The sequence below is a fragment of the Equus asinus genome, chromosome 9 (genome assembly GCF_041296235.1).
Source record: "Equus asinus isolate D_3611 breed Donkey chromosome 9, EquAss-T2T_v2, whole genome shotgun sequence".
NCBI classification, from domain to species: domain Eukaryota; kingdom Metazoa; phylum Chordata; class Mammalia; order Perissodactyla; family Equidae; genus Equus; species Equus asinus.
This window is the reverse complement of record NC_091798.1, coordinates 48,918,149-49,062,327: the sequence shown is the minus strand read 5'-3', so window position 1 is coordinate 49,062,327 and position 144,179 is coordinate 48,918,149. Positions and strand designations below refer to the sequence as shown.

At 36.9% G+C, this 144,179-nt stretch overlaps 1 protein-coding gene across 1 annotated transcript; it reads left to right on the top strand.

Annotated features, from left to right (window-relative positions):
• The first annotated feature begins 47,330 nt into the window (after nucleotides 1-47,330).
• SLC27A6 (solute carrier family 27 member 6) lies at nucleotides 47,331-106,318 on the top strand. Its single transcript, XM_014859513.3, has 10 exons — nucleotides 47,331-48,807; nucleotides 58,556-58,759; nucleotides 67,095-67,253; nucleotides 68,682-68,806; nucleotides 86,193-86,387; nucleotides 94,827-94,917; nucleotides 99,239-99,437; nucleotides 100,492-100,589; nucleotides 101,755-101,885; nucleotides 105,740-106,318. The coding sequence occupies exons 1-10, from the start codon at nucleotides 48,327-48,329 to the stop codon at nucleotides 105,914-105,916; spliced, it is 1,860 nt and encodes a 619-aa protein (XP_014714999.3). The 5' UTR covers nucleotides 47,331-48,326; the 3' UTR covers nucleotides 105,917-106,318.
• The last annotated feature ends 37,861 nt before the right edge of the window (nucleotides 106,319-144,179 follow it).

Here is a 144,179-nt window from a genome sequence, read left to right as displayed (position 1 = left end):
GGAAGAAAAGAAAGCAGAGATCAACAAGAAAATATGGTGTTTAAAGACATGATGATTTAGAGGAAGAAAACTAGGCATGCAGTTATCCACAATGCAAAGCAAACATGATGTGTTCCAGTAGATGTACAGCTCTTGGGGAGAGAAAAGGGACGAGATTAACTGTAGATTAGAGAATACGGGAGGTGACGATATTTAAACTAGATGTTGAAAGATGGGGAAGATTGCCACAGATTGCTTTGGAAAAGAAAAGTTCAAGATGTCAGAAAATGCGTAAGACATTAGAGAGGGGAAAAAATAACATTCAGGGAATAGAAAGTACTGGAAATAGAAAATGAAGGGGAATGTCAGACTGGAAAAGAATATAAAGAAATTTACTTTCTTTGCATTACGAAAATAGAGAAATAATCTGATAATGATGGCATGAATTGTAATGTGAAGAAAGTAAAGGAGTGATTAGAAGCAATAATTCAGATTAGAAACAAGTAAAGCAACCATTTAATTTATCTTCCAAGCTAGAATACTTTTGAGAGCCAACATCGGCACTAAAATCATTAAAATGTTGTAACTTTTAGAAACGTTTTTAGGCCAGCACATTGGTTTTATTTCTTTGATGGACCCATGAAATTGTTCATTTTAAAATTCATTATCAAAAATAGAATACACCAATATACATTAAAGCAAAAATATTGATTAGCTGAAAATTAAAAATAACAGAAGCAAAGGGCTGGCCCGGTAGCCTAGCAGTTAAGTTCAGGCACTCTGCTTCGGCAGCCCGGGTTTTGCCCGTTCGGATCCCAGGTGCGGACATGGCACCGCTTGACAAGCCATGCTGTGGCAGGCGTCCCACATATAAAGTAGAGGAAGATGGGCACAGATGTTAGCTCAGGGCCAGTCTTCCTCAGCAAAAAGAGGAGGATTGGCGGTGGATGTTAGTTCAAGGCTAATCTTCCTCAAAAAAATAAATAAGAGAAGCAAAATAATTGCTTCTGCTATATATATAGTCACATACTTTAATAAATTTCATAGCTGTTTCTGCTTTTAATACCTTGTCATTAATATTTTCTAGAGAATATATTTTCAATGTAATGTTATTTTTAATTTTTCATAAAATTGTCTGCAATCTTTTTGAAAATTGTCTTTTATGATACTGAATTTAAAAAAGACTTGTCTATAGACAATGATAGTTTTCCTTGATAAAGTGCTTGCCCTAAACGTGTCAACATCCTTAATAATCCACAGCAAGTTCTGCTAATAGAAGACTTTCTCAATTTAAAATTTTTTATTAAACTGAAATTTTTAGCTTAATATTTCTGATATTTTTTGTCTCCATTCAGGAAACTGTCTTTGACAAATATTACTCCAAGACAAAATTTATCAAAAAATTTTATGTATGATTCTTTTCAATGTTTTACTAAGCTTAAATGTTAGAAAACTGTAGGCCTTCTCAATTTTATTCCATTGCAGCATGGAATATAAATTTATTTTTAAAAGGAGCTCCCTTAAAGATTCTTCCTGCAAATTGAGACTTTTCCAATTTCAATTACAGAACATCAAACTGAAGTCTTGTACATGCTTTGAGTTCACATCTAATTTGTTCAGTTCCTCTTTAGCTTTCGTAAGGATGATTTTCAGTGTCTTCCATTCTGCAAGCAACACTTTCTAGTTGCTGTGATATGCAAATGCCTCAAAGATTTTTAATGCCCAACTTGTGGAACATTTTGATTAAAAATTTCCAGCTAATTTTAAAGAAACTTCTTCTAAACTTTAAAGGACTAACTTACAGAAACCTTCCATGCCACTCACAGAACACTTCGGTTGTTTTACAAAGTGGTTCTTCAAAGACTCAAATATATCGAATCTTCAGGTGATATTCAATTAATGAAGTGCCTGCAGCATTGCTGAAGTGATTTTTTAAATATTAAAAATCACCTTCATTGCAAAAACTGTTAGACCAGTTAATCTAATTCTGAATATGTAATAATATTTCCAAATCATAAATTTGGGCAATTAACATGTTTGGTTTCAATTAGTAGAACCTTGACACTTGTTTGGATTCAGTTATGAATTACGTGTTCGCCTCCACCAATTCCAAGTGAATTATTCTCTCAGTTTCATTTCTTTTCTTTTCTTTCTTTCTTTATTTTTATTTTTTATTGCAGTAAAATTACATTATAAAATTATATAACTTTGAGGTGTATATCGTAATATATTTCAAATTCTGTGTAGATTACATCATGTTCACCACCCAAAGGCTAATTACAATCCATCACCACGCACATGTGCCTAATCACCCCTTTTTCCCTCCTCCCTTCCACCTGGTCTTCACACAGGCCCTGCCCCACAGAGGTGGACACACTTGCCTGCCTGTAGAGGATAAAGGCACTCCGTCTATGCAAGCCGACAAGTAGCCTGCAGGCTTACTTTCGGGTGGGACTGGTCTCTAGGGCCAGCTGCCTACCCTGGCTGAACTGAATTAAATCTGTGCTCTAGTGGGTGTGGCAGACCCCTGGGCTAACAAGCCAGAGGAAGAGCTTCAATGGCATCTGCCAGCATCTGTGTCAGAACGCCTGTACTAGGTCACAACAACGTCTGCCACCAATATCTCAGTCTCTGGAGAGATCTCATCTCTCGCCAAAATGCACCCAGAGGCTACCAGGTGAGTCTCTTTTCACCAAAGGACTGTGTGTGGCTTTCTTTCTGGTGATTTTATGTTGCTCTCTGAGATGGGTGAATTTGTACATGGGTCCTTTAAGAGCTGGGTTGTTTCAGCTTTTGTCTGATAGCTTTTCTGGGGGTATTCTCTGCTGCAGTTAATAGCCAGTGAAGCCAGATAGTAGGACACTTGTCTCAGTTGTGCTGAGTCTGGAGGATGCTTATAGCAGTAGCATGCCATCGCTTGGGACCCAACTCCTCTAGGGAGGGCTGTGTACCTTAGGGTGGCTCCCACTCGGCCAGCTATGAATCTCCACAGCTCACGAAGGTGGCTTTTTTTCCCTCCGGAAGGAATTTCTGCTTCTTCCACCTCAGTCAGGACTGTCCCTTGTTGTGGAGTTCTTCTTATCCAGTTTTCAGTTTTCTCTCCAGGGTGATTTTCCAAAAACAGTTGTAACCTGTTTGTATTTGTGGAAGGAGGTGAGTTCAGAGTCTGCATATGCTGCCATCTTGATGAGATCTCCTCAGTTTCTTTTCAAGACTACTATTTTTATTCTAAAACTTTATTCTAAATTTGTCTTCATGTTTTTGCCGCAAAATAGTTTTATTTTCAGTATTGAATGTGTAAACAAGTTTTACAGTAGGATCCACACTGTCAGCTGTTTTAATTTTGTAAAATGAACCAAACACTTCTCTTTGATTTCAATAATTGAGTGAAAAATATTTGAATGATTATTGATATGAATTTAACTTTTTCTATTTGAAGTACCTGGTGACATTGATTAAGAAACAGCATTAATTAACTTTTCACCAAGTTTGTTTTTTTTTTACTAATACTGGATGCATTAACAGCTATTGCTTCACTTTCATATGTGCACAAGAAATCTTGGAAGTGAAAATGAACACATTTACTTTAGAGAAACAGTTTTCTATATACAATATTACGTCATCTGCAAATAGTGACAGTTTTACTTCTTCCTTTCCAATTGGGGTGCCTTTATTTATTTTTCTTGCCTAATTGCTATGGCTAGGACTTTCAATACTATGTTGAATAAAAGGGATAAGAGTGGGCATCTTTGTCTTGTTTCTGATCTTAGAGGTAAAGCACTCAGCTTTTCACCTCTGAGTATGATGTTAGTTGTAGATTTGTCATATATGGCTTTTATTATGTTGAGGTACATTCCTTCTATACTTGCTTTGTTGAGAGTCTCATCATAGATGGATATTGAATTTTGTCAAATGCTTTTTTTTTTGCATCTATTAAGATGCTCATACGATTTTTATCCTTCATTTTGTTAACATGGTGTATCACATTGTCTGATTTGCAGATGTTTAACTATCCTTGGATTCCTGGAATAAATCCCACTTGTTTATGGTGTATGATCCTTTTAATGCATTGTTGAATTCAATTTGCTAATATTTTGTTGAGGATTTTTGGACCTATGTTCATCAGAGATATTAGCCTGTAATTTTTTTTTCTTGTGTCATCCTTGTCTGGTTTTGGTATCAGTGTAATGCTGGCCTTGTAAAATGAATATGGAAGTGTTCCCTCCTCTTCAACTTTTTAAAAGAGTTTGCCAAGGATTGGTACTAATTTGAATGTTTGGTTAATTAATTCTTCTTCCCAATGTTTTCTTTAGGCACACTCTTCTCAAAATGATTAATTTTTGAGGTAGATACTGATACTTCTTTAGCGGATTTATGTCTTCTAGATTTCACGTGTTAGTGATACAGTATAGATGTCATAGTGGATGAGAAATGATGAAAAACGTGTGCAAATTACTTTTTATCATCTACTTTCTCAAGAAAGGAAAATTTAATATTTGCCTTTTCTGAAATATGCACTTTTATTTTTAGCTCATTGATTCTGAACATTTATTGCAAAATTCTGAAATTTGAGAAACAATGAAAAATGATTACATGATACAATAATTACAATACCACTACATCAAGAGTGCTGACTGCTCTCTATTCACTCTATTGAAGGACAGCTCCAGTTCTATTTCCTACACGTTAATCATGTACCTTTAACCTATAAATTCCCATGTTTCCCCCTGAGGTCTCTCACCCAGACCTATCATGAACAGAGTCTTCACGAAGGACTGGTAGCCTGGCAAATTTGTCTATCTCATAGACCAAGGCAGGGCCAAGACACCACTGGCTAGGTGGCCAAGTGGTTAGCTACAGCAGCAGTGTAGAATGTTCCTCCACCACTACCTGAGACCAGAAGGAGATGGCTGTATTTTGTAGCTTATGTCCCAGGACCACAACTTTATCAGCAGGCACCCTGCATGCTGGCCTTGAAAGGGGAATCTTAGTTTTCTTCAGTCTGAGGGTTTTAGGAAAGGAGAAAGAGTTACGTTGGTTATCTTTCAGTTAAAAGTATGCATTCCACATAATTTTCACACTCTTCTAAATGAGACCATGACAGAAACTATCAAATGGAAATTGGCTTATTCTAACACAATGGTTAACAATACTTTGTGAAAAATTAAAAATCCAGGAATTCAGAACAAATGTAAATCATGACAGGGTACCTGGACAACTGGCAGAAACTGGGACCATCCTGGGCAAACCAGCATGTAGAATTTTCTGGTTATTAATTACTATGTATGAAACTACCCCAAAAATTAGTGGCTTAAAACACTCCTTTGATGATAGCTCATGATTTTGTGAGTCAGGAATTCAGGCAGAGTTGAACTGGATGATTTCTCTGTTCCATATGGCATCAACTGGGGTCACTTCATGGTATTCAACTGGCAGCTGGTCTGGTTTCGGAGAGTGCAAGATGGATTCACTCACATGCCTATTGCCTTGCAGGAACAGCTGGAAGAATGGGCTGTCACTCCTTCTCCTTCTCCCTGGTAATCTCAGGGCTTCTCCAAGTGTTCTGTCCCTCAGGGTAGTCAGAATTCTTATACGGTGGCACAGGACTCCTAGAAACCAAGGTGAAAGTTGTCAATCCTCCTTAGGCTAGACTTAGAACTAGCATAGTTCACTTCTGCAGTGTTCCAGTGGCCACAGCAGTCAAAGGCTAGCCTGGATTCAGAGGGAACGGACGTTGTGCTCAGTTTCAATGGAAGAAATGTCAAAGAACTTGTGACCATCTTTAATAAGCCACATATGGTAACAAGGGACTCAAGATAACATTGGAATATATATACACAGCTGTTCACTTGCTGCTAAACCAAATAGTATCAACTGTTTATCTTTGCTCAAAGCTGGTAACACTAATTTATATAGTGAGTTGCATCACTATATTAATTTCTTGCCTATCAATCAGTTAGACAAACAACCATTAGCATCATCTATGCACAAGACACTGGCACTATGCTAATTGCCATGGAGTAAAAATATGAACCCAAAACTCCAACCCTTAAAGAGCTAAGAATCTATTGAGAAGATACTCATGCTCAAACAAGAATCGAAAAGAAAAGGAAGTGTTTCCATAAGGAAATTGACGCCCCAATGCCCACTAAAAAGTATGTGCAGGCATGCTTATGATTGCAGAAAACTATTTATTAAAATAATTTAATATTAATACCTAATTATCAATTTCATTTAACATTTTATTTACTTCATTGTTGATTTTCAAAGGCATTCAGCTTTGGTAACGTAATTTAATAATTGACCACAAAATGTTAGGACTAGTTAATGTTTTTATTTTAAAACATTTCATTTATCCTTAAAATTAAAGACTTTTATAACTTTAGAGAGAAGAAGAAGTGATTTATAAAATGTGGTGTTAATATAGTTGGGTTTACAGATCTGAAAGAACAAATGTATTGTCATAAGAAATAGAGCCACTTGTATGCCAGACACATGAAGTCCTAGAGACTTCTCACACAAGTCAAACACACACACACACACAAACATAGAGCAAATTATAGGTGTGTCCACTGTGACTTTGACTTATGATTATCCCAAATGCAAAAAATGATAGCGTCAAAAATAAGCACTCGAAAAAGCCAACGTTATCTGCATTGAGAAACAATTGGTCCATCTCTATGTAGTTAATAGCTCCAGAGAAAGAGATGCACTCTCTCCTAATAAACATTAGCTTTAAACCTGTAAAGAATTATGAGATTTTTTTTTCCCTAAGAAATGCAACAAAAGTTGGAAAACAGTGTAGGATAGGACTAGAAGGTAAAAGAAGAGAGACCCAACTAAATGAATTATACCTCAAGAGAGTTAAGATCGAAAGCCAGGATCTCAAGTGTTAGCAAAAGGTGAACTAGCAATTCATTCTGGAAGTTCTAATAATAATACCACCAGAAATGCCCTCCCAATAAATTCTCAAAGATCATCCACGCTGATTAACCTGGAAAATGCTAAGTTTATGTGTTATAATGTGTTCTCACTCCACACGTTTATTATATTTATCCTTTACTTGACACAAAGCAGGCTGTGACAGAGACATCGCTTGACAGTTAGAGACTGCAGAAATAACACCTTGATTTTTTTTAAAAATTTTTGAGTGTTGAAATATTTCTGCAAAGTTTATCTCACTACTCTACGTGGAATGCAGAGAAAGAGGTAGACTTGGGATCATTTCTGTGCTTATTAGTCACCACGAATGGGGTGTGTGTTACAAATCCATCACGTTTGTTTGGTATATTTGGTGCATTTGGGATAATCATAAGTGGTATTTCTAATTGGTAATTATTGTTAGATGTGAAAGGAATTTTTTTGCTTTATATAAAAATTTTTCATTATAAAAGTAGTAAATTTTCTTTTTAGGAAAAAAAAAAATCAGTAAAAAGAGAACACTAAAAGTTATCCACAAAGGCCAGCCTGGTGGCATAGTGGTTAAGTTTGCATGCTCCACTGTGGCGGCCCCAGGGTTTGCTACTTCAGATCCTAGGCGCAGACGCACAACCACCCCTCATCAAGTCAGGCTATGATGACCTCCCACCTAGAGGAACTAGATGGACTTACAGCTAGGATATACAACTATGTACTGGGGCTTTGGGGAAGAAAAAATGAGGAAGATTGGCAACAGACGTTAACTCAGGGCCAGTCTTCTGCACCAAAAGAACTTAAAAACAAAAAAAGGAATGGCTGTATCTTAAAAAAAAAAGAAAGTTATCTGCAATCTAGAGCTAATTCTGTATACATTTCATGACATTTGTCCAGTATTTTAAAAATCTGCATATGTATGTATAGGATCATATTGTATATTGTGTATAACTGTATGTACTACACCTAAATGGATAGGAAGGAGTTAGAATTCAGCATTAAACACACTTAACAGCAGACCCTGTGGGGTTCAGAAGAACATGTAAGTCAGACAGGTCTGAGTGGAGATGGAGCAGGCACTGAAAGGAGTCTTAGGTTGGAATCCCTGGAAAAGCATTCAGAATGGGATTTTGTGTGGACGAGTTTAATTAGAGGGTGGTGGGGTTGTGCTCCTCTCCTTTCACCTATAAAGAAGTAGGAAAAGCAAAATTGGGCGGACAGAAGTTGCAACAGAGGTCTCAGAGCTCCAGCAGAGAGTTTAGAGCTTGGATGGCCGTTCAAGGTCGTCCCACAGTGGAGCCAGGCTTCAAGACGTAATCATTTGTCTTTTATTTTAGAGGAGATGTCTGGGCATGCTCCGTGCTATTGGACTGCTGAAATCTTAACTGATGTGATGTACTCCTGAAATTTTGTAGGGTTCATTTCCCACCTTATAGAATGTGTCTAGATTCCTCCACCTTCCATGCTACTTCCTGAAATTGATTTTTTTTAAATTAATATGTAGGACACTAGCTGTCATTTAAAAAAAGACTTCTGGAAGGAGTCACTCAGCACTTCTGCTAGAACTTAGTCAGATAGCGAGAAGGCTGGGAAATGAGCTTTTCATTCTGGACAATCAAGTGTGCAGGTGAAAATCAAAGTTCCTGCTACTGACAATGGACAAGGTGGAGGGTAGATACAGGAGGACTACTAGCTGCCTCTGCCACAACATTGCATTCGTTTAAACATGGAACCGAGCTTAAACGATGTGGGAGTTACTACTATAAACCACATGTAAGTGACATACATTTTGACAATGTAAAAACACTACCTGGCAGGGGAGGTGAAAGAGGTCTGTGAGACCCACCAAGCAGCAATGCGCTATGAGATAAAAGTGACGGATGTGCAATCAGGCATGAGCAGGACCCCAGCACATTGTATGGACGAATAGCCTCAGATGGAGGCAAAGGTCAGACCTGTGAGTTGGTGTTACAACAGAGCCATGTCTCAAATACTTTTGCTCTTAGGGCAAATGAGTTCACAATAACATACCATCAGTGACGTCTCATGTTCTTTAACTCACCAGGAGGCAAGGAGTTACTCTTCATGACACATTAATTCACTTCCTCAGGTGGCCCCCCGCCCCACCCAAGGAATCCTATTCCTCCAAGCACAGTGCTCATAAATACCCAGGCAACTGGTCTGTTCAAGTCACTTACAGCTAAAAAGGACAACAGTCACAGACCTGGGGAAGAATGGAAATTACCCTTGTATGTATTATTTAACATATACAGAAAGCAATTCATCAAAGATTGAAAGACATGATCTGAGTAAATGGAGAAAGAGGTTGATTTGGGGATTACAGAATAATAAAATTAATCTTAAAATGGTGTAGTTGTGTATTGAGAAAAAATCTTTTGTATGGGAAATAATTTGACGATGCAATTTTTTTTTAGGCAAGCTGATGAAGTCTCAGTTTTTATAAATGTCACTTTATCAGTTGTTTTATTCAATGTTAATTTAATTCAAAGATATTTTATCTCAAAGGTCCATTATAAAGTATACCTTTCTTTCCCAGGACACATATTTGAACAACTAAAAGAACCAGGAGTAGCATAAATGTAGTCATTTAACAACAGTTTTTTGTTGTGCCACAGGATGGCAGCACACGCAAGGGTGCTTATTTACAGTAATATTTGTGTTAGTGTAGAGTCAATGCAGCCTTTGGCTTTTGGACCTGTAAAGGATGATTCAAAGGCTTACTTCCACCTTCTAGAATGTAACCAGTTTACGTTATTGCTTATTTTATTGTTGTTGTTTATGTTCTTAAGTTCAAGAGCAATGTATATTTTTTCATCCCATAATATCAGATTAAAATTTGTTCTTTTATAAATTAAGCTACCTGGTGAAAACTCTATTTACTTTTAAGCCAGTGGTAGAAAACATATCCTTACTCACAAATCTTATTTGACCTCTTTTCTGATTTACTGACTTAGGGGGAAATCACTTCAAATTTCTCTTCCCTCTGAGAAGTTCTTCCTCCGGATTCGACATGACTCTCTCTCATTTCTGTAGGTCTCTGCTCAGTTCAGATCAATGAGTCTTTCCAAGACTACCTTGTAAAAAGTCATGACACAATAATGCCCCTTCTACCCCGGTATTCTTTTCCCCCCTTATGCTGATTTATTGTTAAAATCTACAACATTTATCATCAACCAACCATACGTTTGCCTGTTTATGTTTATTTGTGTTCTTCCCTAATAAGGTATAAGCTCCACAACAGACAGGATTCTGTCAGTTTTGTTCACTGTTGTATCCTCAGCCCTGAGAACAGTTCCTGCATGTGCTGGGGGTTTAATAAACATGTGCTGAGTGTATCGCCGTGGAGGCTGGGTTAAATAATTACAGCGAGATGGTAGATGCATTTAGGCAGGACAAGTGTCGTAAATGAAAGAGGCCTAATCTAAGACCAGAAAGGGAGAAGTTCTCATTCCTGTTTATACCGACATAGATGTGAAACTTCAAACCATCTTGATGACTCCCAAATTTATATCTCTAGACAGGACTTCCTCCCTCCACTGCAGACCTCAGTGCCCACTCAATCTCTCTATTTGAAGGTCTCACAGGCTTCTCAAACCTAGTCTGCCCGAAACTGAACTCCTGGCAATTCTTTCTTTTCTGATGATTCAGGTCAAAAAACTTGGGTCTGTCTTTGCCTCCTTCTCTCGCTCACATCCTAGCCTCCAATTCATCAGCATACACTGTCAGCTCCATTGCCTTAATATATCCAAACTCTGGCCACTCTTCATCTTCGCTACTGTCAGCCGGGTCCAAGATACTCTCATTCCTAGAGTAGATTAGTACAGTAGCTTCCTAACTGGTCTGCCAGTTCTGCTCTTGTCCTATTAGTCTATTTTTAACCCAACACCCAGGATAACCTTGTCCAAATATAAATGTGATCATATCACTCATTTGTTCCCAAACACCAATGGCTTCCCGTCTCACTCAAAAAGAAGTTAATTCAGTTTGGAGCTAAATTTAGTGAATAAGGTGGGTATTATTTGGAAATGAGCTGTGGTGATAATGTAAGGTTTATTTTGACACACACAATAAAATACTTTATTTGGAAGTATAAAATCTGCTATTAAATTTTTTAAAATTTGGGGGCACTATTTCAGGCACATCTTAGAACAATCTAGTTTTTTTCCAATCAAAGTGAGATAATAGACACCATTAGATATTCTGCAATGTCAAGGGAAGACTACTAAAAACAATAGAGACTTGGAAAAGCAGTCTCGTCAGAATCTTTATTGAGGTACTGAAGACATCTTGACCACATATACAAGTTATTTCCTGCTGGCATACATTGCCTGATGTTGTCACAGATGAGAAATTAGTTGCTATTATATATTGTATATTTTTTGGATTTATGTAACCAAGAGACCTAACGTTACTTTTGATTTTGCTAGATCAATGCACCTGAACTTTCTCTTTCAACATTCATTCATTCAACAGATAAAAAAGGTCTGATTTGAGCAAAACATTTTGCTAGCTAGAAAACAGTAAGGTCTCATACACAGCAGTAATTATTATTTAAATGCCTAATTATAGGAACCTGATTAAATTTTGAAATAATAATTAACAAGATATGGAAGTATATAATTAGACGCTAAAATAAGCAGATGAGACAATAAGTGCTACAAGAATTTGGATACATGAATGCTAAAGATATTGAAATCTTCTTAAAAGAAATTGGTCTCGTGATACATAGCTAATAGTTTGAGAAAGGGCAAGTGGCACAAAAAACACAAGGTAGGCTTGATGCTGGAAATGGGCAGTTTGAGGCAAAGAGCAGTATTAAGAATGCATGGGAGATCTGGTTGAACAGTTGGGGAAGAGGTGTAGATTAGAAGCATGATGTAGCCAGGAAGGGAGATTTGAGCACTGTCTTACAAAACATAGAGGATGGCTGAGAATTTTTGAGGGAAATAATGACCTGGAATTGGTGTTTTAAAAGTATTAATATGGAGCCAGACCTGGTGGCCTAGTGGTTAAGTTTGCTGTGCTCCACTACTGAGCCTGGGTTCGGTTCTTGGCTGTAGACCTACACCAGTCGTCTGTCAGTGGCTGTGCTGTGGTGGCAGCTCACATACAAAAAGAGGAAGATTGGCAGTGGATGTTAGCTCAGGGCAAATCTTCCTCAGCAAAATAATAATAATAATAATAGTAATAATATGGCTGCAGAATTCTAAGTGCATGGGAGCAGAAAGAAATTATATATAAAAGAATTCCAAACAAGAGACTGAGACTGTTGCTGAAATGATCAAATGCCTTTGTTTGACTCAACCAAGTGAACCTCTACAACAGTGACTGTGCATGTTTAGCTTTGTCTCATTGTTAGTCAAAGCATACATAGATGTTTTCTGCACCTACACAAGATGTCTTTAGCACAGGTAGTTTTTTAAAAATTGTGGATTCTGACCATCCTCTGACTTTTGGGCTGATACCATAGAAGATTTTGTCAACTTCTTATCTTGATTATTAAAAAGGTAAATTTAAAAAGGACTTGTCTCTGTTCATTAACTTAATTTATTAAAAAGAGCTCATGGTGATTTATATACTATGAAATTAATATACTAATTTTTAATAAGAATTTTTCTTTTTGTGTGTGTGTGAGGAAGATTGGCCCTGAGTTAACATCTGTTGCCAATCTTTCTCTTTTTGCTTGAGGAAGATTATCACTGAGCTAACATTTGTGCCAGTCTTCCTCTATTTCACGTGGGATGCCACCACAGCATAGGTTGATGAGCGGTGCTAAGTCCCGTGCCCAGGATCTGAACTCGCAAAGCCCAGGCCGTTGAAGCAGAGCATGTGAACTTAACCACTATGTCACTGGGCCAGCCCCTCTAAAATCCTTAGACTTACCATTGCCTTCTTGGTAAATAATGTTTTCATTAAACCCTATTATTTTCATAACTCAAGATTCATGATCAAATTAAAAATGATACATTTTGGTAAGAAATAAAAAAGAAAAGGATGTGAGGTACAGCCATGGCAACTAGAAAAACTATCAGATAACCATTAAAATCATAGTCTTTTTTCAGATTCTCAGAATTATTCCCATGTTCTTTGAAAAATGTCAAGATCTCAGTTATAACTGGACATAGTCAGAAGTGATATTCATATAGGTTTCCTTTGTTAAAGGAAAGTTGGATTTCCAAATAATAAAGTGGTCCAGAGATGACATCTGGATTAAATGCCTTTGTTGTTAGAGCTCCTTGCAAACATTTCAAAGTTGGTGGTATTGTCACAATTTCCTAAAAAATTCCAGTTAATAAAATTTTGAAAGTGTGTAATATCTCTTTCAGTATTGCTTTTCTAACATAGCAAAGGTTTTTTTTTAGCCCTCTTTTATAGTCTTTACCAAATCAAAAACTAGGAAAATGAGGCTAAGTTATCTAACACAGGTTAGACGGGTCTGAAGCCTGCCTGCTGATATGAGGTGCAGGAGTAATAGAAACTCTCTTTCAGAAGACAGTTGGGATTGAATTATCAGACATTCTTTAGAAAACAGGAGATTAATGATGATGTTGGAGCATCCTGGGTTCCATGTCTGCCTTTTAAAACATGTCACTTATGTAGTTCAGTTGTGGACTCAGACTCAAGGACAACCATATTGGATTGCATGACAAGTAAGATAACTTTATGAACTTATTATTGTACATGAGGAAAGACTCACAATCATGGCCATGCTTCCATGAATTGACAGATATGAGAACATGGGGAATGGGAAAAGACTGAAATTACTGGTATTAATAATTTATATTGATGACTCTGAATTACCTCATTTCTTTGAGTCATTTATCTGTTTTAGAAAGCTCTTTTTCCAAAGTGCACAGAAATGTTTCCCATGGTCAGACACACCTAGTAGCTGAAACACACCACTACTCATATTTTCTGACCTCAGAGTTAATGAAAATATCTATAGTTCCTTTTCCAACCACTTGCTGGTCTAATCTTAGATCTTTCTTTACACAAGGTTTTATGTTTTGGTAAAAAGCAGACACTAACTGCTGTGTAGTACCCCATAAGGTGCTTTTCCTTCACTCCCAGGGACTACCAGTCCTCCCTGTGCTCACATGAGGCTGCAGAGGACATCCTTGTGCTTGTCTTTTCATAAATCTCTGAGCAGATGTTGAGAGGCTATGGCCCTTATATACCGTACTGATCCTAACAGCCCGCACTTGCTGAGAATTTCTTCAGTCATGGGGAAGGCGATAATTTTCCCTAGGCAATGTGGTGAAAGGTAAGAACAGAATTTATAGCTTTCCTCCAAATTATCCTTTCACTTTAACCTTCAGCCACTGCTGCCTCCGTACCACCACTGCCTCACTCAGTCCTCACACTGACTCATTACAGTCTTCAGTATCCCCAGATGGACTCTTGCTTCTGTAGTTTCTTAGGCTCCATTCAGAGGAATGGAGTCAGGAGCCATTTAACAAAAAACAAGTATGTTTTTTGGAAGTGGTGTCTCTTTTCTTGCCATGACTCAACTCAGGAGGAATCTCACAACATGCTCATAAAGTCTTTCCTCATCCAGCTCTTGAGATCGGTAAGAACCACTATCACCATTCCTATCAGCCCTTTGGAGCCTCAGATCAATAGTTGATAATTATAATTGTTGCTGGATGTTTAATACGGTTTAAAATTCATTTTTAAGTTATCAACTGGATGGAATACTTCTTTAAATTTCATGCAATTGGAATTTCAAATTTTATTGCTTTCACAACCAAGTCAACTGAAAAAAACAAACACAATCAAAACATTTAGTATTAAGCGTATCTGTATTCATGGTGTTGTGTTAAATTTCATATAGAATTAGCAAAGTAAGGTCTTAATGACTATCCTTGAGCTAATGTACTGAAGCTTTGAGAAAAACATGCTTATACCTTTGCAAAATTTATTATGAGTAGTAAATACAGAAAGTTGACATTGAATAATAATTGCAAATATAAAGAAGAAACAGTAGTTCTAATTTCTCATTTAGAAGAATTCTACTTCTTAGCTAGATTACTACTTTCTCTCTTTAGAGGTCTTTGAATTTGCATCCCTCTGGTAAATTTATGTTCAGGTTTAAAAAATTAACCAAATTCTGAAACCAAAATTGCATCATGTCTTTTAATCTCACTCCATATACATTAGCCTCTCTGAAAAATTCCGGTGTGCAAGCCTCAGAAACCTCCATGGTTGAAATACGTTCTCCTTTATATCTAATTAAATATATAGTGCACAGAAAATAAGTTCCTTTTTGTGAAAAAGTTGGAAGCTTTTCTTTCAAATAAGTTATTTTATTTGTATATACTCACACACTATACATTGAAATTCTAAAATTTATTAATTTCCAGAAAGTAAAAACATGTATAACCTCAACCAAATTTTGCTTTAGCCTAATTTCTCTCCTTGAGAAAAATATTATTAAAAGGAAGAGACAGATCGCTTTTTATTTAAACTCTAAAAATAAAAACAGAACCCCACATTTCCAATAAAATTGTAATCCAGGTATCTAAGATTTAAATTGAAGGGGGGAAAAAGATACCAATATCAGCGAGGGTCAGGAAGACACCCAGTAGCTTCAAGACAATGAAAAGCAAAGATTAAGAGGCAAATCTAATCAATGGAGAAGATTGTGCCTACAGACAGAGAAGGACATAAGTAAGATAGCTTTCATCGAAGAGGTGCCCTGTTAGTCCCTAAAGTATTTGAATTCCAGTTTGAAAACTATACCTTAAAACACATAAATGAGTTGGCTATTCCCAGTGATTTTGAACACATCATACTCAAACTATCAAGAGTTTGTACCAACTCGCTATAAGAATAGTATTTGCTATTGTGCGTTTATAGTGCAAATAGTGCCTGATTGCAAGTTAACACAAAGGGAAAGACAGGGAAATGCAAAAGAACCTAATTACACGGTGATCACAACCAAGAGACAACCACGTGACTGGGATCTCAGCTTCCCGCATATAGAAAGATTACGTTTTAATGTTAGGCTTCAGCATATGTTGAATATAATTTTCAGAAGGAGCATGATATCATTATTTCTGTAAGTTGTCTCTGAGCATTTCTTCAGTGACTGAGCCTCACCTCTGCACTTTTGCAGAAAATGCATTACCTGAATGTATCACCGGCTTGGTTCCTGAGTACAGAAACCCATCTGGAGCCATCAGGAGCAGGGCCCCCAAATTCCAACGCTGATCTCCTTTAATACTACCTTGTTTAGAGTTTGTTTTTAGTAGCCTGTTCATTTCTATCATAGCCTAGGAAGGGGTTGTTTGGAATCACTTGGGGTTTAAAAAGGCAACCTCTTCTGAGAGACAAAAGGAAAGAAAAATTTCCTTTGCTCTTTTATTCATTCATGATAGAGGCACCTACATGTGGATAGTTTGGAAATGCATTTCTCTCATTATTCTTAGAGGACTCATTGTCACTATATATTGGCAGTAAATATCCCTTGTTTAAATTGCACTAAAATGTAGGATTACAGGTAATCCTGAATTTATTAATAAGATTGCCAAAGATAGAAAACCAGTTGGTTCACACATTACATAGCCTCAGTACAACCTCACACGATCCCTTAGGGATAGGCTCCTTCTAATGGAAGCATCTCATTTAGAAAGCAGGTCATATCTAAGGACTGTAGCTGTAACAGGATCTGGCATGGAGGTAGAAAGCATTCTGAAAGCAAGGGGAAGGATAATAGAAAATCCTAAGTTTCTCTTACCACATGATTCTATCATTCATGATAATATCCGCGAGGAAAAACATGACCTTGGGGGACTGTCACAGTTAGTTTGGGCTGCTATAACAAAAATACCATAGATTGGGAGGCTTAAACAACAAACATTGATTGCTCACAGTTCCGGAGGCTGAAAATCCAAGATCAGGGTGCCAGCATGGTCAGGTTCTTGGTAAAGGCCCTCTTCCTGGTTACAGATGGCCACCTCTCGTGGTATCCTCCCATGGCAGGGAGAGAGAGGCAGCAAGTTTTCCCATGTCTCTTTTTATAAGGGCAATAGTTTAATTAATGAGGGCTCTACCCTCATGACCCAGTTACATCCCAAAGGCCCCACTTCCTAATATCACCACATTGGGGGTTAGAATTTCAACACATGAATTTGGGGAGATACAGACATTAGTTCATAGCAGGCCCTCAGGGATATTTGCCAAACATCACAGGATATTTCAAGTTGTTAAGATGTGGTTAGCAGAAGCTATGTAATGAATATATTATGAATATGTATACATAAACCTATGTCTAATGCATATATTACACAGAACCATGTGTGCACACACATGTATTTGTGTATAACATATATGCATGCACACAACCATATGTGTGGATATATGTATACACACATATTTGTGTGTGTGTGTGTAGTTTGGAATGTGTATTAGTTTCCTATGGCTGACATAACATTACCACAATCTTGGTGGCTTGGAACCATAGAAATTGATTCCCTCACAGTTCTGGTGGCCAGAGTCCAAAATCAAGGTGTTGGCATGGCCTCACTCCCTATAAAAACTCTAGGGGAAAATTTGTTTCATGCTTTTTCCAGCTTCCAGGTAGCGGTCACATCGCTTCAATCTCTGCTACTGTCTTCAAATTGCCTTCTCCTCTGTATGTCTGTCCTCTCTTCTGTGTGTCGCTTATAAAGATACTTGTCATTGGATTTTGGGTCCACCCAGATAATCCAAGATGATCTCCTCATCTCAAGATCCTTCATTTAATTACATTTCAAAGACTTTTTCCAAATAAGATAACATTCACAGGTTCCAGGGACGAGGGCGTAGACATATCTTTTGGGGGCTACTGTTCAAACCACTACAGGAAGGAAAATATTTTGCTTTTAGTTTTGCTTTGTTTTTGCCTGTCTAGCATTAATATTTTTACTGTATTTTCCAGCTTTAAGTTTATGTCATCATTGCCACAGTAATATTTTAGTATTATTTCTTTCATCTGAGGCAATCAATTATGGTGTACTGGAAAGAAAGCCATTTTATATCCTGTTTGGCCTTGATATACCATCCATGATCATCTCCGAATTGTCCATTCTTTTTTATACCAAATATCAAGAAGGTGAAAGGATTGTCACACTAAATGAAGTAAAAACACTATTTGGTAAAATCATGGTTATTTTGGCAAACACTGAACGAAATCTGAATCAAGCTGAATCTCCACAGGCAGGCTTGGGCAGCCGGTCTACACAAAAGCGTGCTGACATTTATCTCCGAGAAGACAATGGGATGTCCCACAGCGCCGGTGGTGTTGTGTAGATGAAGGCAAATATATTTCCCTCTGTGGATCTATAAACCCCAAACGTTTTAAGTGGACTAAACAGGTCAAGAAATTTCTTCCAAGTCTCAGGCCAGTGCCAGGCCTACTTGGTGATCTTTCTTTTCTTCCGAAAAGGTTGTAACATTTTTACGTGGCATATAGTCAAACAGTGTTAAAAATTAAATAAATAAAAGAACGAAAAGGAACACTAGTGAGGCCAAGATACTAGAAGCACAGTTTGTGTTGAGGATTTTATAAAAGCTGTAAAATATGCTTCCGTGTTAATCGTAGGTTATAAATGAGATTCACACAGTATTGTACTGACTTTGTTTAGTGGCTTCTGAGGTCTTAAAATTAATACTCAATGATTCTTTGGCAGAAAATGAAAGTCTTTCTCAGAATGAATTTTTACTTAGTCTTTGTGTGGCTATGGTAAGCAGAATACTTGTGTCTTGTTAGTTACTTTCCTGTGGAAAACTCTGTCTCTTGGTGATAATGGGGGACAATCTGAGGATGAGCTCAGAACACTGTGACTTTGCACGTCTCAAAGTTACTCTCAGACTTTGAAATGAGGCTCTTAGTTGTGAGGTCAAATGGCCTCAAGATAGGATGTGCCATTCTTCAACACTCCTTGGCCTCTGGTGGATAATTGGCCAAATTTACTCTCTCACGATTAGCAAGGAGGCGTGTATGAAGCTGTATGGTTGATAATAGTGATATTCAATGAATCCATTTGTAAAAGCTTTTATTTAGAACAATTGAGCAAACGTCCAGTTGATTGACAATACAATTCTAATTTTATGGCCTGACATTGTAACAAAATGCCAGTTGTATAGCAATGTAACTGCTGTGTTCTTCAGTTTTCCGTGTGCGTGACATGAGCTGGAAGGAGCCCTTCACTGTCAGTGCCTCAGAAAATTTCCATTTGTCTTTTTTTCTCTGGGTTGATTTTCTAACTTGAGCTTTCCTTTTAACAAACTGCTAGAAATGTTTTCGTATTTTTCTTGTCCTTCTCATGCTTTTACCTTTTCCTCTGCTTGTGATGGTCATTTCTTTTCCCAAAATTAATTCAATTTTGGTTCATTGTATAAATGAAAATATTTATGAGTTTTTTAACAAAAATGTCAACTTTTAAATTTCCACATGCAAAAATTATTGTGGGAAATGGCACTAAATGGATGATGCAAAATAATGATTTTTGAATATTTGCTATTATAGGTAATTGGAAATTATTTGAGGTATGTAGAAATAGACACCAGTCAGAAAGAAGGGCAATTAGACAACTAGAAGAAATATCCATATCCCACTTAAATCAAAAAGCACTAAATCATAAGATGAATTTGAAATTCACAGGAGAAGGTTCATATTTTTTATTCAAAAATTATAAATGCCTTGCCAGTAATCAAATATAAGAAGGTTTCTCCTAAATATTGGGCTAAATTTCTAGTTGCCATATAGTAAAACAGGCTATGTGACGGAGCAAACTGAAAGGTGATTTTAATATAGTGATAGTGGGAAAGGCTTGAGGACATAATTAATAATAAAGATATTTGATTGTTTTCATGATAACTATTTTATTGTATATTATTCAATTCTCTAGGCTCTTTTTGATGTAAATTTTTTCTGTTGTTCATATTAATTTTGCATATAAATGCATAAGAAGGCAATCATAAGAAAGATGTCTTCTAAGACATCACAGATTAACTGAAAGCTTCTCCATCATTCTGGTGGTATTTTCTCTTTACAAAGTGTTGATTTTTTATTTTAGATTATACTGGGAATTTGCTTATATGGCTCATATTTATTTATATACTAGTTAACTCCTTGTTTGTTTAGAATCTCCCTGAAGGCAGGAATAATGGTAATGATTATAAGCTCGTCATTCACATATTCTGTGCTATTCAAACATGTTTGCATGATGCAGTAAAAATATCTCTATTACTTAACACTATACTTAGGTCAAAGTAGATCTTCAAATAATTCTATCTGCTCGAAAACCTATACTCTTATTGACATATTAGAAATCGTCTACATGTTATGTGTTAATATTAACACCATTAATTATCATTCTTTTGTTTCCCTAAATTGTACCTAAAAAAGAAGATTCCGTTTGCACTTTCATTGAATATCTACTCAATGCAACACTATGTTCTTGGTGCTACATGGGATGCATGGAGGACTGAGACAGTGTGTCTGACTTCAAGAATCTGACGATCAAATTTTAAGGATAAGGCAAGAGTACAATGTAGAACAGATAATAAAACCTGCGATTAGAAGCACGCACAACATGCTGTAGGATTCAAAGTAAGCAGAGATGATATCAGACCAGAAGTTAAAGAAAAGATTTCATGGAATAGGTGACATATTAGACACTGTCACAGGAACTGTTGGTTGTCTACCTGGATATCCATGGTCCCCCTTCTTCTTAGTCCAGAATCTTACATCTTAGCTGAGCATGTTGACGCTTGGAAAGAAAGACTACATTTTCCAGCTTCCCTTAAGATTAGGTGCAGTCGTGTGACTAAGCCCTGGCCAATGAGATGTCAGCAAAAGGGTTATGTGTGATTTCTGTGCCTATTGCTTAAAGGTAGCTGCTTTTCAGGAAGAAATCTCTTTACCATCCTGAGTTTTGTCTGTCTTCTGCACCACAACTCCTGTATAATGGCTAGAGTTCCACAGACCATCCTGAGCCACAAGGTGACTTAAAGACGAAAACCTTGTGTTAGGCTGGTAGAACAGAAAGAGAGGAGTTGAGTTTCTGATGAAAACATAGGATGGACTTCTTACCTCCAGGTTTATTTTATATGAGAATAAAATAAACTATTTTCTGTAAGCCCTTATTATTCAGATGTATTCTGGTCTATATAGCTGAGACAGATCCTGATACTACAGGTCTTAGAGAGTTTCACTAAATGGAGGCAGAAAGGAAAGCTACTCTAGCAAAAGAAATAGCACTCTCCTGGGGGATTTTATAATTTTACCTTTATTCTCAATTTGACAATTTCTGTAAATCCTGTGGTAATCTTCCTTGTGGTCCTCTTTCCTTCCAACAGTACTTCGGCATTGAGACAGGCGGTTGAGCTCAGTGATTCGGGGTGTGGACTCTTGATTCAGACCACATGGTTAAGATCCCAGCTAGGCCTCTCCTGAGCTGTGTGACTTTGAGTAATTATTTAGCCTTTCTCAGTTTCCTCGTTTGAGGAAATGTAAACAGTGATAAAACCCAGTTCACAGGGTTTTGGAGAAGATTAATTAGTAAAGCATGTAAGAGTAAATGTTACAGAGAAATGTAGCTATCACATTCCAGAATGACTTGTTGAGTGTCAGTTGTGTATTTGGCTCTATATTCAACCTGGGAACACAGAGTTAAATAAATCACATTCCTTACTCTCTAGAAGTTTACAGCCTAGTGCTCTGCGAGAGAAATGTGTTTGCAATCTTGGTGATGATTCTCTCTGTAGTCCCCTGTCCTCCGAACCACACCACGCAAGTCTGAGTTACAGAACAATGTTTACTCAGCAGATAAATTGTGCAATTCCGTGCACTCTCCAATGCCAAGAGGAGATGACCTGGCATGGTGCATGAGAAGATTAACGTGGTAATATCACGAAATTTTTCCCCCACAAAGAGGAAAAACATTTTCGCTCTATCTTCAAGTTAATGATAACCCAGTTTTAAGGAGACTTGAAAATGAGTAATGGTAGAGTATGAAAACATTAAAAATGTCTATTACCGCAATTTGTGCAAATGCCAAATTAAACTTTACAAGCTTTTTAAAAAGAATTTTTGAACTATGAAAAAAATGACAAAGCATTTTCTACATGGCTTCTACTGCCTGTTCAGATGTTTATACTGAGAGATACTTCCTCTCTTGTCCACATGATTTTTTACCAGCCCCCACTTCTACTTAGAACTACTAGAGGAAGTTACCAAGTCATTAGAAAATTGTGTCAGTTCTTTAGAAATTGAACCTACTTCCTATAGAAATAATATTATACATGTTGCTTCCATATCTCATGATGTGCCTGAATATAGTGGTAACAACACCATGGACTTCAGTGTTGCACTCCATGCTCTCTCAGGGGAAATTCATCATGGATTCTAGCTTGGGAGGACAGGGACCATGTCCCACTGCTATTACCTTTCTGACACTCTCTCCTCAATCTCTGAGAATGATTACTGGGACCCAGATAAAGAGACCCAGTCATCTGGGGCTTGGGTAAAGGACAATAGGAAGAGAACGAGGAGTCCTCAGAAGTCCTTTGTTGTGCATCCACTCCTAATTACATTTCTTATAGGGCCCTGAAAGTGGCCAACATATTTCCAATTCTACTACCCCAACCTTTCCGTTCTGCCCACAGTTTGTCTCCTCTCCCAGGCCACTGACACGAAAAGCTAAAGTTACTCTCTAGTTTCCGAGTCTCTGAATCAAGGTGTACAGACCTTTGGAGCAGTGGTTTTCAAAATATCTTTGACTATGACTCACAGTAATAAAAGCATTTTATATCATAATTAAATAAACGTATACCTACATATAAATAACTGAAATGGAAGTTTTATGGAACAAAACTCATCATACTGTGTGATATGCACATTGATAATTTCTGTTCCATTGTAGTCTATGAAAAAAATGTTAGTCACATGTCTGATTTGCAGGTTACATCCCACAGTTTGAAGAACTCTTATTTGGAAGTTTAAAAATTTTTTTAATACTAAAATTTTTTAAAAATGACTTAAAACTAACAAGAGAAATTTAACAAAATTTCGAGTCATTTCAAAAATGTCACTCTACTAGACATTTAATTTACTTTGGCTGTTTAAGTGTTGAAGCTCCAAAGGATGAGTTGAACAAGTAAGGATGGGTACTACCTTCCAAGACCTTGATCTGGAGCAAGAATTCATCTGGGAGCATAAATTACTATTGGCTGCAGTCACTGTGGTGCTACAGTGTACACTGTCTAGAGCCAAATGGACTTGGGTGACAGATGCTGTGCTCAATATCCAGCTGGAAGGATAGCAGTGTCTGCATCCACGTGGTGTTTGGTGGTGTGCTTTTAGCTGGAATCATAGTGTCCAGCCTTCTTTAATTCTTGCCTTGTCTGTGTCAGATTTTCCAGCCTTTCTGGCAATTCTTTCTGTTTAAGTATGCATAGTGTAAATTAGTTTCTCTTGTTTGCAATCAGTTGCAGTAAATTTCCCTAAGGTTTAGTTAAACATTAGAGACTTTGGCTCTGCTTTATGCAAAAGATGACTGTCTTGGTAATTCCTTGCAAAATCTGCATTGGAAGTCCAATGAAGAGAAGGATGGAGAACTCCGAGAGGTGAAAGTTTGGGAGTTTGAGAATAGGGCTTGTAAGTGAGACAGTAAGTAGAAGAACTCATCTTGCAGGGTTTTTTTTTTAATTGACATGTCTTTGACATACAATATTATATTATTTTCAGGTGTACTACATAGTGATTTGACATTTATATACGTTACGAAATGGTCACCATGGCAAGCATAGTAACCATCTGTCACCAAAGTTATCATAATATTATTGACTATATTCCGTATGCTGTACATTACATCCCCGTGACCTATTTATTTTATAACTAGGAATCTGTACCTCTTAATCCCTTTCATCTCTTTTTCCCATCCCCCTATCTTCCTCCCCTGGCAACCAACAATTTGTTCCTTGTATCCATGAGTTTGTTCCGGTTTAGTTTTGTTTGCTCATTTGTTTTGCTTTTTAGAGTCCACATATAAGTGAAACCACATGGTATTGTTCTTTCTCTGTCTGACATTTCACTTAGCAAGTAACCTCTACGTCCATCCATGTTGTTGCAAATGGCAAGATTTCATTATTTTTTACTGCTAAATAAAATTCTGCTGTGTATTATATATATACCACATGTTCTTTATCCATTCATCTACTGATGGACACTTAGGTTGCTTTCATATCTTGGCTATTGTAAACACTGCTACAGTGAACACAGGGGTGCATATACTTTTTCAAATTAGTGTTTCCATTTTCTTCAGATAAATACCTGGAAACGGAATTGCTGGATCATATAATAGTTCCATTTTTAATTTTTCGCGGAATTTCCATACTGTTTTCTGTAGTGGTTGCACCAATTTATATTCCTACCAAGAGTGTATGAGGATTCCCTTTTCTCCACATCTTCGCCAACAATTATTACCTCTGATAATAGCCATTCTGACAGGTGTGAGGTTATATCTCATTGTTGTTTTGATTTGCACTTCCCTGATGATTAGTGATTTTGAGCATTTTGTCATGTGTCTGTTGGACATCTGTACGTCTTCTTTGGAAAAATGTCTATTCAGGTCTTCTGCCTATTTTTTAATCAGATTTTTTTTATATTGAGTTTATGAGTTCTTTTTATATTTTAGATATTAACCCTTTATTGGGTATATAATTTGCAAACATCTTTTCCCATTCAGTAGGTTGCCTTTTTGTTTTGTTGATGGTGTCCTTCACTGTGTAAAAGCTTTTTAGTTTGATGTAGTCTCATTTGTTTATTTTTGTTTTTGTTTCCTTTGACTGAGGAGACAGATGCATAAAAATATTGCTGAGACCAATGCCAAAGAGCTGACTGACTGTGTTTTCTTCTAGGAGTTTTATGGTTTCATGTCTTACATTTAAGTCTTTAATCCATTTTGAGTTTATTTTTGTATATGCCGTAAGAAAGTGGTCTAGTTTCATTCTTTTCCATGCATCTGTCCAGCGTTCCAACACCATTTACTGAAGAGACTGTCCTTTCACCATTGTATGTTCTTGCCTCCTTTGCCATAGATTAATTGACATATAAGCATGGGTTTATTTCTGGGTCTCTGTTCTGTTCCATTGATCTATGCATCTGTTTGTACGCCAGTACCATACTATTTTGATTACTATAGCTTTATAGTATAGTTTGAAATCAAAGAGTGTGATACCTCTAGCTTTGTTATTCTTTCTCAAAGTTGCTTTTGCTATTCAGTCTTTTGTGGTTCCATAAAAATTTTAGGATTATTTGTTCTAGTTGTGTAAAACATGCATTGATATTTTGATAGAGATTGCCTTGAATCTGTAGATTGCTTTGAATAGCGTGGACATTTTAGCAATATTAATTCTTCCAACCCATGAGCATGGAATATCTTACAATTAATTTGTGTCATCTTCAATTTCTTTCATCATGTCTTACCGTTTTCAGAGTATGTCTTTCACCTCTTGACTAAATTTATTCCTAGGTTTTTTTTTCTTGTTGATGCTACTGTAAATGGAATTATTTTCCTAATTTCTCTTTCTGATAGCTTGTTATTAGTGTATAGAGACACAACAGATTTCTGTATATTCATTTTGTATCCTGCAACTTTACTGAATTCATTTATTAGTTTTAATATTTTTTGGTGGCGTTTTTAGGGTTTTCTATATATTGTATCATGGCATCTGAAAATAGTGACAGATTCACTTCTTCCTTTCCAATTTGAATGGCTTTTATTTCCTTTTTTTGTCTGATTGCTGTGGCTAGGACTTCCAATACTATGTTGGATAAAAGCTGTGAGAGTGAGCATCCTTGTCTTGTTCCTGATCTTAAAGGAAAGGTTTTCAGCTTTTCACTGTTGAGTATGATGTTAGCTGTGAGTTTGTCATACATGGCCTTTATTATGTTGAGGTACATTCCCTCTGTAACCACTTTGTTCAGAGTTTTTATCATAAATTGATATTGAATTGTTTTGAATGTTTTTCTGCATCTATTGAGATGATCATATGATTTTTATCCTTCATTTTGTTAATGTGATGTATCATTTTGATTGATTTGTGGATGCTGAACCAGCTTTGCACCCCTGAGATAAATCACACCTGATCATGGTGTATGATTCTTTAATGTATTGTTGAATTTAGTTTGGTAATATTTTGTTAAGGATTTTTGCATGTATGTTTATCAAAGATATTGGCCTGTAATTTTCCTTTTTTTGTAGTGACTTTGTTTTTGGTTTCAGGGTAATGATGGCCTCATAGAATGAGTTTTCAAGCATTCCTTCTTCTTTAACTTTTTGGAATAGTTTGAGAGGATAGGTATTAACTCTTCTTTAAATGTTTGGTAGAATTCAACTGTGAAGTCGTCTAGTCCTAGACTTTTGTTTGCTTTAGGTTTTTGATTACTGATTCAATTTCATTATTAGTAATTGGTCTGTTCAGATTTTCTAGCTAAAGGTTTATCAATTTTGTGTATTTTTTGAAGAACCAACTCAGTTTCATTGATCTTTTCTGTTGTTTTTTAGTCTATTTCATTTATTTCCATTCTGATCTTTATTATTTCCTTCTTCTACTAACTTTGGGCTTTGTTTGTTCTTCCGTTTCTAGTTTCTATAGGTGTATGTTCAGACCGTTTATTTGAGATTTTTCTTGCTTTCTGTGGTAAGCCTATATTGCTATAAACTTCCCTCTTAGAACTGCTTTTCCTGCATCCCATAGATTTTGGAACATTGTATTTCCATTTTCATTTGTCTCAAGGTATTTTTTTATTTTCTCTTTGATTTCTTTGTTGACTCATTGGTTGTTTAGTAGCACGTTGCTTAGCCTCCACATATTTATGTTTCTTTCAGTTTTCTACTTATGATTGATTTCTAGTTTTACATCATTGTGATTGGAAAAGATGCTTGATATGATTTCAATCTTAAATTTATTAAGACTTGTTTTGTGGCCTAACATTTGATGTATCCTGGCGTATGTTCCATGTGCACTTGAAAATAAAGTGTATTCGGCTGTGTTGGGATAAAATATTTTGTATAAATCTGTGAAGTCCATCTGGTCTAATGCATCATTTAAGGCAAATGTTTCCCTGTTGATTTTCTGTTGAGATGATATATCCATTGATGTAAGTGGGGTGTTAAAGTCCCCTACTATTAATGTATTACTGTCAATTTCTTCCTTTATGTCTGTTAATATTTGCTTTATGTATTTAGGTGGTCCTTTCTTGGGTGCATAGATATTTACAAGTATTGTGTCCTCTTGTTGGCTTGTTCCCTTTGTCATTATGTAGTGCCCTTCTTTCTCTCTTGTTACAATTTTTTGTTTTAAAGTCTATTTTGTATGATATAAGTATTGCCACCTCTGCTTTCTATTCTTTGCCATTTGCATGGAGTATCTTTTTCCATCCCTTCACTTTCAGTTTGTGAGTGTCTTTAGATCTGAAGTACGCCTCTGGTATGCAGCATATATATGAGTCTTGGTTTTTTATCCATTTCCACCCTATGTCTTTTGGTTGGAGCGTTTAGTCCATTGACATTTAAAGTAGCTATTGATAAGTATGTACTGATGTCATTTTTGTTACTTTTTTCTGGGAGTTTTAGTAATTCCTCTCTGTTTCTTTTTTCTTCTCTTGCTCTTTTCCCTTGTGATTTGATGACTTTCTTTAGTGTTATGTTTGTATTCCATTCTCTTTATTTTTTTGTGTATCTATTATAGGTGTTTGGTTTGTGGTTACTATGAGGTTCATATATAACATATATGTTTATAGCAGTCTATATTAAGTTGATGGTTGCATAAGTTTGAGCAAATTCTAAAAGCACTACATTTTTACTCCCACCATATTTTATGTTTTTGATGTCATATTTTTATTTTATATATTCTTTAACTAATTATTGTGGATATAGATGATTTTACTACTTTTTTCTTTGAACCTTCAAACTAGCTAAAAGATGGTTGACCGCTACCTTTCCTATATGTTTGCCATTACCAGTGAGATCTTTTCTTCCATAATTTTCTTATTTCTAGTTATGGTCTTTCTTTTCCATTTAAGGAAATTCCTTTAACATTTCTTATAAGGCTGGTTTACTGGTAATGAACTCCTTTACCTATTGCTTGTCTAGGAAGCTCTTTATCTCTCCTTCAATTCTGAATGATAACCTTGCTAAGTAGAGTATTCTTGGTTGTAAGTTTTTTCCATTAAACACATTAAGCACATTTGAATATATTGTGCCATTCCTCTCTGGCCTGTTAAGTTTCTGCTGAAAAATTAGCTAATAGACTTATGGGGGTTCCCTTGTACATAACTAGTTGTTTTTCTCTTGCTGCTTTTAAAATTCTCTCTTTATCTTCAACTTTTGACATTTTAATTGTAATGTGTTTAGGGCGAGTCTCTTTGAGTTCACCTTAGTTGGGACTTTCTGTGCTTCCTGGACTTGGGTGTCTATTTCCTTCATCAGCTTGGGGAAGTTTTCAACCATTATTTCTTCAAATAAGTTTTCTGTCCCTTTCTCTCTCTACTCTCCTTCTGAGACCTTTATAATGTGAATATTAGTGCACATGATGTTGCCCCATAGATCCCTTAAGCTGATTTAATTTTAATTTTTTTCTTTTTGTTGTTTTGACTGGGGTGATTTGTACTACCCTGTCTTCCAGATCACTTATCCATTCTTCTGCATTATCTCATCTCTTGTTGATTCCTTCTAGTGTATTTTGTTGTTGTTGTTGTTGAGGAAGATTAGCCCTGAGCTAATATCTGTGCCAATCTTCCTCTGCTTTATATGTGGGTCACTGCCACAGCATGGCTGATGAGTGGTTTAGGTCTGAGCCTGGCATCTGAACTCATGAACCTGGCCACTGAAGTGGAGTGTGCCAAACCTAACCACTAGGCCATGGGGCTGGCCCCCCATCTAGTGTATTTTTCATCTCAGTTAGTGTATACTTCAGCTCTGATTGGTTAATTTTTATAAATTTTCTGTCTTTTTGTTAAAGTTCTGACTGTGTTCATCCATTCGTCTCCTGAGTTCAGTGATCATCTTTATGACCATTACTTTGAATCTTTATCTGGTAAATTGCTTGTCTCAAATTTTTTTTACAGATTTTTTTGTCTAACATTTTGTCTTATTCTTTTGTTTGGAACATATTCCTTTGTCTCCTCATTTTGCCTAACTCTCTGTGTTTGTTTCTATGTGCTAGGTAGATCAACTATGTCTCCTGGTCTTGAAGGGGTAGCCTTATGTAGAAGATGTCCTGTGGGGCCTGGTAGTGCAATCCCCCTTGGTCACTAGAGCCAGATGCTCCAGGTGTGTCCCCTATATAGGCTGTGTGCACCCTCCTGTTATGCCTGAGCCATGACTACAGCAGGAGTGCTGGTATGCAGGGCTGGCCCTCTGGTGTAGGAGCCACTTCGTAGAGGCAGCAGCCAGCATTGAGTCTACAGGGGAATGCCAGGGCAGGTTGAGTGGTTCTAGAAAGGTAGATGGAGAATGTGAGAAATGGTGCCCACCAGGGCCGGGCCAGCTAGGTAGAAGGAAAATTAAAAAAAAAAAGTCACCTGCCAGTGCTTCAATCCTTAGAGAAAGTTCCAACAGATACTTTTCCCCTCTAGCACATGCCCTAAAATTAGTCAATGCATCTCCTTCATGTATAACCCAGGTACTTTTCAAACTGCTGCCTCTGTGCTCAGATTCAAAGCAACTGAGTTTGTACGTATACCGTTTAAGAGCAGAGTCTCAGTTTCGTATAGCCCTCTGGCTCTCCCAGATGTAAGCCCTGCTGGTTTTCAAAGTCAGATGTTATGAGGGCTTGTCTTCCTGGTGAAGATCCCCCAGGTCAGGGAGCCTGATGTGGGGTTCAAGCCTCTCGCTCACCTGGGAGGACCTCTGTGGCTGTGATATCCCTCCTGCTTGTGGGTCACCATGCTGGACTGTTGGTCCTAACTAGACTGTGTCTCCACCCCTCCTACTCATCTCAATGTGACTTTTTATTCATATTCTTAGTTGTGGAAAATCTGTTCTTCTAGTCTTCAGGTCATTCTTGGTGGTAGTCGTTCTATGTGTAGTTGTAGTTTGGGCTTGGCCACAGTAGGAGGTGAGCTAAGGCTCTTACTACTCCACCATATTGATCCAATCTGCCCTGGAGTTTCCCCACTTTCTTTTCTCAACTAGCTTCCTCATTATTTCTCTTCTTTCCATCAAAAATTCCAAGGGGTACCAAAAGACCAAGATTCCATGGGAAGAAAATGGAAGCAGTCATATGCAATAAAAGGTAAAGGAGCCCTAGGTGCAGCACTGGGAAATAAAAGCAAGCCATTATGGTCACTCCCTGAAATAGCGTCACATGCAGGAGGCCAGCCCTGAGTATATACGAGCAGAGAACTATATGTGAAACTGAAACACATCCACTACTCAGGAGCAGTTATCTGAAAATAAACATCGTTATTATCATTATTATTATTTTGATCCCCAGACTGTGAGAGCCAGTTTAATTCTTCCCAGTTAAGGGCTAGATAACCAGTGTAAATTCTCCTGATTGATTCATCCAGATGGTACTTCAATTTCTTTATAGTTTCTAGTTAATAGGATTGGAATAAGGAATACCCAAGAAAAGGTACAGATTTGTTGGGGCAAACACTCACTAAATTCCATTGTTGCTTTCCTCTTTGAAACATAATGTTTTGACATTTCAACCATATTCACTGCATAAGAGATTTCAGAACAAATGTTTTGTATATAAATCCAGTGCAGATATGTTGAAAACTTTTTAATTCACCCCCAAAATGTCACCAGCCTACTAAATCTGTGCTGGATTAAGGCACATGCGTAAATATGATGACTCCTTATGCCTGCTTCTATGGCAAATGAAGACAAATGTGTTCTTGTATCAAATAAACACTTGTGAAATATCTAATGAAACAAACATGACATACTAATGACAAAAATGCAAAAAAAAGGAAGATGTAACAAATAATTTCATTTAAACTTTGACTAATTTATCTTAGACAGTGGATATGTAGATATAATATAAATATTGTTTCAATATCAAAATATCAATTTTAATATTTAAAAAATTTTGGAAAGGTTGTATTTATTGGCACTAATTTCATGAATTTCCATGTAAAAAATAGGCTTAGAGGGGCCAGCTGGTGGTGTGGTGGTTAAGTTCACGTGCTCTGCTTCATGGCCCAGGGCTCGCAGGTTCACATCCTGGGCGAAGACCTACACATGGCTCATCAAGCCGTTCTGTGGAGGCATTCCACATACAAAATGGAGGAAGATTGGCAACAGATGGTAGCTCAGGGCCAATCTTCCTCACCAAAAAAAAAAAAAAGAAAGAACGTCTTGGAAATATTTATTTTCTCAGAAATTTTTCTTTCCTCAGAACTTTTCTTTCCTTCACTTGCATTGTGACAATGAGATATAGATGTAGGGCATGGATGTTGTTCCTATGACTTCTTGTGCAATAGAGATTTTGAACATTATGAATAAATGATGAAGAGGTACCACCTGTGGTTTCAGACTTGAGTATGATTAAGGCTGGGCTGCCTACAGTTGCTACAGTTCTGAGATGTGAAGGAACAGGCTCTTTGGGGGCATCATCTAGTTTATCCAATAAAGTATTAATGTGTGGGAAAGGATAATTCTTGCTCATGAGCCAAATGCTAAAGTTAGCTTCCAGAGGCTGACAGATAAGCTCATCTTCACAAATATTCACATAATCAACCATGAGAAGGAGAATAGTTTAAATTTTTAAGGTAAGAACAAATAGTTTTAATCTTTGATCCAATTGATTAAAAAATAATTGAAGGATTATCACAGTTAAAACAATGGGAAGATTTTAAAATCTTAATCATTTTATCATAAATTTTTAAGTGCTACTTTAGGAATGATAAGCTCAGAATCTAAGTGTGTTTGGAGTCAAGAAAAATGAAAACGAAGCAAATTATACCTCCAAAAAAGTCATAAATTAATTTGGGGAATTATTTCAGGAGATTAATTACCTGCATGGCTGCGGCTGACCAGCTTCTCTAGGTCTGCTTTTCCTCATCTGTGTGTCCTGAACCAGATAGTGTCACCCTAATAACTGATATGACTAAACATCTGGTAATGCAAAGGAAGCAAAAATGTATCATATTTACTAGAAACTTACTACATGCTACTCAGTGTTCTTTTTCTATGTTATCTCAGTTAATGTCCACAGTAGGCCCTGGTGGTAGATGGTTAGAGTAAAATACAAAGAGGCCAAGTAACTTCACCATAACACACGAAGCTCCGGTGAAACCCAGGTAGTCTCACTCTTGAGCCTGTGCCTGGACCATGGCTGCTCTATGGGATGAGGAAATTCAGAAAGCTCAAGTATCACTTCCTTTCGAAAGATTCCTCTGACTCTCCCAAGCAACTCAAGAATTCTTTCCTTCTACCCCTCAATACATTTTGTTCATTCATCCATTATATAAACAAGCACACTGGTTGCCCTACATCCACTTCCCTCTCCTGAGAGGGGAGACTGTGATATTTCATGTTGTATCCCCAAATCGATCAATATCTGCTACAGAATAGGTACTGAGTACATATTCATTAAATAAATGAATGGCACGTTTAACATTCTCTATAGAAATAAAAGCCAGTAGGTTGACCATCATTATAAATAAAAGAAGACTTAACATCACTCAATACCAATAATGTGGCTCTGCTTTGGTGAGGACAGTGCAGGCAGGAGTTGGATTGAGCCAGTATGAGGAGTGCTACTACATGATCCAACTTGACCAGTTCAAACCGTACATGAACGAAATCTGATGTATGGCTCAGCAGCAAAGCAATGTCTCTCTTCTGATGAGCTGCCTGGCCCAGCAAGACATGGTTAACCCGGTTGCCCCTGTGCCTTCATCCTGATAGGTGTAGACTTCTTTCTCACACAGGATAAAATATGTATTTGGAAATTCTCCTCTTACTGAACAAAATGGTCCACCAATGTCAAGTGTCCCTTATTAATTCTTTTAGAATTTATCCTCTTTCGTATCTTCTCCAAGAAGAGCAAATCTTCCCTCAATATATGGGGAAATGCTTCTGCGTGAAGCATACAATTTTCCTGCTACAGCTAAAGGGCTGGTGCTCACAAAATTACCACTAGGGTGGATAAAATAGTAATGTTTAATTAAATCACTTTATAATGATAACATATTTATAAATATACATATTAAGAACAATCATATTTAGGTGAGAAGTTAAACAATACATAATAAACAAATTAATGGCATGGTAATTCATGTTGCTTATTAATATATTTGGAACTATTTAGGAAAGAAAAAGAAAAAAGGTAACATAATGACAAACCTAAGCCTTTCATTGATTCAAGATATTCATATGTAATAAATATCTTTAAACAATATGAAAAAGCTAATGGGCTTTTAAGTTCATTAATAATTTTTCCTTTTTAAGCCATAGTTATATTTAGATCTGTTTTTTTAGGGTATAATCGATATTATATTAGTTTTAGGTATATAACATACTGTTCGATATTTGTATATATTGCAAAATGCTCACCACAATAAATCTAGTTAACATCCGTCACCATGCATAGTTACAGAATTTCTTTTCTTGTGATGAGATCTTTTAAGATTTACTCCCTTAGCAGCTTTCAAATATGCAATAGACTATTATTAACTATAGTAGCAATACTGTACATTTCATTCCCATGGCTTGTTTATTTTATCACTGGAAATTTGTACCTTTTGACTCCCTTCACCCATTTCACCCACTGCCAGCTTCTGACAACCAACAATCTGTTCTCTGTATCTATGAGCATGTTTTTTGTTTTTTGTTTTTTAGATTCCGCATGTAAGTGAGATCATACAGTATTTGTCTTTCACTGTGTGGCTTATTTTTAGCATCATTCCCCAGGGTCCATTCGTGTTGTTCCAAATGGCAAGATTTCACTCTTTTTTTTTATAGATGAATAATATTCCACTGTGTATATATCCACCACATCTTCTATTTCCATTCCTCCATTGATGGACATTTAGGTTGTTTCCATATCTTGCCTATTGTAAACAATGCTGCAAAGAACACGGAGGTGCAGATATCTTTTTGAGTTAGAGTTTTCGTTTTCTTCGAATAAATGCCCAGAAGTGGAATTGCTGAATCATATGGTAGTTCTATTATTAATTTTTTGAGGAAGCTCCTTACTGTTTTCCATAGTGGCTGCACCAATTTACATCCCCACCAACAGTGTATGAGGGTTCCCTTGTCTCCTCATCTTCACCAGGATTTGTTATCTCCTGTCTTTTTTATAACAGCCATTCTAACAGGTGGGAGGTGGTATCTCAGTGTGGTTTTGATTTGTATTTCCTTGATGATTAGTGATGTTGAGCATCTTTTCATATACCTGCTGGCCATCTGTAGTCTTCTTTGGGAAAATGTCTATTCAGATCCTTTGCCCATATTTTAATCGGACTGTTTGTTTCTTTGCTATTGACTTGTATGAGTTCTTTATGTACTTTGGATATTAACCCCTTATCAGATCTATGATTTGCAAATATTTTCTCCCTTTCATTAGGTTACCTTTTCATTTCGTTGATGATTTCCTTTGCTGTGCAGAAGCTTCTTAGTTTGAGACAGTCTCACTTGTTTATTTTCGCTTTGTTGCCTTTACTTTTGCTGTCATATAACAATATTTCTGATCCTTCACCAAACGCTTTACATTTTACAAAGTATGTTCTTACACATTAATTCCTTAAAACGCTACAACCTCCTCCTGAGGAAGTTTTATTCTTAGTTATCAGAAAAGAACAGAGAGATTCAGTGAGGTTAGATTTATACTTTATATATTTAACTAACTTTCCATCGAATAAAGTCAACAAATATGATACAGTATCATGTTAATATTCTTAAAAACCTAAAAAAGGAGAATTTTCATAAAATTATATTTCAAAAAAGTGACAAAAGAAATAACTTTTACCATATTTGCTAAATAACTATATTTCAAAAATGAGCAGAACTAACTGTAGGTAGTTATTAAAATAATCTTGTTACACAACACTCAATAATAAGAATTTAATTGTGTAATTTTTTGGAATAGCTTTTTAATAGGTTTCTATTCATTCAAAGCCGAATTCCTAATTATAATACTCTGTTCATTCTGGAAGAAAAGATTACTGATAATCTTTTGGAATTATGCTATAAGTACTAATCTTCTTGTAGATCAAAAACTTAGATAATCATTCACCTTTTGTTTCAAGAATTTGCTAGAGAACACAGAATGGTGGGTATTTCTTGAAAGCAAATAAAAATTATTTTAAGAGGGAAAGATAAGACTATATCTAATTTTTAGTGATAAGGAAATCTTATGCAGAAGAATTCTGTTTCTGGTTAAGACAGACTAATAGGCTTAGATTAAATATCATGTCTGAAACAACTTAGAAACTGAACAAAATATAAGAAAAAATGTTTTTCGAGACATTGGACATCGGCCAGTGAAGTACAGTGATCCCTGAGAGATGAGGAGAAAGTGAGGTGGGCGCTATGGTTGTCCCAGCTCACAGACTTGAAAGAATTCCAGGACACAGCAAGAGAAGAGAGAACTAGGTGGAATCTGGCAGTCTCTCTGAGTTAAGGAGATGAAGCTCGGAATCCTGGGAGATGGACATGGTCAGAGGTTGCAAGGCCTCATTGAGGAGAGAGCTACCCGAAGAAAACTCTAAATCTGTAGAGAGTACTACTTAAGTCTTCAGGTGAGTTCAGATCAGTGAAACTGATGCAAGTAAAGTACTCAAGGCAGGGGAAAGAGTCAACCAAAAGGATAAGAGGGGACAATCCTCAAAGCTCACACAGGACCAGCAATACTTCTTGTTCCAACCGTCTAGAGTAGAAAAACCTCATTATTCACAGGGCATTGGGTAGAGTAGTAAGAAAGAGTTTACGTCAGTAGTGGGACAAAATGAGCACTACACTAATCATCACTTTAACAAAGCATAGAAAGAAGTTTCAAAAGGATCCAATTAAAGAGTATCCTAGAAAAATAGGTCAATACTTAAAGGGATACAAAAATATCCAGCACTAAGTTAAATTCACAATGTCTAGCATCCAATAAAAATTTACCAGATATATAAAGAAGAAGGAAAATATGACCCATCTTGAGGAGATTTATCAATCCATTGAAATTGATACATAGGGGTCCAGCCCAGTGGTGCAGGGGTTAAGTTTGCACGTTCCACTTCTCAGCGGCCCAGGGTTAGCTGGTTGGAATCCCGGGTGTGGACATGGCACTGCTTGGCACGTCATGCTGTGGTAGGCATTCCACATCACATATAAAGTAGAGGAAGATGGACACGGATGTTAGCTCAGGGCCAGGCTTCCTCAACAAAAAGAGGAGGACTGGCAGTAGTTAGCTCAGTGCAAATCTTCCTCATTAAAAAAAAAACGAAATTGATACATAAATTACATATGTGACAGTATTACTAGGACAGTTAAACAATAAGTATAATTGTATTCCTTATGTCCAAGAAACCAAGATTGATTGAGCATGTTAAATATAAGCATGGAATTTATAAATATTATTAATGTTTATATTAATATGAGACAAACTAGGTTTAAGAGGAAAGAATATTATCAAGGTCATTTAATAATGATAAAAGTATCAATTCATCAAAAGGAAAAAAACAATCCTCAATGTTTATGCATCTAATAACAGAGATTTAAAATACATGAAGCAAAAATTGATAGAATTACAAGGAGAAATAGAAAAGTACATAAATATAAAGATTTCAACATCCTTTCTTCAACAATTTATAAAACAATTAGTCAGAAAATCAGTATTGCCTTAGATTTGAACAACACTGTCAATCAGCTTAACCTAGTTGGCATTTATAGAGCATTCCACCTACCAAAAGCAGAGGACACGTTATTTTCAAGTTTCCTTGGAACATTTATAGTCCATATTCTGAGCTATAAAACAAGTCTCAATAACTTTAAAATAATTTAAATCATACTAAATGTGTTCTCTGACTACAGTGAAATTAAATTTGAAATCAATAAGGGAAAAGCATCTGGAAGATCTGCAAATATTTAGAAACTAAACAACTTTGTAAATAACCTACAAGTCAAAGAAGAAATCAAAAGGGATCAGAAAGTATTTTAAACAGAGTGAAATTAAAAACACACTTCAGAATTTGTGAGATGCGCTAAAGCAGTACTTAGGAGAAAGTCAAGGCCCTTGAGTCCCATCTTAAGAAACTACAAAAAGAAGACCAAATTAAGCCCAAAATAAGCAGAATGAAAGGAATGATAAGCATCAGAGAGGAATTCAATGAAATAGAAAACAGAAAAAAATAGCATTGGTTCTTTGAAGAGATCAATAAAATTGATAAACCTCTAGACAGACTTACCAGGAAAAAGATATGGAAGACATGAGTTACTAATATTAACAATGGGAACAGAAACATCAATACAGATTCTACAAACGTTAAGAAGGATGATAGGTGTATTATTTTCCTATTGCCACGAACTTAGTGGCTTGAAACAACAGAAATTTATTCTCTTACATGTCTTGAGGTCAGAAGTCTGAAATGGGTTTCACTGTGCGAAAATTAAAATGTTTGCAGGACTGCACTCTTTCTGGAGGCTTAAAAGGAGAATCTGTCCCCTTAACTTTTCCAGGTTCTAGAAATCACTGAATTCCTGAGTGCCTTTCTCCACCTTTAAAGTTAGTGGCATACCATATTCAAATCTCTCTCTGATTCTGACTCATGCATCCCTCCGTCACTTATAAGGACCAGTGTGATCACATTGGCCTCACATGGATAATCCAGGATAATCTCCTCCATCTCAAGATCCTTAATTGAGTCACATCTGCAAAGTCCCTTTGCCATGTCAGATAGCACATTCATAGGCTTTGAGTGTTGGGACTCGGATACCTTTGGTAGGCCATTATTCCACCTACTACAGTAGGTAGTACTATGAACAACTCTACATCAACAAATTAGACAACTTAGATGAAATTCATTTAAAAAAACAAACTACCAAAGCACACTGAATGCAAAACAGATAGATTAATCTAAGTAACACTATATCTACTAAAAGCATTGTATATGTAGCTGCAAAACTTCTCACAAAGAAACTTTCAGGCCAAGATCATTTCACTGAAAAATTCCACCAAGCATTTAAGAAAAAAAATAATAATACTAGTTCCACATAAACTCTTCCAGAAAATTGAAGAGGACAGAATACTTCCTAACTCATTCTATGAGGAAAGTATTATCCTGATACCAAAATCAGACAAAGACACTACAAGGAAAGAAAGAAAGGTAGAGACTAGTATTGCTCATAGACAAAGGTAAAAAAATTCTTACAAAATGTTAGCAAATCAAATCCAGCAGTATATAAAAAGGATAATATATCATGACCAAGTGAGGTTTATCCCAGGAAAACAAGTTTGGTTTTTACATTAAAAAATCAATGACAGTAGACTAAAACAGAAATGCCATATGATCATCTCAATAGATGCAGAAAAAGCACTTGACAAAACCCAACATCCCTCCTTGATAAAAAACTCGCACCAGACTAGATATAGATGAGAATTTCCTCAACTTGATGAAGGGTGTCAATCAAAAATCTACAGTCAACATCATATTTAATGGTAAAAAACTGACTCTTGTCTTCCTAATATTAGGAACAAGGCAAGGGTGTCCTTTCACTACTTCTATTCACCATTGACCTGGAGGTTCTTGCTAGCACAATAAGATAAAACCAAAAACATGATAAAGGCGTGCAGGTTGGAAAAGAAGAAGTAAATCTGCATTTATTCAATTTATTCACTGATGAAATCATCGTCTACATAGAAAATCCAATGGAACGTGAAAAAAAGTTAACATAGTTAGTAAATAAGTTTAGTAACAGTTCCAGGATACAAGACTACATGCAGAAATCAATTGTATTTCCTTATACTAGCAATGGAAAATTATATATTTAAAAAATTTTAAATACTATATATATCAGTCAAGAATATGAAATACTTATATAAATCTGACAGAAGTTGTGCAATACCTGTTCACCAAGAGCTAAAAAAATTGTTGATAGAAGTTAAAGAAGACTGAATAAATGCAGAGATATACTGTGTTCCTGGATCGGAAGATCAGTATTGTTAAGATTCTCAAAACTCTACAAGAAAACAAAAAAATCAGTATGAAAATAGGAAAATAATTTGAACAGACGGGGAAGTTATATGATGGCAAATAAGCCCTTGAAAAGTAGCTCAACATCATTACTCATTAGGGAAATGAAAATTAAAACCATAATGAGCTATCACTACAGAGTTTTAGAATGTTTAAAATTACTAAGTGTGCATCAGGCTATGGAACAACTGAAACTCTTATTCACTGTAATGAGAATAAAAAATTGTCCAGGCACTTTGGAAGTTGTTTTGACCATTTCTTTGAAAGTTAAATAGATCCTTACCCTATGATCCATTCATTCTACCCGTAGGTATTTATTCAAGAAAACTGAAAGCATATGTCCTGGCAGATATTTGTGCAATAATGTTCATAGCAGCTTTATTTGTAACAGCTAAAGACTGGGAAACAATTCAAATGTTAATTAAAAAGTGAATGGATAAACAAATTATGGCATATCCGTTCAATGCAATACTACTTATCAATATAAAAAATAAACCATTTCTACATGCATCAACATAGGTTAATCTAAAAATAATTATGCTGAGTGAAAGAAGCCAGACTAAACTAAAAAACAACAAAAACAAAAAAAATTAAAAGTGCATATTGTATGATTTATTTACATGGACTACTAGAAGAGGCAAACCAATCTATAACAATAGAAAGCACTGTCAGGACTGGCTGGGGGACAGGGGTGGGGCAGGGATGGTAGGGAGTGGCAGGAAGAAGGGATTTCAAAGTGAAAGCACTTTGAAGGTTGATGGATATCTTCATTATCTTGATTGTGGTGATGATTTCATAGGTATATCCATATGTCAAGATTTATTAAATTGTACGCTTTAAATATGTACAGTTTTGGGGGCCAGCTGGTGGTGCAGCAGTTAAGTTTGTATGTTCTGCTTTGGCAGCCTGGAGTTCACCAGTTCGGATCCCAGGTGCAGACTTACACACCACCTTGTTAAGCCATGCTGTGAGAGGCGTCCCACATATAAAGTAGAGGAAGACGGGCACAGATGTTAGCTCAGGGTCAGTCTTCCTCAGCAAAAAGAGGAGGATTGGCAACAGATGTTAGCTCAGAGCTGGTCTTCTTCTTCTTCAAAAATAAATAAATAAATATGTACAGTTTTTATACTAACAATAAAGTTGTTTCAAAAGCAAGACATTCACAAGAAATTCACTTAGTCACCTAAAGAACATAAATTTCACTAATAATAATACTTATTATTAGATATTAGTGAAAGAATATACATACATGCATACACACATATAATTAAGCTAATTCTGAGTTATTTACCTTGTTGTGAAGTTAAAACAAAAAGAACTCATATTCTACTGTGAATGCCTCAGTAGTAGATGCTTCTCTATATGCATGTTGATGAAGCTCTATTTTTAGTACAGTGAACCCTCATGCATTTTTTGTTTTTGCAAAACATTCCACAATCCAAGTGTACACAGAAGTCAACCAGCTTATTAGAGCATATCAGAAAACAATTAACTAGCTTTGCTAAAAAGCAGAAGAAGAGCTGCTGAAGCAAGTGGAATAGTAAATGGGTGGGTTAGCCTTAGCCTGGTACTTTAAATAAATCATAGTCCCTAGCAAAAAATCTAAAGGATTGCTTTATATACTCTAATCCTTTTATTCTATCTTCTAAAACCTGTTGAATCTGTCTTATAGCCCTCAAATGTATTTTCAAATAATTAAGAGGCTTTAAGAAAAAAAAGTCCTCATTAAGATTCACCAATCCGCAAATGAAAGGAAGCAGGTATTGCCATATTTATATCATACCAAATAGACTTCAAGATAAAAAAGACAATAAGAGACAAAGAAGGGCAGTATATAATGATAAAAGGGCACTCCACCAAGAGGACATAACACTTATAAATACATCTACACTTAACACAGAAGCACCAAAGCACATAAAACAACTATCAGTTGACTTATAAGGAGACTTTAACAGAAACACAACAATAGTAGGGGAACTTAACGCCCCACTGTCATCAGTGGATAAACCAACCAGACAGAAAGTCAACAGGGAACTACATGAAAAACTAGACCAGATGGACATAATAGCTATATAGAGAACACTCCAACCCAGATCAGCAGAATACACATTATTCTCAAGTGCACACAGAACATTCTCAAAGATAGACCATATGTTGGGAAACAAGGCAAGCCTCAATAAATTTAAGAAGATTGAAATCATATCAAGCATCTTTTCCAACCATAATTCTATGAAACTAGAAATCAACTACAAGAAAAAAGCTTGGAATGGAACAAACATGTGGACACTAAACAATGTGCTACTTAATCAACAATGGATCATTGAAGAAATTAAAGGAGAAATCAAAGACTATCTTGAGACAAATGAAGATGAAAACACACCATACCAACTCATATGGGATGCAGCAAAAGTGGTCCCAGGAGGGAAATTCATAGCAATACAGGCCCACTTTAACAAACAAGAAAAATCTCAAATAAGCAATCTTAAACTACATCTAACAAAACTAGAAAAAGAAGAACAAACAAAGCCTAAAGTCAGCAGAAGAGGGGAAATAATAAAAATTAGAGCAGATAGAAATTGAAACCAAAAAATAGTAGAAAGGATCAATGAAACTAAGAGCTGTTTCTTTGAGAAGACAAACAAAATTGACAAACCCTTAGCCAGACTCACTAACAAAAAAAGAGATAAGGCTTGAATAAATAAAATTAGAAATGAAAGAGGAGAAATTACAGCATATAGTACCAAAATATAAAGGATTATAAGAGAATACTATGAAAAACTATATGCCAACAAATTGGACAATCTAGAAGAAATGGATAAATTCTTAGACCCATACAACCTCCCAAAACTGAATCAAGAAGAAATAGAAGATCTGAATAGACCAATCACAAGTAAAGAGATGGAAACAGCAGTCAAAAACCTCACAGAAAATAAAAGTCCAGGACCAGATGGCTTCTCTGGAGAATTTTACCAAACATTCAAAGAATATTTAGTACCCATCCTGCTCAAACTATTCCAAAAAATTGAATAAGATGGAACCTTCCTAAGACATTTTACAAGGGCAATGTCTGAAAAGATCTGTTAATTTAGTTTAGCTTGTGTTTTGAATATGTTTTTCTAATTTACTACTAATACAGACTGGAAATTTAGTATTGCAAAATCATAAAACAGATGTGGATTTCAAATTATATAGTTTCATGTAAAAGAAAAGAAAAATTTACATTCCATAGGCATGAATTACTTCAATAATGGTGTTAGAGCACAGAACCAAAACCTATTCAATAACTAACACGAGTTAACTTTTACATGTTTGTGGGAACATTATATATAATCCAATTATATATTTCCAATTTAGCAGGAGTAGTCTTATTAGAGACTTCTTTTGCACTTCCCAAATACTCTCATACACTGAAGGTGGGAATGCCAATGATACAACTGATGTGGAGGGGAAGTTGACAATATCCAGAAAAATCATAGATATGTTTACTCTTTGACTCAGTAATCCCATTTCTAGGAGGCTATCCTGAAGTTAGTCTGGCAAAGGTATGTACCATGTGCACAGACTCATTAATTGTAACACTACTTGTAATGGCAAAAGATTAAAAACAAGCCCATCAGTAGAGAACAAGTTAATTTATGATATCGCCACATGATGGAGTATACATGCAACCATAGAGAAAATGAGGAGGATTTCTGCATAATGACAGGTTGTGATCATCAGGATACATGAGGTGAAAAACGCTAGGTGCATATCAGCATATACACCTAGCTATGTTTCATCAATAGTGATGTGCACATGTAATGCACAACTGGTAGATATTATGTTTATCTTGATGTAATACACCATAAAGTACATACCATCACCTGTGGAGTATTCTTGCCAAAAATGTTTAATCTGAGTCTCATCATGTCTTTAAGTCTAATGACCAGTTTACACGAAATATGGGAACAAAGGCATGTGTTGAAGAGACACGGGGAAGCAACCAGACCAATGCGGGAGGTGGGATGGAACACCACCACCGGTCTGTTGTCTTTAACAAGGAAATGTCTTGGGAAAAGATAAAGAGGTTGTGATGAGGACTATTCCAGTTTAAAAGAGAACTTAGACGTTAGAACTTGAATCGATTCTGGTTTTAGACTAACCAACTCCAAAAGACATTTGGAGGGAGTTAAATATGGACTAAATATTAGATAGTTTTAGGGAATTAGGGTTAATTTTATCAGATGTGATCATGGTATGATTAGTTAGAGAGATGTCCTATTTTCAGAGATGCCCCCAGAGGTATTTAGGGTAGAAATGCTATGTTGTCTGTAATTAAAATACTTCAGAAAAAAATGGTTGAAACAAATTGGGCAGAATGTTAAAAATCATAAAATCTAGTGATGAGTATATGGTGGGGGGTGGCATTTTATTATTCCTATCTTTATATATGTTTGAAACTTTTCATTTAATAAAAAGCTAAAAAATAAAACTGAAACAAACAAACAACAATTGATGTGCCTTCCCTGGTACTTCCTTTCTCCCTCTCGATGCCTGGGAGCAGGAATGCACTGAAGCAGCTGCCCTGACTCCATAAGTAGGAGCCACAGGTTGAAGTCAGCAGAGTCGTGCCAGCCTTGGGCCATCCGTCTACCAGCACTGGACCCTGCCTACGCAGGGAGAAATAATTATCATAATTATGCTGTTGGAAAAAATTTAATTTTAAGTGTTGTAAATTTGCAGGTTGTGTCAAGAAACAAAACACACACTCTGAACCTCTGAAGTCTCACTCTCCCCTCCCACAGCTTCGAGACTAAATCTTAGACCTTTTGGGACATGCAGAAGTAGGAGTCTGTGGAACAATTCACTGCAATATTGGGGACATTGTTAATTCCTAATAAAAGTTGCCAAAAAGTTTCTTTGATTTGTCTCACTAGTGATCAGATGACCTGCCTCCATGTAGGTGGCTTATAAAATGGAAATGAAACTGCCCTGAGGACTCAGAGTCAGTGATAAAACTTTACATAAATATCTTTTCCAAATAGTACGTTTCACCAACCCTGAAGAAGGGGAAGTTATCATGAACAGAAGTATCTGGATGTAAGAAAGCTATTTTTAAAAACCATGACTAGGACACATGTGTCAAATATCTTCTTGGCAGGATCCTGATAGGCATTAATTTCTGGGCATAGTTTGTAGTTGATGGCAAAAATGATAGTTAAATATTTAATTTGTTTGGGAATTTTTCCCAAGGACATTATTACAGGATCACTTATTAGTGCTATTAAAATTTTATAATTCAAGGAGTGTTTGATGTGTCGAAGACATATAGTAATGTTAATGCCTCCCAACCCTCTAACAACTCCTCATCTTTAATGTTGAGTTTGCTTCATGAGTCCTTGTGAGGAGTAATATTCTTGGCAATGATTGTTCATTAATACAAACAGGTTTTAGGAAGAGTATGCTTCCCATCAAAAACTAAGCTGTAATCAGAGACTAAGGCAGTGATTAAAACTTAAGCAGTACCCTGATACTGGACGGAATCGTAAAGTGGATGTATTACATTCAGCATTCTCCCCCTCACTTTTAGAGCCATCCATCTCCCTCACATATCCATTTCACCCTTATGCCCTTCCCCAAGTCCCAGCTGCACTCTAGGTACTCAGAGCTTCCTGACCCATTTCAAACACCCCTCGGTGTGTCAGGTACCAACATAGCATAATTTGAATCCTTTCTGAATCTCTGCCGTTTCACCCATACCTCCCACAATCCAAACTGTGATTGCTGTAGAATTTCATCAGAAGACTTATGGGCACACGTAATTTGTCTGCACAAAGTCAGGGTTCTTAAGTCTCAGTGATAAAGTTCTGTGGGCATAAGATGAGTCAGGGTCCATCACATGATGCTATTTGTTCAGTCTTACTTGGATCTACTCACTAAACAACTCATCTTCAACAGAACTGAGGGTGCAGAGGGGAGCCGGTTAGAGAGAAAAGTCAAATCAGAAATGAGGAAGGGGTAGAGGAGCGCATATTTAGATTGAAAAATAAAGATTTTTCTTTTTGCATTGATTTTGCATTTAGTTACAACATTTATTTTCAAATAACATTAAAGAAAAACACAAAATTTCTCTATTTTCTAAAGGGGAACCTGAGAAATATTGCGTTGTCCCTGATCAAAAGTAATATTAACAATGTCTAGACTATTTGCATGTGTTTCTCTTTAGTTAAACAATAAATTTACTCATTTACAACTACCTCTGATTGTCTTTCCCCCATTTTACAGTGATTAAAAATTATAATTAATAATTACATCTGTTTTACTTAGCTGTCTTTGACATTATTTGAAAGTGAATACAAAATTTCTGGGAGAAATAAGAACAGAAACATGGGCTGATGTAGGAATGCACACAATCTCCAGATTTTCATGATTCCTTCTTTCATGGTGAGATTTCAGGCATGGAATTGGTCTTGGGCAATATAAATTTTGGCAACATATGCTTGTAGTTCTCTTAATATATCAAACTGTCTCACATTTATGGTGCCAAATATATTCTCGACTCATATCAGTAGTTGCTAAAAATTAAGTCGCACGCCTTGGGATGATATTAGCAGGTCCATGACAAGAAGTGTAACACGAGTTTTTCATGGTGTTAATTTTATGTATTTTGACTGTCCTTAATAATGGTATCCTCCTCCTTATTTTTAATGTTGAAATAAATTCCTCCTTTACGAAACAATGGTGACAGATGGTAATTGTTTTAATGTGTGCTTAGTGTTCCTAATTTAACAAAATAGTTTCTTGTTTCTTTACTCATTTTTTTCCACTAGAGGAGGACAGATTTTACTCCTATTGGAAATCCAAAAGTCTGTGACCAATGTTCTATATATTCTCTGCTTCAAATGTTGTTTTCTGGGAGGTGACTGAATCAGACTAAAACCAGGAGACAAAAGGACAGAATTACAAAGACGTTTTTCCAGTTGTAAGCTGGTGTTTCCAGTTGCAAACTATTCGATAATAGCACTTTTTTTTTTGACTGAAAAGATGTTTCTGAATTCAAAAGGCCAGAGCTTCTGAGCAAATTTAGAAAGCATTTTCTTCATCTACCCAAAAGGCTTTTTTTTTAAAGATTTTATTTTTTCCTTTTTCTCCCCAAAGCCCCCCGGTACATAGTTGTATATTCTTCGTTGTGGGTCCTTCTAGTTGTGGTATGTGGGACGCCGCCTCAGCGTGGTTTGACGAGCAGTGCCATGTCCGCGCCCAGGATTCGAACCAACGAAACACTGGGCCGCCTGCAGCGGAGCGCGCGAACTTAACCACTCGGCCACGGGGCTAGCCCCTACCCAAAAGGCTTTTAAGAGCCTGTCTTACTTCTGGGCTGTTCACTGTGACTTCAAAGTAATAATTTTCGGAGTAATAAATCAGTCTGTCTTCTGAGTGATCAGTTTTTTTCTTTATTAGGAAATCTGAGGTTAGCTAGAACCCAGCTATAGAATGTAAGACAGAAAAAGGAGGAAAAGCCTGACAATGTGAGGAAATACTTAACCATTTCAATATGTGTCCTTAACCATTTATACACACTTCTTAACAGCAGAAAGCTGGGAGGATGGTGTCTGCAAGAAAAAATGTGTCACTAAATGCCCGTCAGTTTATTATCATCAGTAAAATTTCATCATTGTACAAAATTTTATCGTTATTCTTTGCATTTACTTGTTTCCTCTCCAATTCCTTCTCGCCCGTTTAGAATTCTTAGTTTGAAGTCCCGATATTCTTTAAAGGATCTAACTGAAAAAACTTTTTGTCATTTTTAAGGACGGAGAATAGTCAGCATTTTATACTTTTTTAAAAAAAAAGTTGTAGATATGGACTTAAGCTTCCACATCAATACATAGTTTTGGAAAATTTTGTAAAAAACACTGCTTAGGCACTCTAAAGATAGAATTCCAATATAAATGTCAATACCTACCTATTATAAGTTTTCAAAAATAGTTTTTGTAAAACAGCAAGTCAATTTTGTGAACAGAGTTCAAATATTCCTTGATCTGTCCCATTCATAAATATCTTTTTTTCTGTTCTTTCCCTCCTCCTCCTCCTTCTCTCTCTCTCCCCCTCCGTTTTTGGGGTTTTTTTTTTTTTCTTTAATTCTTCCCCTCGCCTCTCCAGCCTCTAGTTTATTTCCCTTTAATTGGTTTCCGATTCTGTGAAGGTACGCCTCCCACCCAGTTTCAGCAGTCTGGTTCCCCTTGACCCCATGCCATTTCTTCCACGATCCCTGGCTGTCTCTGCATGAGACTGTCCTGTGCTCCACCAGTGGGTCGGGTCGCGACACACTTGCCGAGGTGGCGGGACGCGCACAGAGGGAGGGGCCCGAGCTGCTTCAGAGCGGCGGTGGGAGCTGAGGTTGGCCTGAAGCCTGGAGGCGGGAGGTGGGCGGAGGGCGCCTCTGGGGTGGCTCGGAGGAGAGAGCAGCCCCAAAGACACTCGGGGGAGGAGCTGCTTCCAGCGGGCGCAGCAGTCACCCGGGAGCAGTTCGCGGGGACCCGGTGTGTCCGAGGGGAGCTCCTAGGAGCTTGGCTGGGGCTCGGAGTGGCGGCGGCGTTGAGGGGCCCGGATCTCACGGGTCCTGGGGACACATCAGGCTGAGGCGTGGCGCCGAGCCCCAGCGCGGTTTCTGGCAGGTCACGACGGGGAGCTTCTGCATCTCTTAGCTTTCGCTACCCCAGCTTCTCTCGGCTCCATTCAGCCCCCAAATTGCAGCCGCCGGAAGGACGACTCCGAGAAGGAGAGCGTATACCCCTGGGCCTACTTCTCCTGACGCTGGTGGGGTTTGCTCAGGGCCACAGAGGCGCCGAGGACTGACCCATCTCGCCAGGAGAGGGCTGGAAAGTGCGAGAGAACCCGACAGGGCGCGAGCCGCCGTCGGGGCCCCGAGGCGAGGGCGCTGCGCTGGGCTGTAGATTCCGGGACCCTGGCGGTGCCTGCGTTCCTCTCGCGCGCTCTCTGCTCATCCGCCAGGTGTGCCAAGCCTTATCTCCACCACCCAGCCCCTGGGGCAGCCTCCTCTGTGCGACCTTCCGCTTCTGTTTCTTAAGATCCCCCGCCCCGCTCCTCCCCCGGAAGGGCTGGCACACTACAGGTGCCAACCATTGAGGGCTGAGGACCTGCGGTCTCCACAGAGAGCTGCGCCTAGAAGAGAAGGAGACTGATACGGCTGGGACCCGAGCTGCCTTCTGGTCCCAGGGCCCCCATGCTTCTGCCATGGTTAACAGGACTAGGGGCTGGAGTGGTCTTCCTGCACTTCCTGCAGAAACTTCTCTTCCCTTACTTCTGGCATGACTTTTGGTACTTGCTGAAGGTGGTACGCTATGGAATTTGGCTGGAGATGTGCAGACTGAAAGGGGAGCTTGTCACTGTCCTGGATAAATTCCTGAGTCATGCCAAGAAGCAGCCCCAGAAACCTTTCATCATCTACGAGGGAGACACCTACACCTATGAGGATGTGGATAAAATGAGTAGCAGAGTGGCCCATGTCTTCCTGAACCATTCCACGCTGAAAAGGGGGGACACCGTGGCCCTGCTGATGAGCAATGAGCCAGACTTTGTCCACGTGTGGTTCGGCCTGGCCAAGCTGGGCTGCGTGGTGGCCTTCCTCAACTCCAACGTTCGTTCCAACTCCCTCCTGCATTGCATCCGTAGCTGCGAGCCCAGGGCCCTCGTAGTGGGCGCAGGTAGAGTATGGGGTGTGGTCTGCTTGTGCAGAATGGCGACCCTGCCCTTGCCGCCGCCCTCCTTTTTTGTTAGAACAGTCCACGACTAATACTTTGAGTGTGTGATGGAGTGTCCGTGTTAAAGGTACAAAATAATTTTGCAGTTCTATGACTGGTGGTTTAATAACCCCTCTCCTACTTCAATTACTTATTCTGTGGCAGATTAATAAATACCAAGACTGCTTCAGAAAACTTTCCTGAAATCTCTGCTTCTTACTCTTCCGGGGGGGAGGGGAGAGTTTTTGTGTTGTTGGGGGGGTGCAGTTTTACTGTTGCTGATACTTCGCTGAGTGCAAGAACAGAGACAGAACTTGGTAAGTCCTACATTTTGTCAGATCTGACAGAATTATTTGATGAGTAGGGAAGTTACCTTGATTCCATTGTGGAATACCTACCTGCCTCTTATAGTAACACTCTGAAGGCTGGCTACGTTTGCAGAACACATATGTTTAATGCACAGGGCATGAATTCCTGTCTTCTATCTGCTCTTGTTTTGCACTGCCTGCAGCAAGCTAGGATTTGCCTAGCAAAGTTGGGCTCCCACCTGCCAGCCAGTGGGCGGGCTCTTGGCAGACTTTAGGCCTCTTTCTTTCTCTTCCTCCACCTCCATCTGTGCAAAATTTTCTTTCTTTCAGTAACTTCTAGCCTTCTAGCCCTCCCCTTCGAGTTAGGCTTTGGATACACATTTTTGACAGTGAACTACAAAGAGAAGTCTTTGGTTGAGTGCCTACTTACCAAGGAACCTAGGAAGGTGGGTGGCATAACAAAGTGGAATTGAAGTATGTAAAGTGATACTTATTTGGTATAGTCTAAGTGGTTTATGCCTATTCTTCTTGCATGGGGGTAGGAAGGTGGAAAATGAGAAGGACCCATGGCAAAGACATTAGTGAAAATATTTAGGTATTTTAGATTAATAGATACATACTGACACCACATATAGAGTTTTGAGATTCACAGAGCAGTATGGAAAAATAATCTACATTTATACACCTGTGATCTCTAAAGTATAGAACTTTCCAGGTCAACTTGATCATTTAATAATTGCACATCACACAGAAGTGAGTAGGCAATATACAGTAAAAAGGTTGGTTATTCAAGGCTTTCACTTTTGCTTGTTTTCTTCTTCTAGCTCAATTTGTGACCTGATAAAGTACCAAAATATTTACTCTCAAGCATTGATTTTATCTTATTTAAGCTATAGAGTGAAGAAGCCAGAAAGCCTCTCTAGTGTATTTTTTGTTTATGTTTTTTTTCATTCAACAGTCATAACCTCCAAAATTGAAATTCAACCTCTCACCTTGGAAAGAGGTTAACTAGTGCCATGAAATTTCTCTGAACTATAGCAGTAAGCAAAATAAATGAGTCACAAAGAATTTTGATAACATGGTGAAACAAGGTTTACCACCTGTGTAGGGGCAAGTGATAACATGAATGTGGCAGGAAAAAACATCACGGTTCATCTCTGGATATACTCTGACCTTTTATTCTGCTTCCATATTATTGCTCGGTCTAATGTAGATTGCAGTTTCTAGAGCAAATATAAACCTGAAATTGTGGTAAAAATTGAGAAAGCCATAAATTCTCTTTCAAGGAGCACACTAAGAAGGCCCCAGTAGCCCTGAAAAGATTTCCGTGCCCATGATGTTGAAGGCAACCTGAGAAACATGCCCTAGCTGATCTTCTGAGGGATTCCTCTTAAAGTGCATAGGGCTGGTTACCTCCCCAAACAGAGCATTCAAACTCTGCTGTTGACTGAGTTGTTGCCTCATTATGACCAATTAATTTTGCAGTTTTACTTATGCCAGCTTTTGCTTTGCTTGCCAATAACTAATTGCACTGTTTCCTTGTTTTTAACACCAACAGTCAGTTTTTGTATATAAAAGCCATGTTGGGATGCTGGAGTTTTAGGCCAAAACCGTTTAGTCAATTTGCTCAGTAAGTTGAAGGCAGCTGGAGAAATCAACCTTAAATCTTACTAGCAGTTCTTTTTAGCATACCTCTAAAATACATGAATTACATCTGTTTTTCAAAGATGAGACCATTCTGTTTGAATTAATTACTATATTTGTTTAGTAAGACATGGCTTAGATCATAGCCGCTTTTCTGTATTTGAAGCTCTTACCCTGAAATACTGTATTCTTGGCATCTTGAGTCTTATCAGTGAATAATATATATGTATAGTTTTTAGAACTTTAAACTTCAGAGCTCTTAGCTTCTCGTTGGGTGTTTCTGACAGATATGTACTATTAAATCATTATATCCCCAGGGAGAGTGTATTGAAGTGGCAAGACCGCTCAAGTGGTTTAGACAGGAGAAGGCAGACAGATCTGGATTTCGTTTATAGTCTGCCACTTCTTAGCTGTGTGACGAAGATAAGATCAATTACCCTGGGTCTCACTTTACTTAGTTGTAAAATGGTGCTAATACCACCTAAGTCACAGTGTAATTCTGAGGATTAAATGAGGTAGCTTTTGTAAAGCGGCTAGCTGCGTTCTTGGTATGTACTAATTAGATCCTTGGTGAATTGAAATAATTGCTATTATTATTATAGAGACATCTGAAGCATTTAATAAGGGATCTCATGTGGATTTTGCTGCTACAACCTAATTTGGTGTTAGCTATAAGAAAGTCATTTATTTGGAATAGGATCTTGAACGCTTTTATGTTTTAGCAAAATTTTATTTTTCAGAAGTTATATAGAACCAGTTTCAAACAGATTTTACAGGCAAGCCAGATAACATCCATGGCGATAGATGAAATTTCAATTATGGCAGGTGTCTAATAATTCTGTCTCCAGGAACAAGTCAAAGGAAAAGAAATCAACTAAGCCACCAGGCAAATGTTCTTCTAGCTGTTATGGTCATTAACAAAAATATCAACAGTTGCCATTTACTCAAGGCTGACCATGGAAAAGTTACCTCCAATGATTCTGAAAGGCAGGTACTGAGTGATTTTTTGGAAACCGAGGGGGAAAGAAATTCATGTGGGGTGTCTATCGTGTCACAACATAGCAGGTTGCAGAGCAAAGACTCAAAACCTGGTCTCTAATATAAGAATCTATGTACTATATAGTCCAGTTGTTTCTGGGGCTGCCAATCCCCTTTTGATATAACTATGAAAAAAATATGCAGTCCAGTATATAAAAATAGTAAAATAAAAAGTGCCATTATTAAGACATCAGGTTTTTCAAACACGAATATCTATAAAAATATTACAATGTTTATAAAACTATTATTCCTTTCTCTCATAGTCTGAAGACTCAAAAATGATGGCAAAGAAGTTTTATATCTGTGTAATTGGTTTAGAAGATGTGTCAAGCAGCATCTCAAATTTCCCTGGAAAATTTCAGCACTTACTGAAAATTAAATCGTCTTAGATTAAATTTATAGCCCTTTCCTCCCAATATTTCAACTCTGATATTTCTAATAGTGCCTGCTGCCCAGATTATCATCTACCTATATATGCTTTTCTCTTAGAACAAACAGAAAAATGTTGAGATGCTTGTACATCATTTTTAAAAGTCTATTTAATTATATCCTTTGACATATTTAGCCATAATAATAATGTTAATCGTAATCATAATCATAATCCCTCCCATTTTTAAAGTACTTTAAATTACAAAGTGTTTTTACACATATTATTTTATATGATCTTCACTACAGCCATGGCCTTTTTTAAAGATGAAGAAAGGGGCTGGCCCTGTGGTGAAGTGGTTAAGTTCGGTGTGCTCTGCTTTGGCGGCTGCGTTCGGGGGTTTGGATCTGGGTGCTGACCTACACCACTCATCAGCCATGTTGTGGCAGATGCCAAACAAAACAGAGGAAGATTGGCACCGATGTTAGCTCAGGGCTAATCTTCCTCAGCAAAAAAAAAAAAAAGGTGAGGACAGCATTGTTTAGAGTGGGCAAGTAATCTCCTCAAGCTTATACATCTGGGAGAGGCAATGTGGGGACTGGACCTGGATTTTCTGATGCTAAATGATAAAAGCCTGTTGGGGACAGCTTTGTCTTTGTCTTCCTTTCTGCTACTGTTCATTCCCTCATCTCCATCTTTTCCCTTCCTTTCCTCTTCACTCCCCCTCCTTTCCATTAAATCCTCCTGCTTCAAGTGTGCTATTGCTATTCATAGCGACCCAATAGAATGGCAAAGCTCTGTTTGCTAATTCGCAAATAGGTATGTTCGTGCCTTTGAGAACAGGCCAAGAACTTGGATGAAACTCTTTGAGCTGAGGAAGTTTGTTTTGTTCACTGCTAAATTCTCAGCACTTATCACAAAGGAGATGCTCAATAAATATTTATTACCTGGATGAATGAGTAAATGAATGAATGACCTAATAAAAAAACTATGCAGTACATATGGGCATTCAGTAACTTTTTATTTCCTTGCATATTTTTGCTAATAAACTGACCCTCTTCTGTCTGGTAACTGAATTTGACAGTAGATCTATCAACAGAATTTCTTTGTTGTGTCATTTTATATCCATGTTGCTAAGTATTAGAATCATAACTCCCCAAAAGTCTAAAGTGTTCTAGACACACTAAGCATCCACGAGATTTCAATCTACTTGTAGTTTTTGCACTCTCTGCTTTCTCAATATACCACATATTAAATCATTGTAATCGTTATAAGTGGACAACCAAAAAATATATACTGATATTATCCTGAACTCTTTTACTTTAAACTCAATAGTATTTTGTGTCTTAACACGTTTGGAAGGGTTTTGTGTTTCTGTTCACAAGAAGTAAAAATCCTGTGTCGGCTCTGTAAACTGTCGATAATGTGTGCAGCCTTACCCTGTTAGTTTTCATGAACTGTTGCGTTCAGACTGTGCAGGGCAAATGTTCCAGTTAACAATCGAGCCATTGTAATTCCCCAAATGACTTTCAACTCTAAAGCCAGCTGCTTTTTACAGACCAAGAGGAAGAGTTAGAGGAAAAATAAAGACTCTTTAAGTTTTATACAAAGTAATATGTATTCAGAAAGATAAGACATGGCTCATGTGAACTTTTATTAGTTTATCCGTGTACTATGATATTCTCATAAATATCTATTTTCAGGGCATTTCTATATTTTTACTTGGAGTTAGTAGAATGAATGAATGTTTTGCTTTTTTTATCTTTTTTTTTTTTTTTTTTTTACCATTTTAGACTTTTAGGTCAAGAATTACATCCATTCCAAAAGAAAGTACCTGATTTCAATATTAATTGGTTTCAGAGTTCACTAGGGGGAAAAGGCAGTGTTCTAAGCCCTGGTGCATGCATGGCTTTTTCTGTACTGACCATGGCCCTGGAGTTCTTACTTAGAGTGTCTGCGGAACATGTGTTTACTGTAAGGGAATGATGCTTGAACACAGGCAGGAGCAAAAATCATCATGTCATGAATTGCTTTAGGACGTTGCTTACTTAAGCATCAATTTTCTTAGAAAGAATAGCCTGCCCATGAATTCTATGGAAAACCTGTTGAGGTGCTCTCAGTAGTGGGATGGTAGTTATAAGCATATGGTGAGATTTATAATTTCACTATGGGAAGCTCAAGTTAACCATTTGTAGTTGAATTTCATGTTAGTTTTATTAATACATAAAAGTTTAAAGTTTAAATGTTTGCCAAAGTATTGAGTACCTTTGAAAATATTAGCTTGTTTTATGTAGAATAAGATAATTTAAAGAGTTTTTAATGCACTATGAATATCTAATTCACACTAATGGCATATTAGAGGGATATAGTAAATCTTTACTTATTGATTTTTTAGTTTCAGAAATGTGAATAAGAGATATAATAATGATGCAGAAACAAGCAAGTAATTTGTACAAAAAGTGCTAAAGGATCATAAACAGAGATCATAAATTATCTGTTTTTATGCTTGCAACCCCACCTAATGCAGAGCCTTGCATGTAAGAGAAACAGTATTTCTTGGGAGAAACTATTGCTTTGAAAAGAGAGATTGAGCCTTCTCCTGTAATGTAGACTTTGTTAAGATCATCGAGCATTTAGCTGTCTCCTTTTCTTATAGTAGTTACTGTCCTGAGCTGTGTCTACAGTGGATCCCATGGGCAGAGCTCAGTTATGTAACCAGATATCTACCCAGCACCTCGTGTGTACCAGGCACAGTCAGCTGAAGGATGGAGTAGGACACACATCATTCCTTTGAGGTACTTACGATTCTACAGGTTTCAATGGTAGAACACTTACTAAAGAGTAAATCTTCGTGAAATACAACCAAGATTCCGTGAGGTATTTAAACAAATGCTATTTTGTGTCAGGGCTTCATATTCAGAATTTACTTTCAAAATGACACTAAAACTTTTCATTTTATTAACAAAAATTGACAGGGATAAGTAAACAATGATTTTTATCCCCTACAAGACTTTTCAAATTTTTATTTCAATTTTCACTGTCCTCACCCACATTTCCTACTGCTAATGGAAAAATAATTTGGTTAGATAAAATTTTATTTGAGAATTCTAAATGTCTTAGTTTGTCAATTTAATTTTAATATATGAAGGAAATTAAATTGTATCTCCTCTGATTCCTAGGACTCTACTCATTTCCATTTTCTTGTAAAAGTCATCACTCTTTGTAAATACTCAGTGTTTTTTTAGACTCTACAATTCCAACAAACATTTGGGGCCACAGTCAATCATATTGTAACTTTCTTTGCATTTATTTTGCCAATTTAGACATACATACATATTAAAGTTTGTGCTGTTAATTTATAATTCCAGATGAGAGATTTGAAATTAAGGTAATGAAATGGAGTCAGTTCAGAGACTTGTACTTATACATTCGAAATGCCAGACAGAGTCCTTACAACAAAATCCGGTACTAAAAATTTAAAAGAAAATAGAAAATCTAGATCATTTGCTTGTTCTGCATTTTCATCTGTTTCCGACTTGTCCTTCCCCAGCATTCCTTGTGATTTTTGACTTCTCCTTCTTAACCAAAGCAATCTGTATACAGCAGCATGCTGTGTATGCTCAGTGGAACTAGATATTTCCTCTGGACGCTTACTTTATTTGGATTTTTTATAAAAATAAAAATTAATTCAAAAAATTTCAAGTCCCAATCTGCCTCCCCAACCCCAACTTATCAACTCCTCATCATTGTTTGTGTTTCCTTAGTTTCCTTGCAGGTTTTATTTGTCAGCTGCCTAGTCCTGTTTGACATATTTCTCTAGCTGCTTCTTTGTGATCAGTCTGGGTTATAGATTTTGAGGAAGTAAATCATGAGTTTTTCTCAAACGTATTGTATTTAGTAGAACTAAACAGTGGCTGACAGATGGCTTTTTGAGGTAACCAGACACTGATTTACATTTCCAGGGAAATGTTTAATGCACTGCCCTGAATTTAGCTTCAAAGCAGAATATATCTTGTGATTATTTTTAAAGTTTTGTTAAAAAATTAGAAAAAAATATAATTGTTTAGATGGAAATGTCTATATTTACATGTACTTGAGCATTCTGACCAGGGTATATTTTACATTTAATAACATTTTTTTATAAGGTAATGTATAGATTTTAGAGTTAATTAGATTTGGGTTAGAGTAACAATTCTACTGTCCGCCAACTTGTGACTCTGTTGTATTCGCTTCCTAGGGCTGCTATAATAAAGTCACAATCTGGGTAGCTTAAAACAACGGAAATTTATTCTCTTACAGTTCTGGGGACTGAAAGTCCAAAATAAAAATGTCTGCAGGGCCATGCTCCCTCTGAAGCATCTAAGAAAGAATCCTTCCTTGCCTCTTCCTAGCTTCAGGGTTGCTGGTAATCTTGGGTATTCCTTCCATTATCTCTAAAAAGCCAGAGGGGTATTATTGCTTAATATCCCCAAGGATGTTAATATAGATTTTAAGATAATAACATAGCACTCAGAAGTCCCTGAAATCTTAGAAAAGTAGGACATATTATAGGAATATGAAAATAAAACTGGGACATGCATGTAGAGTATAAAAGTTGACCTTACTGTTAGAGATCCACGTTAAAGTAAAGGAATGTTAAATTTTAAAAGAACGGAAAGAATGTAAGTAACTGTTTATCTCTGTACTCTGGAAGAAACAAAAAAAAAGATGCCTCACTCATTTATACAAAAGACTCCTCAGGAGTGATGATGCTCTGCTCCTTTGGCATCCCATAGAGTGCCAGATACCTTAATACTTAATATCTCCTCCTCAAGGACCCACACCCCCCTTTGCTCTCTGTTTTTCTCTACCACTACTCAAATGACATTTTCTCCTACATTGATGACCAAATTAAGAAGGTCTAGTTCAACCTCCCAGATTAACTCTGTTTCGTCTCACCTCCAGTTGCCCTTTTGCTATCTGGACAGTAGATGCGTCCTGAGAGAAGTCTCCCTTTCACTTTCTAAAGCCTGAATCTCCACCCAGACCCTTGGTCTTGTGAGGACCCCTAAGTTCTTCAGGCCTGAGGACACCAATGTTTCAGGCTTTTTTATTCCCCTGCCTTCTTTTTTGCCTGACATTCGTTGTGTGACCTGGAACCAGGCAAGGAAAGGATTACCAAGAATCTCATCGGCAACTAACATGGGCTGTCAATGTTTTCCAGATAAGGAGAAGCTAAATGTTCTGTTTTTCAGAAGTCCACGTCCTGGTTTCTGCAGATGTTGCCATCCTGCAGTGAAACTTACACTGGTACAGCAAGATTCCAGCAAATTGCTCCGGTTCCAATTGTCCAAAAGTTACCATGGACTTGTTATGTAATGGCAGGTTACATTGAACTCGTTATGCAATGGCCTGCTTACCTGCTGCACATGTGCCCTGACTGAGCACAGCTGTTACACAGTTGTAACAGATCCTCTTCACTCTTGCGTATAAAGTCTCCACTGGCACTCAGTTAGGGGAGAGACTGCTTTGGGAGCTATCCTCAGTGTTCTCTATTGCTTGTGTGAGCAATAAACCTGTTCTTCACCCACTTCAGCCTTGGTTGTGCTTTTCGGCTCCACACCCACCAAGAGAGGGAATCCCTTGACTTCAGTTACAGTTCTAGCTGGGCCTTGCATCCCAGTGCTGCTGGCGGAGGTCCTGCTCTCATCAGTCCACTCTCACCTGCTATTGTTGTACCCTGCTCTGCACTGTGGATCTTATTGCCATTTCTGGAAGGCATTCTTTTTCTCCTTTTCCTTTCAAGAACTTTTACCTTTAATTATTCTGATCAAGGGAAAAGGACATCCATAAATCTCCCCACTTAACTTTTGGCTCTGAAGTGGTCTCTAAGCCATAATGATCTTATGATTCCAGAGTGGTCAGGGGATTCTCCTTAATGTACTAAATTATAGTTAAACTATAATGTCACCATCACAATAGTGAAAAACAGATGGCTTTTTCGAATAATGAGCTACTGAGTTGTATTTCAAGGAAAACGTTTAGTGCAGTATCCTGAATTTAGATTTAAAACAGAGCATAAAAATGGAGTTTTATTTAAAAATTGGGAAAAACCATAATCTGGATAATGGAGTCTCCAAAATTCAATTAGAATTTATCTATTTTCATTGATTAAATCAGGTGGTAACCAGATGTCCCTTTCAGTTGGTCCTGTTAAAACAGAATCATAAAATGGTTATGACATTACTCATCCAACATGAAAAGGAAATCAGCATTGTATTTAGATTTTATCCCTATTCCAACAACAAAAGAGGACACAGGTGAATGGTTTGAGATTTATGTTTTGTTTACCTATTCCTAATTCTTTGTTTTTTAGATTTGCTTGGAACTATAGAAGAAATCCTTCCAAGCCTCCCAGAAGATATCAGTGTTTGGGGCATGAAAGATTCTGTCCCACAAGGTGTACTTTCCCTCAAAGACAAACTGAGCACAGCATCTGACAGGCCAGTGCCACGCAGCCACCATGTTGCCTCAAGCCTCAAATCTCCTTATCTTTACATTTTTACTTCTGGAACCACAGGTATGATCCATGTCTTCTTAAGACTTAAAAAGCTTGCAACATATTTGCAAAACAACATTGTTGGGGAACTTTCTGCCATGCAGAGTCACCAAACACCTGAGAAAGCTTGCATCCAAGTAAACCTGAGTTACTTAGATCTTGGAATTCTGAAACTTAGATGAAAAAGTTAATTGCTTTAACTTGGCAAGTCACATGTTCACTGGGCCAGTGTCTCATTTGGAAAAGATTTTCTTCAAATTTGGTGATACAAAGGGCACTGGAATGTCTGAAGACTTTAACCCAGCCAACAGTGCTCATGGGTTCACTTGGCCATTGTCTCACTTGGAAAAGATTTTATTCAAGTTTGGTGATAGAAAGGGCACTGGAATGTTTGAAGACCTTGATCCAGCCCAGTTGCTCAGAGTGTGAAACATGTGACAAACAGGGTCTTGAAGGCATTGTAGGTTTGGGAGAAGGTACCAAATAGAATCAAGTAACTAAACTTTCCTTTTCTTAGGTAAGCAACAAAAACACACATGCACGAAGAATAATGAAACTGCCTGAAAATTCAAAAGAAATGTTAAACTTAATTGATTCTTAGGAAAAACTGAATGGTATTTATGGTAGGCTAAATAAGCTTTGGTAATTAGTTTGAAGATGACTAGGAGTTTGAATTAGACATTAAAAATATTCTATTACTAATTTCCTGTGCACAGGTAGTATTGTAAGCAAAACTACTACTGTATAAGTAAAGTTTTCTTACTGTTTTTTCTTTTTTACTATTTGGAGTCTTACAGTGATCTCTTTTAGACTGGAGAGTAGACTTTTTTTTTGAGGAAGATTAGCCCTGAGCTAACATCTGCTGCCAATCGTCCTCTTTTTGCTGAGGAAGATTGGCCTTGAGCTAACATCTGTGCCCATCTTCCTCTATTTTATATGTGGGACGCCTGCTACAGAATGGCTTGATACAGGGTGTGTAGGTCCACGCCCGGGATCCAAACCTGCGAACCTCAGGGCCACTGTTGCGGAGTGTGCAAATTTAAGCTCTGCGCCCCTGGGCTGGCCCCATAGACTATATCTTTAACTTACGTGTAGCATAGCGTTTTGATAAGTGAGTTGGAAAATGCTAATATGTATCAAGTTGTCAACAAAAATTCAGTCTGACTTCAGACTTTGAAAGAGACTGTAAAATTTTAGAAATGATGTGCTTTGAAAACTTTCAACAGAAGGTACTTAACCAAGTTGACTTTATGGCTGTTTTCTTATGAAAAATAGAACCTGACTCTGGCATTCAAAACAATCTTCACTACTCCCCCCTCCTGGCCACCTGTCTCCGCAGCAGCTCGGAGAGAACAAGCTGGAGCAGACCATTAACGGCTTTTCTTCTTCAAGCTTAAACCAGAGTGTTTCATACATTTGTACAACAGGCTGAAAGCAAAAGCACTACTAATTTTTTTCATTTGATATTTATTGGTATTAAAATTATACTGCACAGAGATGAAAAATTCTAATAGTTTTAGAAATTTGAGAGAAAAGTATCCTGCTGACCCTCCTATTTCTCCTTCCCCAAACCATCAACATTCAGTATTTTTAGATCTTTCTTTTTATAATCACTTCCATGTCTCTTAATAGAATGAGTATACTCCTAGATACTTAACAGCTACTTACTAAAAAGTATCTGCTGATTTCCCCTGATGGAAGATGATTTTGTCTTCTTTTATCATCACTCTCTCTCTCCACTCATTTCTTTCTCTCTGATGCAGACACTTTCTCTCCCCAGCTTGATTGGCTTGATTGGTGTCAGCATCATAACTTAGTAAACACTGTTGCTAGCTGAGCTCAATAGTATAACTAAATTATATTTATTTCCTTTCATGTAAAAATACCTCCAACCTGGAATTAATCATTGTTTTTGTTTGTTTCCTTGCTTAGTTTTCTATACATCTATAACTGATTCATACCCACCCCTTTGTAAAGAAGGTAACTCACTTTTGACATTGAAAAGATAGTCTGTATTCTGTCAAGCCCATGTTCTTGGCCACCTCTTTTCCAGAGTCTTCCTCCCCGTTATTTCAGTCTTGACCAGTTGTTCTATTGTCCTGGGTTCATTCTTCACCATTTCCTGGGAATTCCCTTCAACTTTTTTTTTGTTCTGATCCCCTGATTCCTAGCTCCTAAATTAGTTTCCTTGGTTTACTTTTCGTTTTATCTCAGCACTGCTCTCAATAGCTGTCTGATAAAAGAGAATTTGGGAGGTGAGTTTTTTTAAGTCTTTACATATCTGAAAATGTCTTTTTCTACCCTTACAGTTGTTTGTATAGGATTCTTGGTTAGAAATTATTTTATGCGGAGGTTTGAAGGCATTGCTGTATTATCTTCTGACTTCCACTATCCATATTGAGAAGTCTTTTTCTTTCTGATTTCTTATCCTTTATGTGCAACCTGGTGTTGTTTTTCTCTTTATGTTTTTTGGGGATTTTTAGAACCTTCTATGAGTCTTCAGTAGTCTATAACATCATGATGACTTTTATTGAGACTGGTCTTATTTATCCATTTTTCTGGGAAATTTATAGGCCTTTTCAGTCTAGAAATTCATATTGTGCAATTTTAGGTACTCGAAAATTAACAGAAATTGTTTTCTACATCCTCTTCTTTATTTATGTTCTTTCTGCCCATTCCATCTCTCTATTACACTTGTTTGTTCATTCTTTTATCTGTGGAACTCTAACTTTTTGAAGGTTAGCCCTCCTGGACTGAATTATTAATCTTCTAATCTTTCCTATTCCATTTTCCTTCTTTTATCTTCTTTTCTGCTGAGGAAGATTAGCCTTGAGCAAACATCCATGCCAGTCTTCCTCCACTTTATATGTGGGTCACTGCCACAGCATGGTTGACAAGTGGTGCACATCCACGCTCAGGATCTGAACCCATGAACCCGGGCCGCCAAAGTGAAGTGTGCCAAACCCAACCTCTACGTGCCATGGGGTCAGCCCCTTCATTTACCTTTTGATTAACTTTTGAGGAGATTTATCTTCTAACCTTTTTGTTCTCTGAATATTCCTCTTTTTGTAAGATGTTATTTTTGTATTATTGATACTTTCTTGTCTCATTTCTCTCAGAATATTAATGATAATTTTTTGAAAATTTCTTCTATCTTGTCTATATTTTCTCCAACATCCTTTCTCTTTTGGTTTATGTTGGTCTCTTGTCTTTTTTCCTAGAGGATTTCCTCAAGTATCTGGTGACCTTTGGCAGTCAGTTTATATTTGAAGTGCAGACATGAAAACACAGCAAAAACAAACCAAATCCTGACTAGAAGCTCTGTGTGCCTGAGTGGGACTTGTGGACTGGTTGGTTTCAGTGTCCAGGAGGTTGTGTTTAGGGATTCATGACTGTCAGTGTCTTTCAGTTTTTACCTGTGGGCTATTTGGATTCCTCAGACAAGGAGCTTGAAGGGTAAGACTAAAATGTTAAAAGGGAGCTGGAGGAGTATGCAGACTTTCTCTTATTCCCCCTATTTATTCAATCTCTCTTCTTCCTGGTGTTTCCAGAGGCTCATCTTTTACAGAAAATAAACCTCAGATCTTCTACCAGTGTGGAAGAAGCAATCTGGGGCTGTAGTTTTGTTTTACTTTATTTTTTGCATTTTAAAACAAATACCAAAAGCATTTGTTGGCTTTCTTCCACAATTGGTTTGTGAATGATCTTACATAGGGAAAGTTATGCAAATATCATCTCCTTTTAGCTTACAGTCCTGAGCAATGTGGGGTCTTGTAGATGGCAGAGCACAGCATCATTCAGAATTGGGCATGCAGTAGATGTGTTGCTTTATGAATATAAAGCTATTGAAGAATGTAACAAAATCACACTGAGGCTCATTAAATCTTTAATTGACATTTTTAATAAAAGACATCTCTCTCTTTCTTTCTCAGTAATAAAAACTGATGTTTTGCAACTCAAAACCCAGTGATTATAATGGTAATAAATATGAGAATTTATATTGGTCTGCCACCTAATATAGAAATCACTTGATTCTCACCCACAAAAACATCTTACGATGTTAATAATGAAGGTGTTGGTTCAAGTTAGGACGTGATACGTAGAAATGAGTCTTTGAAAAGTTAAATGATTGGAGTAGAGTCCGCTCAGAGGCCTTTCAACAGGTTATAAGGGAGCCTTTTTGATGATAGTGAACATTTCCTAGCCCTTCTTACTACTGCCCAATCCTGTTTGCCCAATGTCACCAAAATATTGTATTCCTGTACCTAAGAATGAACTTAAAGCATCTCTGAGTAAGAAAAGGATTGAAGTCAGTTTTTGTACCATTCATGTCTCTTTGACCTACGAGATTATGTGATATCTAGATGAGCAAAGAGTGAGAGTTATATAGATTCCCTTATCTATGATCTTGATGTAGTTACTTCTTAATCAGAACTTCCATAAAGCTCCGTGATTATAGTTCCATCCTTGTCATCCTATGAGATACCTGGTAATCAAATTTCTGAGCCTTTCAGGGGTTCTGTGGGCACAAATCAGCTTTCTTCAAGGCTTCACCTTAGGTTTCAGCTTCTTGGGTCTGCTGCATAAGTCACCTCGGTTGTCCATCTGCTTTTCTAAAATTTTGTTGCTGTCATTTCTGAGTCCATTCTTTTTGTCTTGAGGGTCTAGGTATCTGTTCAGTCTACTTCTAGTCCTGTTATGGCTCATTGGACTTGGTCAAGTAGCCTTAAGACTCTCTGGAAAAGGCTGTTTAAGCCTGGACAGAGCAGCCATGCATTCAACCACTCCTATAAGGTAGTGGGAGGAGGAAAACAAGGTTAACTGCCTGCTGTGCTGCACCTGGGAGCCTGTTGCTGTCACCATCTAAATCTCTCTTTTTGTCTCTCCCTCTCCTTAACCTTATGGATTTTTTCTTTTTGCCAAAATTATCCTTGAATTTCCCAAATTATTTATCCCTGCCTTTGAATTGGTTGTCTCTTGACATCACCTCTTTCTCCTAATCCCTAATTCATTGGACATTGTCTCATTCCCACCTTTATGCTTTAGACTTCATCCCAATGGTCTACTCACATCTAGGGATATTAGAAGAGTTTCAATGCCAGGAATTCATAGAACATTAGAAGAGCAAAGGACTTTAGAGACAATCTAAGGGAGCATTTCTCAAAATGTGTGTTACAGCATATCCCTTCATGTTTTCAAAGAAATGAAATAAAAGTTGAAAAAGGGCTTTAGTGACCACATAAGTTTGGGAAACACCATTAATAAAAATGCCTAGGTTTCTATACTACTGGGCTTCTCAAGGGCTTTAATATGTTAATGTGCTTTCTAATTCTTTTTTTGCTGAGGAAGATTAGCTCTGAGCTAACATCTGTGCCAATCTTCCTCTTTTTTCGCTTGAGAAGATTAGCCCTGAGCTAAGATCTGTGCCTATCTTCTACTATTTTATATGTGCGTTGCTACCACAGCATGGCTGACAAGTGGTGTAGATCTGTGCCTAGGATCCAAACCTGTGAACCCAGGCCACTGATGCAGAGTGCACCAAACTTCACTACTAGGCCATAGGGCCATCCTCTCTTTCTAATTCTTTTAAGAGGGGACTCTAAAATGCAGTTTTAACAAATTTCGTTTATTTTCCTGGTTTTTTCCTTCTTTCAAACTTTAAACTCCATCGACCTTTGATCACTTTCATTTGTTGGACAAGCTCATATCTGTTGTCTCCTTTATCAAAAAATTTAACTGTGTACCTTGGATAGTTTATAATAAATTAATGAGATCATTATTCACTTAAAGCTAACCAAATTAGGAAGGAAGGCATGGCTAATTAGTTTACTAAAGTGCTTTGAAGGAGTAACATAAGCGTACAGGTGGAAAATAACTAGATAAAATCATCCTTCATTTTTTGACACACCTCCAAATGAAAAGTTATTTTTTTTTAAAGCTGGGCTGCCATGAGATCGCAAACAGTGTGGGAAGTAGGAAATATGATGACTGAAGAGCCATAGGTGAGAACTTCTTGGAAGCATAAAACATAAATATTTGGTCCTCTGGATGAAGAAGAGAAAGGCATTGCATTATTTAGAATCAAGCCTGGAGTTAGTCTCACTCAAAATCTTTGTACATGGCTCTGACTAGAAAATTTGGAGAGATTCTCTATGCATGTGGATGACAAGAATCTCTTTCAGTTCGTGAGATGCCAAGCTATTGGGAAGAGCTGCAGAGATTTCTTTTGAAAAAATTAATAACTGAATTTTAGTTAGGATAATAGGTAAGATAATGCCAACTTGCATATGAGATCAAGTCTCGTCCAGTTAGCAGAAATGGAGTACAGTGCCTGTCAGAAAATGTCAAAGCAGATGTAGCCACAAGGTGGACTTGAGGCTTAGCCTAGTAAGAGTGTCCAGAAGTCACTGTAGACCATGGTTCATAGCTCCATGTGCTGCTGTAACCAGAAACCCTATGAAAACTTTGGCTTTCATAAGGGAAAGATTGATGTCCTATTCTGAGTAAGACAGTGCCCCAGCTGACTGTGCAGTGTGTTAAGTAGCTCTGGTTACTACAGACCACAGAATATATTGTGACACCAGAGAAGGCCTACAAGAGCAAATTGGGGTTTAGTTTGTATGGAATACATAGATCTGGTTGTCTGAGTGGGATATATGTTGGGAGATAAAAAGAGCAGCAAGTTTGGGTCAAGTGCCAGTTAGAAGATAGAGCATCATATCAAGGAGGCTGAGCCAAGACAGGTAAATGATCAGTGGCAAGGAGATCCAGGAAGAAATACCAGCCACAGGGCATTACATGTGGCCAGGGCACACCCAGAGAAGCACATAGTAGGCAGTAGGAAATTTTGGCTATAAAAATTGGGACATCAGACATGAGAATGTATTTGAATGTTAGACTCTAGTCTTGGACAATTAGACAACAGCAAGGAAGTAGTTCGCTCTGGGAAACACGTTGTCAAGTTTAGAACTCAATTTCTAGAATTGGGAAATAAAGTCAAATCAGGTGCAGAATAAGTTTGCAGAGCCACTGAAGTTAGTAACTCTCCTTTGACAAATGGCTAAGCAGGCCTGTGTAAGTCCGTGCAGTGCAGTCAAGGACCACGCTTATTGCTGTCTGCTCCTCTTCACTCCTGATCCTGCCATTTGCATGCTTCCTGTGGCTTCTCTGCCACTGGTCTCTGCTTGCCTCTGGGAAAACTATGGATTCTCCTTGTTACACTGCGCTTTATGAAGCAAAGGAACTTTATTGATGAGGTAGATTTGGGATGGGGCCCTTTACATCAAGACATTCTAAAAATATTAGGACTCTGAACTGATGGACAGCCTATGACTATAATACAGTTTAATCTAACACATTAATTCAAGAGATGATACTTATCGCTGTGAAAACAAGTTGTGTTCCTTGGTAAGGAAATATAGGTTGACATATAAAATTACTGATGTTCAACCATAGATATGGCAATTTCATATTATATTACATATTAACTAGATGAATTTATTATGCTGACATAATACAGAAGATATAACAATATGGAAAATAGGCTAAAAATATCACGTAACAAAAGCAGTATGTAAAACTTTTTATATACTAATCACAACCACAATTTTTTACAAGAAACCCATTGTACATAGAAGGAGACTGGAAGAAAAAAAGAAAACTATTTACCTTTGTATCATGAAAGTATAGAACTATTTCAACAGCATGGATCATGGAATCTGATATTCTCTAATGATCTTTTTCCAGAACATATTAAACATAACGAAATCATTGGCTCATAATTAAGACAGACTCTTATTTGGAATTGGCATTGTTCACTAGAAAATTTCTACTTTAAGTATAATTTAGATTTATATTTTGCCTCGTTTTGGGTGTACGCTTTCAGATTTTTGGCATTTTTGCCATTCTTGTAGCTGATATGGCTCTTTGAGGCTTACAGTGTCTCAAATGTAATTTTATGGTTTTGATCCTTCTGGGTAGATCTAAGGTGATAGAAATTAATTAAAGCAGTAACACACATTTGCAAGGCCCCCCCACTTTTTTTTCTTGGTGAGGGACGTTGGCACTGAGCTAACATCTGTGCCCGTCTTCCTCTATGTTGTGTGTGGGGCACCACCACAGCATGGTTTGATGAGCAGTGTGTATGTCTGCACTTGGGATCTGAACTGGCGAACCCCTGGCCACCAAAGCAGAGCATGCAAACTTAACCACCACACCACCGGGCCAGTCCCTGCATGGCCTCTTTTATAAAGCATCTAGAACTCTTTGATGTATTTTGTCTCAGTTGCTGTTGTAGTTGATACCAGCACAGACTTGCTTTCTATTACATATAGATTTTTTCCTTGTTTTCTTCCAGGTCTACCAAAAGCAGCTGTGATTAGTCAGCTGCAGGCTTTAAAGGGTTCTGCTGCATTGTGGGCTTTTGGTTGTACTGCTGATGACATCGTTTATATACCCCTTCCTCTGTACCACAGTTCAGGATCTCTCCTGGGAATTGGTGGATGTATTGAATTAGGTAAGTTTTAACTTTCTGTTTGATAAGTTTTCAAAATGCCTAATAATTAGAACTTGTGTTTGTTAAAGTTTGAAATGCTGTCAGAAATCAGGGTGACTGTGTGCTTATTATATAATTATAACATCATATTTATTAAAAGGACATAATTGCATGACATACTCCATGTATTCCTGAGGTAGAAAGAGCAGTGCCTTAGGAATTCTGCCATGTGGATGGAGCTGGCTGTTGCCTGGGCTTCCCTCTCCATGTGATTGCTCCTCCTTTAGTGATCTACCTTCGCCTCCTTAAGTGGTGGTTGGAGCCTTCCAACAGGGTGAATTTGGAAGCTGCATAGCTCTTAAGGCTTAGTCTCGGAAGTCGTGCAGATCATTTCACCTGCATTTTGTTGATCAAAGTGAATCACAAGCCAGTCCAGATTCAAGATTTGAGGGACAGGGATATAGACCCCATCTCTTGAAGGGAGGAATGGCAAATTCACATTGCAAAGGTGAGTGCATAGAAGGAATTATTGAGGCTATCTTTGCAAACAGTGTACCTTGTTTGCACCCAATAAGTCAGTTGGTAAAGCTTGTAGCTCAGTAGATTCCATTCGGAAACAGGCTGAGGTTCTGTCTGTTACTAGCTAGTCCTGAAATAATATATAAATAGAAATCTTTCAATACTATTTGTGTGTGTCTAAAATACTATAAAGTAATTTTAAAGAATAGTATATTTAGAATATGATCAATGTCCACAATAAATAAAGATGAGGGTTGAGACATTAGCATTTTCCTTGGAAAATATTCATGTGACATATATTGTTAAAATGAGGTTCTGTAGTCATCAATGAACTTTTTTCTTAGTGTTGTCTTACCAACTCTATCTTACTAACTCTTGACTTCAAGCTATTTTGAGGCTGCTTTAAGGTTAAGGTCAAAAGTAAGTTAATATTCTTGGTCTCTTTGAAGTCACGTTCTGATACTTGTAACTCTCTTACATTTTTTTTTGCTGAGGAAGATTAGCCCTGAGCTAACATTCATATCAGTCTTCCTCTATGTTATATGTGGGTTGTCACCACAGCATGGCTGACGAGTGGTATAGGTCCTTGCCAGGGATCCGGACTTGCGAACCCAGGGCACTGAAGTGGAGTGTGCCACACTTAACCACTAGGCCACGGAGTTGACCCCTCTCCTACTTATTTTGACTGATTCTTTCATCCCATGTATTGCAAAAGGTATATACGCTGTCAAAATATAGAATTACAACATGAATATTTTAAAAAGATTTTTGGGACTGTATGATTAATGTTTGCAAATGAGCTTGATATAAATGGCCTCTGATGGATTATAAAAGCCTTGAAAGTGAGCAAAAGTGCAACATCATTTGTATTTTATGTTAACTCTGCCCTTGAATTGTTTCCCTAGTGCCTCTTTTTGCCTTTTCTCATAGGTGCTACTTGTGTGTTAAAGAAGAAATTCTCAGCAAGCCAGTTTTGGAACGACTGCAGAAAGTATAACGTGACTGTGTTTCAGTATATTGGAGAACTTTGTCGGTACCTTTGCAAACAACCCAAGGTAAGAGTAATCCTCAGAGAGGAAGAGGAATTTCAGAATGAAAAAGTGTTGAGGGAAAGGATTTTTTGCTTGTTTATTCTCCACCTTCTGTCAGAACATAGTTTAGCTGCCTTACAAAGATGTATGCAATACCTCAAGATAAAATGAATATAAAACAAGTCAGAGAAATCCAGGAATGGACTAATGTGTTTTATATTGTGGCAGGATAGGACAGACCCTCAATCCAGTCCACTTCATGTTTAAATGATTAAAATTTCTATAAACATAGCGTGCATCCACTTATGAAATTAGATGCCTGCTGTGTTTACAGAAAACAATTATTCCAAGGTTGAATTAGATAATTTTTTTAAATCCTGTTCTTTAAAAAAAAACCCAAAACTAATGACATTCATTATAGTTGTTTTTCTATCATTTTCTTTTGAATCAGTGATTATATTAGAATATTTTGGGGGGGGGGTTGCTTTGATTTGATTTGTCTCCCCACCTGAAGCAATCATTTCCACATACTTGTGATAAATTGCCCCCTTCTGAAAACAGGCAAGCAGAGAGAGTTGCAAGGGCCTGACGTTTGTTTTTTATTAGTTTGTTTACTTTTTTGCTCTCACAAGTTATTTTCCTTTTCCCAGTCTCATTTGTATCTCAAGATGCTTATTTTTTCAATGTCTGATTTTCTAAACATTCTTGAGGCTACAAAGAAGTGACTCTTTCCGTAATCAAATCAACATCAGCCCTTTGAAGAATGGCGATAGAGAATGCCTCCCTCTGTGAGGTGGGGCAGCAGAGCCTGGTGGCCTGCCCTTGATCTTTGAGAAACACTTTCCTAGGCTAGGGCATCTCTCACTCATCACCTTTGCCATCGTCACACCAGCTTAAGGCATGGACGGTGGGCTGGGATATCTTCTCTGGTTGGCTACAATATGGACATGTAATGCTTCCTTTACACAGAGCACAGCTGAGACTAGGTTGGAGGCATTTAAATAAGACTTTATTAAAGACATGGGATTGCACAAAGGAGATAAACACAGAAAAGAATGTGAAACTGGATGATCATATTTACAAAATGCTTTTATTTGTTTTAAGCTTGGAGTTTGTGATGGAGAGACCTCTTTCCTTGTGGCACTTCTTGTGGAAGAAGACCCACTTCTTTGTGGCAGAAGCCAGGCTTACTCTTTTTTTGGTCAGGAGTGCTTCAAATTACTATATTTTCCCTAGATCCATGGCTAAGACAGGGCATCCCAGAGAAATGTTTTAGGTTTTTGACCTTTATTCTCTTAGGGAGACTTTGCCAGTGTCGGATTGTGGTCTTACCTGAAGCATCCCTGTAGAACAATTATAATGCCACGACTTGACGTATTTTCTCTTCTGGTTTTCATTGTATTCTTTGGTAGTGTGCTAACTGGACTACATTAATTTAAGGAATTAACGCCCTCCAATAAGATAAAAGCACCTTCAGTAAAGCACGTAGTAGGCGCTACCTTCTTCACGGCCTTTCTAAACTGTGACCCCAGCCATTCCTATTGCCTCTCATCCTTTAACAGCAACGTTAGCTTTTCAAGGTCATTTGCTCAGTAAGTATTTATTGAATGGTTGAAGACATACATTTTTTTTTTCTAAAGTTTTACCGTCTGAAATAATGCTGCAATTAGTATCTTCATGCAATAAAGCCACAGTATAGGGTCTCACAAGTGAAGTAGTCAAAGGTCATGGATGTTTTGGTGATTTTCATGGCATATTTCCAAATTGCTGTTCAGAGTGATTGGCCTTCTTAGAATCTCATCAGCAATGTGAGAGTGTGCCTATCGCACAGTCTCTTATCAGTCCCGGGTGGTATTAAAAATAGTGGCCTTTCAGTTGTGCTTCATGGAGAACTAGATGCTCCTTCAAGCTTCCTGAAAATTCCCTAAAGGATGAAGAACTCGGGAATAGCCAGTCTTCATGGCCCACCCTTTCAGATATGGTGGATGAAACCCCATTTGCTTGGGCTTCTTAATAATATTGTGTTTGAACAAAGAAAGTCTTGTTTTTTAAAAAAGAAAAATGGGAAAAGGATTATGTAATTTTACATATAATTTTATAGACCAGAAAAAAACCTTTTTTTAATTTCTTTGATAAGAGTACTGGCAAGGTGGGATACTTTTTTAGCTGTATTTCCCTTTTAAAATGTCTCTCCTGAGTCTTTTACTCATTTATTTTTTGGCACATGTTTTATCTTATCCATTTGAGCTATCATTTCATATAATAAAGGTATTAATAGTTTGTCATATTTGCTACAAATCTTTTCTCAAGATGTTTCCCTTTGAATTTTCTTTTTGTAAAGTGAAATATCCTTTTCACCTCTCAATTTGTAATGCACTAATTTTGGGAAAATACTATAGCTGCAAAGAATTTGAGAGCGCTGGGAATTGAAAGCAGAGTTGCTGATTGCTTTTAGTTAATTAAATATTTTAATACTTAACTAAAGCTCTTTGAAGAAGAGATAGTGTTTGTGAAATAATCTCTAAGCACTTGCCTGAAGGCAAATTGAGAAAGAGGGAAATAAATACAGTTTTTCCCAAAGGAAAACTTAATAATATTTTTGAGCAGACATGCATTGTATTACTTACTAATCCCCTTCACACAGAATGAGTTCAAGCAGCTCTTGGCATTAAAGATTAGGAAAAGGAGAAAGTCATTCTGTTATGACATCTTATCCCTTCAAGGAGATGTTGCTTTTTTGCTGTTCAATATTCATTCCTTTCAGTGAACTGCTGAAAGAAACGGGCAGTGGCTGCTGTGCAGCCAGCACAGCAGTGGATTCAGGTAGGGCCAGAGAGTGAACAAGTGATGTGGTCCACACCCTAAAGAATTAAAATTGAATGTCTCATAAGCCATGGTTTGAAGCCCCATAGACATTTATTTAAAATAAATCCTTAAGTGAAAGCAAAACCACATATTCTCTAAATGTATGCAGATTTGGTGCAGATTTACCTGCAGGCAAAAGTTTCAGTTTGTGTTGAGTGCTTACATGTGGTTGCATAAAAACGCTCTAGGGTTGGCTTTTTCCCTGACTCGAAGCATTTATCGACACCCCACCCAACCCAGTCTTTTTCTCTTTCGCAAAACTCCAGTTACAAAAGTTCCTTTGGCGTAAACTTTGGATGTGCCTCAAACTGCTGGCAACAGCACTATCCTTAAAAAAAGTGGAAGTTCTGGCTTCTTTCAGTCGCAGAGGGATGGGGTCATTAATCTCTTCCCAGCAGCTCTTCCTCACTTTCCAGTCTTCCAAGTTGTCTTTCATTCTGATTGGGTCTAGCTCTGTATTCTTCTCATGTTAATTCTGCATTTAATGCTGATAGAGGAGGAATGTAGCGGAACTCTAGATGTCACTGATCCTCTGGGGGACTCCTGCTGCACAGTTTATTTTGTTTAAATAACTCTGCCTAGGGCACTTGATAATTAGCTGTACCAAGGGATATATCTGGGGATAGGATCTTATATGTCACTCATTCATTCACTCATTTATTCATTCAAGTGATATTGTAGATTTGGGTGTACAGGGACACACAAGATAAACAAGATTTTTTTTCTATGGAACTTACACTCTAGTTTAGAGAGAGAGAAAATAAACCAGCAAACACATGAAGAAAAGTAATTACAGGCAATGACTAGTACTATGAAGAAACAAAACAGATTGAGGTGATGGAGAGTGAGGGGTGGTGAGTGGGACGTTGCTAATTAGACTGAGTGGTCAGGGAAGACTTCACTGAAATGGTGACTTATGAGCTTAGGAACTGATACAAGTGGGATCCAGCCGTGGAAAAGCTGAGGGGATTGCAGTTGCAACAGAATAAACTGAAAATGAAGAAGCCCCTAGAGGACACAGCCTGAATGTTTGAAGAGAAGGAGAGTGTGGCTGGGCCATCCATGGGCCAGATCTTGTACGGCTCAGTAGACCATGGAGGAGAAGTTTGGATTTTGTTCCCATCAAAGCATTTGGAAAAAGATGAAGACAAACTGGAAAAACGATACCAGTTTGGGATCTATTTTGAAGCAAAGATAATAAGCCTTACTAACTGAGGGATAGGGAGTAAAGGATCAGATAGAATCAAGGATGAGTCACAGGTTTTTGGTTCAAACATCTAGGTAAAATTGTGAAGCATTTGCAGAGATAAGGAAAACTGAGATTTGAAGAATGAAAGTTAAATTTCTTTAGGACTTGTTAAGTTTGGTGCGTTAATTAGGCATCCAGGTGAAGAAGTAAAATAAGCAGCTGGACATAGGATTCTGGAGCCCAAAGTGTACAGAGGTTGGGACCTAATTAACAAAGCAAAGATCTGTGTTATCATACACATGTATGATACTATTTTTCAAGTTAATATTATGGTTTATCATTTAGGCTATATAGTTTGTCTATAGCTCTCAATGTGGAATACCTACATTTTGACATTCTCAAGGCATAGCCTATACTTTTTAATATATGTATTTCAGTATATATATTTTCTGTATATCATATCCCTTTTCTTTATTCTGTTTTCTTAAAAGCTAAGAAATTCACTAGGAGCCAGATAGTATTCTTATGATTTTGTACACTTTTGTTAAAGTATATTAAAACTTTGACAAAATGGGTTTACTCAACTCCCTTTATGAAAAGAGAAACATTTTAAAGTACCTGGATATTTGATAAATATTTATTAAATATTTTTCATTAAAAGCTATACAAGTTGTACTAAATTATTCCCTAGTAATGTTTAGATAATCCAGCAGTGAATGCCTAGGTGTTTGCTGGGTTCCTTTTTTTATTTTTAAGATTTTTTTCATTTTTCCTTTTTCTCCCCAAAGCCCCCTGGTACATAGTTGTATATATTGTTTTAGTTCTGGGTCCTTCTAGTTGTAGCATGTGGGATGCCACCTCACCATGGCTTGATGAGCAGTGCCATGTCCGTGCCCAGGATCCGAAGGGGCGAAACCCGGGGCTGCCCAAGTGGAGTGCGAGAACTTAACCACTCCACCACGGGGGCCAGCCCCCTGCTGGGTTCTTTTTTGAAGGTAACAAAATGAAAATGTCGAATGACAATAATGAAATGATGGTGCTGTGAGATTTTTTTTAAGACCTCAGTTTGAAAGTGCACCTACTTTGCTTTCTCCAAAGAAAGCCCATCATTTCTTTCAAGCTTTAAGAGTTTCCCTTGTCATATTTAGAGAAGATGTGAGGATGAGGAAGGTGCAGCGGTACCAGAGAATAAGATTGCAGTGGGGAGGCTAAATGATGCTGACTTGATCAACATCTCCTGAGCTTGTTTGTTTTACCAGTTATGTTTTGAATGAGTCTGAAGACGGTCACAGGCTAAATGCATTGGCATTACCTTGTCCCTGGTTCAGTGCATTGCTGTTTATTCTTTTTGTCCTATTGAAACTAGATATATAAAAATTTGTTCTTTTATCATGTTTTCATTTTCTTAGTTTCTATATAACTTCAAGTGTTTTATTGTTGTGTTTTCCCCATTCCACATCTTGTAAAAGATGCAGTTTATCAAAGCATTAAGCTTTGGAAACTTTTCTCATCATGCTTAGTAACCTCTAAAGAATGACATTTTTAAATTAATGTGAACTTTAATTGTTATTAATATATTCTGATTTAGTTTCATTGCCATTTTCTTCTCTGCAACGCTCAAAACAATTGATTTTATCTCTAAAGCCTAGTTGTTTCAAGATATTTATACATTTTTTATTATTTCTTTTCCCCAAACATTAGAAGCATATTATTATATGGTTGAAAAATCGCCTCTTTTTTAAAACCAGGTTTTTCTTAAATAAACCAAAAATATGTTTAATATTCTCATAATAGATATGAAAGCAATTAGAAAAGTTGGCAAGGGACCAGAACCTCCTTTTCTGCTTAGAAACAACAAATATAGAAATATGAGGGACTAAAATAAGAAATATCTATTAGCAGCCTAATGCTAATAGAATTAGAATGGAATTAATGAATATTTTGGAATGTTTTAGAACTGTGTATATATTAAAGGCTTTTAATAAGTGCTAATTTTGGTACTTGATTTTTAGTTCATGGGTAGTGGTGCATATAAAATATACATCTTTTTCTGTCTCTCTGCTTATACCATTCATGCTGTCATTTCCATTAAGAACACACATATCCCTTATTTATTAAATTTCCCAACAAATTTAGCTTTACATAGAAAGTCATCAGAGAGTGCATTGGCTGTGGAATCAAAAGACATGGGCTCAGTTTCAAGTTCTTGTTGAATGGCTTTCTGCTGGTCACTTCTCCTCTTTGAGCCATAGTTCCTGTCTTTATAAAAAATAGGTAACAATACCTACTTCTCCTAATTTGGCCTTTGATTCTCACAATCTAGTTATGAGTAAAAAAATGTGAAACTGGGAATCCCAATGCAAATGGAAGGATTTTATTTTTAAAGGGAATGTACTAATGTTTTCCACCAATGTCATTATAAAATTAGTGTAATTTTTGTGAGTGTTGAAAAATAATTGGTCTTTGACTAATAAAAATCTTACATTGATTGCAAAAGTCCACTTAAATATATCATGATAATTTTAAAATAGAATTTTAATCATATTAAAATATTAACAATTTTATGATATTATACTTATCACAAATTAAAACACTAGAAATAAACATATGAAATTAGAAACCCTGAAAATATTATGCCTGTTTCCTCTTGGGTAATATACTGTTGTTACTATAAATGTAGTATGTTAGTAAGGTTTTCCTACATTCCAAATTGATTTAACATTTTAAAATTTACATCCAAAATTACTTATTTTATCATTCATTTGCTATTTTTCACATTGCCTATTCCTTTAATAGTCTGTTCCTGACATCCTTGCTTTGGACACATAAAGTCAATGTCAGAAATGGTCAGTCTTGTCACTCTTTACTCTGCAGTGAGCGCTTACTAGCAAATACGAGAATTTCCAGCAAATGATTAATGACTAGAATTTTCCAGTAGATCATTTTATTCCCAATGGAAAAAAAATAGTGAATTTAGATGAAAAAGATCAAGGATCTAATTCGAGCTTTTCCATGAATTCACCATGTGACATCAGCCAAGTCACTTAATTTGTTTGCCCCTTGGAGTCTGGGAGCTTGAAAATTCAAACCTTACTTCCATGTCTTATAAACTCTGTGATCTTGAGCAAATTATCTTGCTTTTCTGAGCAGCCCTCACCCCAGTTTTTCATTTATAAAATGAGTATAATAACAATTACATCTAGAGTTCATATAAGGATTAATTAGTTAAGTGTAGAAATTCAAATGGAAACAGATTGACCACAATGTTGGGTGCTCTCTAGAAAAGGAGACTTAAGTCTTCTCCGAAGGGGCCTTACAAGATGGTTTTTGTTATCATAGTGACTATGCCAACATTGAAGATCTAGTCTCCAGCCTGATAGGTTCAGAGCCCCATTTGTCAGTACAAGTCTTTAGGTTAGACTCACATAAGCCAGGCTCAAGAATGCCAGTTTATAGCTTTCACTTGTTTCCATTGCTAGATCTTCCTCAGTCTTCCTGACCCAGTTGTTGGGACACTTCTGTGCTCATGACCAGCACAATCTTTGCCTGGTCCCCGACCTGCAAGGAAGCTGAATTATAATCAGAAAGTCAGAGTTCCTGGGGAGGACAGAGTCCATTGAGGGAGTGTGGATAAATCAAAGGTTCACATCATGGCGTGGAAGGATTCAGGCCGTTGCTGCATCCACCTCACAGCAGAAATGATCTTGCCATCGGGCCCTTGCACTTTTCAGAACACTGAGTTGATGAATTGTAGTCGTCACGGCTCAGGTGACCCTTTTTCTGGGCTTCCAGGGAAGGTCAACCTCCCTTCACATCTACGCAGCCTTTTTTTCAGGCGAGTGAACACAGTCGTTCAGGTTAGAGGCCGGTCTTGCAGACTCTTGGAGCTGATCTTTCTCCGCAGGGCGACTTTGAAGTGTCTGCTCTGAAGCATTGCTTTCCTTCCACTGTCAGTTCTCTCAAGCGCTGCCAGGATGGAAAGCACCTACTGAGACTGCGTGGTTTGTAAATGGCAATCCCTATTCCTGTGATATCTAGAAAATGAGTTTGAAATAAGCCCACAATGTGGTTCCTTTCTGCTGTCACACTTGACATCACAGAGGTCTTTTCAAGCTATTATTTATGACTGAAAATGGTTTTTTGAACTGACGGCTGTCATCTCTAAAACTATGGCCTGCGCAGACTCAGGCTGGAGAGGCAACATGACAAAGGCTTTTAGGGGCAGCTGGACTGTCTCAGCTTTGCAGACCTCTTCTTTCAAATACTCTCCCGTCTTTTCTCAAAAGAGGCCCCCACCGCCCCCCAACCATTCCTTTCCTGCTTCAGTGCAAGAAGGTCTGTCTGCTTTTCTGCCCGAGGATTCTCTGACATCCTGTTTGCATTTAGTGTTACTTTGTACCTGTTCTGTAATACCCACTTGACTTGCTGCACATATTTTTTCCGTGTATAATATTGGAGCGCTTGTGAAGGAAACAAACTGTTGGAATCTGTAATTATTCTTATTATTACATGGGGTATGCTGGTGTGACACGTGTGCATGTGTAATTATCAGTGGGTTTTAGGAAGAAGAGGTCTTATGTTAAATTGAATCAAGATGGAAGAATCATAATCCCTAAAATGTCTTGTTAAATATTTTAGGTGATGCTTTAGGAATTAGACCAGATTTTTGTTTTGTACCTAAAGCAACCAATTATCCAGGGCTTAAGGCAGAAATTATTTGCCCCTTTGTTTTCATTATGAATTTCTGTTTTATTCTGTCTCTCCATTGATCAACAGTCTTTGTGTCCTGAGAAATCAAGGTTGGTAAAAAATTACCTGTATTTAAACAGAAACTCCAGAGTTTCACATTTCATATGGTATAAAGAGGCTATTCAGCCTGGGTGTATTTTAGATTCTCTGAGTAGGATTAAGCACATGTTCTGGAAGAAAGAGCCTTTTTTTCTAGGAGGGCATTGTTAGAGGCCTGCCTATTTCAGAAAATGAATGAATAAATCTGTGACTTGGTAGGAGGTAACCCTAGTTCAACCACTGCCTGGCATATGGCAGTTCACCAGACACTGCTGGAAAATAGCTCCCGAAGAACCTTTTGAAGAAACAAGAGCCTTTTTCAACTTGATGTGACTTCTTTACTGATATCATCACGCCAATTTGATGCGTGCCGCTGAAAGCCAGGGGGAGACTGGTCCACTGAAATCCAAGATCTTGGGATCTCTATATTAAAAGCGCTGACCCATTCAGCAAATTCTCTTTTAAATTTTGAATGAGATTTTACGGCTGAAGATGAAATGAGTACTTTCTGTATATCATAAAATGGCTTACTCTGTGTGTGTGTGCACGAGTGTGTAAACATTTAAGCACTAACTACTGAATTAGAAACTCATGTTTTGATTGCTTCCTATGACTGAAATCATGGGGAGAGGCTTGGAAAAATAGAGCATGGGCTTTTGGAGCTGGTTTTCTCCCTCCTCTCCTTCTTGGCTTCTTTTCTTCCCTCTCTCCTCCCCTCCCTCCTTCTTTCTCTGTCTTCCTTCAACCTGCCTTTCCTCCCTTTCTTTCTTCTTTCCACCAATGTGTTGTGAACATCTCTTATGCACCAGGCACTATCCTAGGCAATGGGGTACAGCAGAGGCAGAACAGGCAGCAGTCTCTGCCCACATAGCATGTACATTTTAATGAGTTCGAATTCTGTCTATTTAGTATGTGACATTGGACCTGAACTTGATTACCGCAAGGTGCAAAATGAGATGAGGATAATGTTTCTTATTTTATAGAATTATCATGGTGATTAAAATGAGATAACACCATAACCTGGACATGGGGCTCAAACATATTTACTCCCTTCGCTTCTCCTGATTTGGCTGCAAATGTGTCTCTTGTTCCCATCCAGCACTCTCTGGGTTTCCATATTTGCCCCCTTTCTCAGTCTCTCTCTACCTTGGTTCCTGTTTGTATGTCTCTATTTGCATGTTCTCTCTTTTTGAGGGTCTCAATACCTGTGTCTCTGTGTGCAACGGTGTCTCTGTATTTGTGTCTCTATGTGTGCGCCCCCTCTTTTTTTGAGTATGCCTCCCTGTGTTTAGTTTATGTCTTTTTTTGCCTTTCTTTCGGCGTTTGTGTGTATCTGTATGTGTGTGTGAGAGAGAGAGAGGGAGACGGAGACAGTCTCTCTGTGTGCACGTGTCTTTGTATCTCACTCTCAGCGTGCGAGTCTCTATCTCTGTGTGAGTGTGTGTCACTTTGCATCCCTGTGTGAGTGTGTGTGTGTGTCTCTCTGCATTTCTCTGTGTTCGTCTCGCAGTGTGGGTCTCTCTCTGTCTCTGCATATGTCACTCTATGTTTCTATCTATCTCTGTTTCACTCTGCCTCTTTCTCTATTTTGCTGATATTCTCCCCCCAACCCCTTCCCTGGCTCTCTGTCTTGTTCTCTGTCTCACTCTCCCTGTCTCTCTCTCTCTCTCTTCTCTTGCTCTGTTTCTCTTGCTTTCTTTCTCTGTAGGTCTCTCACTTTCTTTCACTTCCACTCTCTGTCTTTCCCGCTTTCTATCTGTCTGTCTGTCTCTCATGCTTTCTGACTCTCTCCATCTCTTTGTCTTTCTCTGTCTCTTAGTCTCGGCCACTCTATGTCTTTCTCTTGTGTATGTATATATGTAGGTGTTACATATTCATTCATTTGATTGTACTTGTATTTGCACATGCTCTCCTCTTCTTTTTCCAACATAGCTTAGATATCCAGTGATATTTAGGTAGTAACCTCATGTCTCAGAAAGAATGAAAAGGAACAGGAATTTGTTCTAAAGAAGCCTTGAGGGGACTTATGGACGGAGAAGGGGATTTTTTAACTTATAGATGGGCATTAGGAAGATTTGGTTGTATTTTAGATGATATACTGCTAGTTTCACAGCAGCTTCAAAAGGGACACATATAAAACCAAATATAATTAGCAACCCCAGACCCTCCTCTCAATTTCTGTATATTCCAGGGTCACTTTTTAAGCCTCCCTTTGCTAATCCTGACGATTTTTTCTTCCTCACAGTTGTCATTCTGCTGACCCTCCTTTTCTATTTCCCTGACCACAAGATGCGTTCTTCCGTCATCATCTTTTATCTGGACCACTTCACCTGCTATCCTTGACCCCTACCAACCTGCCAGTTGGTGCCGGGTTAATGTTATTACATCAGGCTCTGCTCGATGCCCTCCCTTGGTTTCCAGTCATTTTTCGGGGTCACCGAGAGCTACACAACATCAGTAGCAGGATAGGCTTTTTAAGAAGGCTCATCTGACCAATATTTTACTCACCTACCAATATGCTTAATGTGCATCAGAAGCTATTCTCTCACTTTACAAATAAAACCAACTCCCAGTTATTTCCAATGACATAAAGCCCTTCCTAAGAAAGAAACATAAAATGAACATACATGGGAATCTGGATGAGGTAGCTTAATGAACCAATATTTGTGGCACCAATGTATTGTCCAACTAACCAGATGGTGCTTGACTTGTGTTAACATTAAGAAGTTGTTGCTTTTTTGACTTTATTTATAATTTAGGACAGGGTCAGCAAGCTTTTTCTGTAAAGCACTAGATTAGTAAATATTTTAGGCTTTGTGGATCATACTGTCTCTATCACAGCTACTTCATTCTGCCTCTGTATTGCAAAAGCAGCAATAGACAATCCATATAAATGGGTGTGGCTGTGTTCTAATAAAACTTTATTTACAAGAACAGGAGATAGGCTGGATTTGACCCCTGCAAGATGTAGTTTGCTAACCCTCAATTTAGACTTTATGCTAATACTTATTGTAGATCTCTTTTAGGTAAAATTTTCATTCCTGTGCATACTAGATTTTTAAGCTTCTGTTTGTTTATATTTTTCTCTCTCTTCATATATGTATATATATGTGAGTGTGTGTGTGCATGGCAAAAATAACTATATCTTTTGGGCTTGCTACAGGACTTCATATAATTTTTACATTATTATTATAAATAAATCATATTGTTTTCATGCTCATGATTTGAATCAGCAAACAAAAATCTGAATGATGTCATTGGTAGCTTTGATAATTATCTCAATAAACTGTAAAATAACTAATTTATATCACTTATTTCAGTTCTCTCTTTATGTTTTACTCTTATTTTTAGATTCTCAGTTATGTTTTAAAGGAAAATTTTAAAGAATTGTTTAAAAGTATTTTGTGTTCATGTGCTTACTGAATCAGATTAAAATTTTAGACATTTATTAATTGAGGAGCTTCTATTTGCAAGGCTTTGGATAAGTACAGTTGAATAAATTTAAAATTAAATTTTCATGAAGTCTAAATTGGCCATGAGTGAGACAAATCATTATATGAAATTTAGAATGTTATACCTTTCTCACAAGTAAATTCTAGATGAATATAGTAGTTAAATGTAAAGAAGAAAATAATCTTTCAATTTTTTTGGTTATGGATGGGTACAGAGATTTTTTATCATAAATTAAGTAGAAATATTAACAAGAGAAGAGAATAATATATTTAATTATAAAAATTAAGACATTGAATAAAAATATTAAAAATAAAAATTAAATTGAAACAAATACTATTGAAACAAAGTGTTAATCTTATTAATATATTACTATATGACAAGCATTCAACTTGCCTAAAATCAAAGAAAAACAAACTAAATACAAAGAACAAATAAGCCAGATTTTCTTTATCAAGTTGACAATATTTTAAATTAAATGAAAATCCTTAGTTCTAGTGCAGTGAGGAGGTATGATGTAAATAGGATGTCCTTTTTATACAACAGTTTGGCAACAGTCATAAAAATATTTACAACTATTGGCTTCTTCCAGGAATCTGTCCTAATGAGATGCAAAGATTTATAGATAAGATATTCACTTGAATCTTTAAAACAATGAATCTTTTTCTTTTTAAATTGAGTTAATGATAGGTTACAATCTTGTGAAAGTTCAGTTGCACATTAACGTTAAAACAATGAATCTTTAAATGATCTTTTTCTTTAAAAATCTTTAAAAACAATGTGGCTATCCAAAAATAGGTGATAGCAAATAAATTGTGGTATAATTGTACAATAATTATATAAACATGAAAAATCATATTTTTGAAAGATAAGCGCTAATAGGTCAGAACCATGTTCAGAATATAATATATTAATAAACTAGAATATATAGTTCTATACAAAGTGTGACTTTTCATTATAACTAACTTTTCATGTATATATATATATATATATATATAGATATATAAAAATAGTAATGTTGATGTCACAGGATTACAGGTTATTTTTATTTCTTTTTTTATTTTTTTATACTTTCTAAATTTTCCAGCATGTGCATGCATTTCAACATCAGAAGAAACAGACATTCTCTTTTTCCTCGTACTCCTCAAAGCATGATCTTCTGAGTTTTCTTTCAAAGGAAAAGAAGACAGAGTAAAGATATCTTGAGAGTTAAATAATGAATTTGATATTTCTAAACAGAAACCTTATCCTAGTTTTGATAATTTGATGTTCTATATCAATGGAATCATTTTGGATGAATATTTATTCTTATTCAGTAAGCTTGTACAGCTATAGCCCACACAAGTTAAAGTCTATGGAATTTAGTTTATAAACCAGCTTCCTACTGGTTTCTGGAATGTGCCAACACATTTTGTAAACAGTGATACTTGCTAAAACTCATCTCTCACCTGAAAAGCATCCAAGAATTTTGCAATAGAAAAGAGTGTGCTCTGTTCAAGCACAATAAATCCTAAGATTTGCGGCGCTACTGTTTTATATAGGAGAATGGCAGTGGAATTTCCAAGAGCTAGTTCCATACCAGGTAGGCAATATCTGACATGCCCACAGGTGAGAACTGGGGCAGAACTGCCCAGGGTTATATTTAGTGGTAGAAAAGAATCCTGTTTGGGAAGGAGCTGCTCTTATCTGAGTGACTTCTTTTCTGTATCTGCAGAGTATTTACCTTAAACCCTATTGATGTGGGCCTAAGGTAATCAGCAAGGCAGAGTGTCATTTCTGATGTATCCACAGTCTTGGCTGTCTCTTAATTTTTTTTGTTTATTTTGAGTAAGATTAGCCCTGAGCTAACATCCTCCTCTTTTTGCTGAGGAAAATTGGCCCTGAGCTAACATCTGTACCCATCTTCCTCCATTTTATATGTGGGGCGCCTGCCTCAGCATGGCTTGATAAGCAGTGTGCAGGTCTGCGCCCAGGATCCAGACCAGAGAACCCCGGGCCATTGGAGTGGAGCATGCAAACTTAACCGCTATGCCACTGGGCTAGCCCCCTGTCTCTTATTTGTTTTAATATAGTTTTTATTTTATCAATTTGGTACTTTTATGACTTTCAAAAATAAAATAGTACTCTCAAGATAAACAGTACCCTCCTGTTATCAATACTTAATCTCTAGAGGTCAACATTTTTAATTATTTTAAGATATTTTTGGTTATCATTTACTTCTATATTTCTCAATAGAATATATATGTTACTAATTCTCAATTTTTCAGTTTTAACTATCACTTACCTGGCTTCCTACTCATATTCACACATATTTCTTCTCCCTCTAAGGCACCAATATAATTATGAAAATTTGCAAATATTTTGATTATCCGTTTTTAGCATTATAAAGAAATTATAATATATAATTTTATTCATAGCTAATATACATAATGTATTGCAAATATAATTACAATTTGGTTTTTTTCCACTTTTTATTCCTGATAATAATTGCCTTCTTTTATCTAGCTTTCTAAATGCCTGTCACTAATCCTTCTCAAACGCTCCATCATAGCTGAAATTTCTCAGTACGATTTAACAAACACTTCAAGTATTTTTACTCAATTTTATTTATTTTTTTCTTGAAGACATTTGCCCTGGATATCTTCAAGAATCAGTCATTGTCCTGCCAAATGTGAACAATATTCTGGTTTCTCTCAATATAGATTAGTTTTGCTCTGAGATCAGAGCAGAACAATTTAGTGATCTCACCAACTGGTATTCAGACTTTCATTTAACTCTACTATTTCCAGTAGATTTCCTCAACCCAAACTGGCAGCTGTCTGGTTGGACTTCTCCAGAGAGTAAGTCTCCAGTATTTGGCCGAAGTGTAGCAAAGGCAGACTCCCAGATGCATCATCTACATTAGGGTATCTAGGGGTGCAAATACTTCTTAAACAAATTTCCAAGGCAGACTTCCTCATGCGTTTTTTTTGTTCCTGAGGAAGATTCGCCCTGAGCTAACATCTGTGCCAATCTTCCTCTAGTTTGTATGTGGGTCACTGTCATAGCATGGCTTGATGAGTGGTGTAGATTCCTTCCCAGGATCTGAATCTGCAAATTCAGGGCACTGAAGTGGAGCACGCTGAAGTTAACCATTAGGCCACAGGGCCAGCTCCCACTCATTCTTTTTGATGCTTCTTTGACACTCTCAGGAGCACTTGTTGTGTTCCCACCTGCAGGCTTAGAGTTCAGCATTATTCACTCTGCCTAGTCACATGCCTCTTATCTATTCACTTTTCAGTTTCCAAAATTACTTTTCGTTCACATTCTCTTTGTTTTTGAGAGTTAATATGTTAAAATCTTTCCTTTAAGACTGAGAAGGAACTGAGATAAAGAATGTGATCAGTTAATCATTTTTAATTGCAAGTGTAAGGGTCACTGATTTCTGTATTTTGTTATTGTTGTTGATTTATTATTAGTTCTTGTTATTTTGTATTACTTTTGGCGGGGATGAAAGTAGCTCGGAAGGAATCAATGGATTTACCATGACTATACTGATAATATATTCTTACTCTAATTGTTTTTATTGAAGTATAATTGACATAGAATATTGTATTAGTTTCAGGTGTGCAATGTAATGACTTTATATTTGTGTATATTGCAAACTGATCACCAAAATAAGTCTAGCTGACATCTGATACCATACGTGGTTACAAATGTTTTTTCTTATGATGAGAACTTTTGAGGCCTACTCTTAGCAACTTTCAGACATGCAATACAGTGTTATTAACTATAGTCACTATGATGTACATTAAATCTTCATAACTTTTTTACTTTATAACTGAAAATTTGTACCTTTTAACCCTCTTCACCCATTCCATCCACACCCACCCCTTGCCTCTGGCAGCTACCAATCTGTACCTATGAGCTTGAAGTTTTGTGGGTTCTTTAGATTCCATATTTAAGTGAGATCATACGGTATTTGTCTTTCTCTGTCTGACTTATTTCACTTAGCATAATGCCCTTAAGATCCATCCATGTTGTCACAAATGGCAAGATTTCATTTTTTTTATGGCTGAATAATATTCCATTGTGTGTATATACTACATTTCCTTTATCCATTCATCCATTGATAGACATTTAGGTTGTTTTCATATTTTGGCTATTGTAAATAATGCTGCAATGAACATGGGGGTACAAATATCTTTTTGAATTAGTGTTTTCATTTTATTTGGGTAAATACCCAGAAGTGGAATTGCTGAATCATATGGTAGTTCTATTTTTAATTTTTTGAGGAATCTCCATACTGTTTTCCATAGTGGCTGCACTGGTTTGCATTCCCACGGGCAGTGCGCAAGGGTTCCCTTTTCTCTACATCCAAGCCAACATTTGTTATTTCTTGTCTTCTGATAATAGCCATTCTACTGAGGTTCCAATTTTTGATCCCTGTATAATTCATGTTAATTAACATAGTGCTTATTGAATATAGAATAAAATATAGTTCTATTTTTCCTTTAATTCTAAGATATGAACTAGAAGTAAAAATATGAAGATATTGTACATTCAAAAATAATAGTTACAAATAGGTTTCATAATGTTTTCAAGCCAAATATTACCGTGATTAGATGAGCTCAATCTATGGTTTACTGTATGCTGGGAACTGAGTGAATTGTATACTGCAGTATGTAAGCGAGACAGGTATTATCAGTTTTTGCAGATGAATAAACTGAGATCAGAATAGTATTCAACCTCTTCTTCAAAGTTATATAGATAATAAATAATAGAGTGAGAATACAAACTCAAGTATTATTTTATAATTTTTTAAAGTAATGCTTTTTTCCTGATACATGCTTTCTTCCTTACTTGATCTCTACCAAAATAAGGCTTCAGTAATCTGGAATTTAGGAAGAGCTCTTCCCAGATGTGGGGAAATAAAAGCTATGTTACTCTGGGCTAGTGTTTGTTTCATTAGCTGTTGGACACCATTCTGCAACAGACTTACATGATTTCTTTTTACTTCCTCTCCATTATTGCACATATGCAACTTACCCCTAGATATTTGCCATTTAAGTAACAGCTGAAAGAAAGAATTGGGAACAAGAATTAATAAATTACAAATAAAATCTTTTCTTCTAACAGAGAGAAGAAGAAAAGGATCATCAGGTGCGTTTGGCAGTTGGAAATGGCATACGAAGTGATGTATGGAGAGAATTTCTAGACAGATTTGGAAATATTAAGATGTGTGAGCTTTATGGAGCTACTGAAGGAAACATTTGTTTCATGAATCACACTGGGAAAATTGGATCAATAGGGAGAACAAATTTCTTTTACAAAGTAAGTACAATATTTTCTTTACAAAAGAAATACATTGAGGTCTCCTAATCTCTCTTCTAGACTTTGTGCTTGTAAATTACGGTAAATATTATCAACTTCTTTTTTTAAGGTGAGAACTTCCATAAATAAAGTAGTGGCCTCTAGACAAACTGTGGTGCTGTGGGTTATGAAAACTGCAAACATCTCCCATGTTTTCCCTCTGTAACATGGAGATAATGATACCTAATTCTTTTGTTCAGTTTTCAAATTTTATGATATAACATATAAACAGCAAGCATAAGTCCTGATATATATTAATTTAACTATTTCCACTTTCCTTGAGTATTTTCAATCCACTATTTCTATGTACCTTTAATTTTTATATAACTCAAAAATTATATACAGGGGTCCTCCCTTATCTGCGGGGGATATTTTCTAAGACCCCCAGTGGATGCCTGAACTGCAGGTAGTACCAAACCCTATATATACTATGTTTTTTCCTATACATACATACCTAGGTAAAGTTGGATTTATAAATTAGGCACAGTAAGAGATTAACAACAACTAATAATAAAATAGAATAATTATAACAATATACTGTAATAAAAGTTATCATAGATCTTAGCAACCCCAGCATATGATTTTTTTTTCCTTATTAAACCAAGAACTTTCATTTTTTCACTTAAAGGAAGCACTTTACAGCCTCTCTTTGGCGTATTTGAATTGTTAAGTAAAATAAGGGTTACTTGAACACAAGCACTGCAATCCCACAACAGTCGGATAATCATCAGATAATCGAGACAGGTACTAAGTGACTAACAGTGTGCAGTTTAAAACTTATGAATTGTTTATTTCTGGAATTTTCCATTTAATATTTTCAGACTGTGGTTGACCACAGGTAACTGAAACTGCAGATAAGGTGAGATTATTTTATAGGCTTCTAATATATGGTTTCTTTTTCTTTTTCTTTTTTTTGGAGGAAGATTAGTCCTGAGCTAACTACTGCCAATCCTCCTCTTTTTGCTGAGGAAGACTGTCCCTGAGCTAACATCCATGCCCATCTTCCTCTACTTTATACATGGGACGCCTACCACAGCATGGCTTTTGCCAAGCGGTGCCATGTCCGCACCTGGGATCCGAACCGGCAAACCCAGGGCTGCCGAGAAGTGGAAGGTGTGAATTTAACTGCTTTGCCACTGGGCCAGCCCCTCTTTTTCTTTTTTTTTTGTTTTTGGTGAGGAAGATTGGCCCTGAGCTACCATTTGTTACCAATCTTCCTCGTTTTGCTTGAGGAAGATTGTCCCATAGCTAACATCTGTGCCCATCTTCCTCTATTTTTGGTATGTGGCACGCTGCCAGAGCATGGGTTGGTGAGCAGTGTATAGGTCTGCACCCAGGATTGGAACCCAAGAACCCCAGGCTGCCGAAGTGGAGTGCATGAACTTAACCACTATGCCACCAGGCTGGCCCCTAAAATATGTTTTTATAAAAAACTATATCAAGATGCCACTAAAATCTTAAAAGCAGAGAAAAAATCACCTTCCTAGGAATAAGACTTACAGCTAATTTCTCTGTGGCAACCATGGGAAACAAAAGATAGTGGACAGATATCTTCGACTTGCTTGGAGAAAACAGTTGTCAAAATAGAATTTATACTCAACAATAATATTTTTTGAAGAATAAAAGTGAAAGTAAAGAAATAAGTCTCAAAATTTATGTAACCTCAAGGAGAAATAAATTCAGAATCATAGTAGGATATTTTATTATAGCTCTTTCAGTGTTAGCCAGAATAAGCAAAAGAATCTTCAGTGATAGCAAATATTTGAATGATACAATAAACAAACTATTTGAACTAATGGACATACATAGGACTCTGTATTTAAAAACTGCAGAATATCTATTCTTTTCAAGCACTTATGAAGCATTCACAAGGATGATGGGACCATTTATGGAATTCCAGCAAATTTCAAAGGATTGAATATATATGGATTATGTTCTCTGACATCAGCTTAACAGGCTAGAAATAAAATTTTTAAATGACAGCTAGATCGTCTCCTATATATTTGGAAATAAAACATCTTTAAATTTCTGTGAGTCAACAAATAAATCAAAATAGGAATTAGAAAATAGTTTGAGCTGAATCATAATGAAAATGCTACATTTCAAAACTTGTGGGCCTGGCTCAGAACAGCCGAAGATTAGTGAACTAAATGTCCATTTGTATGAGTTAATTAAAAAAAAACACGAAAATAAACTCAAAGAAAATAAAAGGAGGGAAATAAAAAAGAGCATAAATTGAAGAAATAGAATAGAAACATTATTGAGGAGTGTCAAGAGATAAAAATATAATTTTTAAAAAGTAAAGAAATTGATTCAAAGCTGGTGCAATTGTCCTAATGTTTGGAACCTCAAGAAGGTGAAAACTATTTTCATAATGCGTTCTTTGGGATTTTGAAGGTCTTATTGACATCTCAGAAATATGTCTGCATTCTGAACAAAAGTAACTTGGGGAAGAATAAATGCTGATATTACTGAGTTTTACATTCCTTACAGTTGATTTTCTCAATTCATTGCACTAGCTCTATTAAAAATTTGGTATTCCTATTAAAGCTCCTGACTCATTCCAAAGTAATCATCCAACTGGAGCACAATGAAGAAGATTTGTATTTTCTATTACTGGCTTGACTTCATTACAGTTTTCTAATGTCTTAAATTCCCTGTCAGATTGTAATAATGTCAATGCTGGAAGTCATGATTGTCTCCAATTTATCTGGAAAACTTCTGATGTTCAACACCATTTAGTTAGGGTTTTTTTCAGTTAGTAAATTTTTAAAAATATACCCAATATCATATGAATTCTAGTTCCTTTTATTATTCCCTTCACATATTGTTTGCTACATAGCAGGTAATCAGAAAAATTTGGGCAAATAACTATTCCATAATTACATGGGGAGATTTAAGAAGTGTGTCTCTCAGAAATGTAAACCCAAGGAGACTTACCATCTCAGAGAGGAAACAGCCTCTCAATGAAGGTAGGATGTTAACACTGAAGGACAAAGATGAGGCAGCAACACAGAGTTCTTGTAACCCAAATGTCCTTCTTCTGTGCTATACATACTATTTAAATGCATGAATCTGAACGGTGATGTGCCCCATAGGAAAAAATATAAAAAAATTTGTGACAATGCATGGAAGAGACAAACCCAAGTAAGTTACGGACTGTCTTCTCCTTTTCTACACCCAGGGATAATAACAGGGAAGGAAGAAACATGAAATCCCTAGAGGAAATAAAACTTGAAAAAAGGGAGAAAATGAATCTCAATAAAAGACAGCTGAAAAAAATATGGATGCACATTAAAATAATAAGGCCTCCAAAGTGGCCAGGAAATGTTTAGAAAAACAATTTCCCACAAGTTCAAAAATAGCGATAATATTCTCTTTAAAAATAAGAGCTCAAAGAAGAGGAAAGTGCAAGGAAAATGTAAATCAACAAAAAGAGTTGGAAAGTAGGCATGCTCAGCTCAAAGAAAAAAATAAAGGAAAAAATGAAAATATTACAGAGATGAACACTACATTAAAAGACTTACAACACCACATTAAAAGACTTAAAAATAAACAAGAATATAAACATTCCTAGGGAACAAGATGGATAGGATTAAGGAGTCACACAAAGAATAAAAAGAATAAGCAAATATTCTTATAATATAAAGTAAATTAGAAAGATAGATTTTGAAAACATAGACAATGATCTGTCATGTGCTTAATTGGTGTTACTGTAGAAAAAATCAAGTCAAAGAGAAAAACAATTTTTTCAAACCTAATAGAAGAAAACTTCCTTAAAATAAAGACTCCAATCTTTAGCAAAAGAGCACATTGCGTTCCAGGAAAAAAAATATTACGCAGAATGATCATCAGAAAAATATATCCTGGTGAAATTACTGAACATAAATTAAAGAACCATGAAGAGACGCTGAGACAGAAAAAACAAAGAACGTAGAAAGTGTAGGATGAAGATGGGAAACATCTTAGACATCGCTCAAAACAAGAATAAAACATTAAATATCAGAAAGAAAGGAAAGTAATGTTTCCACCGAAGAATTTTAGTTCTAAGTTGTTCTTCAAGTATAAAGGCAACAAAGAAGTGTTCTCAAAATTTTAAGAAATCAGAGAACATAATACCTGTGGATTTACAGGAATGCAATGCTTCTTTATAAAATTCACTGAGTGGAAATTTCTGGTCAACCAGAAGATAAAGCAGAAAAAATGAAGGAATCACCTTCAATTAAAAGGTTTGATTGAATCTGTTTAAATATAGAAGATCGAACAGCTCTGAATTCTGTTTATAGATGGAATGCAAGTGTAAATCCTGACAATATAAAAATAATTATAACACTAACAAAAATGGGAATTGGGTGGGAGGAAATATAAATGCTAATTCTTTCATCTCTCATAGTGAGAAAACCATAGATACAATGTAAAGATAAAATATGGGGTTTAATCAATAGGCTTATTTTCTTCACATTTTTATAGACTTTTTTAATGTCTTAAAATTAGACATCTTTTAGGGACTAGGAAATTTAGCCAACTGCAAATTTAGGGAACAGTCCACACAAGACCACCCTTACTCCTGCCATCAATTGCTGTTTGAGAGTCCCTAAGACCACCTTTAGGTTTGGTAATTCGCTAGGACTCACAAAGCTCACTGAAAACTGTTAGACTCATAGTTACAGCTTATTACATCTAGAGGATGCAGGTTAAAATTAGCCAGGAGAAGAAGCCTTATGGCAGAACCAAGGAGGGTACCAGATGCAAAGCTTCTAGTGTCCTCTCCTGTGGAGTCAGGACAGTGGCATTACTCTCCTGGAATTGATGTATGGTGATTTACATGGACTATTGCCAATAAAGGAAGCTCATTAAGCCTTGATGTCCAGAGCCTTTTGGGGGCGGGGGTGACTCAATCATGTAAATCTAGTTGGCTGCCTCCATGGCTGACCTCCAAATCCAGCCCCCCAGGAAGTCAAGCTGGGTGACTCAAAGCCCCTACCCTACGTCACATTATTGATGTGGCTCAGAAACGCCACTCTACATCATATTACTATCTGGTTGCTGTAGCCCTCGGGCATCAAATACACTCCTATCTATAGAGACCTTGCAAGGACTTAGAGATTGTCTCCAAGAAGCTGAAAGTAATAGCCAGACCCCTGGTTAAATTTTGAATTAAGGTTAAATTCTTTACCCCACAGGGACTGATATGCTCAAGAAACAATTTAGTTTAACTTTAGTTCCATTTCCTTTTGTTTAAATTCAAGAAAATTTAAATTGATTGCATTTATTAAAATGGTATAGTTTCATTTTTCATAAATTATTTTATTAATCATTTCTACCTTCCTCTCAATCAATTTAAACACATATTTATAATGATGCTCATCAAATGCATTTCTTTATATATATTTGTTCAAAGTTTTCAATATGCCTCGCCCTGTGAACGCAGTGAACAAATGGGCATAAATGCCTGCCCATGTGCAGGTTGTATTCTATTGGAGAAGACAGAAAACAAGCAAGATAAATAAGTTAAATACAGTCTATATTACATACTCATAAACACTAAAGAGGAAAATTAAATAGGGAAAGGAGATTGTGTGTATGTGTGTGTGTTTTGGTAGGGGTTTTTGTAATTTTAGATCGGTTGACCAGGGAAGGCCACTGAGAAAGCAAGATTTAGGGAAAGGCTTGAAGGATATGGCAATGAGTTCATGAGGCTATCTGCTGTTCAAAGTGGAATGAACAGCCCGTGCAAAGGCTCTAAGGTGGTTACCTGCCTGGCATGTTTGAGGAACAGCAATGAGACCACGGTACTGATAGTAAAGTGAGCAAAGATTTTGAGCAGAAGATTGAGTGCATCTGTTTTAGCTTTAATGGGATCACTTTGGGTGAGTTAAGAATATGTTCCAATGTGTTAACAATGGCTTACTTTTGGTTCAGGTTTGGGAAAATTTTTAATTTCCTTCTTATTTTTCTCTTTTCTTTGATTTTTTTTAGATAATTTTTAAACACAATTAACTCTGAAAACTCTTCAGAACTATACTGTTGCATAACAATGCATTCTAAGAATAAGTATTCATAATACCCTAATTATATATAATATTATATATTACAATATATAAAAATATAGATTTATAATAGGTAGACGACTTATTTGTGCGTGTTTGTATTTTTTTAAGAGTCTTCTGTTTAAGAAAACAGAGAAACTGCCCTTTACCTATGGTGCCAAATAAATGAGCCTCTGCTGTCAAGGTCGAGGCAATGTAGCAGAACGTTGAGGGGAAAAATCCTACACTGGAATCAGTGTACCAAGGACTCTAATCTCAGCTCTGCCACTACCTGACTTTTTGACTTTGACAAGTAACTTTCCTCTGGATTCATAGTCTCCTCAAGTGTTAATAGAAGAAATGATTCTTGTGTTCCCTTTCCAACTTCTAAATTTACAAATCTGAGTATGCAAAGGCATAGAGATCCATCTGTGAGGGAACTCCAAGGGGCAGTGTGTACAGCCACAGGCGTGCACAGCACAGTTCTGGGGGATCCGTGCTCCTAACCTGGTATGAATGGGAGCCTCTTCCGCTGTGCTCTGCACATATATACCTTTACCTGTACCTGTACAGGTACATATACATTTAGGAGATATTAAAGTGTGGCATCTATTTTTTTATGTTATTATAATGGCCATTTTTGTAATCTTGTGGGACCTGTTGAATGCAGGGAAAAAAGATAGAAATCCCTCTAGCTGAGACTTACTGCTCTGACCCAGACTACTTCTAGAAGATGCTGTGATATATTTAAATTTCCTTTGTATTATAAAATTACCCACTCTTTGACCATTGAATCCCTATATCTGATAACAGGCATATGGAACAGTGATTGGGCGTGGAATGAATCACCCATGCATGTGGTTGCCAAATTAATCTAAAAGAAATAACACTAAAGCTGTTATAATAATATCACCAGTTGCTGGGCAAATTTTTCAAGATACAAAGCATGTTAAAACACTAGAGAAAAGAATAGGTAATGAACTGGGCTCTGTTCTTGTTTGGCCTAAATGATAAATGCAGTTCCGGAACTTCTGGAATCTTTCTTTTGACCAGTCATTAGGCAAGTGGCCAACATCCTGTTATCCCAATTACAGACAAAGACCAAGAAGATGCAAGCTTGCATTTTAATGAGGAATCTTTATGTCTAGAATAACAATACATTTTCCTTTGCTGCCTCTTTCATTGGCCCTCATTGTAAAATAGGATTATACTAATTTCTACCCCATAGGGTGTTTTGATGATTAAATTAAATACTGCTCTTAAGCTCTTAGCACAGTGTCTGGCATGCAGTAAGTGCTCAATCAATATTAGTTGCTCTCATTTATATTTCAATTCAAATAATGAATTCTGATTCTAGTTACATGCTGAGTTTACTGAGATTAAAAACCAGAGATGTTTCTGTTCAGTCTTTGATAATAAATAATACTATTACATCCATCTTATTCATCTTTTCCCATTTATTTGTTCTATATTTGTTCATTTCTCTCTCCCTCCTCCCTCTCTTCATCCTTCCTTATTTTTTCTCACTTCATTTTATTACCTCCATTTTAGTTTTTTTAGTTGAGCTTAATGAAATTGCTTGTTTAATGATCAGGAAAAACCTCAATTTTCTTATATATAAAATGAGCGGGTCGGATTGAACCCATTTGCGATTCTCTCTCAGGGTCAGATTTTAGTGGACCTGTGAATCTGCGTGACATGGCAATATGGACATTACAGGAGCGGGGGAGCCAGATATATTTGGGGGCAAGGAGAGATGTCCACTTAACTTGTTTCCCAATGTGATGAGGATGTTCCCACAGATTTGCCGTCTCCCAGCACAACAGTGTGCAGAAGCACTGAGTGTTCCTTCAGGGACATTCAAGTGCAAGGCCTGGGGAAAGATCAATGTGTGTCAAATAATAAGTACATTTTGGGCATCTGGTCCCTTTTCAAAGGATTGGAAGTTAAAAATAGAAAACAAAATCCTTGCATTCACATGCTTACATTTTAGTTCTATAAAGACTTTCCGTTTCAAGGGATGTTTTGAATGATTGCAAAAAGGGGAAGGCAAGAAAATGGTCCTTCTACCTATCATTAGTAGAATATTTCATTATGTGCAGCGATTGCTTGCTATCACTCATTCAAGATTAAAATTAGTGCATCATAAAAGAAATGAAAGTAAATGTCAGTACCTAAGTTCTGTTTACTAATACCTTCAGTTTTGATTTTCAAATGTTTATTTAATTTTTCATCAGTAAAGTTTACCGGTTTTAATAAATCCACGTTCCAATTCTTTATTTCAATTGACTGAGCATAAAATCTACTACCAGTAGATGTCACTGCCCAAATAAATAACAAGTTTTGTTTTTGTTTGATTTTGTTTTTACAGCTTTTTTTCACTTTTGACTTGATAAAGTATGATTTTCAGAAGGATGAGCCCATTAGAAATGAACAGGGCTGGTGTAGTAATGTAAAAAAAGGTAAGATTCTTGTATTTGAAGATTTCTCCTCAAAGTTTCTGGATTTTTATTTAATTACTACTGTATTTAGAAAAGAAAGAATGGTTATTTCTAATATATAGTGTAACTTATTTGGGATTTCAATGCAGGTAGAATGGTTTAATTATTAGATGTTAGGGGGCCCAAAAGGATCACTCAGATGGCACATTATTAAAAGTTAAAAGTGGTTACTATTAGGCTCATATTTTTCTTAATCTATCACTTCTGGTTTGTAACAGTGGCACATGTGGAATGCTTGATATCACCAAAATATGCTATAGAAATGAATGACTTAATTTGTCATTGTAGGTCTGGGGGAAAGTTGGCCAGACTTGGATTTCAATCTGGGCTTTCACATTTAGAAAGTGTACAGCTTTAGGCAGCTCACTCAACCTGAGTCTTATTTTCTTCATATGTAGAATAGAGTGACAATATTTATTTTGTAAGGTTATCATTGACGATTAAATGAGATGATGTGTGCAAAGCCCTGCAGAGGGCCTGGCATGTGCCTTCTTACCTCCCTCCCCTTCTCTTCTCCCTCTCACTCTCCCTCCTCCACTAAGGTAGACTTTCTTATAATTTTTGGTTAGAAATTTTAATGAAAGCAAGTGCCCCAATTAATTTGCTGCTACATATCATTAATCTAGAAAATTAAATGTAGAAACATGCACTTAGAATTGTTTAGAGATCCACTCTGAATAAATCAGGCCAAAAATACTTTTTACAGCCTCAGAATATGTTTAAACTACATTCCAGAGATGATTTTCTTTAAATCTTTATTTAAAATGTGAAGCTAAAGGTTGCAAACCTGTTTTTTTTTTTTTTTCTGGTAGCTGAAAGACTGGAGAAAATATAGGCCTTATCTATTAAAAAACAAATTTCCCAATCCTCTGAATTTCAAGCCTAGGAGAATTTCTCAAATATCTTTCCCTAATTCACCTCTATAGACAGCATCTAAGATAAAAGGCATTTCTAAAGAGATTGCAAAGAACTTTATTTAAACACTTTTCTAGTGTGTTTTATTTATTACAATTACAACAATATCTGACATTGGAACTTGAATCCCAGAACTGCTTATGCAACCTCAGGGTTCCTTAAAAAGCAGATTGGAACAGTATGGTACTGGCATGAAAACAGACACATAGATCAATGGAATAGGATAGAGAGGCCAGAAATAAACCCACTCGTGTATGGTCACTTAATTTACAACAAAGGAGGTAAGAATATATGATGGGGAACGGACAGTCTCTTCAATAAATGGTGTTGGGAAAACTGGACAGCCACATGAAAAAGAATGAAACTGGACACTATCTTATACCATACACACAAAAACTAATTCAAAACGGATTAAAGACTTGAATGTAAGACCTGAAACCATAAAACTAGAAGGAAACATATGCAGTCAGTTCTCTGACATCAATCTTAGTATTTTTTGCACCAGTTTCCTCAAACAATGGCAATAAAAGCAAAAATAAACAAATGGGAGTACATTAATCTAAAAAGCTTTGGCACAGCAAAGGAAACCATCAACAAAACAAAAAGGCAACCAACTGAACAGGAGAAGATATTTGCAAATCGTACATCTGAGAAGGGGTTAATATCCAAAATATATAAAGAACTTACACTACTTAATATCAAAAAAACAAACACTCCGATTAAAACATGGGCAGAGGACTTGAATGTTTTTCCAAAGAAGACATGTAGATGGGCAACAGGCACATGAAAAGATGTTCAACCTCACTAATTATCAGGGAAGTACAAATCAAAATCACAATGAGATATCACCCTACACCTGTTAGAATGGCTATTATCAAAAAGATAAAAAAATAACAAGTGTTGGCAAAGATGTAGAGAAAAGGGAAATTTTGTACACTTTGTTGGCAGAAATGTAAATTGGCACAGCCACTATGGAAAACAGTAGAGAGGTTCCTTTAAATGTTAAAAATAGGACTACCATAGGATCCAGCAATTCCACTCTGGATATTTATCTGAAGAAAACAAAAACACTACATCGAATAGATATATGCAACCCCATGTTCAATACCGCATTATTTACAATAGCCAAGATATAGGAACAGCCTAAGTGTCCATTGATAGATGAATGGATAAAGAAGATGTGGTATATAGATACAGTGGAATATTAGCCATAAAAGAGAATGAAATCTTGTCATTTGCAACAATGTGGATGGACCTAGAGGGTATTATGCTAAATAAAATAGGTCAGATAGAGAAAGACAAATACCATATGATTCACTTATGTGTAGAATCTAAAAAACAAAACAAGTGAACAAACAAAACAGAATAGAAATAGACTCATAGATACAGGAAACTGGTGGTGAACAGAGTAGGGAGGAATTGAGGGGGCAGGTGGCATAGGTGAAGGGGATTAAGAGGTACAAACTTCTAGTTATAAAATTGACAAGTCATGGGGTGCAACGTACAGCATAAGGAATATGGTCAATAATTTAAAATAAATTTGTATGGTGACATGGTAACAGGACTTATTGTAGTGATCATTTCATAATGTAGAGACGTATCAAATCAGTGATGTACACTTGAAGCTAATAGGATATTCTATGTCAATTATACGTCAATAAAAGAAAAAAAGCAGATTGTCTCCAAATATCAAGTTTACTATTTTCCAATTCTCATTTTGGGTTACTCAATATTATTTTTTTCATTAAAGTATTTTGTCTTGCATAAATTATATCCAGAAGGGAAAGATAAGAATAGACTGTGACCTTTTTAAGCATTTGTAGTCATTAATTTGTCAGGGAAGAACCTGTCACCTGTCTTCTGAAGAAGAAAAACAAAGGACATAAATTTTAAGGGAAATATAAGGGGCTTGGAAAGTTCTGAAGTACAGGGAATGTGGACTGATGGAATATGTGATGAAGGAGAGGCTCTGGAGTTGGATGGACCTGGTTAAAAAGCTCCAGCTCCAACATTTGGCAGCTGTGTGACATCGGGCAAATCAGGTTTTCTTCCTCAGTTTCTTCACCTGTAAAATGAAGATACTAGAAGGGCCTGTCCTACAGGTTTGTGATGAGGACCAGATGGGATACATAGGTAAAGTACTCAGAGTAGTGGCTGGTACCCAGAAAGTGCCCAATAAGTGTAACAATGGCAATGATTGTGATGATGATGATGGTGTTGGTGATGACAATGACAATGAGAGGCCTCTGCTATAGCAGAGCTGGCTTGTTTTGGCCAGTGACATGTGTGCCCTTGGAAGCCAGAATGTCTATAAGGAGTGGGAGCAATGGGAATTGAATAGAGAATGTTAAAATGACACAAATTGCTTTACAGTTTGCTGGAATTCAACCCCGTGTAACTCATCATGTGGATGTTGCTGCCCTTCATCCAGAAGAGAAGGGGGGCAGGGGGCAGGGGGCAGGGGGCAGGGGACAGACCAAGTCAACAATGGCCTTGAAATCTTGTAGGGCAGTGATTGCTGCTCCCCTCTGTCTTCTACCCTTCTCTTAGGAGTAGATTTTTACCTTGCAGATTGCTGGGCAAAATCTTGATTAATTTGGATAAATCCTATTGAAAATTTATTTCAGATAAAGTGTCTAAATATAGGTAAAACCAATACATTTCATGTCTCATCTCTTGCCTGTAAAGGATTTCCAAATGAACATCCAAATAAAACATTTTCTTAAATTTCTAATAATATATTAATTAGATCATTGTACAGAAGCCTTGTTACAAAATCATAGAGACTTGAATTTGTGTTCTAAGTCCATTCGTTTCTATCTATTGGACTTTGATAACTTACTTCATTCTGGGCCCTGGTTCCTTCCCTGTGAAACAGGGATTATAATTTTCAATTTCAAAGAATTTCTGTGAAAAATAAACAAGATGACTGCTGCAAAGGGCGTATGGGGCTTGCTATATAGCAAATGCCCAATAAATATTGCTACTCTCATAATCTTATTAAAATTATTATTATGGTTATTACGTATATAGTTGTCATTATTATCACTGTTAAAATCTATGTAATCCAAAAAACAAGGAGCCATTGGTCCACCCACCCAGGATATAAAATAAAGTTAACGTAACCTTCTTTACATTCGATTTCCTTTTCGTTAGTTTTTCCAAAGTAATTTGTGTTTATGGCAATCTGTGAAAGGATGTGCTAAATGTAGACACCCAGAGTAAATGATATCGGATAGAATAAAAATAAGTTCAAAGGAAAGTAAGATAAGCAACACTGGTTGTGTTGGTCGGATATAATTTAGGTACCTGCATAGTGTGTGCAATGGTGGTTAATGAGATCACTGAAAAATGCCTTCTCTCACAGGAGAACCTGGACTTCTCGTTTCTCGAGTGAATGCACAGAATCCCTTCTTTGGTTATGTGGGGAACAGGAAGCACACGGAAAAGAAATTGCTTTGTGATGTTTTTAAGAAGGGAGACATTTACTTTAACACAGGAGACTTAATAGTCCAAGACCAGGAGGATTTCCTTTACTTTTGGGACCGTATTGGAGACACTTTCAGGTATGAAAGACCATCAGTTGTGCTGCTCGTTCTGTGACGGTGAACCATGCTCCCAGCAAGGCTCTGTGGAAACATTACAGACCACGTGCTCTTGACCTTCAGGGCGGACGGAGCCCTTTTCGCTCTATAATGTCTCCCCACTTAAAAATTCATTGGCCATCTGTTTTTAGATTGAAACATAAGTTAAAGTTTGATGTCCACTTTTATAATTATTTTAATGAATCACTTTGGTCCAAATCTGAGCTTCTTTTCTTTAGAATCTAAAACAGGGAAGCAGACATGAAATCTAAATAGTAGGGTTAAAACAGAAAATCAATTTCATCAAATATAGTCTAATTCTTGACCTAATGATAAAAATAGTGAAACAGCAAAACTTTCTTTTCTTATGTGTTCTTTTTTAGTTCCTTAAGATTATTTTTGGCTTATGAAATTATGTTGCTTTACTAGTCAATGACATAGAACAGTGAAAGACAGACAGTACACATTCAAAAATGATTGACTGAGTAAACGAGTTATACTTCCTACTTTCTCTCCTTCCTGTACCATGTTATGAGCTCACTTTATGTAAAATTATTTTAATTAGAATAAAATATTCATTTATATGCATTTGAAGAGCCAAAGGGGTTAAGCCCTAGAAATTAAGGGAAGTCAGTACACTGAAAGACAACTACTGTAGCTTTCTTTTCAGTTTTTTCTGTCTGTCATTAGAGATATGGAACAGTACGTACTTAACTGTTGTTATATTACAAAATAAAGAGGGATTTATCATTATTTTACTTTTTATAACACATTGTAAAAATGTTATGTTTTACAGTAAGCAATTTATATACATTAGACATAGATAAAATAATTTTCACTAAAAAACAGATACTGATGTTGACTTTGTTGACTTATCAACAAAGTGCTACCTTAGAAATGCCTTTTGTTCTGCAAACTGCCGTTGTTGTTGGTTACTAGGTGCTCGCACAGAGCCAAATGCAAGGCACTAAAACTAGAACTGGGTACCTAGTTCTTCAAATATAGGTGCACTCACTGGACCTTTGTGTTTATTTAGATGGAAAGGGGAGAATGTTGCAACCACAGAAGTTGCTGATGCTATTGGAATGTTGGATTTCATACAGGAAACAAACGCGTATGGTGTAGCTGTGCCAGGTATGAGTATATTTCAGGGTTTGGAAGGATTCTCAGAATAGTATGTACTGCTTTTCTTTAGTTTTGCAATCTTAACTAATTCAACCTTTTATTTTTTATATGTTAAAATAAATATCCTAGTCTTGTCTTGGCAAGTAATGCCCTAGACCAAGCTAACAAACTTCACGGTCACCTCAGGGAAAAGGTACCCACTAAATTTTAATGTATGTGTGTATTTTTAAGCAAAGCTCATGCTTAAAATAACTCACTTTAGTGACTCATGCTTGAAAATAGTTTACAGCTTTTCAATAGTCTATTATTTTTCTCTTTATGATTGGAGTTTATACACGCCACTAAACAGGAATGTGTTCTAATTTAAATGTTTAGTAACACTTGTTGTTAAGTTGAATTTTTTTCAAAAGTTATTCAAAAATCTGTTTGGCCTCATTTATCTTTGTAAATATGCATATAAGGATTGTCTTATGATGGTGAAAATGGCAAAGAAAAGTGACCAACGTGAAATCACAGACAGCTGTTCTCCTTTGCTGTCTTTTTTTTTTTTTTTTTTTAATGACAATACTTTCCAGCTAATGTTTGTAGGTGCAGGGGACACTGGGGGGTTTTCACAGGGGGGCAGAGGAAGGAGATGGTCACTCTAATAGACAGCAACTGGTGCTGGAGAAATGCTACAGGAGATTCTGATCCCCTGGAAAAATCCATACGTGGCATGATAAGAAGTAAGCCATCTGTGGAATTAGTTATGGAAATACCAGTCTCTAGTTTCTTAACTTAAAAGTATGCTCTTTATTTTTTGCATTAATGCTTAACATGGACAATTCTCTGGAATATATTTGCCTTTAAGTAAGTGTTTCCTCTTCATATTTTTATATTAATGGTGGTAGGATGCAAATTATGGATCATTTATGGGGTTTTCCATTCCATCTATTTCATTTTTATAGTGTAGACAATTAGGGATATACTCTGCCGTTCTCGGTTGCTAAATTATTTCTAGGGAGTAAATCATATGCTCAGGGAAGGATCCGCTCATTTATGCTACTGTTGCATTATTATTGCTGCAGTGGATTTAATGTCTCTATTTGCAACAATTAGTATATAATTAATAGGATTATTTTTTAAATTTAACTAGTACTTACAAAATTGACTCTGTTTCAAACTTTTTTTTCAGATTATGAAGGAAAAGCAGGAATGGCTTCTATTATTTTAAAACCAAATAAGTCTTTAGACTTGGAAAAAGTTTATGAACAAGTTGTAACATATCTACCAGCTTATGCCTGCCCACGATTTTTAAGAATTCAGGTAATTTCCTGTCTGAATTTTAAGAATTCAGAGAATTTTATTTACCCATCAAATTTAAGACCAGGAATTCAAGAAATGGTTTAATCACAAAATAGTATTTTATCCCTTACATAATATGTGCATTTTATTTATATTAGAAAATTTCAAGAACAATTAAAAGTGTTGGGATGCTAATTTATGCCATTTTTGAAGCTTGATTATAGAAAGGGAGCATGATGAAACGCTGGGATGTTTTTGTCCTAATTATAGAATTGCTGTTTTCCTCTTCAATCAAGACCTTAGGGAAAAAATGATGCTCCCAGTGATTGTGGCAAGGCCCAAACCACATCTTACACATGCCTTGTGAAGACTTTTGGTGCAATGTACCTAAAGTTAGGTCCCACCAAGCTGACGTTAAGGTGTCTGCAGGATGTGTGCAGAACTTACAGGCAATTTGCTTTAAGCAATTCTGCTTTTAAAATGTTTCCTCATTCTGTCCAACCTCCCTCTGAGACTTTATATTTTGGGGGAATCCTGAATTCATTGGTTTTGAGAGGCGGGCTCTCTCTTCTTAGGTTACTGGAATAAAGTACAGTAAAAAGAAAACAAATCTACTCAGGTACTGCGTAACTTTACTGGCTCATTTATTCAGCCATTCATTTATTTAATATTGTGCCTCAAATGTAATTTCCCAAAGCCAGTACTCATCATCTCTTAACATCTATTCACACAGAATTTTTCTGGATACTTTTGTCATATCACTGTTAGATCCCTAATGGAGCAACAGATGGAGACATTTCATTTTCAAAGCTTTTGCTGAGCAATCCTTGTGGCCCAGTCACTACTTGGCAAATGGGGCACATCATCTGAACTGTCATAAATACATACTTCATTTACATGATTGTTTTTTATTTTTAAGAGCTTTCATAGATATTGTCTCAGATTATTTCATAGCGATCCTCTGAAATACTAAAGGAAGTAAATATGAAGCAGAAGTAACATATATTCAAGTGAAATTTTTATTGAGATAACTATAAATTCACATGCAGTGGTAAGAAATAATACAGAGACGTCCTGTGTACCCTTTACTCAGTTTCCTCCAAAGGTAACATTTTTCAAAACTATAACAACCAGGATATTGACATTGATACAATTCACCTGTCTTTTAAAAGTTTCCTCTGTTTTACTTGTATTCATTTGTGTGTGTGTATTAAGTTCCACACACTTTTATCACCCGTGTAGCTTCATGCATCAATGATCGCAGTCAAGATATGAACACTTTCAACACAACAAGGATACCTAATGTTGCCCTTTTATAACCACACCAGCTCTGCCCCTTCCCATCCTGCCCCAGAAATAATGTATTTTATTAGAGCAGAAAGTTGATGGATCAAATAATATTTTAAACATTTTTCCTTCCCCAGGGCAACTTAAAATTCACTTTCATTAAGCAGAAGAAATATTTGGCGTAAGACTACTCGAAGACTAAATCAGTCTTCTACAAATTTAGAAAATATTTTAGCATCATTAAACACCTAAAAGAACTTGGGCCATGACTGTTATGTTTATTACAGTATTTGCTATAGTTAGCACAATGCATGACACTTAGTTGGCCTTCAAAATATTTATTTAATAAATGATTTATAATAAATGATCTGATATAAGCAATGCAAAGTGTAAGTTACTTCTGACAAAATGAATAAAACAACTATTTCATTAAAAATCTGTTTAGCACAAATTAGAAAAAAGATTCTTTTTGCCAATAAATTTAGAAAAAGTTTTAAAATGTGATATTACTCAGTATAGCTGGGATGAAATTAAATTGTTCCTTTCATCTGCTGTGGAAACACAAATTATCATAACCCCTCTAGAACACCGTTTGGTAAATATATGATCAGACTCAGAATTTGCATATATTTTGACTTAATAATTTAATTTCCAGAAATTTATCCTTAGTAAATAATCAAAGGTGCACAAATGTTATATGTAAAGATGTTCTTCAAAGTATTGGTAGTAGTAATAATTTTCGATATTCTCTGTAAGTTCAAGAATAAGAGTAAAGTTAATTAAAATATTATAGTTAGATGAGATCTTATGAAACCACTAAAAAGTACTGTTTCAATGAAAATTACCTAACCTGGGGAAATATACCTGGTATAATATTGTTTTTTTAAAAAAAGCAGAATATCAAATGTTATAAATACAGTAAGCTTCTAATTTTCTAAAAAAGAGAAAAAAAATATGTGTTTCTACACAGTCACATCTAATTCTGTGATGACAGTTTTGGGTGAGGAGGGGAGAGAAGGCATGAGATCAGGGAAGGAGTTTCGAAGAGAAGTTGATTCTTGAATCAGGCCAGAAGGATGAATAAAAATGGCCGAGTTACTCGCAGAACCTTATATGAACCTCTACATTCATCTGATTTAAAACAAGTTTGCTTCTCCATACTCGAAACTGCCACAAAGATATATACCTTATCTCCTTTAAATCTCTTAAAGCAGAGAATCTTAAACTTTCTAGATTCATGGCATCTTTAGTGTCTCAGTAATTGTTTCATAGCCAGTCCTGGTGGTCCAGTAGTTAACATTCTGTGCTTTCACTGCCACAGCCCGGGTTTGTTTTCTGGTCAGGGAACCATATCACCTGTCTGTTAATTGCCATACTGTGGTGGCTGTGCGTTGCTGTGATGCTGAAAGCTATGCTGGTATTTCAAATACCAGCAGGGTCACCTGTGGTGGATTGGTTTCAGTGTAGCTTCCCAACGTAACACAGACTAGGAAGAAGGACCTGGCCACCCACTTCTGAAAACCCTGTGAATAGCAGTGGAGCATTGTCTGAGGTAGCACCAGAAGGTGAGAGGACTGGGCAGGGTTCCACTCTGCTGTACATGGGGTCACTAGGAGTCAGAATCCACTCCACAGCACTACCAACAGCAAACTTATTTCATGGCACTCTTGGGCCAAAACAAATACCTAAACATCCCTTTATTCAGTAGTTAGGTCAAGACAAACTCATAAGTATTTAGATCTAACAAATTAGTTTCCGTTTGAAAAAATAATGTATATAAATTGAAAGAAAAAATACTCATACTTCATTTTTAAATAACCACAAGTACTAAGGAGATATAAGTTGGATTATAAATTTAGAATTAGATTGGACTGAACAGGCCCAGCCTAATTCCATGTTCCACATTGATTTTTGGCTGTACTTGCTTTTTATCACAGCAACCACTGAAAACCCTGTTTCACAAAGAAATGAGATCATTGAAAAGAATGTATCACTAACTAATATTGAAACTGTGACCTACCTTGAGCTAGTAGTTTGTGAGTAGTGACCAACGGATGTCACTAGGTTTACCTTGAATATTTAAAATATCCCATGGGGACCCTGGAAATTCACAGAGGTACTACACAAGGTACCTCAGTGCATAGTTTGGAAACCCAAGTTTCAGATCATTCTTTACTCCCTCTGGTTCTTAGAGTTTTCTGCCTTATGGAATAGATTGCTATCTTTTACAGCTTCTATCTTCTTGGTATCTACTAGCATTCTCTGTACATAATATTGTATCGACACTGAATTGAACCAATAAGCTTATGTGTTTTGAGACATATTTGTAATAAGTTGTAATCAGTTATTGACTTTATTCATAATTCTTATATGTTGAATAGAATTCACAGGTAAATCAAGCTAAAGACTTAAATGTTCCAGGGGGCATTTTTTATTTCTAATGTTAAATTATTGGTAGTAAATATAGAGATAGTTATTGGATATAAAAGTGTTAGAATTAAATATTACGATCTACATTGTTAAATGTTTTATTTATATATTATAGATAATATTAAGTGATTCCACTAATCCTGGTAATTGCTTTATAGGAAAAGATGAAAACGACAGAGACATTCAAACTACAGAAGTTTCAGCTGGTAGAAGAAGGATTTAGTCCACTGAAAATTTGTGATCCACTTTACTTTATGGATAACTTGAAAAAATCTTATGTTCCATTGACCAAAGAACTTTATGATCAAATAATATTGGGGGAGATCAAACTTTAAGATTTTTTATATATGGCATTTTCATATGCTTTCTTAGGAGAGGTGATAGTATGTGACTCTTTAATATGAAATGGGGAAAGGGAACTGACATTAATTGTGTGCTCTATTTCCTTAATATGCAAAGCTTTTCTTTAATTAAGTGAGAAGTTTAATTTGTTTTAATTGAGAACCTTTAGTTGACTGTTCTTTTTACCTTTTTGGAGATTCAGTGCATAACTAAGTATTTGCCTTAATCTTAAAGATTTTAAATAATCAATCAGTGGTTAAGAGTTTAGACGCTTACTAAAAATGAACTTTTTAATATTTAAAGTTTCTAGTTTTGAATAAATCATTAAATTTTACTCAAATATTTGATTTTTATGTGCCCTGTCCTATAACTCAATAAAACCATCTTCATTAATATGTTTTGAGATTTTGTTCTGATGTTTTAAATTGTAAACTTCCAGTCAAGAGAAACTGACTGACCAAATGCATGCAGTGCTCTCTCCCTTAGCTTAAAGGCGCATTAAGATGATAGAAGAAATATAAAAATACGAAACAGCAAAGCAGGAAAACTGATAAGCTAAAAGTATTTAGGAATTTTGGGAAGATATATAAATGGGATCAAATTGACAATAAAATCCAACAGAGCTGCAGAAACCATTAATAATACAAGAAAAGAACAGACTAGAATAGAACCCAAGTATTAACCCCAAGATCAGAGGCAGAAAAGGTTTTGAGTGTGAGCAGGTTTGTGAGCAGCTAACTGGGAAATGTAAGACAAGGACAATGCAATAAGCACAGTTGTCCCTAAGTCTGGAGGCACCAGGCTCCAGTGTTTGCTTCAAGCTAGAACCACATGAATGACTCTCTTAAAGTGAGCGTCCTCCGTATGCTGGGTTGTGGGGCTGGACTAAGAAGGGGCGTAGGGCCCAGCAGGAAGCTCTGCTGCCCATAAACCTACCTCCTGTACAACCAGAAGGAAAGGGGGCTTTGCCTCATGTTTCCTCTCCAGGTGAAAAAGCTTATTTTCGTTCGAAGAGAAGCTGCAGATAGTTCCTTTTTGTCATTGTTAGGAAAACGTGTTATAAAGTTAAAACATTTTTTAAAATTAAAGGTTAACCATAAGTAGCATAGAAATAAAAGGTCAAAGTTTAGAATGAGCGAATAAACAAGAAAGTGTAATCAATTTTGCAAAAACCAGGAATTTTAAAAGAGAAATATTAAAAATGATAAATAGAAAAATAAGTCTAAGCATATCTATTCTCCCACTATCTATGAGAATGGATTAATTTTCTGTAATAAAAAAGTATTAAATGAAATGAACAAATTGACATTTAATTTTTATATTGGTGATTTGGCTGTTTTTCACCTTTCCCATTAAAAAATTGTTTTGCCTTTATGTATATATTTGTAATTTATAGGTGCCCTTTAAATGCTATAAATATGACTGAACTCTTTTCTACTAATTCCTAGCTCTTTAAAACCTTTGGAGTTAGATCGTGATGGTGTGAACTAAGCACACCTATCTCACCCCCTCCCCATCCTTCCTGTCAAATCCATTACAATAAAAGACAAAGTATTACAAAGAGAATAAGCCACTAAAAGATGGGGGAAAACCGAGAGAGTGTGTCTTCCATAGTTGAAACATTGTGAGAAATTACTGGAAAATAGAAAACAGATGGAATCAGATTATCAAAGAAACAATAGAGGAAGGGGTGAAACAAAGCTTCACACGGATGCAGCTGGAAACTGCTTCAAAGGCGAAAGGAACTCCAACCACATTGAAAACATATAAAGACCCAGCTGGGGCCTCTGTGTAATCATCAGGGTAATTAATTATAGGAAATTGAGATCATGAGGTGCCTTGCCTGTCCCTTGCTTGTAGAAAACTTCCATCAGCAGACAAAGTAATTCATGACATGAAAGAAATAGCAAATAAGACCACATGAAATTCAAAGTTTCTTTAAGACAAAGACAGTAAGGATTAAAGTTTTTAAAGAGCTAGAAACCAGGAGAAAATATCTAGAAACCAGGGAAAGATAATTGTTCATATGTATAGTATATAAAGAATAGTTACAAATAAAAAAATACAAAGGCAAAATAATTTTTAATGGGAAAAATATGAGAACAGGTGATTTAACAATGCAAAAATTAAAAACTCAATTCATTCAATCATTTAACGCAACCCCATATATGTGTGTGTGCAAGAAAGAAAGAAAGACGGGTACTAGGGATACACTGATAAGCACAATCAGGTCAACAGGCGAGGAGAGGAAGCCATTAAAAAACCACACAATGAAATGTGGAGTTGCAACTGTGACAATTGCTACAAAAAGACAGTCAATCTTATTGTTAAAGAAAATGAAAATTTAAACAATAATGACATCAGGTTTTGCCCATCAAGCAATAATTACACATTTGTACACATTATTATTGGGTTTGGCAGGCCAGGATGTGGGGAAATTTTAACTTCCTAGTGCCACTATTGAGACTATAACTCAGTACAGATATTTTGGAAAGCAAACTTGGCAATAGACGTAAAAAATTTTCACTATACGTATGACAAGCCTAGCAAACTTCAAACTGGAAAAATAGAAAGAACACCACACCAAGGCACATTATGATCAAATTGTTGGAAACTAAACATAAAGAGGAATTCTTGATAGCAGGTAAGAGAAAAACACCACATTACATTAAAAAAAACAACCAACACTTTGAATTATGGCTAACTTCTCACCAAAACTATGGAAGCCAAAAGCAAATGGAACAATAACTTTAAAATGGTAAATAAACAATTGTCAACCCAGAATTCTACATACAGCAAAAGTATTCTTTAAGGATGAGGGTGAAATAAAGGCAGTTTTAGGTAAAGTATATCTAAAAGAATTCATAGCCAGGAATCCTGTGTTAGAAGAAATGCTAAGGGAGCTTCCATAGACCAAAGAAAAATAACAGTAGGCAGAAACTCCAACCATCAGGTAGGGATGAAGAGTATTGGAAATGGTAAATATGTGGGCAAATATAAAAGATTATTTTCTCTTAATTTGAAAATAATGCATATAACTGTTTAATGCAAAATTCATAACTGGTTTTGTGGGTTTATACTTAATGTAGATGTAATACAAATAACAATCATCGCATAGAGAATGGGAAATTCAATGGAAAAATTACAGATACTTATGAAGCACTGGGAAAAAAATCTTAAAATTCATTAGCAATTAGGAAATTGCAACTTCAAATAAGAATGAGATTTTTTTGCTAATCAGATTTGAATAATTAAAAAGATTCGATCTGTCTAGAGTTGGCAACGTATTAGCAATAGAACTCTTATAGGCATAGGTGGTGGGATTATAAATGGGCACAGCTTCCTAGAGGACAGTGCCAATCAGCATACAAAATTGATGTAACTTTGACCCAGCAATTCTATTTCTAGAAATAAAAAAATTATTATTGATAGTGAGCCAGGATTTATATCAAAATTTATTCTTCTCAGGGCAGTGTTATTAATTGAAGACAATCTAAAATAGAAAAAAGTTAAATAAATATTGGTAGAATCCATATTTTGCCATGCTCTGCAATGATTTACAAAGAGTGACTGATAAGTCAGGATGTACCGACATGGAAGAATATTCATACTATGTCACTAAGAAAAAAGGGGTTAGAAAGGGTATTTATTATTTATTTGTTACAAATGTACTTGAGAAATATAAACATTTGCAAGGACAGTTTCAAATATTCCTAACTAGTTAAATAATTAAGAAGTGTGGAGCTGGATGGGGACCGGGTGGGTTTTTAATTTTTACTCTATACCCTTTTGTCATTTGAATTGAAAAATTGCTGTACACTGCTTATGTATGCTTTTAAGACAATTTAAAAGTTACATAAATTGTCTCCTTTAAGGAAAGCATAAGACAGAAGGCAGAGAATTGAATTAAGTATCATTACAGGAGGGAATTTAAGATACTCAACTATTTCTCAGTAGAAATAAATTATAGGTTGTCATTCTCTCTCTCAATATATTTCACATCCCTGTAGACTCCACCACCTCTTGACGTATTTAAGATGAATCATTTTAAGACCATTAAAGACAAGAGTAAAAAACATCTATTTTCTATAAACTTCATACATGAGTGTTAACTTCTTGAAGAAGAATACTCTGGCTGTTAGTTCTGCCTAAATTTCAGTAAATTTGTAAGTAGGTTTTTAAATATATGTAACAAAAACCACATTTGAACCACATTTATCATGATCTTTCTTTATTTGAGGTATCTGTTACATCTCTGGCTTTTTTACTGGTGAAGGGTTTATTACCGGGACTGTGGTTTTCAGACCAGGAAACTCTGGGCAATGTCTCCACCAAGTTAAAAATCAAAGTTAAAATGCAGTACTAAAAATGTCTGTAGAGTTTACTTTATTAACTTCTTGCTGTGCTTTCATTGTCTTTTCCTTATTCAGAATTTTGGTTTCTTGATTTAATCTGACATTTAATCTATGTAACTATTTGAGTCAAATCCTTCTGGAGATAGGAGCGTAGCTGTACGATTACCATCTATGTACTCTGTCACATTTCAACAGTGAGGTGAAAGAGCTGAAAGTGTGAATGGATTTCCCAGTAACACACCTGACCTTGTAAACAGTGATGGCTCCTCCTCCCCATCGCATTATTGTAGGAAACCTTTATTACCTGAGTCCCCAGCCTCCAGCAAGAGACTGGCAAAATTCAAGATTTTCACAACAGTTGGTAGGGGACTAGAGAAACAGGTCATCTTATACATTGCTGATGGGAATGTAAAATTACATAATCCCATAGAAATCAGTTTAGCAATATCTATATAAAAGCATGTATCTTTGACCCAGCAATCTCATTTCTGGGAATTTATTCAACTGATGCACCTGGATATAGACAGCAAGAAATATTTACAAGGTCATTGATTTGGGCATTGTCTATAGTAGCACAATACTGGAAAAAATCCAGGAGTGCATTAACAGGGGGCTGCTTAAACAAACCATGATATAAGTGTCCAAAACTACTACGAAAATGAGGTAGCTCCCTGTACTAATTTGGAAAGATCTCCCAAATACATTATGAAATGGAAAACTTCAGATACAAAATAGCATTTTATATGCTTGAAATGGGCACAGAAATAATATGTATTCATGTTTACTATATCTTCATAAAGAAACACTGAAACTTTTCACAAGAAATGAATAAAAGTGGTTATTTATCAAGGGTGAGAGACAAAGTCAGGATGAAATCAAGACTTACCAATATATCTTTTCATCTTGTTTTATTTATATATTATTTTATTTTAAAAAGTTTGGTCTCTTTAAAACAAAATATAAATAAAATATTTAAATTCTCTCTTGACACCACATACTCCTCAAGCTCTTTCTCTGTCCCTGTTTAATACAAAATTTCCTAAAAGAATTATCTCCATGTATTGTCTCCACTTACCTACCATTCACTCTTGAACCTATCTGAATCTGTCTTGCTGCCTCCCCACCAGTCAAAAACTACTCTTGCTGAGGTCATTAATGACATCCATTTTGCCAATCCCATGTAACGCTTTTTTTTCTAGCCTTATCTTGCTAGATAAATCTGAATCATTCCACACTATTGACTATTCTCTTGCTAGGTCTGTGACACCATAGCACGCATTTACCTCTTCCTTCTCTCATCACTCCTGTGTTTCCACTTCCACCTGAGCTCTAACTGTTGGTTCTCTTCACACTGTGGTCCTAGGCTCTCTGGACTTGGTCATGAGTCATCTTTCATTCTCCTACTAGAAATTCTCCTCAAGTTCCTTAACTCTAAATATCATATTTATGTGGCAATCCTATAATTTTATCTTAACTTAAACCACCCACTCTACATTCACATATTCACAACTTTACGTATATACTTGGATATCACAAAATTAACCTGGACAAAAGGGAACTAATTCCCACTACCCTCACCACCCAAATGCTTATTTTTTCCCAGTTGCCTCTATTTCAATAAATAAAATCACTATCTGCTCAGTTGTTTAAGTAGAAACCTAGGATATAATACACTATCCTTTAACTCCTTATCCAATGTATACCTAAATCTAGTTAATTATGCTCAGATTATGACTATGATTATTGATATATAGATATGCATGTGTATGTTTATATACCTCCATATCTTATCTATATCTGTCTGTCCATTTATCTATCTATCTACATATCTATCAGGAAGTTAAAGGAATTGTCTCATATCACTGTAAGGGCTGACAAGGCAGAAATCTGTAGGCAGGCTGGCAGGCTGGAAACAGCAGAATTTCTGTATTACAGTCTGGAAGCAGAATTTCTTCTCTAGGAAACTTCGTTTTTTCTCTTATGGTCTTCACCTGAATGGATGAGACCCATTCATCCGTTGGGTAATGGAGAGTAATCTCTTTACTTAATGTCAGCTGATTGTAAATCTAATCACATCTATCAAATTCATCCCCAGCAACATCTAGACTAGTGTTTGCCCAAACAACTGCCCATGATAGCCTGTCCAAGTCGACACATAAGACTATCAAAACACATAGTTTTCTAAGTGGTTTCTCATTTCCACTTTTGCCTCATTTCTCAGTCTGATTCTTTTAATAGCGTCTCTTCCATAATCAAACTATTTCCATTGTTTCTCATCACACTTGAGATAAAATCCAAACACTTTGCATACAGGTTCAACCTCCACTCAGAGTTTTCTCCTCCGCATTCACTATGCTCCAGCCACCTAGAGTACTGGCCTCCTTTCTGTTCATCCAACATGCCAAACTCTTTCCTATACTATGGCCTTTGCATATGCTTTTCAAATGTTTAATATATGTTTGTCAATAAGTGAATAATACAGTGTTAAAAATTATTGGAAACGTTATGAAAAATTGTTAAATTCCAAATTCTATTACTTATTTGCAAAAATACTTCAGCTATTTTAATGCTGAGCATTATAATGTGAAGCATCATACACAACTTATGATTCCTCTCATATTTAAGATTATTGATTATCTCCCTTCCTAGAAAGCAGGTGTTTATTTTCACTCACTAGCAAATGAGTACTTTCTTAAAGACCAAGAGAAACAAGGTGGGCTTTGGTGATGACAGTGAACATAGACATAGAGATATTAAAACCATCAACTACTCAACAACTACCCTGTAAACTGAATAGAGTAAACAAGGAGAAATGGATTTCTTTTAAAAACACATAAATTAAATAATTCTGGCTGAAATTACCTGATAGAGGATTAGTAGACCTCACATATGTGGATCATCCAGACTCACTTCCTAGTTCTGGATTCATAAGGATTTAATCTGACTCCATCATTTGCTGGGAACTCCAATGATGTTAGAGTGAGATCACATTTTTGAAATACTAACCAATGCTTTTCCTTCCCCAGGAATTCCCTATTTTCCCTTTCTCCCATTTAAGTAGATAGCTCATTTTCTGCCTGTTGCCTTAAAGAAGGAAGGTGACAAGACATCCAGTTTATTCAACATATGCTTATTGAGAACCTATTGTATTTCAGGCACTTTTCTCATCACCGAGGACAGAAGAGTAACAAGACAAATTCCCTGCTCACATAGAGCAGGACAGCAAATTCAGAGAATTAGCCTTCTCTCTTTACCACTCACCATCACTCTCTGCTCTGTTAGCATGCTTTGTTTTCCTTACGTTATGTATCATCACCTGGTATATTTACCTATTCAAGTGTTTTCTGTCTATTCCTATTCTCTAAGATCAGGACTTTATCTGTTTTATTTCTATATTCCTAGAAACTAGAAGTATTATGAAGCAAACAAAGCAGAGAAAGGGGTTGGACAGAGGCCATTGGGGTGACTAGTATGCCATTTTAGAGACAGTGAATAAGGGAACACCTCTCTGAAGTGTTATTTGATCTGACACCTTGTTGCCTGCAGCCGTAAAGGGCAAGGAGGCTACTTGGTTGTTTAAGCAATCAAAGTTTATCGATAAAGGGAAACAGAACAAGGATCAGGGATAAAGAGGACAACAAATCGGTATTTACAACATCCACAACACAATCAGCTGGGGAAGTCCCAATAGTTTGTATGGGGGGTGGGAGTGCCGATTGTCCAGGTCTGAGGCAAAGCGTCCTTTCCTCAGTGAGACTCCCAATTATTCTATGCCTGTGACTCCCTTTTATCCTAAGGTTTCTCTGGGTTCTGACTCAGGGTTTTAGATATTTGGATATTTTGAGTTATTTCTTCTTGTTCCCATGGATGGGGTGTTTTTATCTGTTTTGTTCCCACGGATGGGATGTTTCTAAAGTCCTGTCAGGTGCCCATCGGAGTGGCCAGCCCAGACAAGGAACATGACACAGGATGTATTTTTTGTAACTTCTGCCTTAGAGTCAAGGCCAAAGTGGCCATTTTTGACACATTCGTTTGTGTGGGGCCCAGGCCCAGTGTCTTTGGAAGGCGGGGGGATCAATGAACTCTGTACACAGCTGAATGAGCTAAAGGGAGTAAGTTCTGAGTTTGTGCCTTTATTCAATAAGTAGTTTTTGATCACTTACTATATCCAACTATTATTTCGGGTGCTTACAAAATATGAATAAAACATAGAAAAATAGCCCTGCGTTGGTGAAACTCACTTTCTGGCATTTTGGGGATTAGGTTTCTAGGTAGTAGAAACAGCACACATTTAGAAAAGTTCCTGAGAAAGAAAGAAGTATGATGGCTCAAAGTACAGCAAGAAAGCCTATGTAGATGGAAGACTAAGCAAGAGGACGAGGTGGGTGGCAGGGAAGGGAACAGAGAGGACTCCATCAGCTGGACCTTGTAGGCCGTGGTAAAATTTTGTACACAGAGAGGATGCCTGGAACTACCTGTACCAGAATCCACTTCTGGATTAGAATCAGTCAATGACAGGCAGATTTGAAGGCAGAAGAGAAAGAGAAGCCACTTTTCTCTGGAGACAGTTGCAGGCTGGTGTGTGGTAAGATGGTGAACTTTAAAAATCAAGTAGGCTGTTAAAATTGGAGGTGATGACCCTCCTTGAGATTACCGTGACTCACACTAGCTTCTATGTGGGCTCCTGTTAGTCATCTACTTCTAGGGGTGACTTTCCTGTCCTTTAACGCCCAAACTATTCCAACAATTCCCTAACCCTATATTTGTATTAAAATCCTTTCTACTTGGAATTTCTAGAGAGGTTGTATTTTCCTGACAAAACCTTGACTCATAGGAGTGTGAACTGTTTGTCCACTGTCCATAAAGAAAGGCCGAGTGAATAGGAACATATGAAAAAACGAGGGTAGCTTTATTGGTGGGAAGATTCAAAAGGTTCTCTGATTATTGCATCTATTTTTCTCAGGAAAAAAATAATAGATCATTGGTTGAGAGTAAGGAAAAGGAAGGTGTAGCGGAGAGTTGAAACGAGATGTGATGAGTAAATTGATTCGAGAAATATATTAGGCCAGGGATTCGAGAAACTTCTTAAGGAAAGTGGTCAAATGTTTAGAGACAATTCAGCATCATTATGTGATTTTCTCCATCTGTCTTAGCTCAGATTTTGTAAGGCAGAGCCCAAGACAGGCACTCAAATTGTAAATGATTTATTGGTGGAGGACTCTAACAAGAAAGGGCATTCAGGAAGCAGGACTGGGCAGGGAAAGAGGCTCAGCAAGGATGTGGTCTCAGAGTCTGGATTCAGCTTGTTCCCATGGTGACCTCTGGTGGGTGAATTTACCACTGACAGCTGGCCTTCTGTGCTCAAAGTCAGTCAGTCATTATCTGGAGGTGCCCTGAGGAGAGTGCATGATTTCCTAAGCAAGACGGGCAAAATGATTCTCCAGAAAAGGAGGCATGATGATTTGCCAATAAAAAGAATGAAGTACTGATACATGTTACAACATGGATAAAGCTTGAAATCACATTAAGTGAAAGAAGTCAGTCATAAAAGGCCACATGTTGCAGGATTCTATTCATATAAAATGTCTGGAATGGGCAAATCTATAAAAATGGAAAATAGAAAGTGGTTGCCAGAGTTATGAGAAGGGGGAAAGGTGAGTGACTGTGAATGGGAGTTTCTTTTGGGGTGATGAAAATGTTCTAAAATTAGATAGTGGTAATCGTTCTACAACTCTGAATATACTAAAAATGACTGAATTGTACACGTTTAAAGTATGTATTTATGGTATGTGAATTATGCCTCAATAAAGCTCTTAATTTAAAAAAAAAGTGGAGTGTGTTATGGGTCCCATGCTATCTATTCATGCAACTTACTTGCGTCCTTTGGATCTGCTCAAGGCTGGTCCCAGATATACCATTGCAGATTTACAATGAATTGCTGCTGGGCTTGTCCAATCTTATGACTCTGACAGTACCTAATTTATGATTGACAGTCCTAGCTGCATGGTCATTTGCCCTCTAGACAGAGACTTTGTCCTCACTGGGGCCCAATTTTAGGCCAGCAGCTGTTTTTTCACTTAGTGAATAATTGTCTGCTGCAAATTCCCTAGCCTTGTTCAGGAACTCTAGTTGTCTGTACTTTAAATTTCCTGTTGGGGCTTGGAAAAGCCTCCATATGGTGTCTTCTACTGAAGATATATTTGGAACCATAAGACATGCTGGATACAGTGCAAGTGTCAGGACTGCTTGTACCAACATCCTAGGTCTGCTGCAATATCCTTTTTTGCTGTAGACCCCACACAAAACCAGAAGCCTTTGCGTCATCTGATAAATGGGCCAAAGCAATTTCACAAATCTGGAATATATTGCTTCCAAAACCCTAGGAGATGTATCATGTGTTCTGTTATTTTCTCAGTGGTAGGAGACACAAGAGGGAATAACTTGTCCTGTACCTTGGAGAGTGCATTCCTTAAGACTTGTCTACTTTATCTCTAAAAATTTCACTGATATTAAGGTGCTTGAATCTTTGTAGGATTTACCTTCTACCTTCTAAATGCATGTATCTTATCCAGACTTTCAACATATTTGCCATTTTTTGATTATCCTGTTGGGTTAAGCTAAATTTCCAGTGGGCTATTGTCATCCACCATGATCCATCTGGTTTATGCAGGGGCCAAACTGGTAAATTGATTGGGGATATGATGGAAAACACCACATCTGCACTTTTTAAGTCTGTGAAGGTGGCACAAATCTCTGCCATACCTCTCGGGATGCATTATTATTATTTATTTTGATATCCTATCTTAGCCTGAATGAGTAGAATTCAAGGTTTTTTATTTGCATTATCCTGCTATTGTTGATCTTACTCTACAGGTGAAGAAACCAATATGTTGGTTCTACCACTTGCCTAAAATATCCATTCCTATTGTACATTCTAGAACTAGGGAAATGACCACAGTATGTGTTTGTGAACCCCACAGAACTACTGTGAGATGAACTTGGACCAATAGTCTCTTTAATTCCTGATTCCTATTTACTCCTATTCTAATGGGTGTGGCATGATTTATTCTAGGTTCCCAGGACATTAAAATGAACCTTTTATTCTACAGTCTAAGAAAAGTTTGGGTATTCCCTCTCCCTAGTGTATGATTACCTGAGAAAACAGTCATCGGTCCCTTAGAGGAACGGGAAATTACTCAGGTACATAATTGCCCAAGTATTGCAGAGTCCTTCCTCATGGAGACCCAGCCTCTCTCTAGTCCAAAAGGGGTTATAGTGAAATTCTTCAGGGAGAGCGAAGCAAGAGGAAGAAATGCCAATTGGCCTCCCAGAATAATCCTTGAGTGGTATGAAAGTGGGGGGTGGGGGTCATGAGGGCGGGGAGGAGAATACGAGGAATGGAATTCCTACCAAGAGTCAATTCTGTCAGGACAAAAGCAGGGGGGAAAAGGAGGTTTTCTGATTTTAATTTCTAAAAAACTAAAGTCCTTAGGAGAATGTAGAAAAGAGAAGCTCAAGAAGAATGGGGCTTCCATCTAGAGTGAAAATTTTCTGGTCTTAGAGAAGCAGAGATATAAGAGAAGCAAAGAGAGTATTTTAGAAATAGAATGGTTGCCATGATTCCAGTTTTAGCAGGACATTAGTAAGAAAGCCATTGGGCTTCCAGAGGCCTCATGGCTGAGAATAAGGGATGTCTCAGAGGCTAACTGCATGGCTCTTCTACTGGAGACCGAATGAAACAATGAGTGTTTGAGAGACAACTGCATGGCAGGTAACACAATGCCCTCCTCCTCTGCAAGTGTCCTTAGCACACTGGCAAGAACTTAAACCCAAAGTGGAGGGAAATGATAGGTGGAAGAGAAGCCAAAATTGCCTGAAATTAAGTGTTGCTATCTTGTATTTCAAACTGGAAATTAAATTAATTCTGGCTTGAACTGAAATTTAAATTCCCTAACTTTTAATTCTTGACGTAGAATAAAAATTGCAAAAAAGGATCTCCACGGATAATATTCAAAGGATTGTCCATCAGTTGTGCTTCTTGGGGTCTTCTAGTATGCGTCACAAGGCAGAACTCAGAATTGAGAGACATTTTGCCTCTTTCTAACTGTTTGTGAATTAGGGCTGGAACAGGAAAAGCAGCTAAGAGATTGCTTTGATCTCAGTGTGCACGAAGGATGGGAACAAGGGACCTATACAATTGGTAATGGGTGGGTCAAAGATAGACACATGCTGACACTGAGCTGTCAGATTTGGGAATTGAAATAGTTAGGTAAAGCATTTGCTATCTTTTTCACTGTGCCTCTTCTTCGCGCTATTTCTTAAAAGAACTATTATCTATAAGTGGGCATCTGAGTGAAAAAATGCCATTTTTTACAGACCTGTTTTATAAGTTGTCAATGACATAATGGAAAATTAAAGTAAATTCTCCATATAGTAAGAGCTTCAGTATTGAAACTGGATATTGTATTCTCCTGCAAACAAGCTAAAAATGTTGAAGACGATACATGAAAGCTTATGCCAAAAGGGCAATAACACAATGAACAAATTTCTGCCAGACTGAGTTTAGCAAACAAAAAAGCAATACTTTTTTGATGTTGCCAAGAAACCAGTATGGGAGAGATATGAACTAATTGGTTTATATCAAAGATAATGATCAAACCTACTCCTGTAAATCCTGCATTAGTCAAATATTTTGGTGATTGATAAACAAGCCAAGTTATTATTCTTAAAAAGGAAGTCTATGAATGGTCAGTTGTTTTTGATCTGCATCAAAATACCTGATTTTGCTATTTAATTACTTCATTCCCTATTTAAATCCAAAAAGAGAACATTATCTGAAGCTGTTATGATCTAATTGCGAAAAGACATTTAGATCAAGTGGAGTTTTGTAGTAAAATGAATCAATTTTTTTCCAGGGAATGGGGAAATTTCTGTATATGAGAAGAGCAAAGCAGTAATTTCAGATTTCTCATGTGCTTTTCTTAGACTTTAGTCATTGACATTGTACTGAAAAAGACTGTGGGCAATAACCCGTAGATAACCTCAGTCCTATCATGAGAAAACACATGAGACAAATCCCAATTGAGAACACTCTACAAAATACTTGACTAGCACTCCTCAAAACTATCAAGGTCAGTAAAAACAAGGAGGCTTCAATTAAAACAGCTAAAGTTACAAGATGCTTTTTGTGAAAAATGGACATTAACGTATAAAGTTGTGTGAAAGATGACATGAGTGGAGCTGTACTAAAATAGAGCCAGAGCAGCCATTTCAGAGGAATTGCCTTTCATGTCTTGTTTTTTTTTAATCTTCCAAACTGAACCAAACCACCAATATTTCAAGAAGTCAGTAAGGTACAAGAATATGCTGTCTGTAAGAACTGATGGACCTGGGCTTTGCTTGAGGACTGGATCGCTAATCAATCAATCAAGTATAAGTCTAGCCTTTTGTCTGATGATCTAACCTTGAGCCAAGCTACGAAATCCAAACCTAGCCTTCCCTTATCTAGTACCAGTGAACTCTTCTTTCATACACCTCACCTTGTCCTCCCTTTTTCCCATAAAAACCCTAAGCCCCTCTCCTGTAATCAGGACACTGTTTGGGTTTCTACTGGAATTTGTGCTCCCCGAATTGCAATTCTTTGATCCCCAATAAACGCTTTGCCTCTTAAACTGGTTTCTGTTTTTGTGGGTTGACATTTATGTCCATAATTGGAATTTTAAATTTCTGCTGCTTACATATTGGGCAATTTTGGGAAAATTATCTTTGTCTAGGAAAGATATCAGGTTAACATATTCTATAAACTCTGTAGAATAGAGAAGAGCAATCCCTCCTAATTATTCATCTGTAGTGATTTTTTACTTCTTTAGAATTTTTCTGGTCAAACAACAGTATCTGTCTATCGGCCCAAACTGCAGATGCATAAGTTTAAAATGTGGCAAAATATTCTTTTAATAAATGACTTCCGGAAATTAAATTCACTGCCGCCTTGGCTTTGCTCTGTCTGGCGTCCAGCCACTATGACTTCCTATTTGAACTCATAGGGGAAACTGGAGTCAGGATTACTGCTTTCTGTCCTTTCAGAGCTTTGCCGTTTAACTAGCTGGGTAACCTTTGGCAAGTCACCTCTCTAAGTCTTATTTTCTTCATCTGTAAAATAGAAGTTATAAATCTACCTTACAAAAATGTTGTGAAGGTGAAATGAACAACAAATGTGAAGGTCTTGAGTACACTCAATAAAAAAAAGAAAAAAATATTTGTTGCATTCATCTACAGAATACACAAAATTGTGTGTCGCCTTCATTTTGTAAAAACAGAGGCGCCCGTTTCCTAACTTCAGGGTTATACTGTGCACTACCTTTTCTATTGAATGAATGAATGGACACATTAATTTAGAAAAATTGATATTTAAATTTAGAACCATTTACTAATTCAAATAAAAATGAATTTATGGCAGTGGAAATGATGAAAGATAAATTCATTTTTCATGGAAACATGATCTCAGTAGACGGTTACATTCCTAAAGAGATGGATTCCCAAACTTTATTAATTTAAACATGGCATCAATTATCGTCATTAATAAATGATATTCCTTCATGTTATTCATCATGAAGCTTTCTAAAGTGCATATCAATCGATCAGCAGGTTAATACAGGAATGAACAGCATACAGTATATTCATTTACTTTTATTTAGCAGACTCCTAGAATAGGGAATGTACTTGATTCAGAAGGTTTGCACAAGGTGCATGAGAAGGAAAGGGTTGGACATAAGAAGTTCGGAAACACCTGAAGCTCCATGATGAGCAAATAGGTCACTGGGGTGTAACTGGCAAGATGCAGTGGTGGCAGTCTCTAATGGGAAAAAAAAATGCCCATAAATGAAGGCCAATATGTTTAACTTCCTAAACCTATCTGAAGTGATGATGATCGTGGTGGTCAGGATGATGATGATTTTCTCCTCCTTCCATTTATAAGGAACAGTAAGGTTTGGGTAATTGACCTCAGCTCATGGCAGAACTGGCTGGTCTTGGAATTCCCTTTACCAGAGACTTGTTAAGAATGGAAATAAGCCTATTCTGGTTAATGAGGCACAAGGGCAATTTCTCTGGGTGTTTCTTGGAAAAGTCCTTCCTTAGTTTTAATGGAGAAGAACAGAAAGCCAGACCCTGCAGCCAGATGTGAATGAGGAAGCAGGGTTGCCCTAATTGTTGATGGCAGCTGTGTTACAATCACGAGGGGGTCAAGATAAGGAAAAAGCTGACACACACAGAAGCAGAGTAAAGCATTGCAGAGAAACCAAGCAAATCTCTAACTGGACCACTCCAGCATCTGTTCTTCATCGAGACTTTTAGTTTTGGGAGGCAATAAACTCCCTTTAGTTTGAGTAGTGTTCCTGTTACTTGTCATAGAAAGTATGTTCATGAGCTTATCATAGGAAACACATCAGAGACTTCCAGGAGAGCAGCTCAATCAAGTTCATAGGTAAGTCAAGCACAAAGCCTGACAGTATCAGCAGTACTAAGCCATAACCAGAAGAGGAAAAGGAGAATAAAATAAGAAGTGGCCATTATTGTAAAGAGATCATTTCTAAGGACAAATTTTGCTACATATTACCTTAGGTAAGTTGTACTTTAAAAGATGGATTAAATAAACTTTCAAATGCCAAAATAGATTACACAGCTGAGGATATCTCTATATTGCTTTGCTGCTCTCTGGGTATCAGTAGCTGGGTGCCTAGTTCCCGAGTGCCCAGTATCTGCTGGGGTCAGCCTGTGGCCCAGGCAAGCATGCCCGGGTTGTCAGTTTCAGCTTGCTCCTCTTACAGAATCATAGCATTTCACTCTCCATAGGACTAAGCAGATTATTGACTTATACAAGGAAACTATAATGCCCTTATGAGCTGGTGCCTGGATACTTTTCCTGTTACCATGTAGAATACAATTTACATTGTGCTTTCAAAAATATAATTGTCTTGCCAAAACACAAGTATTACTTTAGCAACAATATAAAAATAGAAATTTAAGAAAAAGAAAGAGAAATAGAACCCCCTCTCATAATATTTGGCAGAATCTGAGGTTTAGGATTAAAAGTGTACAATAAGAAGGGGAGAGGATTATGAGGGTGAGTTCTCTGTACTTTATTTCACTTTTTACTGAGATAATTTTTTTTTTAAGATTGGCACCTGAGCTAACAACCGTTGCCAATCTTCTTTTTTTTTTCTGATTTTTCTCCCCAAATCCCCCCAGTACATAGTTGTATATTCTAGTTGTAGGTCCTTCTAGTTGTGGCATGTGGGACGCTGCCTCAGCATGGCCTGATGAGCGGTGCCACGTCCACGCCCAGGATGCAAACCAGCGAAACCCTGGGCCACTGAAGCAGAGCGTGCAAGCGTAACCACTCCGCCAAGAGGCCGGTCCCTGAGATAAAATTTTGCTACCACCATATGACCAGAAGAGAACAGACTAAGAAAATGTGAGTGAATTCTTTCTGCCCCAGCACGTTTCATTCGTCAAAGCATTAAAAAAAATCTAAAATTTAACTTAGATCAAGAAAAATTACAATAAATAAAATCATACATTCATTAAAAAACTGGGTAATTAACTAGCAATTTTCTCTCTCTCACCTGAGTAGATGCTTCTATTTTAGCCTGGATTTAACTCTCTAATCCTATTCCCTCTCAAGTAGAGACATTTTCATTTCACAATTCATCTAATTTCAAGAATTCCACACAGTTTAAGAGCTTTCCCTCTAAATGTTCACTCTCATGTTTGTCCTTTTCCTTGTCTAGACGAGTTTGAAACTAAGACTCTGCACTTGTATCCACCTCCTAGTTATCCCAAGAGTGACCCTTTCAGCCCTCTCATTCCCTCCTCACTACTCTCCTAACCAGCTAGGGCAAGAGGCATCCATTACCTCCAATTTGAACTGTTAATTATAGCAGAACACAGAACAAAGAAGTCAGTACTTCACTTCTGAGCTTCAGAAGTTTAAGCTTCAAAGACAGTCAGAGCCACTGCTGGCTGTCTCTGGAGATGACATTCAAGATTGCGACTGGAAGAAGGGCAGATACAAAAGGGTTAGATACTGGTGTGATTCCCAAAGAATGGGCTTTGTGTCCTGGCTGACATCTGGGGCCCAATACCGGGAAAGAGAAGAACGTTAGAAACCGTAATTAGAGCAGTGGTGGTGGGTGGGGATCTGAGCTCCAGTTCAAGTTAAGTCCTGGGAGGCAGCAAGACCTCAGGGGCCTCCATCCAACATGGTGTGGTGTGGGTAGGAATTGCCTCTTGAATATCTAGGCAAAAAGGATCTGAGACAGCCTGAAAGAATTCTTATGCCAGCATGGCTTGGGAGCACAGCCAAGTATTTTTCTAAGCCTTCCAGAGGTGCATTGTAGTAGTAAAAGAATTGGAACAAAAAGCTTTGAATCTGGGGAGGACGAAGATTCAGCTGCCACTGATAGGCCACTGGTCTGATCTGTAGACCAGATGGGCTAATGGAATGATGTACAACTCAGCAGATGCCATCATGAAGTGACCAAAGTGACCAAGGACTGGATTCACCTCCTTTGCATCTGAGTTTGCGGCCTGATACATTCAGCGCTCACTGCCCATGTTTTTCCATCTTCTTCTAGGTTTATTTTGCTGAAGAAAAGGAACTAATTACTTCTTTCTCACAAACCTTTTAACACAAATAGCTTCTGCCTACCTATGTATCATTATGAATTTTGAGAATATGTATATATCTGAAATATAACAACAAAACAGGGATTGGAGTCTATTTGTTGGAAAAGGTTGAGACAATTTAGAGCCCATAAATATTTGCTTAAAAATTATTTTTTATACCTCCGTTACTAGCTTTATTGCAGTTTAAAATTGCAATATATTAAAAGTTTGGTGAAAAATAATATTAGAATACAAATTCCATAATTATTATAGTTCATAGTGAGAGATGTTTGGGTGAAATATAAGCAAAATTAAAAGAAATAATTTTTAAATGTGCTGATGGTGATGTTTGAACATTTGGAAAAGCAGATGGTTCAAAACCTTAACATGTGTGACCGACATGATAATAAACAATTTTAAATGTGGTTTTGGCTAATAAATCTGCATAATCAGATACAATGATTTAGAAAAACTGTGGTACAAAGATTTTACCGAGTTGAAAGTTTGTCTTTTCCTATACCTATAATGGGATTTTTTTATGCAAGCTATATGAACCTAAAATTTAGAAAAAATGAGGACACAGTAACAGCACAAAAACGAGAGTATCTCCATTGTCTGGCACACAGATGCTTTAAAAACAATCTTTTTTGAGTGAATGACTGTTATTTCCTTTTCTAAATATTATATTACGATTAATGCAGCTTAAAACTGCATTACCTTAAAAACTCATATTGTACATGGGGTCAAGTAAAAAGCCATAAGATTTCCTTTTTGACACTATGTCTGTAACATTATGTCTTTCTCATTGCGTGTTCAGGGTGATTTTTTGCACTTAAGTGCAAGAACTTTTGATGGATTACTTAATGTACCTTTAAGGTAAGCTAATTTATTCTTTTTCTATCTTTTTTCAGTTGGTCTCGAAATACAGGCTCATTTGACCATGTTTCCATAGTATGCAGGTTTTACATTAGAGGATTGGAAACATCATTATTAAATGGGTATAAATATCTAATTTCAGAAGTTTTTCATAGTTCATGGAGTGGCTATTGGAGTCCTACCAAATGCTAGAAGTTGAAACTGCTTAACTGACGTCCACAGTTATTAATTTTATTTGACTGATGGTGACAGTAATGATAATCAACCAAGAACTAGTGTGTGTTAGAGAGATGACAATAAATGGATGCTGTGTAGACAGAATAATGTCCCATTCCCCCACCCACACACACCCTAAGATGTCTATGTCCTAATTCCCAGAACCTGCGAGTATGTTACCTTAAATACAAAAGGGACTTAGCAGATATGATTGAGTTAAGTACATTGGGATGGGAAGATTATCCTAGCTTATCCAAGCGGGCCCAGTGTAATCACAGGAGCCCTTATAAAGGGAAAGAGGGCTGCAGAAGAGGCAGAGTGAAAGCTGGAGATAGGAAGGTGACAGCAGAGACATTTGACAAAGTTAGGCTGTTGGCTTTGAGGATGGAGGCAGTCGCCGTAGACCAAAGAATGCAAGTGGGCTCTAGAAGCAGGAAAAGGCAAGAAAATCCATTCTCTCCTAGAGCCTCCGGAAGGAGCACAGTCTGCTGACACTGATTTTAGAATTTCCGAACTCCAGAACTGTAAAACAGTAAGTTTGCATTGTTTTAAGCCACACTGTTTGTGGTAATTTCTCATAACAGCTAAAACTAACATAGATGCCAAGTTCTAGGAAAAAAGAAGATTGAGGTACAGACAGAAACTATGTAAGGTCAATAGGAGCCTATCCCATCCTGACTGTGAAATCCTCTTGGAAGCAGCCCTTCATATCACAGGATGGCAAGACCGCACAATCACCAGGAAGGGGTCGACTGAAGCACGTAGAGCAGGAGGTTCTGAATTTGGAGAATACAGATCCCTTAAGAGACCGCTAACTGTTCCCCCGACAAGTTGAATGTATTTACCTGGGAGAAGTGTCCATAGCTTTCCTCAGTTTCTCAAAGTCAGTCCAGGACCTGAAAAGTTTAAGAACCACTAAATTAGAACCATGGTTTACTGTTCAATTTTGTTAAGAAATCTGTAAAATGGCCAATAATCATCAATATTGCAATTATATGAAGATACGAAAGAAGATGATGTTTCAATGACCGCAGATGAGTCCCTTCTGGCCCGCTCAGGTGTCCCAGTTGAACACACTTGACAAAGGAGGATGCTTTCATTGAGGCTTTTTGTCTGATGACTATAGGCATTGTGTTGGTAACCAGTGAACTTTTGGATTTGTTATCAGGCACCTTAGTAGCCGTTTAACTTAATATATTCTTGCTACTCACAAGAGCCCCCTGAGGGCTATAGCCTCCTGAGGCAGGTGACTAATCAGGAGTGAGCTGGGATTTCAATGCAGGCCTGAATCTTCATTGAATCTAGGAAGCAATGAGGTGGGAGAAGAATGAATCAGAGTTTCTCAAGTGTTACACGAGGAAGAGTGTATTTTCAACAGTTCCCTATAGCTAGGCAGTGGTTCTCAGGTGTGGCGCTGGACCAGCAGCATCAACATCACCTGGGAACTTGTTAGAAATGCAGTTCTCTGGCTCCCCTCCAGATGTACGAAATCAAACCCTGGAGGCAGGGCCCGGCAATCAGTGTTTTCACAAGGCCTCCAGGTATTTCCAATGCCAAAGTGTGAGAATCATTGAACTAAAGTATAAAATCCCTTATCTGCCTATGGAGCATTTTGCTTTGACTCTGTATTCAAGAAACAATATTCAAATTATGTTAGTTTTCCAGGAGTGGGAGGGAAAGAGGGAGGGAAAAGAAGGAAGGCAAAGAAAATTAATAGGAAAAGGAGACAATTTGATTTTTCTTTCTTCTTCTTTTTTTCCTTTTAAAAATAATATTACAAATACCTATTTCTTTCTGGGGCACTGGTTCTTAACCTAGGAACCACTAGGAGACTATGAGAAAGCTTTTAGGGGGTTATGAGCCTTTTAGGCATTTTCCCTGTGGTTAGATTTTTATCATCAGGTCAATAGTTCAGCCTTAGCTAATTTCCTGTAGTCTGAACAGCTAAGCTTATAATATCAGGCATATCAACATTAAATTAGATTAAAGCAAAATGCATTCGCTGGGAGTGGCTTAGGGCAAACACCAACGGACACAGTAATCTGATTTTAATATTTCTTAGCTATCCTAACTTGACATATTCACTCACATCCAGCATGACCTTTCTTAGTTTTAATGCTCAAGCAGGTGTGCCTAAATCTAGGATCACCATATGATAAACATGAAGCAGGAAAGGATACTGTGACAACAGATGTAAACCAGGAAAATGAGGAAGTGTGATCTCTATCTAAATCCCACAGGCTAATAGAAATAGAAGATTACAAGGTGTGAGAAATTGTGAATGTTTCAAAACCCGTATTTTTAGGCATGTCCCCCTCTTTTACTCCTGCCATCTCAAATATTCCCCCTATTCTGACCACTGGCATTTTCTTTAGTTGATGGATTGGATGTCCTTGAAGTCTAAGGGCAGTCTTACTGATGAAAACATAGCCTTGTGGAACATGAGCAACTCATTTCCATTCCGTAATTGTCCTTCAAGCTCAGTCTTGAGTGCAAGATTCTTTTATTAAAATCTTCTTGTTGGATTTGTTCACAATACAATTTATCTTATTTAGAGTCTTCATTAAGTGGATGACTATTATAATTAAGAGAAATAAGACAATTTATAACATTTGTATTAAAAATCAACTTCAACCGAATTTTCCCAGTGCAGCTTAACCAATGTATCTTGCACAGTGTAGAATTTGATCATGCACCATCTACACAGCTAAACTTCTACAAACATATTCATATCTGTACCTTCATTGTGCAACTTTTGCCTACCCTCCCTTCATTTTATGGCCAACTGCTTCCCATTTCTTTCCATCAAGACTCCCCTTTCTCACTTGGTATTTTCTCCATGAATTATGCACTTTTTATACTATATTTATCCTACCGGTCCCCTGGGTCTTTCTCAGTTGCTAAGTTTACTCCTGGGAAAACAAAAAAGGGAGATGCTCCCTCAACGTTGCATCCCTTTATATCTATCATCCCAGCTCCTCATAGCCAAGATTCTTGAAAGTCTACTCTGCCCTTATTATTTCCACTTCCTTTGCATCTTAACTCGCTGAAATCTTATTTTGGGGACCATAGCAACGTCAAAATTGTTCTCTAATGATTGCTCCTTATAATCATCAAGATGTTGTTAAATCCAGGATGGGTGGGTGGAGCAAAATGGCGGGGTGAGCTGACCCGGGATTCTCTCCCCTCCAAAATACAACAAAAGATTGGAAGAACTGAATTTCAGAGAATAAACATAATGCCAGTTCGTTAGAGACCTACAATACCAAGAAGGCGGAGATCATAACCTTGCTTACACCCTCGGAGGCGCTGGAACGGTAGGAGAGAACATCGCTCCCTCCCCTAGAGTCTGCGATCGCTGCGGCACGGGTCGGGAAGGAGCGGGGGAAGGGCCGCGTGACCGGGGGATGATCCAAGACTCCTGCGGCTGATTCAGTGGAGACCCGCTGCCGGGGGGGTGGGGGGGGGGGGGGGTGGGGGGGGGGGAGGTAAGGCTTCCGTCCACGGGGACCCTATAAATCAAGGGCTTTGGGAGACCAGAGAACAGAACTGATCTGAACCCAGACCGGTGCGTGTGACTAACAGCCCCTCCCCCCTAACAAAGCCACTGGGCGCAGCCATCTTGCCCCGAAGGCGGAGAGCTAACACGCCGCTCTCGACCCCCATCTAGTGGCGACAGGCTGTAACTGCAACTGAATTCTACCACCGTGAGAAAAAACCGCTCCTCTACCATCCAGCAATTTATAAAAGCCCCAGACCAGAAGGAAAACAATAAAAACACAGAATTAAGTCCTGAGGACTTGGAATTAGGTAAACTAAGTGATAATGAATTCAGAGCAGCTATAATCAAAAAACTCAATGAGGTAGAGAGAAAGATAGAGAAACAAGCCGAGTTCTGGAGTTACTTCACAAAAGAGATTGAAATCATAAAGAAGAATCAAACAGAATTACTTGAGATGAAAAATACAATGGACCAGATAAAACAGAATACGGATTCCCTGAATGCCCGTGTAGACAACTTAGAGGAGCAAATCAGCATAATCGAGGACAGACAGGCTGAATGGCGCCAGACAGAGGAAGAAAGAGAACTAAGAATTAAAAAAAATGAGGAAAATCTCCGAGAGATAATGGATTCAATGAGGAGTAAGAACATAAGGATCATAGGAATTCCCGAGAATGTGGAAAAGGAAAATGGAGCAGAAAGTGTGCTTAACGAAATTGTTGAAGAGAACTTCCCAAATCTAGGGATCAACGGAGAAATGTGTGTAGAGGAGGGTTTTAGATCTCCTAGATTTGTCAATGTAAAAAGACCCACCGCAAGGCACATAATAGTAAAGTTGGCAAATAGGAATGATAAGGAAAGAATACTCAGGGAAGTAAGAAAAAAAAAGAGAATAACCTATAAAGGAGCCCCTATCAGACTGTCCGCGGATTTCTCTACAGAAACCCTACAAGCTAGGAGAGAATGGAGTGATATATTCAAAGCTTTAAAGGATAAAAACCTTCAGCCAAGAATACTCTATCCAGCAAGAATTTCCTTCAGATATGAGGGAGAAATTAAATCTTTTCCAGACAAACAAAAGTTAAGGGAATTTGTAACTAAAAGCCCTCCATTACAAGAAATCCTCAAGAAGGCTCTCATACTTGAAAAAAGAAAAAAGGGAGAAAGGGGACACAATCCACAGACTAGGAAGATGGATGGATAGAACCAGAACAGGATAGCAAATATTCAACTATAGCACTAGGGTGAAAATAAGGAAACTACCAAAACAAGGACGATCTTAGCACTCTAACTACAAATTAATAAGACGAGTTGGAATAAAAAATGAAAATAATTATTTAGGAGGGGAAGAGCAAAGGGTCTAAATCAGTATTGGTCGAGTAAGTAAGAGACCACCAGAGAATAGACTATATTATACACGAGATTCTAGATACAAACTTCAAGGTAGACACTAAAATAAAGTACAGAACAGAGTCACAAATCATAGATAAGGAAAAATCTAAGAAACCCAGCATAAGAAATTGCAGTGTTAAATGGGTAGTCTAAAGCACACAGGAAAAGAAACGCAGGAAAACAAGATAATGAGCAACAGATTGACAGCATTAAGTCCACATGCATCAATAATCACTCTCAATTTGAACAGATTGAACTCTCCAATAAAAAGACACAGAGTGGCAAAATGGATTAAAGAACAAGATCCAACAATTTGTTGCCTCCAGGAAACACACCTCAGCCCCAAGGACAAACACAGACTCAGGGTGAAGGGGTGGAGGACAATACTTCAAGCAAATAGCAAGGAAAAAAAGGCAGGTGTTGCAATTCTCATATCAGACCAAGTGGATTTCAAAATAAGACAGGTAAAGAGAGACACAGAGGGACAATATATAATGATCAAAGGGACACTTCATCAAGAAGAAATAACGCTTATAAATATCTATGCACCCAACACAGGAGCACCAAGATTCATAAAGCAACTATTAACAGACCTAAAGGAAGATGTTAAAAACAACACAATAATAGTAGGGGACCTCAACACCCCACTCACATCAATGGACAGATCATCCAGACAGAAAATCAACAAGGAAATAGTGGAGCTGAATGAAAAACTAAAACAATTGGACTTAATAGACATACATAGATCACTCCACCCTGAAGGAGCTGAATACACATTCTTCTCAAGTGCGCATGGAACATTCTCTAGGATAGACCATATGTTGGGAAACAAGGCAAGCCTCTACAAATTTAAAAAAATTGAAATAATAACAAGCATCTTCTCAGATCATAGTGCTATAAGGCTAGAAATTAATTACAAGAAAAAAGCTGAGAAAGGCACAAAGATGTGGAGACTAAACAACACACTACTGAACAAGCAATGGATCATTGAAGAAATTAAAGAAGAAATAAAAAAATACCTGGAAACAAATGAAAATGATAGCATGCCATACCAACTCATATGGGATACAGCAAAAGCTGTATTAAGAGGAAAATTCATCGCAATACAGGCACATCTTAACAAACAAGAAAAATCCCAAATAAGCAACCTTAAAGCACACCTAATTGAACTAGAGAAAAAAGAACAAATGAAGCCCAAAGTCAGCAGAAGGAGAGAAATAATAAAAATCAGAGCAGAAATAAATACTATTGAAATGAAAAAGGCAGTAGAAAGGATCAATGAGACAAAGAGCTGGTTCTTTGAGAAGATAAATAAAATTGACAAACCACTAGCCAGACTTACAAAGAAAAAAAGGGAGAAAGCTCAAATAAACAAAATCAGAAATGAGCGAGGAGAAGTAACAACAGACTCTGCAGAAATACAACAGATTATAAGAGAATACTACAAAAAACTATATGCCAACAGAATGGATAACCTAGAGGAAATGGATAAATTCTTGGACTCCTACAATCTCCCAAAGCTCACTCAAGAAGAGACAGACAATTTGAACAGACCAATCACAAGGAAAGAGATTGAAACAGCAATCAAAAACATCCCAAAGAATAAAACCCCAGGACCAGATGGCTTTCCTGGGGAATTCTACCAAACTTTCAGAGAGGATTTAATACCTATCCTTTTCAAGCTATTCCAAAAAATTAGGGAAGATGGAGCACTTCCTAACACATTCTATGAGGCCAACATCACACTGATACCAAAACCTGACAAGGACACCACGAAAAAAGAGAACTACAGGCCAATATCACTGATGAACATAGATGCAAAAATTCTAAACAAAATTTTGGCAACCAGAATTCAGCAATTCATCAGGAGAATCGTACATCAGGATCAGGTGGGATTCATACCAGGGACACAGGGATGGTTCAACATCCGCAAATCAATCAACATGATACACCACATCAACAAGCTGAGGAATAAAAACCACATAACCATCTCAACAGATGCAGAGAAAGCATTTGACAAGATCCAACAGCCATTTATGATAAAAACTGAACAAAATAGGCATAGAAGGGAACTACCTCAACATAATGAAGGCCATATATGACAAACCCACAGCCAACATCATTCTCAATGGGCAAAAACTGAGTGCCATCCCCCTGAGAACAGGAACAAGACAAGGATGCCCTCTATCACCACTCTTATTTAACATAGTACCGGAGGTCCTGGCCACAGCAATCAGGCAAGAAAAAGGAATAAAAGGAATCCAAATGGGGGAGAAGAAGTGAAACTCTTGCTGTTTGCAGACGACATGATCTTATATATAGAAAACCCCAAAGAATCCATTGGAAAACTTTTGGAAGTAATCAACAACTACAGCAAAGTTGCAGACTATAAAATCAATTTACATAAATCAGTAGTATTTCTATACTCTAGTAACGAACTAACAGAAAAAGAACTCAAGAATACAATACCATTCACAATCGCAACAAAAAGAACAAAATACCTTGGGGTAAATTTAACTAAGGAAGTGAAGGACCTATATAATGAAAATTACAAGGCCTTTCTGAGAGAATTGGATGACGACATAAGGAGATGGAAAGACATTCCATGTACATGGATTGGAAGAATAAACATAGTTAAAATGTCCGTTCTACCTAAAGCAATCTACAGATTCAACGCCATCCCAATCAGAATCCCAATGACATTCTTCACAGAATTAGAACAAAGAATCCTAAAATTCATATGGGGCAACAAAAGACCCCGAATTGCTAAAGCAATCCTGAGAAAAAAGAACAAAACGGTAGGCATCACAATCCCTGACTTCAAAACATACTACAAAGCTACAGTAATCAAAACAGCATGGTACTGGTACAAAAACAGGTGCACAGATCAATGGAACAGAATTGAAAGCCCAGAAATAAAACCACACATCTATGGACAGCTTATCTTTGACAAAGGAGCTGAGGGCGTACAATGGAGAAAAGAAAGTCTTTTCAACAAATGGTGCTGGGAAAACTGGAAAGCCACATGTAAAAGAATGAAAATTGACCATTCTTTTTCACCATTCACCAAAATAAACTCAAAATGGATCAAAGACCTAAAGGTGAGACCTGAAACCATAAGGCTTCTGGAAGAAAACGTAGGCAGTTCACTCTTTGACATCAGTATTAAAAGGATCTTTTCGGACACCATGCCTTCTCAGAGAAGGGAAACAATAGAAAGAATAAACAAATGGGACTTCATCAGATTAAGGAGCGTCTTCAAGGCAAATGAAAACAGGACTGAAACAAAAAAACAACCCACTAATTGGGAAAAAATATTTACAAGTCATATATCTGACAAAGGCTTAATATCCTTAATATATAAAGAACTCTCGCAACTCAACCACAAAACATCAAACAACCCAATCAAAAAATGGGCTGGAGACATGAACAGACATTTCTTCAAAGAAGATATACTGATGGCCAATAGGCACATGAAAAGATGCTCATCATCGCTGATCATCAGGGAAATGCAAATCAAAACTACACTAAGATATCACCTTACACCCATTATAATGACAAAAATATCTAAAAGTAATAGCAACGAATGTTGGAGAGGTTGTGGAGAAAAAGGAACCCTCATACACTGCTGGTGGGAATGCAAACTGGTGCAGCCACTATGGAAAACAGTATGGAGATTCCTCAAAAAACTAAAAATAGAACTACCATACGATCCAGCCATCCCACTACTGGGTATTTATCCAAAGAGCCTGAAGTCAGCAATCCCAAAAGTCCTGTGCACGCCAATGTTCATTGCAGCACTGTTTACAATAGCCAAGACGTGGAAGCAACCTACGTGCCCATCAACAGACGAATGGATAAAGAAGATGTGGTACATATATACAATGGAATACTACTCAGCTGCAAAACAGAACAAAATCATTCCATTTGCAATAACATGGATGGACCTTGAGAGAATTATGTTAAGTGAAATAAGCCAGCAAGAGAAAGATAATCTGTGTATGACTCCACTCATATGAGGAATTTAAAACTATGGACCAAGAACAGTTTAGTGGATACCAGGGGAAAGGTGGGGTGGGGGGTGGGCACAAAGGGTGAAGTGGTGCACCTACAACATGACTGACAAACATTAATGTACAACTGAAATTTCACAAGATTGTAACCTATCAATAACCCAATAAAAAAAAAAAGATGTTGTTAAATCCAATGGCTTTTCAGTATTTTCTGCCTAGATTTGCAGGCTTTATTTGACGTCTTTGAACACTTCTTTCTTCTTGAAACTCTTGAATCTCTTGACTTCTAGGACACCTTAGACTTACCCTCTCTGAGTTCTCCTCTATTTCATCTCAAAGTGCTTTTCCTCTTTTTCAAGTCATTTCTCAAATATTGATGCATCTCAGGATTTCAACCTACTGTATTTCTGATCACAGTAAACTGTACCATTATCCACTCACCCAATTATTCACATCAGAAACTTTTATCTGATTACAGAGTTAGAAATTGCTCCTTTGCTTCTCACATAAGATCTTAAAATATATCTCTTTTGGGCCGGCCCGGTGGCGCAGCAGTTAAGTTCGCACGTTCCGCTTCTTTGCGGCCCAGGGTTCACCACTTTGGATCCCGGGTGCAGACATGGCACCGCTTGGCAAAAGCCATGCTGTGGTAGGCGTCCCACGTATGAAGTAGAGGAAGATGGGCATGGATGTTGGCTCAGGGCCAGTCTTCCTCAGCAAAAAGAGGAGGGTTGGCAGCAGTTAGCTCAGGGCTAATCTTCCTCAAAAAATAAATAAATAAATAGATATCTCTTAAATAGCTCCCTGCATTGACTACCCTTCTCCCATAACCTTCTCTACCTTGCTAATTCATACTCATTATTCAACAGTAATCAGAGACTTTGTCTTTACCAGGAAATCTTTCCTACTCCATAAGCAGTTTCTGAACAGAACTGCATTAAACAAAGCTTGAAGTATTAAAGTAACTGAGTCCATCTCTTGCCAACCGACTGCACATTTCTCATTCATACTAAGAAAAGCAACTGAAAGACTTTGAGTTATTTAAGATGAAATCCCATTTAAGTTCTGGTAGCTGTCTCATAGAGCTTGTTAACTGGCCATACCATCTGGCCTTGTTTTCATTATCAAGAATAACCAAGCATAACAGTCATGAAACTGAAATGGGAGAAATATTCACATGAACCCCCAATTCAACATTATTTGCATACTAGGAGAACTGCCAGCTATTCGTGAATGGCTCCATAGCGCCATAGTAGATCCTAGGAAAATTGATAAACACTGGAATTTGTCTTCTGCACATATCTACTTTTATTTCTGTCCTTCCTTTCAGTTTCATAGTGCTCCTGGCTCTCTTGTGTCTTCCAGCTTATAAATATTTGGAATTCACTTGCCCCGTATCCCTGATATTATATCTGTTACTGTTTTTCCTTAGAGTTAGCTAAGCTAAAGGAAACTGATGTTAAACATGCTTGCATAAAAGTGATGCCCATTTGAATACTGATGAAATTGGGTACTAGGACGATGAATACAATGAATCCATGAAACCCTTGACTTACAAATATTAAATATAATATTAATGATTGAATTCAGAGATTCTCTGCTTTTTAATGTGATTTTTATGCTGTTTTTCTTAAAACTTGAATTTTTGATAAGTTTAAGAAATGAAGAAACCATTTTAGCTAGTTTAGAAAGAGTGAAATGACAACCTTTATGCGTGTAAAAAATAATAATAAGAGGGGAATTAACTTTACTGATAGTGGCAAACTAGGTAATTAAGACCACTCTTCCCACTGAGAACAACTAGAAAACCTGCATAAAATAGTTTGCAAAAAATTTACTTGAAGTGACCAGGATCCTAACAAAGTAGTCCAGAATTACTGGATGAGAAGACAGAAATGCAGAGAATTGAATTTTGACAGGAATGCAGAGAAATGCAGCATCCCTCTGGGGCTGCTTTGGCCCAGGGTTCTTTGGTTAACCCAGAAGTGGTGGCAGGGAAGCTGAGCAGCACTATTGAAAGAATTTTGGAGACGTAGGACAAAAGCGTCACTCCAGAGCCCACCGATGGTGGGGACCCTTGTAAACCCACAATGCCCTTACATTAGGGCTCAAAAGATTGCACTCCAGGAGTCAGGGTAAACTGCAAATGAATCAGCTCTTACAGAGACTGCAGAATAGCTTATTAAGGCAGCTGAGAGATTCTGAAAAATCCCAGTCCTAGCACTTAGTACATTTGTATTTAATGTAACGGGTATTTGAATTGATAACTAGTATCAATAGTATTTGAGTTGAAACCTGTAATCTTGATACCTGGTTTCTATATATTTTGCCACTCTGTTGTTCCTTTTTCTACTTTTGTGACTTCTTTAATCATTTTACCATTTATCTGCCTCTAACAAATTTTACCTTGATTGGAGTTTGAGTTTCTTGAACTTATGAATTGAAGCCTTTCATCTGTGTGGGGAAATTCTTAGCTGTTATCTCTTCAAATATTTTCTTTCCCACCCTTTTTCGCTTTTTTTTCTTCTGGGACTTTAGTTAAATGTATTTTAGACAACTACACTTACTTAAACTCATACAATAGGAAATGTTAAATCTGAATACTTTTCTAAGTATTAAGTAAATTCAATCTGTGATTTAATGATTTATTATACAGTCAATAATTAAGATATTATCATAGTGTCACAAAGATAGAAAAATAGAACAAGGAAGAGAATAGGGAATCCAGAAACATACCTGTTGGCATATAGAGATTTGACTTATGACAAAAGTGGCACTGGAGAGTGGTGGGGAAATTACATTGATTTCAAAATATAATGTTGTGAAAATTGGATGTCCATATGTGAAAATAATGAAATGTATTTCAAGATCATGCCACAAACAAAAATCAATTACAAATTGATTGCAAATCTAAATGTGAAAGTAAAAACAAAATTTTTAGAAGATGAGAGAATATGAACTCAGGATATGAAAAAATTAAAACAGAACCAAAACAAGATATTAGTCTGGAAGACTAATATCTCTAATTCAGTTGAAATTATGTCCTTATGTTTCCCTAAATTCATCATTAAGAAGGTGAAAACTCAATTCACAGAAAAAATTTGTTGTGAGTGTGTGCTCATGGAGCACTTACTTTTTATTGAAACAAATATTCAACATTAAGTGTTAGAATAACAAAAATCTATAACCCCATGTTAAAACAAACTTCTTAGTTTTGTATTTCACCCTCCATGTGCATTAATATCTTTACATTGTAATCATGGTATACATGCAATTTTGGATTATTTTATTTTAACATAAACATGTTTTAATTTTCTACGTTCTCTATTTTTAGTCTTCATAGATATGAATAATGTATTATTTATGCATAATAAAAGCTGGAGCTAATGTATATTAATATTTTAAAGAGAAGTAACTTTTACTGGTGCAAAAGCGTGGCATAAATGAATAACAAATAGAAGATACTAAATTAGTTTTTACCATTTTATATGCTTTACGGTTTCCATTATCAAAGCTGAATAGATTAAAACAAATCAAGAGTAAGAAAAACTTTCAGATTTAAAACTTTGTGATAAACTTTAGTGACATTAAAGTTTCTGAAGTAAAGCCTTAATGTTTAAACTAAATTTACCCCATCTGGGGCCGGCCCCAGGGTAAAGTGGTTAAGTTTGGCATGCTCCACTTTGGTGGCCCAGGTCCATGGGTTTGGATCCCAGGCATGGACCTACACCACTCATCAAGCCATGCTGTGGCAGCAACCCACATACAAAAGAAAGGAGGATTGGCATGAATGTTAGCTCAGGACCAGTCTTCCTGAAGCCAAAAAAAAAAAAAAAAAAAACAAAGAGAATTGGCAACGGATGTTAGCTCCGGGCCAATCTTCCTCACACACACACACACACACAAAAATTTACCCCATCTTACTTAGAAAGTAGAAGAGTAAATCCGTAATCATAAAATAAACATTTAAAAGTATAGGAATATAAATTATGAAAAATATTTTTTAACTGCAAGATTAAAATTTCATTTATTAATTTAAAATTCCAGAAGAACATGAACATAAATCCCATCCCATTCAAGCTCTAACTTGATTCTTGTTTGAAATTCATCATGGAATCCTACTGTAATTAACCTTGATAAAAATATTTAAGCCTCAAAGTTATTAGATACAATGCAGAACTAGATGCTATTCAATATTCTGCCACTTACAAGTTTTGCGACTTTGGATACACTTAACTCTTCTGTGCCTCAATATCCTTTATCATGTTATAATGACACCTATGTGACAAAGGTTACACTTTTTATTTGTTACATTTTATATGTTTGTATACATGATTATGTATGTGTACATGTACATAAATATGTAAACATCTAAAAGGTAAGACATCACTCTACCTAAATTGTTTTTTCAAATTTTATATTTACTGCTTTGCCATCCACATAAACTTTAGCAATAATGTTCTTTTTTTCAGCAATAATATTCTACACAGCAAAATAATGTTTCCAGTACAGAAGGTATAGTTTGATTTTAATAATAGTTACTGATAACCACCTAGTTATCAGACACTTTAAGTGCTGCTTTCTGAATACCAGAATATACAAACAATGATTTTTTAATATTTTTTAAATAACTTCATTACAATCTAGAGAAGTGCCAATATTAACACAAACATGAATCATTAGATGATGCAGTTAGAATGCAGACTCTGATTCTGTAAGGCTCAGGACCAAGATTCTGCATTTGTAACAAATTCCCAGATGATGGCCATGCTGCTAGTGCACAGATTATGCTTTGACAGCAGGTGAGCCTCCATCACTGACTCCTGCTTGACAGTTCCCTGGGCCTTTTTTTTTCCAATTGCTTATTCCCTTTGGTGTTTGGTATTCTGTACGTCTTCTCAGGCTGATTCACTATTTCCTAGTGTTATTCCTCTTGAAGTATAATCTACATACTAAAAGATACCCTCATACTCTCTCATTTATAATTGATTTCTCGGCCAATTGTGCCATCAATTACTGAAAACAGTTGTAATATGAAAGTTTTCCATCCTTCTAAAAAATATCCCCTTTCTTTTTATAGATCTCTCTTCTGTAAGGGAAAGACTCAGTTGGGACCAAACAAACTAGATGCCAGAAGCACAGATATTAGACTTCAGTCCAAATGAGCTCAGGGGCTGCAGACCACACAGGCGAGAAGAAAATGAGGTGGAAATAGAAGAGAAATGCATTTGCTAGAGGAGTCCTGGAGTTTAAATTTAGTCAGCCCACAGGGAATTTAATTTTGCAGATCTAGAAACTGACAGACATGCCTGGGATAAAAGTAAACTGTCATCCTGTCTATCTTTATATATGCTACATAGGGTTTTAACTTCATCACACTAATTTGGCAAAGTACTGAGTGTAGTAAAGTAGAAGCTCCTTGTGTCTTTCTTTTCCAGGTATCACCCTAGGCCTAGTTTAGGATGAATGAAATGCCAGACAGCCTCCAGACCCTGCTCATTGGTAAGATTCACAGAAAAATCACTCAACTAGCAGTTTTCAGCAGTTCTTAACTTCGTGAACCGGCTTCCTACTGCTTCCAGCCTTATCACGGTTACCTGTTTCTGTTACGCTAACATATAGGGGGTGTGTGTGTCTGTGTGTTGGAAGTTGTTAACTTGTCTTTTTAGTTGCTAGACCTCCATTCAAAAGAACCTACATCCAAAGTGGAGGTAGAAACTGATGCATATAACGTGGAGGTCCAAGATATTGAGCTTAATGCCATGACTGAGGGGGATTTAGGGCTTGTCTTCCTTGGAGTAGGGGCAGATATATTCTGTTTGTGGGATAGAGTGAACCAATTGAACCAACATGTCATAACCATGATGCTGCTTACCAAATACTCCAGTTCACTTCTTTCCAGGCATATCACAGAAGGTACGTCAGTTCCTGTGGAAGTTATAGATGGCCATGGGATTTGCTGTGGACAACCAAGTACGATCAGAAATGGTGTATATCAGTTTGGGGAAGAAGCCCTGGTGATCACAGAAGCTTCTGCCTTCTGAGTAACTACATTGGGCAGAGCCCTCTCTGACTCATGTAAAGTAAGCAAGGAGAAAATTTTATTGGGTTAAGCCATTATTATCAGGGATTATTTGTTATTGCAGCATAACCTAGCATACCTATTCTGACTAATGTAGACTTTGATTTTCTCAATCCATCCTCCTAGCCTTTTCTGACTCTTTCTTTTTCTCTCATCTCTCCCTTACCTCCCTCAAGCTCCAGTGCTTGTTTCAGTCTGTACCGCCTAATTTGTGATAGGTGAGTAGTCTTTTTCAGAGGCCCTCAACCGTCAACACATAGGTAGTCGCCAGTGTCTACTGGTAAGGTCACCCCTTGTAGATGCCATATTCAAACAGAATTCATACTGACAATGCAAATTATCTCTATATCATCTGGAAATGACTCACATTAGCTAACGACTGGCCTTCCAAATACTGGCCATATGTTTTTGTTGTAAATACTATTAACTGATGGACTGCAGCCATTATCTAAATTAGCAGATATTTAAGCCTGGATGAGCAGTATGAAAATCCCTCACAGTTGGCAGCATGTTTAGATTCTGTTGTCTTTAGCTGCAGGGAAGGTGAACTGCAAGAGGTTCAGTGGCTTGTCTTTCTTTATCTGTGTGGAATACACATTTGTCCGCAGAAATCACTTCAGTGAACCACATGTATTAGTCACAATAAAAACAACTTGAAAATAATTATAATTTCCCACCAGAGTTACCAAATATTAGTTTGATTTTTAAGTTTATTTGTTAAGCAAAATATCAGGCTGCAAAATAAACAATGACATTTGGTATGCTTATATTTTAAAAATGAGTTTAGTTTTGAGAATATAGATATAGAATCCTGTCAATCAATAAGTAAAATATAAACACAAATAGCAAAGAGTTAAAATAAACAGTCATGATAAGATGAAATCTAAATGTCTAACAAAAAAATGAAAAAATCTTTAACCTCATAATTAATCAGTGAAAGGAAAATTAAAACCACAGAAAGATATCATTAAATACCATAAGATTGGCAAAAAAAAGAGACAAAGTCTGAAAGAATTGGCAAAAAGTTATGGAAAATTGAACCTCACATATTCCTAGTAGAATATAAACTCAGTAAGAGACCAATTTAGCAATATTTAATAAACCTCAGTATTATCATAACCTATGACCCGTAAATTTCACTTCTGATAATATACTCCAGGGAATCTATCTCTTACATTCACAAGGAGCATATAGAAGAATGCTCCTTGCAACGTTTTTTTGGAATAGCAAAACTATGGAAATCCCTAAATATCCACCCATGCTGAACGAATGAAGGGATTATATTATATTCATTCAATAAAACACTATGGAACTATTAAAATAAATGAACTAGATCTATAGAATAAATATGGATATATATTGGACATACAGTATTGCATGAAAAAAAATCAAAGATAGATACCATTCATGTAACTTAAACAATTCTAAATAATCATTTATTTTTATGCAAACATATTTACCTAGCCAGAGTAAAATACTTGATCAGAAAGGACATATAGCAACTCAAGAAAACGTTTTTATCTGCGATGGAGGGAGGGGTTTTAGGAGGAATATAAAAGAGATTTTAATTATAACTGTAACATTTTATTACTGAAAAGAAGTTTTAAGATAAGAAATAGAGCAAAAAAAAAACAAGGGAAAAACAGTAAAGTAGTCACCAAAAATTCAAAAGTAGAGGGGCCAGCCCAATAGCATAGTGGTTAAGTTCACGTGCTCCACCTTGGCAGCCAGAGGTGCATGGGTTCAGATCCTAGCCACAGACTACACACTGTTCATCAAGCCATGCTGTGGCGGCATCCCATATACAAAATAGAGGAAGAGTGGCATAGATGTTAGTTCAGGGACAATCTCCTCACCAAAAAAAAAAATAAAATAAACAAAAATTTTAAAAAATTCAAAAGTACACAAAGTCAAAACAAAGTGAAAAATCATAGATAATGTTGATTACGATTTTGTTGTATTTTAAATTTTTCAATAGCTAAGAATATTTTAACCTAATTAAGTTCCTATGGTTTACAAATGTCTCCTGCTTTTAAATTTTTTATTTTATGTACATTTTCCCATTGTATCGTGTAGACTTTGCATCACTTTTAAATAACTGTAGTCTATTCTACTGAATGTCTGTGGCATGACTGACTGACTGATGCATTTAGATTATTATGGTTCAACAAGAATACCCGCAATACACATTTGTATATAAAACTTTAAAAAAGCAATAATAATAGTAACCATTTACCACATAACAAGTGCTTTGTAAGTGCTTTAAATACGGTATCCCATTTAATCTTCACTAAGTCCCCTTGAGAGATGATTATCCCAACTATAAAGTGAGATAACTTGTAACTTGGCTAAGAGCCCCAACTTGGGAGGGCCAGAGCCAGCATTCAGACCCGAATCCACATATCTGTCCTTGACACGTGTGCAATCTTAGTGCTGGCTCTACATTCCCACTACATGATGTTTTGTGTGCTATATTTAGGCTTATTTCTTTTGAAAGATTGATATGGCAGAGACTGTTAACTGACAAAAGACCAGTTCCTCTTGTTTCTGAGCACATAGCTAGACTAGGTTCCTAGTCTTTCTTATAGTTTGGTATATGCGGAGTTTTCACCAGCAGAATGTGAGGGGAGGTGATGTCTGTCACTTCTGGACGAAAGCTATAAGTGAATATATCTTCCCCATCCTCTCTTTTTCTTCTGTTTGCCAGAGGCAGATGATGATGACACAGAGGAAGGCAAAACTTTAGAAGGAAGAAGCCTCATCTCGAATCACTATGTGGAGGAGAGTCACCCAGCCAGGGCTGTCACATGAGTGAGAAATAAACATCTAGTGTGTTTAAGCCAATTTACATGTTAACACTATCAGTTACAGAACCTTAACCTATACCGACTTACACAACAGAATTCATAGATCAAAGATTATGAATATTTTCAAGTTTCTTGTTACATGATGTCAAGTTGCTTTTTTAAAAGATTATATTAATTTCTATGCCCACCAGAAATGTATGAAAGACTGCCTTATTCCATCTACCAACATATAGTATTTTTAAAACATTTTTATTTTTGACATGGTATTATTCTTTGAATACATCTTTGCAGTATTTTGTAGAATAGCAATACCTGTGCTGTCCCAGCACTGGAGGGACAGCTTAAGGCTATAAACTGAGGTGCATGCGAGCTATTGTGCTAGTTTAGTCAGGGGAGAATGAGATTCACATGGAAGGAAAATGTGACCTTCAGGGCAAGTGACCCAGTCCTAAGAGTGTGGTGATATGAAGAACCATGGAAATCGATTTGGTGAAACTCTGAGTGTGGGGGGAGAGAAGTAGAGAATGAATTGTTTAAAAGGGTGCTATAAAGAATGTAGACCTGGGAAAGGATATAAATACAGAGCTTTCTAGAAGAGACCCCAGAACATACATACAGAAATGTGCTGCTTGGTTAAAAGAGTCTGAGATGGACAAGATAAAGATTTCAAGGAGCAGAGCCATTAGGGCTCCATATCCCAAAGGTTACAGGATTGTCTGCTAGGCGTTTGACAAGTTTGATGCTGTAGGATGTTCAGTCTAAGAAACCCTTTCCTGAGATCTAGGGGTTGCAGAAACAGCTTAACTAGGCTGAGGTATTGGGGGTACAGGAGTCTAGCAAGCTGTTCTGGAAGGGTCTGTCTTAAAAATTAAAAATGATGAGGAGTATCTAGCTTGTTTGCTGCTTATTGCCAACTCAAACAGAGTGTTCCTTTGATGGATTGGTTAAAAGTCCATTCATTCAGCAAATACCTCAACTGCATGCAGTTTATACAGCACCCTTTTCTCACACTGCTCTAAAAGCCCTGCACTTAAAGTGATTATGTATGTGTAAGATAATAAAGTACACAATAGAACAAGGAGTCCTGCCAAAGATGAGAAAGAAAGGAAATTCCATAACCTAGGAGTACTGCCTTTAAAGGAGAAACCTCTGTTCCTTTGACTCCTATCTTGGCATACTCAGTCTGAGGAGTTCTTCTATAGGAATTATTTTCTCATTTACTTACGTGGCAGCTAGTTTTTAAGGTTACAAACTTCCTAGGTTCAAATCCAGACACCGCCACTTAATGGCCACTTGATCTTGGGTAAATGGTATAACTACTCTCTGCCTCAGTTTTCTCCTCAGTAAA

Coding starts and splice junctions, on each gene's coding strand:
- SLC27A6 (XM_014859513.3), top strand. CDS start 48,327: ATGCTTCTGCCATGGTTAACAGGACTAGGGGCTGGAGTGGTCTTCCTG. Junction 48,808..58,555: donor GGCCCTCGTAGTGGGCGCAG/GTAGAGTATGGG, acceptor TTTGTTTTTTAG/ATTTGCTTGGAACTATAGAA. Junction 67,254..68,681: donor TGGTGGATGTATTGAATTAG/GTAAGTTTTAAC, acceptor CTTTTCTCATAG/GTGCTACTTGTGTGTTAAAG.